We start from the raw sequence: 121,896 nt of genomic DNA on the forward strand, positions 1-121,896 counted from the left end.
ATTATGCACAGACGAGTATATAAAGGTACCTCCCAGTGAGAACAGGTAAAAATGCATAGGTACATAATACGTATCGTATACGTAATAAATAATGCAATTTGTTTAGTCGTTGTTTACAGAGTAGGCAGCCCATCCCGAGCCCACGTCAAGTTCAATGTAAATTCTTAACTCTTGGACCGTTAATATTATAATAATTGTTATTACCTGTATACCTGTATTATCATTAATAATTTTTATCATTTTACTACCTACATTTGTTCTGATATTTACAAAGATTTATGTGCTACACTAGGATTTTAGGTAAATGCATATAATATATTTATACTATACTCCATCGCCCCAAGCACAGCTTAAAAATAAAAATCAATAAATCACCATGATTAGTGGTATAAACAGTATAATTCGTAGTTATTTCACACTTAATATAACATTGGTATTATTCAAATTTCAACACTCAATGATATGGTGTTATGAGGGGACGTTAAACCGACAGAATTTATATAGGTACGTTCTTCTAATGCAACACATATGTCATATTATTGTCATGTATCTAAAACACATATAATAAATAGTAAACCTATCATTATACGAGTTATGTGTAATACCTACCACTAATACCCTACATACGCATGGCGCATGCATGTAAGTGTTTGTTTTTTGTACTTATGTAATGTATATAATATATATGTACATAAATATCGATAAGTAACTAATATAGGAAGCAATTATAGAGATAAAATGCCTATTCCAAAAATTAAATTTTCAAAAGCATTTTATTATAACCTTCCAAATGTTTTAATAAGTTACTGTAACCCGAAACAACTAAAACAATGAAACAATATTTATCAGTTAAACCCCTCCTACAATCCTAAATAGTAAGGATAACTTATAAGTTATAAAAAATGTTTTAAAAAAAAAGTTGAACAATGTGATGGTTTTCTGTGAAATCAAAAGACTTAATGCAAGTCATAAAGCTATATCGTATTATGTTTATGTACATAATAGGCCGATTCTGTATTATTTCTATTTATTATCATATATTATACTACATTTTAAATTTAATCACTTCAAATTCTGATGAATTTTTTTATGGAAATAATTACGATTTAATCATTTTTCTAGTTAATTGTTTATGAAAAAAATACTATTATAATTAGACACAATACATACACATAGTGTCTCCATAATATTAAATCGAATATTGTATATTTGTACAATTTGATATAAATAAATTATTATCATACACATTCATGTATAATTATGAATATTAATTAATAGTCGATGACCAATGGCTGACGGTTAATTATAATAGTCTTTATAATATTATAAATATGGTGAACAGACGTACTATTTTTCGTAGGACAATACTCATTTTTGATGCATATCCTAGTGTCCTTAACAATAGTGCCTAGTATATGAAATTGTACCTACTCTTTTTTTTTTTGAAAATATTATGGAATAATACATGTTTATGATTTTTTATAATTTAGTATTAATTTATATTTTATGGTTCGACCTAATGCATTTAAATTTGATGGTAATACAGTTAATTAAATTTTTTTATCTGTTAATATGTAGGAAACATATTAATGAAGTTTTGTATTTATTTATCTAAATTTTACACTTAATATTTTTAAAACATAATTTAAATATCTATACTTTAGTTTAAGTTTACTTTAATTAAATTTCAAAGAGTTTTTATCACAAAGACACACACCAATACCAAATAAGGTGGCATAATCCTAAATTTCAAATAATTAGTCAAAGTATATAATATTATAATATATATAAAAAAAATAGAATAACCATATGAATAAAAAAAATGTTTATAGAAGGAGATGACAATATAGGCAATATATTGGTAGAATAGTAGGTATATGCATTGGGCAATTACGAAAGAGGAGAAGCTAAATTTTTATAAGTAGGTACCTTATCTTTTTAATTTATATAATTGGTCACCATAATTATAAATATAAAAATACCTAGTTATAATAAATTGTCAAAATCGATTGAACCAATGTGAAATTATTGCGTTTACGGTTTATATAAAAACAAATTTAATTTGCCATAAATAGGTATATCGTATATTACGCACATAATATAAATAATATGGAGGTTATTAATACTACTTACTATTTCTTAAGTATTTAAGTAACCTGTCAGTATACCAATTACCATTTACCGATTTACCAATATATTATAATTAATTGAAAGAATAATTGATTACCTATATTAATTAATTTTATATAAATATATAATAGAAACCTATATAATATTTTATAAATATACATAATACATGAAATTATTCAATTTATTAATCATTATTTATTAGGTTTGCAGTTGCCAATTTTCTATTAGTTATAATATAATAATTAATAGATACATATAGTCCATATATGATATAAATATATAATAGGTTCAATAGTAACTAAAGGTAAGTAGAAAATATAATACCTTTTATATAAATATATAATACCTAATATAATATAATAATATTTTTAAAAAACTAATAGAAAAATTAGTTTCGCCTCCCCCCCCCCCCCACATGGTCTTGACTCAAATACGCCCTTGATTTGAAGATACGTCAGAACTGTAAATAATACATTAAAAAATAAAAATAAATTGTGAAAAACATTAGGTATCTATTTATCATGAAATTCAATAGAATTATTTTTGTTAATGTGCATATCGTATTTAAATAAACTCATTTTACCAACATGTTTCAACAGCCCGGATAGCTCAGTCGGTAGAGCATTAGGCTTTTAACCTAAGGGTCCAGGGTTCGAGTCCCTGTCCGGGCGAGCTTTTTTTGCATGTTTTTCATGCAATATTTTTAATTTTTTTTATGAATTTCATTTGAATTGACGGTGCCCGAAAGTCTAGCGCTCATGTTTACCATGTAACATTTTTCCGACTACAGGAAACGCACAAAACCACGAAATTTTCAAAATCACGTCTACTGACCGCGTTCAACAGATGGCGCACCTCGTACCGCATTGGTTGAACAATTATTTCTCGGTCGATTATAATTTTTAGTAATAAATAATAGGTTACTATTATAATTTCACTATGGTGTAATAGGTTTTACGATTTAATCGTTAAATCACATGGTATTATTGCCATAAAAATAAAATCTTAAATCACGAATAACCCACACAATCTGCATTTCCGCGATATGCTTCTTATGACTTTGATTTATGTGTTTGATTTAAAAAAATAAAATTATGAATTCAGTAGGGATTTGATTAATTTTTTATAAGGGTTGTTATTCGTTTGTTTTCAATTTGAATTTCCTGTTCGCTTCAGAACGACCGTTCCTGATAAGTGATGACCGATGAATCCCTGCCGCACGTTGCGATTTCTATGAAATAAAATAAACGAAATATTTTTATTGCAGGAAACGAACGGAACAAAAAGCTTACATTATTGATGACTGTTGTATAAAATATAGAGTGATGTTGTAAGATGTGATTTGACTGGATTGAATTTGTGTCATTATGTACTTATTAATAAAGTACTACTAACTATGATAAACAGGATGTGCTACACTGAGATGTATATGTGTTATATAATGATATAATTTATTGGTGTAATGGTGTATTACGGTATTATTATTCTTATTCGGGTAGGTATTATAGTAAAAAGCATGATTGAGCATATATTCTAAGACCATAATAATATGTCAAATTACTATTTACGGTTTAAATTGCATTTGTACCTCCTAGGATTAAACCGATGTTTTTTTGTACTTTATAACATCGAATGGCGTCAAAACTCGAAAAATCGTATTACATTAATATACTCGTATGACGTATGTACATGTGTGATATTGCAATATTTTTAATCGATGGTTCGCTCGGGAATCAAAACAATCATCATAATATTATATAAAGTCGAAAGAATAATAGCTATAGTTTATCGATACTTACTCATAAGTAATAAGTTATGAATTTATAATATAATTATTTATAAAGCCTGTAAGCACGCGATCCGGCGACGAGCCCGTCGGCGGGTTTCGCGTGTACATTGGATTTAATTTTAATAGGTACACATTATGTCGAACTTGGTCGTATGTGTGCCTATAAAAATATACCTCTTGGTGTATAATTATACATGTAAATCGTCGTAAACGACCGACCGTACACCGTCGCTATGGATATAGAAGAGCAATTAATATTACCTCTATACCTATATGTAAAATACCATTCGTCGTGGTCGTCGCCGCCAATGTTATTTTTTTCCTCAAATATATAATATTATAATACACGAAGTCGATGGACGATATTGAGACGCCACTACAGCAGCAGTACTAGTGAGTGGGTAAAGAGATGCAGTGTTAGAGCTTCGTCGTTACCGGAGGAGATAATAACGTTTCCAGTTTTTTTTTTTTACTTGTGTATGTGAGAGTGAGTGTGTGTGTGTGTAGGGGAGGGGGGTGCGTGATCCGATCGAAATTCGTTTACATACGATAGATTCGAAAACCTACGTTTAAAGGGCATATAGATCGAGTACTCCTTGATTAGTGATTTGTACGCCTCAAGTATAAAATCGAAACGGATTGGAAAAAAGCGTTTTCCACATATACCTAGGTACGCACAACAATATTATATAATATGTGAAAAAGCCCACACGCCGTCTGTAACTATATAATAATATGTTTATTATTATGCCATGTTAAAGCGGGGTGGTCCATTTAATTGGATATACTCATTTTATCGATCAATTGTAATATTCTTCATATACAAAAGCGGTTTTTAATGTTTTCGTGTACCGTTAAAAGCACTTAAGTAGTTTCATAAAACATAATATAAACTATTCAGTATTCTTAGGTTTTTCAAAATTTGTTTTTAATTAGTTAAATGATTGATCGAAATTAAGTGACAATATGTGACCCGTGAAGTGTATTTTCTATGATCCATTTACTATTCCTGCACAATCTTCTGACCTTCAAATAATTAAATGACGATTAAATTGAAAAAAATGTTTTTCGATGATTAATGATAAACCTTAACATCGAGATGGATGTTAAAATATTACAATACATATTTTATTCGACTAAAAATTTTGGAATTATGGTTAAAAAAAAAAATTTAAAGCTTAAAAAATCCGAGCTACGCCATAGTTTCGGTTAGCCGTGAGGCTCCCGTCATGCACTCATGCATCATTAGTCATTACACACTACAATCGTGTTATTTATTATTCTGTTTGTCGATCTAGATACCAATTTTGATCTACGGCGGCTTCATTATTACAACATAATTTCGTAAAAAATTCCGAGTCAGTAACATAGATATACGTATGAGCTAGCGGTATCAAGTAGTAAGCACAGATGAAATATAGTAAATAAATTTATTAAGTTACTAGCAAGCAATATAGCTCATATAAATACATTAACCATTAGGATCCGAAAATGTCCACACCTTATTTACGGTTCCGACGTGCTGCAAATAAAGTTGTTTCAACATAATAGGTATGTCATTATATTGTATATCAAAGCATCTAAATGTGGTATATGTCAAAATTATAACCACCCAATGCTTTAAAAAATGTAATAGTAAAAAAATATGCACCATTGGTTAATGGTTATGTAACTTAATTGTTTATAAACTATAGTAAGTTGAGTAACAAAAAATATAACACTTACGGATATAATAAAACCTATGTTGATAACACTAGCAGTTGCATATAGGTATAATAAATAATAATTTACGTATGATACCTTTAGTTGATCGTGGTTGATGGTATTATCGTAAAAAAAAAATGAAATTAAAATTATTGTAAATTATCTATTACGAATTACGATGTATTATGATAAAATAATATTAATTTTTGTAGATGATTTTTGGGGGCGCCCTCTCCCCTTCCTCTTACCATCTTACACAAAGGTATGTTAAAATATTAGTCGTCTTGAAATGTTAATGGATTTCCGCGCCTACGTATCTAGTAACCAGTAAGTAATCTACGGGTATGTTGTGCGAGTAATTGTACACGATTAGAGTCGGTGTCGAGCGGATATCCCGCACATTCCCGCCCCGAACAACATCGTTTCGGGTCGTCGTCGGACGTATGGGCGAAGGCCATCGCAACCACCGCAATGCGGTCCGCCGCCAGAGATTATAATAAGACAGTATTTCCGAACATTTCTTCTCTCGGTTATCTTTTTTATTAATCGTTTCTGATTTTTTTTCTTCTTATTTTTACCTCCGTCCGTCGCGTCGGTTCTCACGTATTTATCGCCGCCGCGCGCATAGTTTAGCGTTTAGACTTGAAATATATAGGTAAATAATGTGTTCTGAAATTTACGAACAATCTTCGCTTTAACCGAACTCCGATGCAGATGATTTGATGACATGTGATCTTCGCTCGCTTTATACAAATAATGCGGAATAGGTGACGACGAAAACCGTATTGTAAATAATATAATATATACCTATATAGTGTCCAACGAAATCCCGTAAAAAAGGTCACACATATGTTATCATGTAGATAACCTCCGTTTGAAAAATACGTTTGAACGACCAATATTCTTACCGCGAATGTCAATTTTCCGGTTTACGCACACATCCGACGCACGATTTGGAAAAAAAAACAAAAAAAAAACACTCAACTACGAGTCTTGCTGATGAATATTATACAATAATGTCATTATAATACATTATATTGTTGTACGTACACTTTCCACGTCACTGCGTCACTCATTGTTTGTGTTGTTTCTCATGATATTGCAACAAGTAACAACAGTGTGTCTGTCTATGTACCTAAGCGCTTTCTTATTAAATTAATTAACTACCAAAATTTTGGTGAAATTGCGCATTTACGCCGCCGTGAGACTTTTGTACACGACATAACATATTGTTTTGTTGTTGTGCATAGGAAATCCGTCTACACGGATAAAAGTATTTTGGTTTTTGATTAAAAAAATAATAGTTACAATGTCGATCTGCATTATACGGGCCGCCACTGCATAATTCAACGCAACGGGATTTGATATGAGTACTACACGCGATGGACGAATAATATTATAATATTGTACAAGCGCGATAAGCTTTAATATAATATAATATACTGTTGGCTCATAGCACCGAATAATAACGGCTCATAACAAACAAATGAAAAAACATGAAAACTGGCATTAACAGGTTATTATTTTTAATTCGTAATAATTTTTAAAAACGTTTTTTCGTCAACATTCACAACGATATTATAGTCGATATAGAAAGCGTGATGGATATTGACATTAGCGCAGGCACAAAGGCAAACAGCGACAAACGCGTATTACTAGTACCAACATTACTATTTAGTATTTAAACTCATTCAGCATATTTAAGTGGAGATTATTTGAACATGCGTTAAAAACAGGCCAATATAATATAATATCTATAATATTATTACTATATCACATTGTGTTTTATTATATTAATTATAATAAGTTGAGATTACTGAAAAACTAAGTTTTAAACGTACTATGATTTTAAATTAATATACGACAAATTTGCATCGGGTTAACAGATTTGTCCATAGTATAATGTGTGTTTGAGTATTGTAGTTTTAAAAAATAAAGTACCAACATGTAAAAAAGCAAGGATTAATAATCCTGAAAAGAGGCGTTAAAAATTGTTTCAAAAAATATGTAATAATTAAAAACATATATTTTGTTTTAACTTAAAATAATTTACTAACTAAAACTAAACTAACTATTAACTAAAATAAATTAAAACACACATTAAGCGAATTGATATATCAATTCAAATGTGTTTTAAAATTTTCACTTAATTTCCTATCTTTCATATTGATATAAAACAAAGCATACAATATTAAATAAACATCATATTATTATATACACGTTACGACCGATTTGAGCTATCGTACACATTAAACATACAAATACAACACATTAGCATATTTTCAAATATTTAAAATAAATATAGAACACATTTCATGAAAAACAAAAAAGTGAAAAGGCAAATAATATGATTTGAAAGTATGAATTGAATTTATAAGCAGCTCCACATTACAACAATAAAAATAAAAGCAAATGTCTATTCAACATCCAAACTCTTAACTACTAATTAGTCACTACCAAATACCTACCTATATAACAAAAATAATATTATAATCAACATTATTCAACGCGGGTTCGTGTCGAAATGTTAAACTCTCGCACGTTCATCCGGTATCGCGATGTACAACTCGACGTACGGATTTTTATTTACTTAGTGAATAAACGTTTAAAAATATATTTTGAACACAAACCATTATTTTTTTAATATTTGCATCGCGTCGTCGTCGTACACGCGCATATAGGAACAGAGTGCCGACATCGAATTATATTTTTATAGTAGCTTGTACCTATATGCATAATATAGTGTAATATATAATATTATTATGTACATGATGTATAATATGTACGTATAATGTATATTGTATATACCCATGTACACTTGTGCGGCGGCACTCGTCTCGTAATAATTTGTCGTCTCAGCTATAGTACTCGCGCCGTTCCGTCCGTGGGCGAAGTTCCACTTGTCAATTGAAACAAATACGGTCAAATTCATCAATGCGATCGTTATATACATAAGTCGTAAATGTATTGTACTTAAATTGACTTTCCGTGTAGGTTTCGGACGAATTCAAAAAAATTTTCTGCGTTCGTCGTCAACATTATAAAAGATAAGACTTTTGTACCTAAAATATACTCTTAAAAGGCATTCTACTTATACTTTTAAAATACTCGAATACGTATTTTAAATACTTTTTTTGTAAAATACAAGCATAAGTTTTGGCTAATTGTTAATTTTTACATATATCTATTATAGTTTTGAGAAAGTTGACACTCATTGACAACACGTTCATCTGTGAAATTTTACTGAAATAATTCGATGCACTAATTTTTTTTTAAGACTATTGTGAACAGCGGTAGATTGGGAAGTATACTCAGCCCATATTAGGTAAGGTACTGACAAGTATCCGACAAATCCGACAACAATATAACAATAAACAGCCCAAACCCATTTTAAAACATGTTTTTACAGACTTTTTATCTATTGATTTAACAAAGATATATTTTTTACGGATACATCTAGATTCTAGAAGCACTTTTAAAAATGCACTAAATGCCTCTTAGCGATTACAACAGTGATTAAAGATCAAATCACGAGTACAAACCATGGGTATACTTACCCAAAATGTTAATCTTTATATTTTGTTTACGAACAGTAACTTATAATATTAATAAATAAGAATTATAATATTTAAAGAAATAAATAATTATAAAACAGGTAATATCTATATTCTATACTACATATACAGACATACAGTATATACTATATACACATACGAATATATTAATATTAAGTACCTATATGTATATACCTATTAATATACTTAGACAATTATAGACATATATTAATTCTGGTACATATTTTTATCAGACACTTTATCACAAATTTATTATTGTTTATTCAAAAATTTTATCATGAGCTCATAGTATTACTTATACAGTTATACTTACTTTCATATATTTAATTACAAATGCCACTATGGGTACTATGGCACTATATCACATAGAAGTATCTAGGTAAAACTCAGTACACATACTGATATACATGGTCATCTATTGATTTTATAATAGATTAATTGGAAATACGACCTTATAAAGTGATAAACACTTCATAGTACTCACTATATCCACAATCAAAATATTTTATTAAATGCGTGACCTATATATACTCGGCCAAACTTTCAACTAATGAAAACGAATTAATGTACAGTGAAACTTCTATTTAACAAAGTCTCATGGGGAACAAAAAACATTCGTATTATAGACGAATTCGTTAAATAGAATTAACGCATGATTATCAATGAAGGTCGTGATTCTCAAAAATAATTCGTTAAATAGAAAATTTCGTTGTACATGGAAGTTTTGCTGCATTGTAATTTTTAAGGTTTGAAATTTATCGCTTGCAAGTAGTTATTAACAAATATCTTTTTAAAGGATCTCTATTCTAGTATAAAATATATTTTATATCAGAATAATTTTTTCATTGAGTTGAATAAATCTATGCATTGAAAATACTTTTCAACGTAGGTACGTGTATTTATAATTGTATATGCGGCTTATACATTTAAAAAGTATCTAAGACCACTCATCGTATACGAATATTATATGTATATATGTTGTACATATACGACGGTAAATCTAAATTTTATAAACTATAATATGCTATGCTGTACTATACATAACAATATAGGCTCTCTGCGGGGAAGCAGTCCGTTTGGTATTTTTTTACCATTCGGCTGATTTTCATATAGTAACAGTACTATACATATACAATAATATGCAGTATACTGTATACAGTACACCTATTTTAATATATGTAAATAAAATAAACATAAATAATACTGAGCATTTTATATAATTTCTTATATATATACACCATACTTACATAATAAAATCATCAGCAGTTTGGAGAAACAATAAACTTAGTTTCAAAAATGTCTAAACATTCGACCTCTGTATAATTTAATATTTTTATACCTACTATTGCAAAAACGAAATGCTAAATAGACAATAAATCGCCTTTTTGCAAAAAAAATACAATATAGCTTGCGACATTTACACAATAATAATTATAATTTATAATATCGCTTACAAATGATATCATTCAGACATCGTGGTGTAGGTACCTACATAATATAATATTATGTTTGTCCTGACATACGATACATCGTGATGTGGATAGGTATACGCGGATCGTATGCACACGGTTGTAATAATTTTATGCTGCAACAACTGCAGTGATATTGTCATAGGTGGGTATATTATTATAATATATATGATATTCAGTAAAAGCCATCTGCAAAATACGCTTATAGGTTGTGATTGTATCGAGCACGATGTGATCATAATATTTACAACTATTGAAGTATTACGCGATTGTGGCCGTAAATATGCCTGTCGGTCGCTATATATTGTACAGGAAATTCCGACGTTACGGCGATATGCGTAGACATTATATAGCAAACTTTCAAAGGTCGCGCGGAAAACGAAGTCGTACAAAATAAGTCTGGTTTTGTCATCAAGCGTCTCGGGTGCGCACTGATGTAATGTTGCTCAATAATATTATAAATACTTATAAGTTATAACTCATAAGAAATACAATAATATTATAATATACAGGGATATGTATTATATAATATATATTACTGATGGTTGAATAGGTTAAAAAATAATATTTTCCTAATAACATATGACGTGTAGTGCACTACGTGGAATTGACAATCGAACGGTCGAAAATAGAGTCTTGGGTGGTATGTATTTGATAATGTACATATATATTCAAAAGCACGTACTCGGGGTAGTCGGGTTCAGTATAGTGTAATTATGGGGAAGGGGACTTGGGTGTCGTACCCCTCTCCCCCAACTTTTTTTTTTAAACTGACATGGCACATTTTTGTACTTATTTATAACACTACTATAAACATATTTTATAGAAATAGTATTATCCTATTATGGCACAAAAATTAAACATTGGACACTGAGCGGTCGAATCGAACAATGCATATCAGCAACGTAGTATAACTTTATCAATATTATGCAAGTAAATATTCAAATAATGTGTAATTATTTGTTTCCACGTGCGCGATGTGCATATGCATGTATTTAAATTATCAATATCACAATAGTACCTAGTAATGAGAGGTGATTATAGTTATAATGCTTACCTATATAATAACAATTTTTTGGAGGTAAATGGGTACAATTTTAAACAATTTTACCTCTTCCACAAACATAATCAAATTACTCCACTAATTAGGGTAGGCCGTTAACTATAATTTTAGGTTTACACGGTGCACCGCGCACCTATCAATAAATACACCCTGTGTCCCTGTCGATAATGTCTATGCACGTTTATGCGATGATTATTTATTTAAGAGTTTTTTCAAATTATTGTGGACACGCTGCAGTAGCGCATATTTATAAACGCAGAATATCATCGTAAAATTTCAAAGACTTAATTTGACCAAAGACGAGGTAATCGTTCGTGGTTATCAGTTCAGTACCAGGAACAAAAAATTATTCATTACAAGTATTTTATTGAAAGATATTGGCGATTTATATTACGTTTCGTAATAGTTTGTAATTCTAATTCGTAAACAAGTTATAATAAATAATTCGCCGCGGAGTGCCGGCACTGACTCACCTCTTTGCAACTACATTGATTCTTCGAAATTTTTTTAATTCTTTCGTCGTCATTCGTAGTTGCAGTCTCCCATCAGATGAATTTTGTCGGCTGTTTTTTTTTTTCATGACTTTTTCACCGTTCGTCGGTAGGTACCGACGCCAATTCTTTATTTTTTTCTCCCTCTACTCCTTCGGCGCAAAGCCCAGAAGTCGTCGGGGCACCGACAGTATATATAGAGGTATAGTCGTACCGCAAAGATGATTTTTCGATCGGTCTCTGCAGTCATATTGCTATTTATTCAAGAGAGAGACAGAGAATTTGATACGGCGGCGGTAAAACGAAACGAATAATTAAATTTAAAAAAAAAAAAACAATATAAATACCATTCGAGTGAAACCGGTATACTATAGGTACGTGTACTCCTGCGCGGGCGGCCGACAGATGGCTCTGCGCATTACAGGTACGACCGTGTAGAGACGATACGCGTTCTTCTCTTTTACCCGTGCACCAAAACAATTTAAATAAACACAATATTTTATGGCGATAAATTGCGTTCTTATCAAGACGACCGGACAGGTACCCAAGTCTCTCACTCGGCTCAGCCATACCCGCGAACAATTGTTAGCGATCGCTAATCAAAACACGCCATGTAAAAACCACTCCAGCAATGCGGTTGCACACGATTTCGAAAATCGTATAAATACGCGAGTGGATCGAGAAGATCTCTGTTAGTTTGATTTTTAACTAAATAGCAGTGGTGTAGATACAATTTTTTTCTGGGGGGTTTATAATATGTTTATGATACAAATTACGAGTTATTAGAACTTCGTTTTTATTTTTTTCTAACCATTAAATAAAATATTTTGGGTTATTTTTTGGGGGGGGGAACCCCTTACACCATCCCCGTAAATATGCCACTGCTAAATAGCGTATAAACTTAAAATCATTATGCTTTTTCATTAACTTTTAAATAAGAAAGCTATCCCTGAAATAGCATAATATTTATTTTAACGGTAAGATATTATCCCAACAGGCCTCGTGAACCCCCCTATATCTACCCTTTTAAATCATAGAATAGATATACATATCATGATGTTACGCCATAGCCACTCAGTTTCAGTAGCGACTTGACACGTGCCATTTTTTTTAATTCCACGGACCACTGCAGGTGACAAGATACCTCCCTTACCGTGTATCCGTCACTGCTAACTGCCCCCAAAAAAATCATGGATTAAAATATTGAACAAAAAAATTGTCGTATCAAGCATTATAAAATGTAGTACGGAATTATAAAAATTAAATAAAAAGGCTATTTCTTATTTTAATGTTTAATTCGAAAATGATCACTAGAGTAGAGTAAATTTGCGATGGGGTAAAAATACCTATGATGTACGGGTTCTGTCTCGATGTCGTCTCGATTTCTATATCGTATATTACCGCATTATCAAATGCCTATTTAATACGATATAATATGGTAAAAATGTAAAAATATCAATTACACATATTTTACACAACGTGCACAACAGTGATAAGATCTGAGGAAAATACCTAATTATTGGATAGACGAGGAGAATTGTAACCATGTACCTTATAACGACAACCACGCGGAATGTTATCGAGAGACAATAATATTTTATTATTAAGGTAGGGTATCGAAGAAACTAGAAAATATGTATCATGACTTGTATGATATATCTGTCTTAATGTACCTCCTATCACATATCATTTCTTATATATAGCGTTCACTGTTCATTTATAATTATAAATATCAAAAATCGAAATTATTACTTAGCACTATAAAAAGCAATGCACTATTACAACTCTTATATTTTTATATTTAACAAAATAATAGCTTTATTTAACTAATCGTATAATATTTATTTTACCGTAGGTAGTAGATCATCTGCTACACTAATGCCAATCATTTAAGTTCAAAAATAATCACACTGGCATGGGTAACTAATAGCTATACGGTTCTAAATAGTATTAATAACTGTTACATAAATGCATGCGTGCATTTATATTTTAAAACAATATTGCGTATTAATAGGCCAAGGAAACTCAAACTTGTATACAGTTTAATAATTATGCCTTTAAGCACATTTGTTCTCTAAAGTATTTAAGTTCACTTATTTAAACCATACACTGTGCATAATTACGAACAACTAATTTGCAAGTGTGTTATGAAAACAAACAGAGCACACTTGATGTAAAAATAATTGTTTTTACATTTCTATTATAGTAATTAAATTAATATAAAACATTCGTTTATAAAAGTTTCATAACTGTTCGTACATTTTATTTAAAATTACACGGTTTAATGCGTTAGGTAGTATTTTAAATTTTTATCAAATAAATCAAATTTATGTTTTATTTTTTTTTTTATTTATACAATGGAATACAGTTGTTCGTATGTATTGTCTCGATAAATAATAAAAATTGTATGAATTAGTAAAACTGGTAGTCTACATAAAAATACATATATATAGGAATTGAGGAATTCGAACCTATTCGATTTCCTTTAAAGTTATCATAAATATAATAAAATAGACAATAGATGTTCGTAAAAATATTTATCAATATCCTATACATTTTTAAATTTGTTAAGCACCTCAATAATTGTTAACCTTGACAATATGTGCTGCATTTGATCAAACCTCTCTTCACTCGAATGTTATGTACAAGTACAACACTTCGATTTAATTGAAAATCCGTGAGAAATATAATACTCATTAAATAAAAAGTGGCCACATAACTAGTCTCGGTGCAAGAGTTTTGTGTCTTATAAGTTATTATTATTTTAAATTTGAAAACTAATATGATGGTCTATTAACCATACTGATCGATTCCAAAATTACTACTTAGTCTGATGTTTTATACGACGGACGTGGTGCCCGTTCAGTTAAATTTCCAATCGAGAGTAGATCGGACTATCGGAGAACTATAATAATATACTATCCATTATATAAATATGTATATCTATATGAGAACATTTGCAGAGTATAACCAAACGCTTGAATGTCGCTAACTACGTGTTCACTGACAAAAACTTAAATAACACGCGTAGTTTTATATTCTTATATTATCGTTTATCATGATATCCGATGTCGTAAACATCTTCGCTATTTCCACTCGGGCTTATACTACTCATCTAAACTAAAATGCCGATATCGTACGGTCCATAATAATTTAAATAGTAACGCTGGCGCAGTGCGTCGACACTCGTCATTTAATTAGCTACATTATATTATTTCGTATTAGTATAGACACTGTAAATAATAATTAACTTTCGATACGAACATTATACATATGCATCTATATTATAGTCGTATTATAATAATGAATTGTGTACAGTATATTTTAGTCTTTCACTATATATCAATTATACATCTTTGTTCGATTCACATTATTGTGCTCTTTCGGCGGACAACTATAATAGACAAAGAATATTATCTTCAATATATATTATACATTTTTAAATCGTGTACAATAATGTTAATGCATTACACCACACCCGTACATTGTACATCGCACGTACCTCGGTGTGTTAAATAAAAAAATTATGTACATTAAACGGATACAATTTATACACGACGGTGTGTTATTATACTATTATATTATTATAAAAACTCTGAACGCATGGGTGTTGTAGGCCGAGCAGTTGAAATAAAATAAAGAGCATAATTATTATCAAAAATTATAAAATATAATTAATATTTAATGAATTAATGACAACAACAAACGATAGTCTGTAATCGGCCATTGAACTATAACATGCCATACGCATAATATTCCTACACTTATATAAAATTAAGTTAACACATTTTATATTTTGTAAATATAAAACTATTGAACTTCAGATCATTTTTGTTTTAATTATACTCAGACAATATAGTATATATACATCGGTTATATCATTTAACAATTTTCTTTTGTGTATATTTATTCAGTCGTTCAAACATAAATTTCAAGTTTGTATTTCTGTGTTGACTACAATATGATGACTGTTCAACGACGGAATAAGATTAAAAAAATATTAACGCGACGATTGGGTAATAACTATTATAGTTTATACTTAGGACACGTGCAACAATGTTTTTGCGAAGTAAAACTAAATGTATAATTTGATATCTTGATAGTTGAGACACAAAAAAAAAATTAAATGAACCCACAAAAGTTCATAAAAAATATTATAACTAAGTAAAATTAAAATTTTAAGAAACATTTACTTTACGATGATATGAATTGTATAATAATTAAAAATTATAGTTAAATTTATAAAACAATATTTGGTGTTAATCTGTAACAACAGCCAACAATCAAACAAAAATTGTTATCTTAATCTGAAAGTATTAAAATGTACGTTAACCTGTGACAACACTAACCTACTTTTTTAATTACAAATTATATTACCATTAATAATTCAAGTATTTAGTATTAAATAGTAAATTAACACAAGATCACTAACATGTTGAAATCAAAAAACATAATATTTTAAAGTTTTAAATTAAAAAGTAATCCAATAAATATAATCTGTATAATTTCAAATTTGTAGAATTAATGTAAGATAAAGCCCTATACGATATTATATTTATAATTCGTTATTTTTAAAGTTTATATGCAAGTCAAAATTAATTACAATTTTTAATTTACTAAAAAAATTATTACCTATATAATTTAAAATGATGTATATTGTCTAAAATCCGTGCATATATTTTATGTTATAATTTGGAATTTATTTTGATTAATTGTTTTTTTCTTTCTTTTCTTCAATAATCATTAGTTTAGCTCTATATTATTACAATTATAAAACAATAATGGATTTAATTGTATTTACTATTTTATATACTTTAAATTAAATTAAATAAACATACAAACTACAAAATATATTATAATATAGGGTTAAAGATAATTAAATAGAATGTCATTGTGTTTAATCTTAATGTGAAGTGATAATAATATTGTTTTATTATTATAGTTAGATTAATCTATTGTAATTGTGGTCTAGACAGAAAATGTTTGTATAATAATTAATATTTACTAATATAAAATATTATGTACCTCATAAACTATGCAGTTTGGTTTCCACTTTTTCAGATATTAATTACACACCAAACTTCAAATTACAAAAATTCGGCCCATCCGAGTTGGGTCCCGAGTCCAGGGGCTAATCCCAACCCCCAGGTAGTGTACTAATAGGGTCCTGAATTATTTTTAATATTACACTAGCTCCTAAATATTTTTTGCTACACTATAGTACTATACTAACATTTTTCTTCTCATTTTAACAAGCTTAGGACTGTCTATGATCAATTTAGACGAAAAGACAAAATTTTTTTTTTAAATTTTTAAATTTATTCATGTAATAGTATTGGAAAGTTAGTTCAGTACTATAGTGTAATAAAAATATTATAATAGTTACAAATATTATACAATAATAGCAATACAATTTTATTAAATTGAAAAGTAAATGAGATTTAATAAAAATAAAATAATATTTTTTTAAAAAAATCACTTTTGTGTTGGTAAAAATTTATAAGACATTAATTTTACAAAATCGAATTGATTTATTATTTCTGAAATTTTATTAGTCATATTGTTAGTCTTTTTTTATTATGAATATCCCAATAGTAATATTATGTACATAGGTACTTTTTATTTACTTTTCAATTTAATAAAATTGTATTAATATTATTGTATCATATTTTCAATTGTTAAAATATTTTTATTACACTATACTAACTTTCCAATACAATTATAAAAAAATATTATAAAAATTATACAATTATTAAAAAATGTAGACTTGTGGTCTAAATAGACTATATAGACACTAGACAGCTCTAAGTCCGTTAAAATGGGAAGAAAAATGTTAGTATAGTGTAGTACCTACTTACCAAAAAATATTCAAGAACTAGTGTTATACCTAAAATAATTCAGGACCCAAGTAGTGTAGTACCTATAAAAATCAGAGACCGAACTAGTGTAGTAATTTTAAATTCGAGACCCAACACGGATGCAGCCCAAAAATTTTACGATACTTGACCATTATATTATATGGTTACTATTGACAACACATTAACGCATATCTATTATATTTAATTAATTCATCACTTATCGTATCAAATGTTTAATTGACAATCGGTACGATCGTTCAGTACAAAGCAACGAAGTTGATACTATATCGTATAATTATTTCCATAGTAGTATTATTAATTACGAAAATTGAAAAAAATACAAACTATTTTTTGTTCATTTGTGACAAATTATTAAATCAAAATAATGGAAGTGAAAAAAAAGTTACTGACTCGTTCCCAACGTTTAGTTTATATTTAAATATTACAATATAAGTACTCACTTGTCCTACAAAATTTAAACACTGATGTCACGTCGTTCAGCGTAGTACTAATAACATATGACGGGAAATTGAGCAATATCAAAATAAAAAAAATATTAAAAATCATATAACTGACGGTCGAGATAAAATAAAAAAAAAATAGACTTAACACTTAACGTACCATGTAGATGTATAGTGTATGTTGACGTCATATTATACAATATATGACTTGGGATTTTATAAAAAGACATTTTCTCCGATTTTAAGAACCCCTTCAGCCTCCGTGCTATCCTTCCATGAAAAATCATAATATATACAGTAAACACACTGATTAGTTATTTAAGACCAAATGTTGCTATTATAATACACCACTGAATATTATGAATATAGTAATTGTAAACTGAGTAGTGAGTACCATACAATAAAAGTTATTATAGGTTTACTTGCTACACGGAATTATGATAGTAGGTACAACCTAAACTAACCAATTCGAAATTTCGAAATATATTATACCAAAGTAAAACACGTAATATTTATTTAAGATAATATTGGTGTATGCCTAAGACCTCTAGTATTTAATACATTATGTACGTTTCAAAATGATTATTTTTACAACGACACCATATCTATATTTTGTATGTATTTTTTTTTTTCAAAATTATTATCAATCAATAACTAACAATAGAGATACCTGCCAACAATACGATCTCGTAATGTTAAACATTGAAATAATAAGAGAATTTTCACAATAAAAGACGAATTATTTGAATTTTGACAATAGACCCATACCATTTTTCTATTACACATAATCGATCTATATATTATTTTATACTCCTAGATACTATTAAATACAACATTATGATACAGACATCACTATAATGTACAATTTATAAAATTTATATCGTACGATGTAGATTATTTAGCGAATTACGTGTTAAAAGTTGTATAGATAATATGTAATAAGTATAATATATTCACGTCATCTAGGGTTGAACTTTGTACCAAGCCGATAAAAGATTTTAGATTCAACGTTTTTATGACCACGCGTTCCACGCGAGACAATGCCTAAAACTTTTAATTTTAGGTTTAAAGCGTCTATTATACAAATTACAAATAAAACATAACTTGATAAACTACTAAACATTATTAACATTTATATTATTACATTACAAATTTATGCATCTGAAATTTTCTAAAACAATATTTCCCAAATATTTATTAAAGTTAATTGACTATATAAAAATTATTTAAAGAACAAGTACGATGATCCACACTGTAGGTGTAATATATGATGCTGATAACCCTCCAAAATACGAACATGATAATAATCCATGTTCTAGCCTGTGAACGAACAACATTGCGATTAATGATTAAACCATTATACCTAATTATATATTGTACTATGATACATCCAAAACACAGCAAATTACGTATTATAATTTAAGTCCTTAGACTTTGGTATTTTGCACAAGTACTGTTTGGTATATTTCTCTTGAATTACAATTTAACAAATTGTTGTCGAGACTGGATTTGTTTTCTATTTAAATATTGACAGTGGACCATATATAGAGAAAAATGAAAAAATAAAAATAATTCATTAAATTGGCGACGGTAGGATGATTTTTATTTGGGTTGGGCAAACAAGGAACCACAACCAAAGGTGATAAGGTTAAATATATATATATAATATATATATATATAGAATTATATTATACCCATGTATTATATAGATATTATATTATAATGTCTCAGAGTGTTTTCTGCTAGCGATGTTCAGTGTTTTGGTTTTCATCTTTCAAATGTTTCAAGATAGAATAACAAGTAAGAAGTATATTTGATTTATAATTATTGTTAAAAATATATCAACTCTAAAATATTTTATTATGTAGATTGTATGTACAAGATACTTTTTTTTTTCAGGTTTGAAACCGACCACACCGCGGGAACTGTTTTCACAATACTTCCGCGCCGCCGCTATAATAAGTACAAAAAACTATATAGGTTGATACTTATTATTCAAAAATTAAAAAATATTTGTTTAAATAGGCATATGCATTTGGAATATAAATGTTGAAACGTATTCAACGCTTGTCAAAGTTGATAATTTATATTGTACGTTTATAGAGAAAAACATAACTACGTCTATAAATTATCCACTCCTGCAGGTAACAATATATTAAGCTATACAATTTTTAAATATATACACACATCGAGGTGATTATTCGCTCGTTCAAATGCAATGCCATGGAGCAATCTCCAAAGTGACGATGGAAGTTGCGATGAACAAGATTTGGTCACTACATGTTTGAGTGTCTATCAAAACGTCTGTTCATAGACGACGAAATTATTAAAGAATGGTATGTAACATTATATGATAAAACTGCTAGGTGGTCCGACTTGCTCAGTCGGTAGAACTGAAAAATAATTTGACTATTTACAATTAATTAATTATAAGATAAATGTCATTAGCTCTAGCTAATAAATTAATATCATGTATTCATCTATTAATGTAAAAGTATAGAAATTAAGCAAAAATCACAATACTCCAATTGTCATTACTCGTTACATACAACAATGTTAAATAAAATTAAACTAATATTTGAATTCGAGTGTTTAAAACTGTTTAACCTAATTAAGATAACTCCATAAATCAAACACAACTGCGAATAAGATAAGGTGCATAATGAGCATCATATTATCTATATTAACTTTTTACTTTTATAATTTACTTATCAATATTTTATTAACATGGTGTACTTGTTCATGTTCTCGAATCACGACCTCGAGAGCCCTCTGACGATCAGGAAGAAGGAAAATATTTTAACAATTTAATACTCATATACCTGATAGGTGGCTATATATTATCCAGCACTTACAGGTAAGTGTAGGAAAGAGTCCCTCAGATTCCAACATTCATTCAAGGCTTATGTCCCTTGTGTTTGCCTCACATTAAATTTATTAAACGTACTCTAATATTCTTATTAATTTGCCATTTATTATTTAATATACTTTATTAATTTATATTTTTTATTTTTTTTCTTTTATTTTTGTGTTATTAAAGATCATAATTTTTAAATGTAACTCTCGATACAAAGAGCTCTGCGTTTTTTTTTTAAAGTAATACAAATTTTTAATTTAACTTAATGATAACTCGACAATCTTATTACTATAGATACAGTTATAAGCTAAAATGAAATTCTTCATGATATACTTCGTTCACCCTTCAATTACGTCACCGTCGGACTATATAATGTGGAATATATACCTATCTCGTCCTAATAGGCAAAACGTACGTTTTGGCGACAAATTTAAGGGTTGATCAGGTATATCGGAATATATCAGGCAACAGCAGTACGACTTATCAAAAGTATAGTATATAATAATCGGCGGCGGTAATAAAAGGGAGAGTTTAATGGTAGCGAACCATTGTAGGAAGTGAAACATAGCACCCTTGATACATTACTATACTGTACCTGCGACTACGGTGATGTCATTAACGCGGACGATCATCACGATGATTATCATCTTATTATACAATTAATACAGTCGACAAACGATCCTAGAAATAATAACAATATTCACGGTCTCGGCACTCGTCTATTTATGCCTCGATACATTTATCATATAATACGCATTATAATATGAAGACGACGAACTGTGTTCGGTCGGTTCCCACGATTTTCTCCGCGAGATTATATACAAAGCACATAATATTATACACATATACACTACACCCCCTCGAAACTGACGGCCTGCTATAATAATATTACCTATCAAATATATTATACGATCGTTTTTAACATCAACGTATACGAACGGGTTTGCCCTCCGGCGTTGTACGCGTGTGACCTGCACGGTTTATTGGTCAAATCGACCGCGGAAAAACATCATGATGACCCACCGTGTGATGGGGTACATTATTATAAAATATTACACACATAATAATATCGTACGCGTTAATCGTGGACCGCGTGTATGGTATTCAAAGCCGATAGTATGATGCTCAGGTAATAATGATAAATTAACACGCGCACTTATGTATTATATAATATATAGGTATGTAATAAGAAGAATCAAAACGTCCGGCAACCCGAATCGCGGTCCTGTTCGCGTGAAGATATTTTTGAAAGGGTGTAGGTCGTGGAATGCATAATCCACATCTGCAAACGCGAATTAACGACTCGTATGGGTAAGTTTTCGCCGTTGAAAATAGAAAAGTCGAAATCCCGAAAGAACACCACATCAAACGACGAGTCCCACCACGGACGTTGTTATAAATGATATGATATTTAAAAATCATACGAGACTTTGTGAGTGAATATAAGCGCAGCTTTGAAGTCTCTCTATTCCTCCTTCGTTTTACGGTTTGATCGTCAATAAGTTTTTGACAAAACGAGGTGGCGAGCACGCGTTAGTATACGAGCGTGTTTTATATTGTAAAAAAAATAAATGGGTGATAATAATATAATGTATAATTCGGCAGTTTTTGCTGCCCTGCGCTAATCACAGCGATTATCCGTCCAATCGATTTATCGACAGCGACGTAATCCGCGCACACTGGTGGCAACCGGTCGTGAATAATACCGTTTTAATAATTGTAGCACACTTGTTTTTTATTCTTTGGTCATTATGTTTATGCACACGACGACGAGACCAGCAACACGTCCGCGAGACTAGCCACCTATGTACATAATTAAAACTCGACTTGATAGTTATTTCGTATACATACTTACTAGTTACTACCTGCCGATCTGCAGTATCGTTTTAGAGAAGACAGGAGCGTTCGATTTTCTACCGACTGCGTCGCATATTCGCTCATACAATATGATTTACGGATGATAAACGTTACACGTAAACGTAAGCAAGGCGTGTTAAATCGTCGAGAGGAAAATTTGACGAAACCGTCTCTCAGCCATTTACAGACTTGTCTGATACATCACAGACTTCGCGGGATTTCCGATATTCATCATCAACGGCATAATATAATATATGCACTTCACTTCGCTTATAATCGTGATCTTCAAACATCGGTATACTACACTGCAGTTTATCTAATCACGAGAAAATTAAAATACAAACGATTTTATGCGTATCAAGGTAGAGGCCTTGGCAATATCGTTTGATTTATTAAGACATATTCTGTACGCCTGTGTAATTGAAAATGTATATACTACATTTTACGCTATAATTATTTTAATAACACTTATTATTAAATATTATTCAAGTTGTAGTTTTTCACTATTATTATTATTATTATTATTATTTAGGAATCATAATTGAGTGTTCATCGGTAACGGCTACAATATAAAACAATATTAACTCGTAACGCTGCAGTACACTACTCGTCTTACACGACACGTGATATCAACAGCTTTGTGTGTGTTTGTGTACCAAGTGGATTGACGCGAACACGAGGTTGCTTTGAATGACTTGATTGACTTTCAAAGGGAAGTTTTAGTTTGAAGGCACTAAACCTCTCTTTAAGATGTACGTATAATATTCAAACATTTCAAACCATAGACAAGATATTCAATATGATAATATTGAAACATAGGTGGCTATGAGATGTTTATAGCCCTCTTGAAACCTTGAAGGGTGAACCACTTTGTGACCTTATAAAAGTTTGGAAAAGTTATTAAAAATGTAATACTTTCGTCTACGCCCCTCTGTATAAAGTAAGTATATTATATGAGTATAATATGTACAAAAAGTATTATACAAAAATACCAATTAAAAACAGATGGAATATTCGATTTTCACCCATCAGTCATTCGTAAGATTATGATATAATTTAGTAATTTATTTAAGTATATTAATAACCATAAAAGTATACGATTTATAAGCCTGCAGCAAATCGTGGAAGCTAGTTATCTCTGCTTCGGTGGATTATATAGTAATTAGCCATTCCATTAGGCCACATTATTCTTTACGAACGTTAAATATACACATAATATTTCTATTCGTGTGACTATTCATATGAGGTGTATATAATTACTAAAAAATACTGGATAAATAAACATAATATTGATTCGACTGCGATACCACATTCCAGTACAATAAAATTGCAATAAAACAAACTTCTTTTTCTTACCATACATTATTACTTATTAATTATTATTTGTAGGTAATTGGCATGTTGAACTTTAAGAAAACCTTTGTTCTTTAACAGTGAAGTCTTTTGAGATACATTGCAGCTATATTGACGTATAGTAATACAGTATAGTACATTACTATTTAGTAACTTGCCATATAGTAGGAGTAATATTATGAAAGAAACGAAATCGAATTTAATTCGCTCTCAATCTTAGGACGACGGTTGTATTGAGTTGACTGTTGATATGTACCTATACGATGTGTATATACGAGTATATTGATCGACAAAAATCATAAATTAATTTATTGGACGAGTTAAAAATTCTAACGATACAAATAGAAATCCTTTTCCGATTGTTACGTTTCCGTGTCGGTTCAAAAAATGGCACAACGGTTTAATTTTTATTGGTATGTTTTATAATTTATTTTTTATACAATTCGTTCGTTTTCGAATATTATAAGCGTCCGCGATTCCGCACAGACGATGAAATATGCAGTACAATATTGTTATTTAAATATTTAATTATTTTATTGTAAACTGATCTACTTTTACCGTATACGTACATATACAGGTGGCCGAATGACAAATAAATTATGGTGGATTGTTGTTATTTGTTATTATATTGTTATTAACTTCAGGCCCGTGGTACGACGTTATTGTTAGACTTGAGTACTTGACAATGTAATGATGAGAAGTCGGATGAAAAAAAAATTAATTCTCGATTCGGTTGTGTTTGAATGTAATATATTTATGACTGTTGTGAAATTTCTATTTCAATTTTAAATCAAGTTCCTTAACATAACATATAGATTTAGATATTATTTGTGCACAGTGTATTAAGTATTTACTTATCAAATTGCAACCGTAATTGATCTATAAATAGAAATTATTTTGTGCAAAAGTTAATTAATGATTAAATTCAACATATACCTACTGATTTATCAATTTCATAAACCGTCGTAGGTATATACGAGTAGCACTATAATATTGCTTGGACTAGATACGATAGTCGATAACGACGGAAATTAACTTCTTCAGTTATACATATTTTATTTTGCATAATAATATGATGATCGTGTACCTATATTAAATTTATATTTATTATAAAGAATAATACAATATAGTAATTGCACATTGGAATTGGAGGTATTTATTTTTTTTAATTATTGAATTAGTACGATCTCTAGTTTTTATAGTACCTTTCTATAGTTTGAGTGTCATATATTCATAGCAATTTACTGAATTTAAACATCTTAAGATCGTTTTAATTTTGAAAATTATTTGAAACTGAGTAGATAACGTTCTCTGTATTAATAATCACTGTTTCTTTAAATAACATCATCATTCATCATTCATCATAACAATATATTGTAAACTTATTTTTATTAAAAATGTATTGTATCACACAATTTGTATGACGATGATTTTCAGCATGTTTTTATCAACAAATAATAATGATATAACAAATGATCAAAAAATTCAACAAACTAAATAAACCACTTTTAAATTTTACACGAATAATTATATTATAAATTATTATAATAGATCATTAAAACGAAAACATTGTATGTGTACGATAAAATACAACTAATTGGCGTAAAAGAATTTATAAAATAATAAATTGTGTTGTAAAAAAATAACAAAAAAGTGTACTTATTTTTATTGAAATATGTAAAAAAAAAATCAAAATATGTATCTAATTAAATATTTATTGAATTGTTTTTTTTTTTTTTAAATTCAGATCAAAAATAACAATACATTTTCGTATTTTATACCTTGGGACTATAATTAATTCATTGAATTATTAAATAACTTAACTGGTCTCATGATGGTTGCATCATATTATATGTATTTATTTAACTCATTATTTAAAAGGAATGAATTACCAGGCTCAAAACTAAATTCACCAACATCATCCATACCCTTATATTTACGATTCACATCTTTATTTTGTTGATGATACTTTGGTTTTCGAAATATGATGATTTAATGAAAAGCACTGAATTATATTATTACTGATTTTTTACAATATTTTTGATATAGAAATTATTTGTCACCTAAATTTCTTATAAGTAAATTATTTTTAGTATTTGGATACCTTAGATATTAACCTGAATTTAAAGAAAAAAAAATTAAGTTGAATTAAACATAATTTGAAAACAGATCGAAAAAATTCAAACATTTTACAAATTTTACAAAAAATAATACAAATATGTATTTTTATGTATCTATTTAAATCTTCTAAATATTAGATTAAAAAAAAAAACAACTAAACACATGGCCTCGAAAATGAAAACAAATAATGAGGAAAATAATTTAAGCGCGGCGATTTCGCGGTAGAGACAAGGACGAAATTTGTTTTTACACGCATTATATTATCATTCAATTGTGTATTTCTGAACAAGTAAAGGTTTTTTTTTAACCCGACCTACCCTTCCCACAGCACTCGCCACCTCCGCCGGTTTTTATTTTTTTTTACATTAAAATAATAATATATTATCTTCACGTGTCGGCCGCGCGTGTTCAATATAAAATCGTATAGAATATTGTTATAAAATAAACCGTTTTCGTGCGCTCAATCGTTTTCCCCCTAAGGTAAAAAAAAATTTCCCCATCTTTCCTTTGGTCAGCCGCAGTCTACCGACTGCATATAACTGCACGCACATACGTTATAGACATATGGGAATCCGGTTTTAGTCGGGTCTGATTGCTTTGCTCGATGACAACAGAGAGAAACACTAAGAGACTCGGTTTAATATTTTGTCCACGTCGATTTGTGCCGTTTTTCGTACGCACACATAATGCTATGCCCGGTCATATGTACCTATAAATATTATACAGAGTGATTCACTAAGCATGTTCACCCTTTTTCTCCAATATAATATAGTTATTGTATTGTTATATTAAAAGTTAATTTTATGAAATTTTAAACTATATTTTCAAATCCATGAGTCCTTTATATTAGGTACTTAAGTATAGTATATCTGCAGAGGAATAAACTTCTATTTTTCAAATGAGAACCCCCCCTCCCTTACTACTACGATTATAAATTACGATAATTTTTCTGAAAATTTCCATACTACTCAGATTCAAAATTTAGACTACACAGTAGTTTCTGAGTTATAAAATTGTGTGTAGCTATTAAAGTCAATAGTTTCATAATAATGAGTTTGAAAGATATGGGGCCAATGAGAGTTTACGATGATTTGAACATTTTAATAATTAATAATAATCTACAAAAATAGTCTACGTACCTATATCAGATGTAGATCTGTCTATTTGAAATGAGGAAAACCGATATTTTTTCAGAAAAAATACAATTATAATTTTATTACATATATTTTGGATAAAAATTGATAACATTATTAAATATTAAACAATTTTATATATGTTTTTAAATTATGATTTTAAGATGTGATAACTACCTATTTGTTATATAAATAAATACATAATATACAAATTGTCCAAATAGGACAATTTTTAATTTAAATAAATTCATTAAAAAAAAAAATAATGAGAACTAAAGATCCATATTGAATCAACCTGTATACACTTACGATGAGTATTGTCTTTGTATGAGAAGTTCGGTTTCAACCGACAGACCAGCCGAATTCCCATGAATGAGCCCGACTGATCATAATAATACCTCTCTCGTAGAGACCCGTCAACAAGTTCACGGTGACATATCATCTGCTACACACAATCGAAAATCGATCGACAGCTGCGGATACTGCAGCATAAAACGATTAGAGGCCGGATGTCAATGCCTTAAAAGAAATGCATTTATGGCGTAGAAAATATTATTTTATGACCTGAAACTAACAAAAAATGGTCAACGGTTTCGAAAAAAAGCCTTTGAAGTTTGAATAATTTAATGTTAAAATAATTTAAGATGTTTAAATATTTTTATCGTATACGTTTTAATAGGAAAAACTAAATTTAAAAAATTTCAGCAGCGTGTAGAATGGCCGCGATTATTCATAAGGTTTTGTGTGGCAACAAATAGCTCCGTGATGCTATCACGCCAAGCTATCATCTCCAATTCAAATTTTTTGTATAGTTACTTAAGATTTCATTGAGTAAACATGAATTATTTTACCAAGTTAGCTAATACTATGTGTAATTATTATTAGTGACTATTACTTATATCTGTAAAATTTTAAACCACATTTTTTCGCAGGCGGCTGAGAAACGTAAAAAGTATACGTGTTGCGTGTGTTTCCCTGTTACTCGAGGATAATAGGCGTGTCTGCAAAAGTAATTGTTCCACTCATAATTTGTCGTTTTTAATTTCGTGCGCCTTTTTTATTTTTTGCACAATAATTTAATCTTTTAAACTAGATTTTTCAAAAAATCTGATAGGTACTTTTGCACTTAATGATACCTGTTTACTCTGTACCTATATAGTATATACATCAATACATCTAGTTAATTTTTTATATGATGCCATTAAAAGCAACATTATAATATAATATGGTAATATGATAATGTTAGCAATTATAGCAATTTTTAAAATTTTAATTTAATTTGCGTATAACGGGTTAGGACGATATAATAGTATATGTATAGTTACGGACAAGTATAATGTAATTATTATTAATATATTATTATAGGTACTCCATGTTTTGATTTTTATAATTTATACATAAAAACGGTCTAAACACCGAGTGAATTTTTAACAAGTGACTGTAGAATAATTTCGAAAGAATATATCATGCGTTAACGTTTCGATTGTTTCGTTTTTGTTTGTGTAAGACGGACTTATTGGTGGTGCGATTTAAAGTCGATTTAGAAAGTATTTTTCTGTGCACTATCATTGATTTTATCGATTTACACTAAACCCTGATCGCATCATAATTTCGACAAAAATTTATACAAAAAATTAATCAGCCATATTTGAATAGCGATAGATGAATTTTTTTCGGAGGAGGGGGCACTATACGGTAATTCAGTATAGTAATAGTAATTAGTAATATAGTTAGACACTGTATGCGCGCCGTGGGCAGAATTTATTAACAAAAAATGTCAATCAAAAAAAAAAGCGTCAAAAAAATAAGCGAAAAAAACTTTAGGCAGAGTTCAAATTTAATCACAAACAGCACTAATCGAAAATTATTCGTACACGTTCATTTCAATATTTTTGTACATACTGAACAACCCAACTCTAAAGAAAGATAATAACACATAAAATAATATAGCTATATTGTTTAATAATGATAATATTTTACACACTTAACACATACACGTTCATACCTATATAATATATGTAATTATTGATATAAGGTAGCCGATATCGTTTTTAGCGGAATGATAAAAAGTAAATTTAATAACGATACAAATGGAATAAAAACGTCCGTTTCAATGTGCTGAAACCAGTCTGCGCAACCGGCAGACGCATTTTTTATGCGTATAGAACACTATTGTATTCTGCTGCAACAAATCTCTGCGGTATATCTATATATTATACGATATTCTGCAGTATAATGTATGACCAGACAAGCACCTATACATTATTATAATATTCTTTTTTCCCAAAAATTCCTGCGCGTTGCGTTCCAGGATCCTACTACTACCTATTACCGCAGCCCGAACGTATATATTATACAAAATCGGCTACGCGTAAAAAACTACGATATATTCGAAGATCGATGATCGAAAACGATGATAAAGTATTCGTAAACAAGCTCGTCAAATCGTACGAACTCTAAAACTACTGTGCCGTTATTATGGTTTCGAAAATAATTTAATTTCTTTTCACAAAACGTTTTTTTTTGTTCTATACGCGCAGAATATTTTTTGGAAAAAAAATATTGAGCCACTCGTATACACTTGTTATATAATATATCACTGCACTATTGCCCCTATTCTGGCTATCAATATTATATACTTGTTAAAAATTCTTCTGACGTATATGTATTTAAGCACCACTGCTATGTATAAATAGTGAATGCATTTAAAAAAATATTTCAAATACTTTAAATATTAACAGGCAGTTTATTTATATATAAGTAAGTTTTTTTTTGCGTATAGATATTTAAATTATTATGATATGATGGTTAAATGTTTTTTTAATCGATTGTAGATATGATGTTCATGTTGAAGAATCTCCCCATAGCGCATAAAGGTATACGGCCGTTTTTAAATTTTTAAATTTTTAAATGTATATTGTTCTTTTTATATACTAATTAGTGGGTATAGGGTTATTTCACACGTGAATTGAAAAATAATAATAATCTACAACACCGGCTATCTAAATGCCGTGTGATCCATGAGTCACGGAGCCAAAAGACTATACGACTATGGATGAAAAGTTATCAGGACAAAAAGGATGACGTGTCCTAAATCCGAACAACTGTTGCAAAACGATATAGGTATAAGCCTAAAAAAGTATCCCGATTTAAATTTCTCAGCGGTTTGGTGATCGTTAAAACAAATTTTAACGTTATAATATGACGTTACCGCGATGAAAACAAAACAAACATCGTGTTTGATATTTTACGTGTACATACTTATTACTTACTATATACCTACGTCAGTATATACGAACGTAAGTTTTGAGACCGTAAACGCTTATCTGTATTTATATAAAACCGACTTGTTGATGGATCGGCAATATTATGATAAGTACTTACGTACTCGTACTAGCGCCAAATTGAGCAATCTTGATAATAACTCATGTGCGGTTGTGATGTAATTGTCGTAAACATTATAATAATGATAAATAATAATATTGTGATTGTAACGATAAAATAAATGTGTCGTAGAAACAAGTAAAAATCTTTGATGAATAAAAATGAATACATTATCGTCAAGTGTGAATTGGATGTTTTACATTTTTACAAGGCTAAACGCCATGAAATATATATGTTTATATAAATATTTGTTTATGTTAGGTATATATAATAATAATTTTAGATCAACATATTGAATTCGAACACCATATACTCGTACGTCGTCGTCGTCGTCTCGAGGTAGAGGTCTAAGAAATTTAGCTCACCCAAAAAAGTAAGCTATAAGATAAAAAATATTTCTTAAGTGATCTAATTATCATTTAGCGAACTCGTAAAGTGTAAAAATGTCTACATTGCAACAAATGTTTATTGCGGTCGTTCAAATCTGTTTTCAAATCGATGACATAAAAAAGAGAGTCGACATTGAATTCACGTAACCATAATAATATGTAGGTTATTGCAGCGTAAGTTTCGATAACTATAATCCTATATAAATTCTGATACTTGACTCTTGTTTATTCCATAAACATTATTTCTATAACTGAGACATATATATAGTCACAAATCTCGGAGGAAGTTAAGGGGGCGTAGCCTCCCCTAAAAGTCATAATTAGCTCCCCCCAATTTGTTTATGTTTTAAGATTAGTGCCTACAAGGTGAGTTTTGCATCTCGTCGGTTTTTTCAATGTTCAGTCAAGGCTAAAGTCCTCTCATTAAATGGAACCAATTTGCACCTATAGACATGTGACATGTGAAAATTGGCTTGTAGGTACATATAGTATTATGTTTTTGTACGATCTAAGATGGATTTTTGAATTTAAATAATTGGAAATCGTAAAAAATGATAGTAAAATAGATAACATAAGATGATGGTTAGAGAATTTGTTTTAAAATAAATAAATAATATTCAACGTTTTTATTACTTAAAAATGCATAATGGTGGGCGCGAATATAAAAAACGCATGACCTACATAACTCTATCCCCCCTTCAAAAATAAATGAAATAACGCTCTATATAATTGAGACAATATTATGCAGATTATCTGTCACAGTGCTACGAACATCGACCGCGGTCATCAAATGTGTTTTTAAAAAGTAATAATGGCAATAATGCTATAAAAAAAACTAGAAATACCTACCACCGTCAGCTATACCATTTGACGGTGGTTATACTTTTGACAAGTTGTGTTATTGTTTTATACGGAAAATTGTAATCGCGTTCTATATATATGGTTGATGGTGACACAAGCCACTGAACCATATTTTGTAATTTTATATAACACGGAGATATCAGAATATCAGATAGTAATAAGTTAGAATTAAATACAAGGATTAGAAGCGGTGATTTTCCGTCTTGTCTAGAATACGCGCTAACATTTATGTATTTGGATGTGTTTTCGTTTCAATGGATACCGATTTATCTAATAACCACTAAGAATTCTGAAAATAGGTATGAAGTTTTCCTCAAATTTATTTAAAATCGACTTTCCTGATTTTTTATTTCCTCCACTAAATACCGAATAGAATTAATGAAAACAGTGAAAATAGTAGAAATTAAAAAAGACGGTCACATATAATAAAATGTTTGGAAATACCCGTAAGTTTCTGTTCAAAATAAGGGGAAAATTTCTGTAGTTCGAACTTAGATTTTACAACATTATGATGTTGATGTACTAGATTGACTTTATATGCTTCACCAACATTATAACCTATCATACAAAAAATGATATCCCTATTTTCCTATTTAAAATTTTTAAAATTAAAAATATTTTAATAATATAACCTCGGTTATAGAAGCCTTGTATTTTAGTAATAATAAAAATATTTTTACAAAAATCGATTATACTTCGTAGTTCGTTTGGCGTATTTAACTTTAATGTTACACTAATTGTAGGTATATCACTATATCAGCATTGACGTATCAGATATACTTTATTCTAAATATTTGTTTTTGAACTTTTTTTTCTTGTTTTTACTGATCTCCTGAGTTTAAACATGTTTCTTTTCCTCCACACGATAATTTCATGTGGTAATAATAGATAGCATCGACTTTTTCATTTCCTATAGTCAAAAATATATTAATTTTATTACGCCATTACAAACGGATAATTTTTTAACCAATCTATGGTAAAATATTAATAAATATTTAATTTTATAAATTGAAGACGATAAAATGTGATAATCATTATAAAAAAATCACTAGGCCAAACTTATTACTATAGGTTTATATAATTAATAAAAATTAAAAAGGTAATTTATAGATAGTAATAATTAGACTCGATGCGTAGAGCCGACAGTGCGTTACAAACAATAGTGGGCGGCGGGGGAAAACTATAGGCCTCGAACGCGTAAAAAATTAATAAATACACGTCGATACTATGTTGCGCGATAATGGAAAATTATCGTAATTCTGTTTTTGTTTTTCACTTCGCAGTTGGATACGTTTTCGTACTATTTCGTGACATTTGGTAGGAGCACGTTCGGCACCGAAAACACAATATCACAATCTATCTATCTATAATTATATTATTATTACGAATGACACAACAACGCGTTGCTCTGCTAGTGCAGCAATCGAACGGGACGCAGCGTTTTCATCAATGGTTGTTGCAGAACTTGATATTTTCTTTTTTTACCCAACCTATAAGGGAAGAAGAAGATCTTACAGAATTTCCAAGGATTTTAAACCTAAATTATAATATTAAATAATATAATTTTAGAATCTTAAGGATTAGTTTAGTATACTAATAGATTTCACAATAAACTTACCAATATCACTTGGTATTTTGAATGTCTAACCTAAATATTTCAGGAAATCCCTCTAGAAGGTTAAAAAGAAATTATCCGAAGGGTGTCTTAACAAATATAGTATTAAGATGATTACGACTTAATATATATATATAATAATATGATATAATATATAAGGTGTATTGGTAATATTAAAAAGTTTTAGGTACGTTAGTTATTTCACTTCCCACCGTGACACTGAAACCGCTGACTAATAAATTGTATAATTTTATTCGAACGACTCATCAAAACCATTCTAGAGTTATCATAAAAATCGTCAATGTTTCCGATAATTTATATAAACAAGTGGTTAATAAACCATCTTTCGAACAAGGCAATATAGCCCACAGCGTTTCATCACCGATTCGGTATTCCGGTGTTCCGGTGTTCGTATCGAATCGAATCGTTGCATGCAGTACCTGTACTCGTATAATACCACTCATCAGTACGCAACACAGAATTTTATTTCACTTGTAATTTCTATTTTCTATCAAAGATGACGGATGTTCGGGAAAAACTGAAGTTGAAAATATCCTATGATTTTCAACTGAGAGAAAATCAGGTACCTAAATCTCTCTCTACCAATAGTTTATCCGTTATCGTGCAGCTTTTAATTATACACCATATACAACGGTGGTAAACTTTAAAACGTTAACTTGAGAACGACATTTTTAGTGGTCCTTTCCGCAGTCTCGTAAAATGAATAGATATAATATGCATATACATATAACGAATGAATAATTTTTTCATCATTTTAATACGTCAGTTATGTTATTAATACAGTATCTGAAGTATCTGAAATTCAACTAAAATTGTCTAAAATACTGATTATTAAATTTCAAAAATGTGTTAGTATTAGTTGGAAATTTATAAAAACCAATAGGTAATAACTAATAAGTTATAAGTAATTGGCGTTTTGGCCCTTGCGTGGCACAACAACAGCTAGTCCACTGCATGCGGTAAACATTTTTCATAATTTATATTATATGACAAAAAGGTAATAATATGGATATCATCAACAAATCTATCAAACGTTTGGTTCATATAATATTTAGGTATTTAGAATATTTACCATGAGGTCAGATCACCGGAAGTACAGAAATATATATATATGTAATATGTATGTATAGTGATAACAAAAATAAACAAAGAACAAGTTAAAGTGAATAGAATATTACTAACAAACATAATAATATATTATATTAGACTTACAAAAATAATTGTGAGTAAATAATAGTTTGAATAATAATTCTATGCGCTCCATATTTATATATCTTTATAACGTGATCACTGATCATCTATTTTTGCAGCATCAAATATTATGATAAAAAAATATTTATCGAAAATTATGTTTTTGAGGAAAATAAAACGGTATATTTTAAATTCCATTAGATAATTGTAATTTATTCCTAGAATTACAGATAAATAGATCGATAGTAGACTTTACTCTAAAAAAATAACAATTAAACAATACAGTTGGTAACCTAACGGTTAATCGATTGTATCGACTATATTGACATTTTATAACATGATTTATTTTACTGTTTTTATACGCGTGTACCTACCTATCTACATATAAAAGTATAAAACGTGTATACAAACAAATACTTTCAATTTTCAAATTACACTAAAAAAGTCAAATTTAACTGATTCCTATTATTGCAATGATGGTTTTTATTAACGTTTTACGTTTTGATTGTACAAATAATACATTTATACTAGACACCATAATTAGTTTGGTCACACTCTAATCAAAAATATGTAGAAGAATCCAGCACAATATTTTGTATTTTATTCTTATTCATGTTTAATATTTGTCTAACTCTAACACAAACAAACATATAACATTTTTAAATAACATGATTTACCAAAATCTATTTTAAAAGAAAAAAAAATTACAAGCCAATATTATTTTTTTTTTTAACTCAAATAACGATATAGTACTATAAACGCTTATGTGTATATATGCCTATATGGACGAAAAAATCAAAATAAATTTTAATCCGAACGCGAGGTATAATTGAACGGAAAATATTGTGATAACAATATAATATTATTTATTATAAATGTAGTTAAAAGGATCAATATTTTATTTATTTTTTTTTTAAATTTTAATCTTTTCTATTTTTTCTTTAAACGTCAATTTCAACAAGCAGTCACCTACGTCTATAACAATAGAGACATAGGTAAATGTAAAAATTTAATTGCCCCGCCTGTAAATATATATTTTATAAATATGGCCAATATAGGTATCATGGTAAACTACTTATACATACCTACTTACTACTCATAAAGAATGTATTATGATCCGTTAAACCTTTCTCGATGACGGAATGCTGGTTAAATCCTACAACAGCATAAGTACCGACGAGAAGGTGAATAATTCGATTCGACGCGGGCGTTGTCGTATACATATTTGTTATGCTGATATCTGTACATGTAGACACAAGAAATCTGAAATTTATCAACCGGCGTTTTGGTTGTCTAATCGCGTTTAGATGTCATCACAATATAACATAATAATGTCAAGGATTGAAAACGTTATTAGATGGAAAAAACATTAAAACGATAATAAAAATATACCATAAACAGAAAATATACAATAAAGAAATAAAAAAAAAAATGGAAATGAATTACAAATTTTGTATAGTAGGTACTATTATATTGTTTTTTTTTTTTTTTATCGAATTTATATTTTTTATTAATCCAGGATGTAGGAAAAATAATAATAATATAATATGTTCTGTTGTTGAATGAGTAGTAATTCTGATAAATAATTGTTAGTACCCAATAACACTAATAACTAATAATCGTAATATTTAAATTATAAATAAGGCTTTTACTAACTTTTAAAATTTAAACACATTTTTATTTTTGTATAAATTATAAATAACTTATAACTAATTATTATTTTTCTTAATAAAATGTTTACTTAGTTTACTAATCATGTTTAAACTTAATAGTGTTTTGTATTGTAGGAATTAAAAATGAAAATCCTTTTGTAACATTAAAATAATTAGAACATAGTATACTGTTAGGAAATTTATTTTTGGTTTTTTCTAATTTAATTTTTTTTTTTATTATACGAAAATGAAAAATACAAATAATTATTCAATATATAATTAATAATAACTCAAAATTTAGTATTATCAATCAAAAATGAAAAACTTTAAAAATAAAAAAAAATAATAAATAAAATATAAATTTGACGTTAAGTAGACGTGTGAGGTAAACTTCAATTTTAAATTTATATTAATTAAATGTCGATCTTAGGTTTTCGTTTAGCTAGGTATAATAAAACCAAAATAACCAAACCAGTAACCACTAAAGTTTATAATATAAATCAATATACGCCGATAGGACCAGTCATATTATAACCAATAATTTTCAGAACCAAGTGTCCTACTGTCCTATCTTGATCTTTACTAGGGACAAATCGTCCTTAAATGCAACTAATGACGCGGATGAACTATGAGAACAGCCGTATTGTATGCGGGCGCCCGGCCCGCCGCCCTAACCTCTATGAGATGAAATCAAAAACAAAAATTAGTATAGAAATTAAAGAGAACATAGATGAGTTATTGAGTAGTTATATAAGACATTTATTAATTATTTTTGTCATCTATTAATTAGGCCCGTGATTATTGCTATCCATCGGCCTTTTACCAAATCGAAAATGTCTAGATCTCTGTATCGTTCCAAGCCTGGAACCAACAATCGTGGAATCATAGATCTGCTCTTATTAATATGAATGATGGATACATCTTACACGGGCATATAATATTATGTAAGATATAATATCTAAGGGTATTTTTGTTATACATATGTTATCGACCTGTCCTGTTGTCGTGCCAGTGTCCTATATAGACAAAAACGATAGAGATGTTTTCAACGAAAAGAGATATATTACACCAATTTATATTGGTACACAAAAAGAGATTTACGCGTTCGGGACTTTGCTGCACTGTGATGAATAAGTATTATTGAATAAGCCACCTCAGAGGAAACGCCAGTGCCCGGGGCGTGAACGTGTCCTATAAACATCCGATTTGACCAAACCAACATGATAATGATTTTTTCTTTCGTATGGGTTATGTTCGTCGATCGATCCCTATTCATACTTTTTTTCAAAGCAGGGACCGTCGTCGGTTATTGTAAATTCCTTAACAACAACGCGTATACCTACACGCTAAGGATTTCTATCGTCCTTACCCACTGTAGTGATTTCGTGGAACGTCTGCTATGATGATTTATATATTTTATAACACCATACACACTACACACACAATCGTTGAGGTCGCGTCCCTATGGTCGTGTTTTCGAAGGAGAATGAAAAAAGGGCAACGATATCACAATACATAATGCATCTTATTGTTATAATAATATAGGTACACCTATACATACGACGGTATTCACACAGACGCAGCATCGAGTCCTCAATACCTTAGACTGTTGTTATTCGCTCTTCGTTTACTCGTAGCAGTGTAGCACATAATATTATAGCATATATACATAATGCGCATCTATATAGTCGCCGTGTTTGTCAACAACATTTTTAATACACTGTTGGCCATAAACATTACCGTACTTGTGTAGAAATTTAGGGATTAATATTAAATTATATTACATAATAGGCGTATAAATGTATAATAGACGGATCTAAGTTAATATATTGCCACCCGTCGTCGTTTAGGAATGGCGTCATGGCGAATAAAATTACCATCTGATGTGGACAATTTACAGCCACTATGTATTACGATGTAGGAACGTTTTTTTAAATGTCAATAAGATCGATTTATGAGGAATATTGTTTTACGTGTTTCAAGCATTGAAGATTAAAATTATAAATACCTATGATAAAACAGTTTATGAATAAATTGTGATATTGAAAACGGATTTGAACCTTTTAAAATGTTTACTTAAGATTCAACAAACAACTTTTCTCATTTGTTAATCTGAAAAGCGTTTAAATAATAATTGTTGAATTTACAAAAGTGTTAACTACAATATATTTATATTTCTTAAGTTAAATTTGTATTAATGAATGTTCATATATGGTTCAAAGTTGTTAATATAGGACCAAGAGAATATATAGATCCAATAAAAATACGTTAGTCTTTATAACATTAAAAACAGCCCGTTTCAAATTCTCACTCTAACAAGTGCAATTTTAAAGTATCATATTTTTCAGGAGGAAATTAATGTTTACCACTATAGTTGATTTAAATTGTCTCATGATAAAAACATCACTAGCGCATAGTTTATGAATAGATTACACCTAATACACGGTGAGTATACACAAAAAATTGAGAGAAGCATAAAACAAATATTAAAATATTGCGTGATTAAAATATATGTAGCTCACATTTTCCAAAAAAATCAAATAATTTTCAAAGTACCTAGAGACTGTTCGCTGTTAAAATATCATCGACTCGTAACACAATAATATTTACCTTCTGAGACGCATAAACAAAAAACATCATATTATTATTAAAGGAACGTATTATTCAAGACGCAATAACATTGAGATAGTCGATTTATAGGTGTGTGTACGAGGGGTTCGTAGAGCTAGCTCTAGAATTCCGGGAGCCAAGCACACCTGTGATCTGTGCCTACGTGGGTAAGTGTTTCGGTAAGTTTCTTCAGGCGTGGTGGTGAGGCGGGTACAACAGGTCGACGGGAGTTTACACGTTACATAACGGGCGAGACGTCGTATTATAATACACACGTACCTGGTATACTCATAAGGTCGTATACCTATCTATCTGTCTAACATATATCTCTCACACGACAACGACGACGCGCGTTTAAAACATTATTATTATTATTATTATTATTACCACTATTTCAAACGCGCTCCGACGAAAATGAAGTCGTCACTCACGTCCCTTCACGTTCGAGTCGCACACGACGACGGTCACCAAGAACCGGCCGGAATTTATTTATTTTAAACTGCGTGACTCACGCTCAAAAATCTTTTACACTCGTAATACATAATATCATATAGTTTTATACCCGTACAGGTAATATACAGGTAATATACATGGCTGCACATGGCGGTCGTAGTACCTATATATATATTATATATACCTACCTATATATACAACAGCTCAGATGAGAGGACGCCGCCGCCGCCGCCGCCGCGTTCGCCGGGTTCATTCGTCTGGACAGGTTTCATTATGCATAAATACACGCACGCGCACGTCCTATCCTCCATAGGTCTTTCTCTCAGCTCCTTTTCCCCTCTTCCCGCACGACAATCGGTGCCAGTGCACACACGCACACGGTAGGTACACCTCTCTCTCGCCGTATACACACAGACACACACACATACACCGTAAGTCCGTATTATAATAATATTGTACGAACCGGTTTACAAAGACTACACGGACTGCTGCTGCTGTTGCTGCGGTCGTAACACACATATATATAGGTACAGTTTCCATTAAAGGAACGACAAGGTATTTTTCACTGGCTCGGTCTCTGTCCCTCCGCGCGGTCTCTGTCTCGCCCACACCGCCGCCGTCACCGATGGTCCGTCTCCCGTGTGCGCGTTTGACGACTTTCCGTCGTTGGTAATAATGCGTACAACTGCTGTGCACCGCACGACGATAATAATATTATAACCCATCGTAAGACGCGACCACCGCACGAGACGTCGGAAACGTTCTCTCTTTCGTTCTATCCACATATTTATATGTATACCGTACAGTATACATAGTAAAGCATATTATATAGGTATAAAATATGTATAGGTACAGGCACTATACACTGCACGTATATAATATTACGTCGTCGAAACACAATGGATGTCTTATACGATATTATTATATGATTATAAAATCCCGACCGCTGCGCGCCCGAAGACGCCTCCGATAATACATGTATACGGACGTCGAATCGTCGCTCGATCGACGATCACGTATAGACATAGGCGAGATTTAGGACGAGCTTCGGCGTTCTTGGATCCCTCGGTTTTGAAATCAGCAACCTCCTAGTCTCGTGTTGTGTACTTGTACTATGTATTATACATCGTGATTAATTAATTCTTATTTTATTAAATCAATAAATTAGGTAAGGTAATGTGTTTATTATTACAGATACATCAATAAATATGATGTTGGGGGCACAAATGCACGATTATAGGTGTACTAAGGTATAACTGAACCTACCTTTAATCATGATATTGGGAGGGAGCGAAATTTCTCATTAAGTAATTCTGTCATCTAGGGTCGTATAAGGCTAACAGACTAACTTAAAAAATAAGCGCATCATTATCCTCTACAGTTTTTTATTGAAATTCTTCCCCTATGGATAAATTTAATCAGTATAAGATATGAATCGTCAATGAAAAGAAACGGTCCGATTACAAACCCAACTTAACACGGCGGCGACACGTCCGAATCCTCAGCAGTAGACCAATGATATCGCGGACGATAGTACGGCGACTAACGAGTGCTTTACTACGTTTAATTCGTTCGACATGAGTTTCAGCCGCTCGTTCCTCAATCGAAAGACGTCTTGTTCTTCTATCACGTTGTACCGGTCGACCGCACACGATCGGTCGTTGCATTAAGAGGACGTCATACCCGCAATACCCATTAGTCATTACTCATTACTGTTATTGGTGTTGAAATTTTGAAAATTTATGATTTGTGTCTCGGAAAAAATTATTTTTATTAGTTCATAAAATACTACCTACCGGTTTGTATCTGTCATCTATATTAGTGAGTAACTCACTATGAGTCTGTGTGGACATGCAGTGGGCATATACAAAATACTAATAGATCATTTTTATGCTATATAATATGCTTAAATAACAATAGTTAATACCCACTTTAAATGTGTATTTTACATCGCGATCACATATTCGTATACGCGAATATGCGATACTAATTAGTAATTACGAACTACGATTCATAAATACAATACTGATATCGAAAATCATTGAACATTATGTGACACTATATTTTATTATTATATTGTGGTGTTATACATGTAGTATATTGTATAGATATTCGTGTAGTAAGCTTCGCTTACCAACGAGCGCGAGGATTTATACTGGAACGAATTCAGAGGTCGATTCCGGGCATGCAGACTGTATAATATTATAAGTACAAGGCCTTGTTATATATTGGATGTGTATCGAGGACCAAAGATGAATACAAAAGCAAATTACTTACTGTACACACAATAATATTATATTATATTATATACCGGATGGCTCACGGTGATTTCCAGTTTTCTCGTATAAAACTAACACAGGAAAACGCGGTGGACCACGCTGTATAATATGCAAATGTTATTCAGATAATATATTGACCATGTGGATTTATAATAATATCGTATTATAAACTATATAGAATACAAGGAAAACTGTGCCGACCGGAACTATCTTTCAGAGCAAACGTGTGGGAGGAGACAATAATGTAAGCCTTTGTATTATAATATGTACGTTGTATATTATACGTGCGTCGGTGGCCGTGAACGACAACAATAAAACTGTTTTCAAATGAAAATATGTTCACTTTAAATCATGAGGTTGAAACAATATGAAGGGTTTCTGTCTCCCATTGAAAAATGAACCGTAACAGAAAATTTGATTTTTTATTTCCATCGAAATTGGAATAGATATTCCTGTATTTATATATATTACGAAAAAAATTAATCATTTTTAATAAACTATCGAGTGACTTCTATTTTATTTTTTATTACTAAACAATAAGCTCATAAATACTTCTCATACAAACTATTAACCAAATTCCCATTATAACTATTTATTGTTGTATTCAAGTGAATAATTCCGGTCTCAGAATCTTGCAAGACTTTTCACTAGACAATTTTAGTTTCTTATAACTGAACATTTAAAAGAAAATCAAGAATTAGTTATACTGCGATTTTTAAATTTTATTGTATCACTTTTTATACTAACACAAAACAAAAAAAAAAAAAAAATAAAAAAATATTTACCAACAAATTAAAATTTTAAAATTAACTGCTTGAAAAAATTAATGTTTCAGGAGTAATCGAAAAGAATTTGTTTTAAATTTATTAATTATTTATTTTTGTATACTTACCTACTTCTGATTTTTTTAAGTAGTGTTGTGATGCACATAATATTGCGTTCATACGTTAATTTCTTGGACAAACCATCTAGACATCTATATAGTATCAATTAGCATGCGATAATTTGTACTTAGCTGGCATTTTTAGCCAAAATATTAAATACGTAGCAATGTAGCTGTATATATATGTACCTAATATACATGCTATATTTATTATAATAATTGATTAGGCTAAACACAGTTGAACATTTCAATGTTTTTATCGGAAAATAGTAAAATAGATACTAAATTCTACCCAAATAAAAAACAATGTGATAATAATTTCATATAAAAAAAATACGTGTCATATCTATAGGAACCTAATAGTAGTTCATCAATAAATTGCGATTGCAGTATTATTCCTTATCGTATGAACTAAATATTCAAATTTTGAACTTTTGTATTGCGTAACATTAAAATAAAATTATGGTATTTTCTTTTCAAAAATGTATCGTTGGATTTATAATAGTACACAATGACACCCACTAAGACCGATTGACTTGCTATACAATACAGTATACTATAATCCGAACTATTATTATACCTAGGTCTTAGACGATCGTTTTCCGGTTGCGACGATTAATATAAATAGCCGACATAATATTTGACAAGTAGATAATAGAGTATCTTTAATTTTAATAGAATAACGTGTTAATCTGTTATTTGTTTGATCGCCTTTGGGTACCATCTGTCCAAATAAATGTAAATACCCACTACATATTATAAACGAAGTCACGAGGTTGCTAAGACTATTGACTATATTTTATGAACATATATTTTGTGCCAGAGAAGAAATTACAGGAAAATTGAAGTCCTGGTGCTATTTTTAATAAAACTGCCATAATTTTTCATGCGTGTATTTACTTATAAAGAAAATCTGAGATTAATGTATAATTGATTACTATAATGGAAAATTCTAATATATTTAATGATTACATCAAATTTTTTTAATATATTTATAAAATAATAGTCCTATATGCGATAATATATTAATGCCAATTCCAGATAATATACTTATGATAATTTAGTTTTATTATAATTAAAAAACGTATATTATACCGTAGATATTTAGTGTTTTTTGTTATTTTTTTATAACAAAATATAATATTTAGATATTGCTCTCCCGGTAGTTTAGTTAGTATTTAATACAATTTCATCACATAAAATAATAAAAAGGTATATAATGTCAACTAAGGTACACAATTTAAGTTTAAATCTGAATATTAATTATGACTTCCTTACTAATAATACAATAATGAGTATAGACAATAATAAGAAAGATGTTATGGCTATTTATCGGGTAATATATTATATAATTGTTTCTTAATAATATATTAACGGAAAATTGTTCTCATTACACTTACTTTCTCAAATACTAGTGTAGCCATCTTTTCTTCGTTGTTGTCCTGTTTCTACCTCAAAATGCGTAAATATTATTTTCCAGCATTTTTAATTACGTGTTATGAAACAAAAACTAATCTATATACTATATAGTACCTAGCGAATGCTGAATACGAAAAGTATATATTTATGTATTTCTAATCTCTATATCACAATAATAGTAACTCAATTGGTTGGGTAGTGTTGTACCAAGTAGTTGACCGATCTCATAATTGATCACAATAGTTTGTTAGGTCATTGAAGTACATAAAACATTTTATGTAAGTGCTCTAAACAGCAGGTACCTAAAACTGATGTTAAAGTGTTAGTATGATAATGTGTATATAATATTTAATGTATGCAAGACGCATGTCGTTTTACACAACTTAAAATCATAATTTTAAACGAAAATAATGAAAAAAAAATTGTTCATAAACGCCATCAAGCGATGAATATTTTATCATATATTTATATATAAATAAATAATTATTATAGATACCATACTGTTAAAGTATGTCCAAACTAGGCACAAATGAGCTCTATACTATGAAAGGGGGTAAGTTAGGCTATTCTGATGAAATCCAAGAAATATCTTTTTTTTGGTATATTTTATTTTTACGTCATTATCTGATCAGTTTTTGAAATCTTAAACCTTCCACGAGTTCTCTCCTATTTGTGTTAATGGTTTCCAATGTTTAATATAACTACTCCATTCTGTAACAACTCATTGTTACAATATTAAATTAAAATAAACATTACGATTTCTACAGAAATAAATAAGTATTATTATTAGCCATTAGGTACAGGTACCTCGACGTTTTGGAATACGTATCTAGTGAACAATTTTGAAAAATGACCGCTACAAGTATATCATGAAGAAAATGCATTTAAGCGCGAGCACTAATACTTACTTTGAACATAATTTATCGTATAAATGATAAAAGCAGTGATGGCGCAATGGACATGCATTTTTCGAGGCCGTATATTAAAATATTAAATTACACACACGTTCCCCTCATTGTTAGATGGAATGTACATAATATAATAGATTATAATATGCGACTAATAAAAACATTGTTCCTTCCGGATAAACATCTCATTTCTATCTAGATTGATAAATGTTATGGTTTTGTTTGTTTTTTACATAAAAAAATTTCGTAGTTAAGAAACTAATATTATTATCTTGAAAAAAATATTAGTAAGATTTCGATACCATATTCTAATGTTCAAACAGATATAGTTAAACACTAACTAGTAACTACCGATATTTATAAATTTGTTAGATAATAATGTCAAACAATAACCAATATCCAACAGTTCATTAAATAATATTAATTAGGTACATACCTAAGAAATAAAATATCTGATACTATTATTGACCATAAATAGGTACCAATATTTATAATAAATGATACAATTTTTAAAAATTATAAGTATATAATTTTTATTTAATTACGCGCTGAAATTTCTGCAGAACCGTCGAACAGTATTGTGAAAACGGAAGTCTTTTGTACCTACCTTAGTTTGTTGTCTTCTATCGCAGAAAAAAAATATTGTGGTCGCAGATCAATGACTGATGAATTAACGGTTGTTTGCAAACCACAACATTCACCTGTTATAGTAGTTAACTATAATAGCAAATCAGTAACAATGTACGACCATCGCCATCATTGTGGCAATAATAACAATATTATAATCCCATATAGATTCACCGATTTCCATCGTTCAAGTTAACTTCAAATTCAATTTATTTTTAAGACAACTCTTACATTATGTATCGACGATATTCAAATTTCAAAGGACACGACTGATCAACAAAATATTTTCACGCTATACAGTTTTGAGTTTTCACCTATAATTACATAAATATAAATTCAATAGATAAAAAAATAAAATATAATATATTATTAAACGGATTTAGTTTATTAGGTTTCAAATACAAATATATATATCAAAAATATGGTCTACACAATTTGATAGTTGTTTATATAATATCTTTACAGTAAGTCATTATGATCCCTGCAAACAATTATTACAAATATAAATAATAGAAGAAAAAAAATCACCAGTCATATTATATACTTATAAAATGTCTTTTTTTCTTAAATTTTTTATTGTCTTGAATAAAACAGTATCTAATAGTCTTATATTGGCAGTCAATTTGGACTTAATTGACATAGCAGCTGTGTGCGCGTTTTTTTTTTTTTAATACACTCAAGAGTGTGTATATACCAAGTGGTCATCGTACAGTTAAATATCAATATGGAATGTTGAATAATTAATTTTGAGCGTACATGATAATTCGTCGAGATATGCACATCAATAATATTACTATATATATATATATTTATATAGTACAAAAAGGCACTTATGGAATTTCATTGTTAACATACATATTTAAATAATATATAGCTAATAATAATAATATAACATAAATGTATTATATTATAAGAACTTAACAACTAGACAAAAAAAAAAAAAGTCAGTATTAAAACTAAATCTAAAATAATAATTATTATAGCTAATTAGCATCACATATATGTTTCATGATTATCTTTATATAATTCATAAATTACATTCACGAGGCCCAATTTTTTTTTTAACGTATTTACACATTTAATAAGAAAGAATAAGACAATTTTGTACAATGTTTGTGCGAAATTCGTTAATTTTACTTATTTTGTTGTATATGTAGATTAAAAAATGAAGTTTACCCGAGTATGTTTGATTGTGGAATGTTAATGAAAAAGTAATATTAGTTAAAATTAATATAAATATATAAAACGCATGAACACATAGTTTGCTCAAAATGGAAGACTCGAAAAAATATTTCGATTATTGCAAAATATATCAGTAGTTGAGTAGTGTAACTAGTAACACTATTATGAAACTTAATGAAGTAGCACTACCACTGTAATGGGTAGAGACGATGATGTATCTTAAAATAATTTATAATATTTAGATGAATATATATATTGTGCTTAATAAAGAGTAATCAGTTTAAGTTTTAAGTAATCTTCAAAGATTAATTATTAATATACAAGCAAATATTTTGAATGGTCAATCATTGTGTTCAGAAGGATTAGGTAGCATGAAACCACAAGTTGTCAATGCACCAAATACTATGTTAACGTTAGGTATTTTAAAGAATGCAACTAAATATCACATTCGCATCACATGCCTATAGTCTGTGTTACCACAGATATTAAGTTATATTGTACATTATGTAGAAGAAAATGAGACCAACAATAATTTACCTTGTTATAAAAATATAAATAGAAAATATTGTAAAAATTATAGTTCAAAATTGTCAATCATATTTTAAAAACCGAGAAGTTTATTCATGAACACATTTTTGTAACTGCACAACCCCTTTTTTCCGATATAGGCGATCGGAAATTAATTTTAAAAACATCATGTATAGATAGCGCCATGCTTCTATGGGGTGATAAAAATTATATTGAAAAAAATAAAACAAATTGTCTAAAATTATTGCTTATCCATTCTTTGATTACCCTATGCTAACAATTTTTTGTTTAATTTAGTATTTAAATACATATTTGAAGTTGAATCAAGTCATATTTATACGCTCTGCTTACCATCCAACCGCTTGGCTAGGTCTGAGACAAGCTCCTTGAAAATTAAGGGGTCAATGTTCTTGCCCAACTGGTACAATACAAACCAATCACCGATCTGGCACTTCTTAGTAATGGTTTCAACGTCGTCCTGAGGAGCCAAACGAGATCTTGCTCTCAACAACAACAAACGGAATTTGGGCATCACTACAACAGCCGTACGGTACACCAAATTGAGACCACTGAGGACGGCAACAAACAAGAACCAGAACCACAGGAACACATAGATTTTTTCATTGACAATGTTGAGCGGCAACACACACAGACCATCTAACTTCTGGATGGATCCCGATGGACCATATTTGTGGAATGTACACTTAGTAACTTTAGGGAACACCCGAGCCATAGGATCTTCTCGCTCTTCGGGTTCCATTTCAGTGAACCTCAGCACGTCTGAACCATATGTACTGAACTCACCTTCGAGGAAGTAGTCCATGAAGAATATCTGGGCGATGACGTTGACAAAGTTAAGGAACTCGCATAGGAAGAAGCGTATGGCGTAGAAGTTCTGTGTGTGCAAGTTAGTGGCAAAGTAATCGATCAGAAGCTTCTTGCGGTCGGTCTTACAGTCCTCGCTGATGATCGGGCAGTTGAGGTCGAGCACAAGCATCTTGATGCGGCCGCCCTCCCACGTCTTCCACATATACCTGGGCAAGTAGAAGAACATGGCCTGGAAAAAGAGCACGAAGCACACCCACTGGTAGTACTTGTGGTACTTGACTTCGTCTTCTCCGTCCACGTGGGATGCGACGCCCGGCTGGACGACGTCTTTGCCGATGCGGCCACCGATACGGTTGGGTATGGTGAACGTCGAGTATATCCAACAATACGTGTCCATGATGTTGAGCGGCACATCGTCGACGATGCAATCGATCGGGTCACCGATGTACTGACGGGACGTGACGAGCAGCGAGAACGCCACCAGAATGATGACAGTCGCCTTGTAGTGCAATCGGAATATGTTATTGTCGATGCATACGCTGTCGATTTTCAGCAGCCCCTTGACGGAGCCGAACACGTCGAACATGGCAGCGGCGGCGGGTTTAAGCGCGAGTAATATTCACTAGACGGGAAACACACCGCCGGAAGTCGGAACCTCGTCGTCGACGGCAGCGGCGGCGGCGGTCGTCGGGACGAAGAAATGAGGAGAAAACGTTTTCAACCCGGACTCACGTGCGTGACGGGGAGCGCGTCATTTGGAGACGGACGCTGTAAAATCGGTCGCGATGTACGTGTCGTGTGTGCACGTCGATTGTCGGCGCGCGCGCGAGCACAAATGCATACGACGGAGACGATTGATAATGTTTGAATCGTTACGGAAAGAAGGCGAAAAAAAAAAATTCGATAAACCGAACGCGGTCACATGGATAAACAAAAAAAACACGTCGGACGAACTCGGCCGTTTCTCGTGGAATGAATCGCGGGCGGCGGGCGGCGGCCTGCGCGTACTGCGCGCGGTGGGGCGACGGCGGCTGATTGTGCGTGCGCGTGCGCACGGACGTCGTTGCGTTGCGTTCGGCGAGTGTTTGTTTGTGTGTGTGTGTGTGTGTGCAACTGTGACGACGACGCCACGGAATACGTCGTGCGCGGCAGGTAGGAAGGGCGGGAGGGCGTCGGGTCAATGGAGTCGGACGGCGCATGCGCGAAACGCCGCTTCGGAGGGCCTGCCCGCCGCCGGCTGGTCGCTACTACCCGTACGCAAACGGGTCTCTCTCCGCGTCCGCCACTCTCTTTTGTTAACGACGCGTCGTCGTCGGCGACAATACACCGAAGGGAAAAACCGGTTGTGCGGTGTACAGCTGTCTCGCTCGTACCAACGGCCCGGGCCGAACCGGCACACAACATTCCTCGCTCGGCGTGTCGTCTCCGCACCGCCGCCGACCGACTCGGCACGGCAGACGGTCGGGCCGGCCACCGGTTCGCGAGCGCTAGCGGTCGAGGCGGCGGCGGCGGGACGGCTTCTACGCTACCCGGTCGCGGTGCACACCCGCCGCCACGGGTTCCCAACCTGTTCGACATCGTCGCACGACGAGAGATACGTTCCGCGTCGACGCCCATTTCACCGAGGATCGGTATCCGCGGTGCGGGGAGGGGTTACGAATCGGTTCACAAAACGTTTCGATGAACGCGGACGGGTACGTTCGTCATCGATGACGATCGTCGAATATTCGCGCCGTCGTGTTGTTACGGTCGCGTCCGTCCCGAACCATAACAACGCCCAAACTTGGCACTCTTCGCCGTCGTATATTATAATTCGTACGTTATCATTAAAAACGCCGTAAATCCGTTTAGCGTGTAAACCCGTTGCTGGTTTTCATCGCCGACGAGAGTGTTCCGCGTCAGCCCGTTATTTAAGATCACTCGAGAGACCGAATGTCCGTCATTACGATCCATCATAATATTATGGGTACTCGCCATTCGGTTGCATAAAATATCGTGAAATATCGCTCGTTAATTAGACGGTCCGACCGACCGTGGGTATAATATCGTTCGTTTTTCCGTCATGACTATTCTACTTGTGTCTAGTGTTGACCACCTACAACTATTATATAATATATTATTGCCTCACGAAACGTGACGGATCAATTAGGCGCTATCTACCCGTTTTATAATAATTATACATATTTTATACATCCTAAACGACCGATAATCGATCTATCGAAACCATACCGACGGAACGTTCCGAGTTTATTTATTTTACTGTAAGCGATTATAGTAATAATAATTAATATGGATCACTGCGAATCGTAGTGCATAGACACTATAAACAAAACAAGCAATCGCACAGAAATGTATATTGTGTGGTATCGTTTAACGAAAATAGGAATGCTCGAGATTAATTTATTGTTAAGTCTAAAACATACCTAGTATCCGACAAACTAGTATCGAAGAATTCGAAAAACAATTAATTTTCCAAAAAGCACACAAAACATATTACTCAACGTCGCTGATTCGCGCCACGTTTGAGCTGGGAATTTTACCGGTTTTCGATCGATTATAATTAGATAAATTAAATTTAATTAATAAACGAATAATATTTTTCGAGTATATGTTTTAAACCGCAACTCAGAAAATAATTTAAACCGTGGTTAATTCAACGCACGCTATTATATTTTTGAAATATGTCATCATGCACGTTTTTTGCGGTTTTAAAATTTTTTTTTGATTTCAAGTAAAAAGTAAAATAGGTTTCTTTAAACGTTTTTTCGTGTCGTGTCTAAAAAAATCGTAAACAGAAAACATTATTTTTTATACTGTTTATAGTATTTACGTTAATAATGCTTAAAAATTTTTTTGTCTTCGACTTCCAATTTCAAAAACCTTGGTCATCGCATGTGCCACACTGTAATCGGTGGACGTTGTTATAGTTGTAATAAGTCTCTACATTTTTATGGTACCTACAGAAATTTGTGTTGTGTATATAAATATTATAAACTCATCAAAACAGTACAGTGCATTGTAATATGATGATGTGTAGGTCATCGCACATAGTATACATAATATATTATTATTTATAACGTTATTAACAATGATGACCGTTCCTATATCCTTGATTCGTCAGATTTTCGGTGGCGTACGTCGTATTTATCGCGGAAAAAGTTAATAATAATATATCAAAAAAATGGCAAGTACAGAAATGACTGTACACCCTAATGACCTCGTAAATAAATTACGTATGGTGATTGCAATTTCGATTTCAAGACAGAATTGTTTTATGTCGATCTTCAATCCTCTATTTGAAGTAAAAACTTTATGCATCCGCAACAACAGCTAAGATTACACACGGTTAATATAATTTGTGTATCACAGTACTTAATACTTAGGCCTTATGTCCTTATACACTGTAACCGCGGCTGCAAACAGTAAATATAATATATATTATTTTTTATTCACCTTCGCCGCTATATTCCCTGAGAAACGCGACGATTGCCAAGTAATAATGATCGTTAGATCGCATATAGATCGAATATTTTGCTATATTAGTCATAGAGTGGTGTATAGTATATGTAATTAATTCTTGGCTTTGACTTTACTTCTATATAAAACGAACGACACGTATTTGAATTTTGCAGTATACCTATACCCAGAAGCCGGTCATGCAGTAGAACTAGGCGTGCTGCAGCAGTAAACCCGATCGTATAATCATATGCGTAAAATATGTTCGTGTACGTTACGAAATTCGTACTCGTTTCGTATCTAAGTATGTTTAATAATTATATCCGATTGAACACGAATCGTCGCGTGTTGGCCGGAGGAAATAGTGTCGGCCGAACTCAAGGTAAAAACGTTTTAAACGATATTATAAAACATATATAGACGATATTTTCTTGCAGCCGACAACGTTGTACCTATAACCTATATATTACAACACAATATTTCGTCCACTCGACGAATTTTTGTGACTTGTGATAAATAGTAAATATTACATCGTACATATGGGCTATGATATTTATAAAAATATCTCACCGATTATTACTCGATCGGATGGATTCTCGCGGGATCGGATGAGGAACTACAATTGTTTCCAGAGCGATTTGTTGTTCACCGGGAAACAAAAAATATTGTATCTTAAAATGTAAACATTGTGCATCACTATTATGTATACGGATATTTTGTTGGTATACCGAGAAATGGCTCCCGAAATTGAGAGTTTGAACGGAAGAAGAACACCTGCTGTCGAAGACAAGAGTACCTTGGACCTTATAGGTGATTTTAGAGGCTGCAATAGAGACAAGAGACGATTTTATAATATGAGCGTATATTATTGTCAAACTCAAACAGTCAAGACAAGAATAGAATAAAAAATGGTCACATTCCCTCCTTTCTATCGGTGTGCTGGTGTGCATATATAAATAACCAACCGAACTCGTATGTTTTGTTGTCTATTGACAAAAACGCATCTCTACGTCAGATGACAAAAGTAATACCACTGGCCATCGACTATTATAATCTATATGTGTGTGTGTATATCACTGTTGGCGCCGAATATTTTCAAAACATTCGGTTTTCGAAAGACGTCGGTGCAGTATATTGTTATTTATCTCTATATTTATTATTGGTACGAAGGCACCCGGCACACACCTAACCGTAGTGTAGTCCTTACCTGCAGGCTCCAATAATTCATTTAACCAAAATATTATTGTTCTCACAATAAATACACTCGATACCAACCACTTATATAAGGGGAGGCGCCGGGTACTAATCATTTTTCTCCAAAATAATGGAAAATATGTTATTATTAATATTAAAAGTGTTATATTTATGTGTTTTCAAGTACCTATAGGTACTACCTATAGGTATTTGTATATATACAAATCAAAAAATTACTTGTTCATAATTTTATATATAATAGAATAATATAAATCAAATAAATCTTTTAATTATTTGGAGGAAAATGGATCCTTGATACTATAGTTTAAAAAATGAGTGGAGAAAAATGGAAAGCACCTTTCATTATTTTTGGAAGAAAACGGTATTTGAATTTGGAGTAGAAAATGGTTTCACCCCATAAATACAATACTTAAGTACTTGTGTTTTGCATATATGGTTTAATGATAAACATTTAGGTACGAAGAATTAGTGTTTTAAAAGTCATAATCTCTTCCAGCTATAGCAATGAGATAAATCTAAAATAGTGTACTTAAAATATTTTACCAAGTACACGCTTTGTTCACAATAAAAGACTGAAAAAAAACAAAATTTTATATTGAATAAGAAAAAAAATTTTAAAAATATATAATTTTTAATTTATGTTTATTATATATGTACCTAAATTATTGTCAATTAATAAAACTGATAACAAAAATATTTATTATTTATATATATGAAGTAATGATAAATGAAAAAAAAAATCCAAGTTTAGAATCTGCCAAATGCCGATTGCAGATTTCCCATGGTGGTGTGTGGAAGTGATATTACTGCCCTATAGCCTCATCACCTGCAGTGTAAAATACGTGATTTTTAAATAAATATACGTACCTATATATGTACCTTCTACAGTCGTCCGTCGACATAATATTATTGTGTTCGGCGCCACTGCAGCTGGAGTGTGCGTGCGTGGTTCTTTCGTAGAAACGGAGACCGCGAATCCTCAACAATAAACCTGCAGTAACCTGCGTATTCAGTATTCATTTTTCAGTCTGACAGAGAAACAAGTTATTTATTATTTTTTTTTTATCCAAAAGAGATTTTCCCTATATCATACATAGTGCAATTAGTGCATATATTATGATATACTATAATAACGTATACGCACGTATTTAATATAGTCACACACCAACGAACACTGCTATTGCAATGTATATAGGTACCTACAATATGTCTAGGCAGGTACCTATACCTATCTCTTACACGCGCGCGCGTTCGGACGCCCTCGTTCGAAATGTGTATAAAAACGTCTCGTCGTCGTCGTCGTTTTATATAATATAATAATATCTCGTAAACGGTCATTAAATTCGTGCGTGGGAAATTTCACCAGTCGTGATTGTATGCGCATAGCAATAGTATATAATATAGCATAATATGTTATATACTCTCTCGCGGTCTCGGGAGTCGGGTTTCTCACAAATCACGCGGGGTTGCGGGGCGATGTCGACCAAGTGCGACTGTTTTCTCATAGCACGCGTTTAAAAAAAAAAAAAAATACACACACATTTATATTTGTACTCTCGCCATCTATACACAATACCGTGTGAGTATATGTATACATGTGTGTGTTTGTGTGTATTTGTTTCCTTGACGATTGCCCCGAGAAAATTACGGATAAGGTTAGGTGTATAAGGTGTATTCAACTGTGTTGTGTCTCGTATAGTTGTACCGTACTTGTATGTGTACCGCCGAGCTCGCACAATCGTTTATACGCATCGCCGCCACAGACGACAATAATAATAATAATAATAATAATGTAGCACACTCTTAGGTATATACCTACGATTCATATATAACCCGATCCGGTCTCGTCGTCCTGCAGTTATGCCATAAAAATGATAAAATAATCATATACTACACTATGCGCGTTTTATAATAATGCGGTCGAAACGGAATTAAAATAAATATAATGTAATATCAAACAAACGAGACCCGGTTGAGTACATAGACCTATAATATTACAGTACTTACTAGGAGTATAATATAATTTACATTAAGGAAGGATTTACGATTTTCTCAAATAAGACAATATTGTGTGCAACGCAGATGTCATCCTAAAAGATTTCCTTTCGACTATACGAGATTTATATATACAAAACATATAGAGTATAGCAGTACTGCAGTAGTCCTTATATATGGTGAGGTGTATACGGCGATAACCGTATGTGTATATACATATTATTATTTATTTGACATTTGTGCCGAACTGCTAAAGAATAATACGAATACATTTTATTTAAAGCTCGTGGATGCTTTTCCTGCATGATAATTTATAGTACGATTTGAAGCATTTCTAAATTTGTTGAAACACGAACGTGAGAAAAGCATCGAACTGCGCATGTTACAGTTGTGTATAACTAGAAAAGTTTATTGTGTTAAGAACATGTAGATAACTAAAAAGGTAATAAATAAAATTTAAAACGAGACAATGTGACAATAAGTAATTTTAATAAATCAATAGACAATAGACAAATTCAAGACATCAATAACATGATGATGAAATCAACCATTTTATTCATTGCCTATTGCAGATTAATGTTTATGAAAGTTTACAAGTATTTAAAGTTTTGGTAAGTGGAGTAGTAGTCCAGTACTTCGGGGTTGGAATATTTCCGTACATCTCACTCTGCATCAGTCACTTCAACTTTAAAGTTTAAATAATTATAACAGTTTATGAGTTATAACTTATTACTCATAAATTACTCTTCCAAATTTTGATTTTATGTATATAAATACTCCAAAAAATATTTTACTTCAGACTATGAAATGTAAAAAGTATGTATTGTCGTTCAAAAAAGAAAAAAATTAAAAAATATAATTTTTATTAAAAATGTTGTTTTATTTCAACTGGAAGTTATGTGAGAATTTATTTTTTCAAAAACGTTTATAGATTTTGAAATAATGAGTATTGTTCTATCAAAAAACTCACCCAGCTTAGATTGATATCGTCTGTATCAAATCAATGATAATCTTGGTACACCGTAAATGCATTTAATTTTTTTAGTCTGCGTGGCGTATATTTTTTGGTATGTTGTGATCGTATATTAAGTATAAAATAGATTACTGCGTGTGCTAAAATATTGTTGAAAACGTTTATAGATTATTTGGGTTTGCTTTGTGTAGTTGTTATTGAATCTAAATCATTATACAAACCAATATGGTTATTCGTTCATATATGTAGGTTGTAGGTATATTATATGAGTATAATACCATATTGTACCAATAATAAGAAACGTACATTTTTATATCTTCTACAGTGCTAACAATTGGAATGACTGCATTTTTCAATAATTTAAGGTTTGGCAGGATCCATAGAGCAATTACATAATAAGACTAAACACTATAAAAAGGCCTTGAGCATCCCTTATTGTTTGTATCTTGTACCCATGTTAGAATTTTGCTATCGATTATGATATTTTGGTATTCCTATAATGGAAAGAGGATGAAAGAAATTTAATTTGATATTGATTAATTTTCTATGTATTTGAATTAAAGTAATTTCTAAGTTTTGGAAACGGTAACGCAGTGTAATATATAATATATTATATATTATACATATTATATAATATAGGTAATTATCTTATTGTAGAAATATCGGAAGCGCTAACTCTATTTTGCTACTGACGCTTATATAGGATCTTGGCGATAACGCATATAATACGTAAATATAATATTATGATTCCGTGATATGACCTGAAAACAGTAGCGGGCCATTCATTAGAGTTAGATAACACTTATGTTAATGTACGTCGTATGCATACCTAAACCTAATAAAATGTATAATATATGTATATATTATAGACTATAATATACAGTTACACGACAATCCCGAGTTTGACGCCGGCTGATGACGCAGGAAAGAAATAAAAATACTCGCATAACAAATAATAGTTGTTTTACATATTATTTAATAAAATATGCAGCTATCGCTTTAGAAAACGTATGATAAATACGCCGGAATGTAATACAATAAATATTATATTTATTATAAAATATAATATTATATGTGCACGAAGACTTTTATTTATTAAATGTGAAATAAGACGTTGCTACAACAGTGGTAAGACAAACCCATTGTTTCGTGGTTTCGCCGGAACCGAAAACGTTTACGCCGATAATATAATATTATACAGAAGAAACTAACAGAAAAATCAGAATATTATATAATATATATAAAAAAAAATAAAAATTATACAATATTATTATATTATACCATCGCTGTTGTCCCTGTCAATGATTTTTTTTGCTGTGTAGTTTAGTTGTAGACTACGTATTATAGTATGTCTAGTCTATATGGGTTTCCAACAATGCTAGCCACTCAAAGAGTTCAACGTAATTTTGTGCGGTTTTCTAGTCACTTTTCAAATTTCTTTGTCTACCACACAATTATGCCCCTGTATATACTTTAATGTATCTTTCTCGGATGAGCTGGGAGCTGGGACGTTGCACTTTGTTCGTTGAAGAATTTCTGAATGGCAATGTCAAATTGTCGTTACTTTACTTTATGGTACCTCAAGTCCTCAACGTTCAACTCCACTATTTGTTTTTACATTTCTCATGCCACCACCTGCAGTTATTTTACTATAACAAGTCACTAATCTTAAAACCTCAATATTTTTTTCTTAATTAATTATAATTATAAATTATACTCGTTTATAAATCACTTCACAGTTCGCACTACAAAGTTTATTATAGCATACTTAGCATACCTATCATTTTTAAACGAGCTATTACTTAGATGGCTATAGATGTATTATATTAAGCATTTTCGTGTTGAACTAATGTAATTACTAATTGTACATAATATAATAATAAACAAACATGTATACAAAACAATAGCTGAGTCCGTGAAAAATAGTATTATATAGCATACATATTATACATACATAACAGTAATACAGTACACTGTTATGATTAAACGAGGATGAGGAATTGTTAATTTAAAATGAAACGCTATACAATATAAAATGCATCGTGAAAACGCGTATTAAAGTGATTCACGATGTACATAAAGGACGAAGCGTGTGAAAAATACAAGTATTTACGAATGAGTTTTTACAATATTTTATACTAAACTTATTTTGTACACAAATTGTCTAAACGTTGGGCGCTTTCAAACTCGCAATTCGCTTGGTCGTATCATAATATATCACTTTTATATTTACAGGTACGATGAATAGGTATGTAGTTATGCACTTATGCGCGCCATCAAACGTCTCGGACTAGTATTGTTTAATGTTTTAGCGTTTCACTGTCCGAAACCGGACAAGAACAATAAATTTCTCACTTCACACACACGCACACATATTATAATAATATATTGCAGGCAAAGGCATTCAATTTATTATAATTGTTATAACTTTGTTTTTTTTTTTAATACATCGACCATGTACCTATACTATAAAATCATTTGAAAATAATTAAAATCGTGTACTCGAATTACTGAGAAAATAAATATTTATGTGTACATAGACACAATATTAGCAGCCACTATCTGATGTAGGTATTTCACCATCAATCATCATGTATTACATCATTGTACAATCATTTATAGGTAACATATTAGTAAGTAGTGAACACGACATAACAATATGCCAGTAAGACCATAAATATAGAATATTTAGTTTTTAGATTTAGGTATTTAGAAAAAAAGTAACCAATATTGGCGGATATATTAACTATTAGATAAACACTGCTACCGAGAGAGAGTAAAATCAAAAGGACTTTTATTAAAAATTGATTTTAAAATAATTATTTTACCCACTTTTGGATAAATCATTCCTAATGAATAATGATAAAATATTTTGAATGTATAAATTTTATTTTTCCCGTGAATAAATGTAGTTATTGTGGCTCTATGCCTCTATAATAGACTCTTCTGACAAAAACAAGTAATAATACACGACGTTTTAACGTTCACCTAACTGTAATATTTGAATTTCAGCAGTTCAGTTCAACTATCGTCTACGATTACCACCTATCCGTTGACGAATAATAAATTCGTATAACATAAATATTTCGAAATGCGAATTGATGTGTGTATAATGTATATAAGTAGATGCTCACTGTTTGCAATTTGTTATTATATTTTTTTTTTTAATTCAATATCATCAAACCGGTTCAAAATCGGTTATTCGTTGTTTTACACTTCACGGATTTTTGTACGAGATTATAATAAACTAAAATAATACATTATTCAAGAGTCGCGATTTTTTCGGCACGCCGCGGGATATATTATACCGGATAGAATATATCTACGTAAACTGCACGTTTTACAATTGCATATAGCCATATAGGTATAACGTTACCAGTATGTAATGTATATGTGAAACGAAAAATCAGCGAGTACAAAGACTTATCGGTTATGACTTTTGACATTTAGATATTTGATTTTTCCAATTACTCATACACAATAAATATCTAAATGTAAACATCAATAATTTGAGCTAATCGTAACAAGACACGTTACACACTCCAATGCTTATATTATTTATTATTACGACAATTTTCAGCATATGGTCGGCCTTTTTTTTATAATATATATAGAAGAATCCTCTGAAAAAAAGACATGTTGCGTCACGAACTTTCTGAGACACTTCGAGTATTCTACGAAATTTATGAAATGACGTCATAGCGTGTATGATAGTAACTGCAATTATACAATGACTAAACAAAACGTCATTTCATAATTTTGTATGAAATGCATTTTACAAATAGTTACTGATTACATTATCAGAGCCGATTCTTTCGCTTGAAAAATGCTTTCAGTTTAAAAAAGATGCGCAATAGCCAATATGTATAATATATAAACTGATTTTTTATATAGTAGATGTCGAGCGTACTTAAAGTTGAAGAAATAATGAAGATGGTTAAATTTGTAGGTAGCCATGGTTAAAAAAATTACTTTAGTAATTAATATTAAAATATTTACAAATATTTCTTATTTTTTTGCTTTCTCTCGTTGTTTTAAAAAGCACTTAATATTTTGAATTTTAACATCCCAAAAGTACTAATTAGATCCAATTTTTACTCGAAACATTCCTTAAAACTGACGATTAGAACATTCTTTATAATAGAAAATGTATATTTACTTCTTTAGGCACAAAAATAAAAAACATACATCTTTATAAAATCAATTATTTGCTCTGCTTAGAATCTACAACTATAGTAAAACTATATTATCATTTCAACAACTTTGTGCGATTTTGATAATAATTGATAATTTATTTTATTCTTTAGTACAAAATATGACTTTAATATACATAAAGCAAAAAATATAATCATTTTTATGTACCTATTTAAAAAAGAAAAATTTAAATTTAAAAAAATGATAAATTTGTAAAATATAGAACTTTTGTGGAATGGAAATGTATGTACCCTTGTAGTTTTGTACTTAGCTATAAACGTTGCTATGTGAAACGTTAAACGTTATTTATTCCTGTGACTGAACAAATTACTGTATTATGTAATACAATGGAGTATGAACGAAAGTCACTATACTAGTCAATATATCAAATAGATCCATTACCAACATACCATATAGTTAAATATGATCTGAAATTAATCTTACGTTTTGCATTATTTCTCCCAAAATAATAATAATAATAAATTGTACAATACGTGTTTAATGTTTATGATTTATAAACTATAGACATATTATACATAATAAGGCGTATTGTTACGAAAAAAAGTTCTCAGCAGATCGTTCTTTTAGAGTAAGCACTGTATATAGTTGAAATAAATATTTTTTGATAAAAAGGTCGTATACCTATACATAAAAAAAAGATAGGCAAGTGGTACTATTCCGCTATAATACATTAAGTGTCGAGTGGTTCACTATTATGGGTGTATTAAATTTAAATTCAATGATGTATCATTGTATAAGAAAAACGATTTTCAGCGTAAACGATCAGTAACCTATAATAATATCAATAAATATATTTTCTAATGTGTTTTTTTCTTCGATATAGTTATTAACGCCATTAATTTTTATTTTAGTTTTTATTTATATATCTATACTATAATATAAAACTGTACATAACTCAAAACGTTATTTTACTTTTCTGTAAATATCACGAAACACTGAAACAGTAAAAATGGATACATAATATTAAGTTAAAATAAATAAAAAATGTCATTGCATTTATTAAATAATAATATAATATATATAAATGTTTTAAGAGTTTCAGCGAATATTGTTTTTAGATTATAAGAAAATAATAGTTACATCATCAAACATCGAATGTTATTTATCATTTAAATTTGAATTTAAAATGTCCATAAAAAATAATTACCTTTACATATTTTTTAGATTTTATTGTTTGAATATTAACTATACTTATGAGTTATGAGAAATCTTGTATCAAATTTTAAGAGTTTTAACCAAGAAATTAATTTTTTATCAACATTAATAAGAAAAAAATCAAAAATTTCAATGTTCCATAAAAGGCTCAAAAATATACTTTGAAGATTATACAAAATATAGAAAATGATTATATAAATACTTTGGTGAAAATTTCAAGTTTCTGTGCTTATTTGAATTACAAAGTAAGGAAATCAATTTATAGTAAAAATCCCATTTTTCCTTTTATGTTTATTTGTTTTTCTAGATTGTACAAAACAATACTATAAGCATTTTTAATTTTGATCTATTCAAAATACAAACTAAATTCAATTATTTATTCAAAACCACCCTTAAAGTTAAAAATTAAAACATTTTATCGACAACTTATCACAAAAAAAAAAAAAAACACATCATTGTAAACTACTAAAATAAATATATTCATCGCCCCACTTAGAATCTAAAAAAAGAGCAGAGAAATGTAAAACGATAATCGTATCGATACGGAGCTTCGGTAAAAAACAAAACCTCCGCTGGGCGCACCAAAACAAGTTATGTATAAATAATTTTCACAGCAATAGAAAAACGAGAACCAATCCGACGCCGATCCGTTGCAGCATATAATATACGAAGAAAAATATTCGTGTCTTATAGTTGATATTATCTGAAAATAGCTGTATTTACGTATTATAACGAATTTATAATATAACCTTAGATTGTGTATGTATATATTATAATACATACAAATATACAGTGTAAAATGTGTGATCCGACATACCTATATACCTATGTACGAGTATATGAAACCATAAATCACTTTTCTAAAGTTATCACCAGACCATATGTTTAAGTATGAGATTAGGTACATTAAATTAATTAATATATTAAAATGTAAAATTAATATATATGTAAAACCTCAACCTATAGGTGTGTTATTTCAACATTTTGCAAAAAAATCTCTCAGTAGCCAACCACACAATAAAATCCACTTTAAAAATAGGTATAAGTTTCTGTTTTAAAAAAAAATATTATTAAATATTATAAAATGTTAATAATTTAATGTTTCTTCTATAATAAAACTAAAAGATAGGAAGTAAAATACACAATAAACATGCAAAAAGACTATTAATTGCATTTTTTTCGTGAACATTTAGAAGATAGCTAATAGGTACCTTAATAAGTACAAATAGATACAAACTTAATGTTTGATAAATACACTATATAATTAAAGGGATAAATTCTCTTTTTCTCAATTAAAAAATGATCACCTTTATTATCTACCTATATAAAACGACTAAGAGTGTATCAAATCGGTATTATTTGTGTTAAAAAGATCATTAAAATTCAATTATAAATCTGTGAATTATAAATACTAAATAGCGTTTAATTGATAATATATTATACATATTGCATAGCCACTTATCTCAAATTAAGCAGAATAATATTCAATATTATATATAGTCTTATGGGTAAAAAAGTAAATCGCTTCCACGCAGTGTACCTCCGCGGGCGACGTCTTAGATGGCTAAAGATTTAATGTTACTCTAACTCACAGTAATTATTAGCAATACATGCATTTATGGTTGTATTAAATGTTTGTTATATTGTCAGACTTTACTCAGACTTAACAGCCAGATATGAACAAACATACATATTTTTTCAATTCTTGCAATATCCTCATAATATAGGTAATATTATATAATATTTTGATTTTAAATATCACTTATGCGTGTAGTGTGTACTAGTATTATTGTACTATAACTATATATAAGCATATAGCTCCCCACTTTCACACACATGGCAGCCGATAGTATCGCAAATATCAACCCACTATAGGCCTATGGTTTAGACAAGAAGGAAAAATCTCAACACTGGGAGGTGAGATATTAACAGGTATGAAATAAAACCCATTTACGCAAAACATTTTTATATTATGGCTATACATGTAACATGTAGAGACACCCAAAATGGTAAAATTCACCCACCAGGATAGAACTGATGAGCTGATGTAAATGTCTCAATTAATAAAAAAATAAGTGGCATATAAATTATAGTTAATGTCGTTAATGTCACTTGTCAGTACATATAGGTCGATTAGTTTAAATTGGTTATGGAAATTTTAAGATCGATAACATCGACAATACGGTTTAACATACTGATAATAATTGTTATTTTATTGCACGAGGAAAGACGGGAAATGTCCCTTCCAACATTTGTGAATCTATTCGATATATATGTTTTAGCATCGAGATAAGAGCCAGCGTTCACGTTTCTATCTCTCCTTCCGTCCAAATAAAAATAAACGTAGGTATAGGTACTATTTTCACGAACACGACCGGCTACCGTTAGTGGTGATCGTTGGATTTTTTACGTTTTTATACCCACGACGAGACGTCCTCCGGCCGGTAGGAGATAACGAGTTTCGTAATACATACTACGTATAATAATAATAATAATATAACATTCGGAGTCGACTTTTTCTTCTTCTCCTACTCCTCCCCGGCTCCGGATACCTATACGTTATTATTAACGCCGTTGTACGGTGGCTCAGCAGCTGTGCAGTATACGACTTACGTGAGTACGAGATGGCTTGAAAATCCGGCGGTGGTTATTACCACTACTACCGAGTTACACGGCTCGGTGGGCGGGGTGTTGAGGTCTTTCTCCGCAGTCGTTTCTCACCCCGTCCCGCATGTTCCGCAGCGGAGAAGGCAGCGACCCGAGAGCGAACTCCAACGGACCGTTTTCAAACGAGACGAGTGTATTATAATGTACACGTCGCCAACGACTGTAGCTGCAACTGCGTACGACGTATACGTATGTTATACTACATTACGGGATGATTATTTTGACACTTGGACAGTAAACACTCGTTATTTCTCGAAAAAGTATTTACGTTTTTGAAAATATTTTTCAATGTCTGAATTCGTTCCGATAAACAACACATTTCCTACTGGAATAAAATGTATTTTTTAACATTACATGAAATTTAAATATATATATAGATGAATTTCAAACGATTATAATGAACTCTAATAATTTATAATACTTATTACCAATAATAGAATTCAAAGTTTAGGTGAGCAGAATGGGTAACCTATAATTATTAACATTTTTTCGGGACATCATTGTAGTGTGTATCACACTGTGCTACAATTCATTTATAATTTGATTTTTATTATAGGTACTTAAAAAAATGTTTAAATACCAAATAGTAATTTTGAGACAATGAGTGATTACTATCAAAATAATCGCCCATTACAATATTGTATAATATTATTATCACCTGATTCGACATTAAACTACAGCAAATTAGGTAACTGCATTGTTTGATACATTTTTTAGGATATTACCGATAGGCGATAGGTAATTATATTATTGAGCGCAACGTTTGTAATCGACTTATTTCTGAAATAATATAATATAATTTATTATTTAATAAATTTACATTATCTTAGTATTTAGGTTTTAGGGGTATAATTATAGTTATGTAGTAATATTATAAAACTCTTTTAATACAACTAGAAAATATTTAGGTTTCAACTATTTTCTTGGTTAAAATTACCAAATTAAGTTTTCCATTTTCAGTGTGTATTGTTTACTGTGGCTATATAGGTAACTCTAAATATACTCTACATTGCAAAATTTGAAATAAAAATGCAAGAGATTTATAATTTTTTTATTGAAAACATCCCAACTACAATATTATGACAGTAGAGTTATAAGTACTTACTTACTTTAAATAATAGCATAATACTGAATAACCGAAGTACCTACATGAAATATTATTATTAATTATAATCATTCCATTAAATAATAAATTGTTTAAATGTTTAAAAGTATTCAAAAAATAAATCCAATACACTATATTCAAGCTATAAAATAATTATTATATGATAATAATAATAATATACAATTAGTAGGTTGAAATGGAAATTATTTGACGCCCAAGCGCAATCATGTATTATCAAACAACAATTATTAATGATTATTGATTGGTATTTGGTAGGTAGCTTAATTCATGTTATTCACATAGTTTAAAAACGGGCGGTCAAATACTTTAAATGGACAACTTGTATTATCATGACGGTTGTTTTTCAATATGATAACATGAACCGCAGTTACCATAAACGCGTTTATATACTCACGTTTTGCCACGTCCACACACCGAGGCCTTGTGGCGCAACGGATAACGCGTCTGACTACGGATCAGAAGATTCCAGGTTCGAATCCTGGCAAGGTCGGAGAAATTTTTTGTATCTTTTTACCAAGCCGATTTCCAACAATTTTCTCTTTCCACCGACCGGTCTATAGTACTTTATTTCTTAAATAGTTGAATACCTTCTTACACAATCGATACAAACGATTTCAATAATTATAATACCTATTAAATCGTTTATTATAATTTATAAATCAATTAACTTTACTAAATTAATAATAATTTTTATATTTATTCGTTTATTATAAGAGGTACGTCTAAATATTTTTTAAAGGGAAACCAATCAATTGCGACCACTGGATGCGAAAATATGACTCTTTCTTTGGTGCGGGGAGTCGATCATCGATTTTTTTAAAGCCCACAGACAGTAGGCATGTACCTAGATGGGCAAACAAACGAAGCATTTAAATTTGGAGGAAAAATCTAATTACGGGTGTTTACCAGTTGCCCGCCACGGCTGTATCGAGATTTTAAAAATATACCAGTTGCCCCCAACCAGATGTACCAATTTCCCCCAATCGAATGTACCAGTAGCCCTCACATGTTAATATGTACACGCTTACAACATATAGCTCGTAAAATAGGAAAGGTAAATATACAATATTTTTATTTTTTATACATGGAACTTAGTGCATATTATTGCATAATTAGTATGATCGAATTTATTGTATTTAAGTCAATAATAATTAAATTGATCAAAGTATATAACTTGGTTTTTTAGTCAAACATAAATTTTATTTTTATAAATACAATCCTATGGAACAATATACTATGTACTTTCGCCGATCATTTATATTTAAAAATTAAAAAAAATATGAAGTCGTAGCATATAAAACACATATTTCTACTATTAATTGAGACTTATAAATTTCATTACTAAAATAATAATTAATGCACGAAAAAAAAAATATTTTTTTAATTATTATATTGAATATGCCACTCATCATTATAATTAATAAAAAAAATCTAAAATATTCTCTAAATATTCTTTAAACTTGTAATTATGCAGATAATATGATTTTTTTTTCTTAAACAGTTCAATAGAAACAATAAATAACCATTATGCACCATTACTCTGGTAACAGGTAAATTATATCTATGATACAATCACCACAGATTTATTATAAATATATATTAATTACTCTATAATATATCTTTGACAATCAGAATTAAAGAGATAGAATGACCATAATTAGTAATTACTAATTTGATTACAAAACAGTAGATAATTGAATGGTTTTTAATTATTTTTTTATTTTGAAATCAAATTCCCCCCCCCCCCCAAAAAAAAATAACTTAAAAAATTTACAGTTTATTAGATTTTTTATGAAGAATATTAGAATATATTCTAAAATATGAAAAATAGGCTAAATGTCAAAGTATTTTTATCTGTGTATAAGCCAATAAAGATAAAGTGTTGACTAAAGAAAAAGATTTAAGAAACCAGGCGGTCTTAGGTAGACCGCAACCTACAGCGGCTGGTAGACCTCATACTATATGACAGTCAAATATTCTCTCATGTACAAAATATACTTTAATATGCAAAATAAATGTTTTCCTACTAACTCTATGATGGCTAAATTGTCCACATTTTATGTCCTCGTAAAATTGAATAAAGTCAATAAAAATATGTAAAAACCTAAAGATTTGCTCTCTTATTATTAATTACATAATATGTTTAAACATAATAAATACATAACATATTTTTAAAGGTACTATCTATTTAGTTAATGCAGTGCCGGTGCTAGGTTTTTTGCTGCCCTGTGCTAAACTGCCAATTACCTATAAATGCCGCCCTTATATAATTTATATATTTTTATTAATAAACAATGTCACACCTAAAATTCTAAAAAAATTTTCCGCCCTGTGTCGCACATGCCTTGCGCCAGCACTGAGTTAATGACGTTTTAATCTAATAAGAAATACAATTTGTAAAAATAGAGTAGTTTCGGAAGTAAGCGCGTCCAAAATAGTAAACTTCTTGATTACATTTTTAAATTTTGAATTAAATTTTATATTTTCATTTGTCCGTGATCTACTGCTATAGTGCTATTAATATATCAATAAATCATTTTTATGATTCAGAAAATGTTTCAACAACACCAATCTGTTTATACAAAAACGTTAAAATAGTAAAATAAAGAAAGTTCTCAAACCAAGAAGTCAGTCATCATAGAGTTGAATACACAGTATTATCATTAAAAATGATATTATATTAATACACTTTATACATAAAACATAATTTATATGTATACCAAATATTACTCTTATTATATAATTTTTACAATATTATCTTACACAAGTTATCCACGACTCTAGTAGTCTCAACATTTTAGTTTCGATCACATAGATGGAATTAGGTCTTAAATAGTAATTGTTAGATATATTCAGCTATAACAGATTATTTAAACACTTTCTTCTTTTTTATTTCACTCTGTAAATTTTGTCTAAGGGATCAATCTATAATTTTGTGTAGATTTTGTCAGCAGCCTTAAATAAAATAAAAATTTTTTTAAAACAAGAACAAAATTATTGAAAAATTTAGTTAAACGAGGACAGATAACTGTTATTCTATATTAAATTTTCATGTAGAAGTGTTAGGTAATATAATTGTAATGCCATTCAAAATATAAGTACTTAATATCAAAAATGTTTCGTAAAAAAATAAAAACAACAATAATTTATAAAATAACAATACAAACACATTGTTAACAATTGATACGTCGTGTTAACACACTGTCAAATGACATTACGTCAACTGTTTTTGTTTAAAGTTATCAAATAATAAAGTTGAAGATAAGTAAAGAAAAATGACGTAAGGCTTTCTGACAGTCTAGCTACTGGCTGATTGCATTATTTTTTTGATATAATATATTAATTATATCAATTAATATCCATATTATGGAAACATAACTTAGTACATTTTTCATATTCCAATAGTGTCAAGATTTCTGGAAATAACAATAGATTCTATTTTAAAATTTTCCACTGATCTAACATTTGAAAAAAAAAAAATAAGGAAATGTATCCATTATAATTTTTAAACAGTTTAATAAATAACAAATAATAATCATAGTAATTATTTTCTTTTTACATATGGTTAGTACTTAGTAGTGTAAAGTTTAATAATCAATGTATTGAAACAATAAATAGTGATATGTTTTTAAGGCATTTTAATATAATATAATATATAATATATATATATTGTACAAATCAGACTATACTGATACACGATACACTATTAGTATAGAAATGGGATTAAATGAAAAATGCTGGTTATATGTATTAGGATAATATAAATAATAATAATAATAAAAAAAAATTATAACTATCATTGATTATAAATAGTATAGCATTAGAATAGTATTTATAATCAATGCAACAACTCATAAAAGTGTTGTCTGTTTGTTAATTTTGTTCGCTTATGTTTCGTAAATATTATTATTTTACTTTATTTCATTGAATAATAACTTAATGGTTTTATTATTATTTTTAGTATAACTTATATTAAAAAAATATACATAATTCATTTTTAACTATTACATACATATAAGTATATATTATATATAGAAATAACACTCATCTGGTATTTATAATAAGTTTGAAAGAACACAACCTACTTTTCAAGTTCAAATATTAGAAATCTGTTTTAAAAAAATACACAAATAGATGATTAATTGACAAAATTGTTACTTATGTTATTTGAATATTCAGGTCGAAAGGTGGAAAATTGAATAAAAAAACCAATATATAAACAGCGTTAAAAAAAAGAAAAAAACAATATTTGGAACTAAAGAACTTACGATTAATAAAACAAAATAATGGTGGACGGAAACTCTGTATAAGTTGAAAACTTATAACATTTTCGTTTTGGCTTTCAACAGATTAAGACGGGAAACAATAATAAAACACAGTGGCGCAAATAAAAAAATAAAATGTCAAGCAAGATGAATAGTTTGCCACTGGTTCATTTCAATTGCACATTAGTTAATGAAATTTGATTATCTGAAAGCAATAATTATAGTAATGATAATAATAAAAAAAAAAATTCCTAACTTAAAAAAATCCTACATGACAACTTGAGCTCGGACCGATTAAATATCATTTTCATTAAAAAATTGGCACTTTTCACAACCTTATGAAAAAAAAAAAAAAAAAATAATAAGTCTAAAATTATTTATGGATAGGGTGTTTTAGCTTAATATATACACAATTGATTTTAATGTCATAGGGTGTCATAAACATTTAAAACGAATGCCTCTGTTCAGCTAGAGTGTATTGAGATGTATGATGTAGGTACAAAACCTTCCTCAACATTGGGAGGTTGTCTTCTAACACGCGTCCATCCATCTCCTTGATCTTGTTCGATGATTAACAGTTGCTCTCCATCAAACATTGGTATTGATCCTTCGCTTGTAGCTGAAACATTCAATATTAGTGTAAAAATTGTGGTATAACATAAAGTATAATTAGAATATATAATTGAGGAGTTCTATTTACCTTCAAACGCATAGAGAGCAGTACAAGTTCCTAGTGGTGGCAAATCGTGAATATCATAATATGGTGGAGGATCTTCATCATTTGCCAATGAATTGCGTGAAGCACCCAGACTTACAGTCTCGCCAGAGTATCGACTGTAATTATTGTGTTAATGGTATTATATTAATAGTAAAAAAATATACTTATTCAATATTCAAAACTTACTTGTTTAACCCAACTGCTGGTATAGAAACACTGGAATCAGATGCTGACCGGCTCAGAGATTCATCTTCTCCAAGAGGAGCTCGTCCATCCGGTACAGACGTATTTAGCCTATTACTATGTATTAAATACAATACAATATAAATTATAAAGTATAAATTTCAAATTTGTCTAAAGTAGTTAAATTACTTGTGATTAGATAGGTTGTTAGTGCTACCATTGCCGATACCATTATGTTCAGTTAACTCATGTTTGCGTATACCCGCAGGACTAACATTACATTCAACTTCTTGTAAAAGTCCCTGGTACTTGGCAATATCAGAGTTGAGTTTATCGATACGCTGCGAACATTCGTTCAGTTGACCTTCTGTGGACATTGGGTCACCCAGGGCTGGATTAGATTCGTATACTCCTTTCATTTTCATTAAACCGTCTCTAAAAATATTAGACACACATTATACAAATATACGATTCAAAATGTATAAATTAAACTGTAAACAATTTGTACTTGGCTGCTATTTCTTGATGTAATTTTGCTTGCATTTCTTCTAGTTTTAGAAGAATCTTTTTTCGACGCTGATTTGGCGGTAATTCACTATAGTCATCCTTATCACCCGACGATGAAAGATTATTCTATAATAAGTTAACAGTTTTAATGAATAAATTATCAAATAGTATATAAAATTATTTAAAAATAATGTATCATGCTATTATAAAAACAACCAAAGAAATGATTAACACAAACAAAATAAACATTTAATTTAAATTATTTCAAGCTGTTCTTTTTTTCCACAAGCAAAATAATTATATAATGTGTGGGTCATTTAAAATTGTCAATATTTAAAAGTCATACAATTTTTTATTTATACATATATATATACATTATACACACATTTTAACATTTTAAAGTGGCTGTTTAAACCCATCAGTTTGATATTATTATTAATTAAAATTAGCTTTTTGCTTTTGTTAGTTATGTTAAAATCCAAAAACTTATAATAGAAATGAGTTAATACTAAATACTAAAACTTATGTTTATGATGTTTATATAGAATATAAATATAATTATTTATTAGTTATTATTCATTATAATAAGAAACTATTTATAACTAGGTTATCTTAATCCCATTATCCTTGTTATAAAAATATGAGGTTAATTTTTTTTTAATTTGTTATATTTTATTTAGTTTTTAATAATCATCTCTTTTATGATTTTTTTTGAGGTGAAAAGTTAAATACAATATTACTTAATAACACACTTAAAAAAATATTTTTTAATACCTTTACAGAACTGCATACGTCCATTAGCTTCCAAGTGCATGAAAAACATATAAAGCGAGCGTGATTAGCCATGCAGTTAGTAAATAATACAGTATAATAAAATTAATATATACATTTTAAAATATTATAAACCAACATTATGTACAATATACCCTAAAATATTCTTAAAATTATAGTAGTTCCGAAAATTAATAAAAGTTAATAAAAGTTAGTCGACTGACGATTTGTTTAATAACTGTGAGTAAACGACGTTATGATTCATATTGAAAATTTGGAAACCATGTTAATTTAATATAAACAGGACAAACACAGGATATTTGTAATTTATGGTGAAAAATGTGTATACTATGGCCATAATTTTGAGTAGCAGCGTTTCAATAAAAATATATTTATAATTGCGATCGCTATTAGACCAAAACATGAATGCGGTGAAAAAAAAGGCGCGTCGTTCACTAAGCTCAGTGTCGTTATTATTAATTGTGTTCCAGAAATACTGACCCGCTCAACGTTTGTATTTTATGAATGAATCGTACACGTGAAACCGTATACGTTTAAACGAGCTAAGGCCCAAGATTATACAATATAACGGTTTTCGTGCATTTCGTTTTAAATATATTTACAAAATATTTGTTAATTTTATTATGGTCAAATATTATCGTGGTCAGGTAAGTATTTCTAAGTAGTTAGAAAACGTTGATGTTTGATAAAAAATATTATGGCAATTTAATTGTTTTTCCCACGGATTTTATGTACTTACAGAAAGAAGAATTGGGATGGTATTGAAAATTTTTCAAGAAGAGCATATATTTTATGTTTCGTTGCGAAACATAATCGGAAAAAAAAAATAAAAAAAAAAACCGTTAAAATGACTACAATGTTATAGTCAAATGATAGGTACATTATATTATATATTAATTTTTTTTATTATTATCATAAATTTCTATAATAATTTTGATGGATAATATATACCTTGTTGGAACTAAATATGGCAAACAGACCCACACGCTTTTTCAGCTTGCCGGCCGACATGGTGCCCTTGACGGTCATCGATTCGGACCTGTGGGCGCCAACGCCCGATGATACGTAAGTGTTGCCGCTACCCGGCAATACGAGCGGCGTGGACTCACCACCACGGCTCAAATCGTCGAACGGGAAATCTCCGGGTGGTTCGAAACCAGATTTGTACCGTTCTATCACCAAAATCGTGTCCTGAAAGTTAAATAAATTTTAAAAATAAATGTATGATGAAATGCGGCTATCCGCAGGTTTATCACGCGGAACGAAGCAAATCAACCACCGTAATTTTTGGTTTCGGTCTACGATTTTTTTTTAAATATTTTAACAGACTTTTAAAAATAACTCTTATTTTTCGTCTTAACAATAATAATTGGACCAAAAACTGCGAATTAGAGAGGACTTATGGCACCATTGGCACCTTCCTCAAATTCACTTATGGATACGGTAGAAGAGAATTGTTTAGAAACCATTATCGTTAACATTTTTTAAGTGAAAAAATGTATTTCATTAATCGCATTGTTTATGTAAAATTTACGACAGTAAATACATCAATATTATACAGAGTAACGTCAGGCATTCTTACAGCCATTTTCCTTTTATAATATATATATATAGATAGATATATGTACATTTATTTAAATTCTAATTATTGTAAGTTTTAACTTTTAAGTAAATTTAATATACTTAAATATTTGTAGGCTATTTATGAATTGTCCTCCTACATGAAGTTTTCTTATTTAAATGAGTGCCTACTACTCATTTGTATAGTTAAAAGTGGAGAAGATGATTATAAAAAAGGAAGGTATTACGCAACAGGATATCCTTTAATTACTTATCCAAGTATTTGAGAATAGAGTATCTGAGTATGCTCTTACTAAATAAACTATAAATACCTAATAATTTCAAAAATCAGAATTCGAATAAATGCATCATTTAAGGACTCACTTATTGAGATGTGCATGTTTGGTGAATCACTCTGTACACACGGTACAAACATATAATATATTATCGCGTTGCGGATTTATCGACTTCCACTCACTTGTTTTTCGTTTACTTGATTGGCAGCGTTTATGATGCCGTCCAGACACTTGTTTATGATCGGGAAAACGTTGCGTTCCACGTCTGCCGAATGGGCCATGAAATGTCTGACGTTTCGAATGCGTTTCTCGTCGAGTTCCTGCAGCTGCCTGAACACCTCCGGCATCAGCGCTTTGTAATGTTGGCTCTGAATAACACATAGCGATTCAGTAAACAACAAATTAAGTACATATTATAAACCACGCACGCGACTTAACGTCGTGCTTAGAGTCCCGGAGTGGCTGCGTTGAACGTGTCCAAGTTATTATTATTGGGCGAGTATAAATATAATACATATACACCGAGATCACGGAGTTGTATACAGGGTGATCCTTGAAACAGCAGGAAAAACTATTAATTTCGAAAATAACCAATACACATTAACTTTTTAGGAAATGTGCAGGTAAGAGAAGTAAAAATTATTATTTTGCTTTAGGTCATATTATATTTAATTAATAATTTATGAAGGTACAATAGGTTTCCGTTCAAAACCCAAAAGTTGACAAAATATAAAAATTATACTAGAATTGCACTATCATAAAATTCTCCAAATAATGGAAAAGATAAGATTTTTTGAAATAAAATGAGTTGTACATAGGATGTCTTTATAAATATATAGAAATCGATTTTTGGAGTAACTATCATTATACCTGAAGCTCATTGGTTTTTTGCAGCTGGTTGGCATACTCGTTTTTCGACTCTTCACAGTGTTGGTTTTTGATGGCCATGTTCATCCGTTGTTTTTCAACTTCAGCACGGGACAAGTTGAGGTCAGCGTCGGCCCGCTGAAAGTTGTCCAGAGCCCTCTCTGCCTCTTTGAACGCTTTCTCGTAGTTTTTCCGCGACCTCTCTAGTGATGCCACCTGGTTGTTGATCATCGCTACATATTTCGCGCTGTCCTGGAGCAACTATGACAGAAATTGAAACACACATAAAAATATATATTGGTAATATGTTCTCACTAAAGAGATTATCCGATTTACCCCGTTCATAAAATACCCATTTTTTATGTATATATAAATAAAATACAATTTAAAACAAAATAGGTAGATATATATTGCATATAGCTAATTAACTTAATCACATTTTGAGATTTATGGTTTTAATTAAATTATATTCTTGATAATAACCTATAGTAATAAACAAACGGCCGTAAATAGATGATTTACATATTTGGCGATAGCTAAATTAAAAAAAAATAAATAGGTTGGAGGAGCAATGAAGCTATATTTTCTAATAATTATACCGATTACTAGAAACATTATATATACTACATTACTATATACAGTGTCTACGGAAAGCTTGAACATTTTCACGTCTTAAAAGGCTGAAAAATAAATGAATACAATGACAAAATATTCCTTAAAATATATAGGTATATTTAAAAATCTAAAATTAACATTTTTTTTAATATTTTTTCTAAAAAACTTTTTTTTCTAGACTCACGATGGATTGATAATGTTAGTAGTTCACTCAAAAGTATCACCAAAGGCTGGGAAGTTCATAATAAATAGGCCAAAAACCATGTCTTTCAAAAACTTATCTATATGTTTAGCTATTTATTTTAAACTAAGTATACAACACACAATACATAACTCATATTTATATGAAAAATCAGCTACGTGTAATATTGTTTTAATCTATATACAGAGAGTTTAATAAATGGACATACCTTTTTTCTCTCTTCTTTGATGTCCTTCACTAGATAATTGATTTCCCTGATGACGTCGGATTGGAGATTTTCAGCGATCACTTCGTGTTGACCTGCCAAATCGTTTACTTCGCACAACATCGCCTTGAATGCTTTACACGAGCTGTACCTAGCATACATACAAAATTAAATAAAAACTATTTAAGACGAATAACAATAAATAATCAAAGTAATAATAAAGCAATCGATTACTAAAGATTATTAACAATAAAATAATAACAATAGGTAATGAATACTACTATTTTGTGAAAAGAAAATGTCCTTATACTGTATTATATGTATATACCTATTATACCTACAGTATACATATATATTTATATGTTTATAGACGCGTTTTTCGTAATATATAGGTCACGTGTGTTCGTACTCGACTATTCGAGCGGCGTTGTTATAATTTTCTATACAATAATTTTGAGAAAAAAGACATGCTCGAAATTGATGAACAATTGGTAAATTTACATATAATAGTATACTGCACGGGTGTCTAGAAAGTTTGGATACGTTTAATTTGCATTAATGTAAAAACACTTTACACGACTAATGAGTAATGACTATTGGTTAGAAAAATACATTTAAAACATAAATACTTAGTACACTAATAGGCTAATTTTTTTATGAAATAAGTTTTAATATTAGAAAACACAATATTTAATTTAGTATCTAATTATTAATATGTAAAACAACGTTTGTAAAAACTTTTGTTATATAACAGTTCATGTTGGTTTTGTATATCTTTTAGGCGTTTAATTTGATTAAATATTAAACAAAAGGTATTGAGAAAAACTACTTAATTCGTATTGTTTAACGACATTTTAAGGACCAAATATTTTAAACATCATGTGAATAAAATAAATGTCCGTTAACTGGGCGCCACCCTCTCGTATTTATAACAATAAAAAGGGAAATAAATAATAATACAGATAATAAATATCTCTAACCTAACCAATTTAAATATTTTTAATTGTTCGTTTATATATTTTCATAATAAGAGTTAACATTAAATAATAATAAACATAATGAGAACATTTAAAATAAAATAACTAGATACTTATATAGCAAATTTTATTTTTAGCGAATTTGATTATATAACGTTTTCCCAGACTTTCGAGATGTATTTAAAAAAAAAAACGTGAGAACGTTTAATATACAGCGGCACGAAAGTTTACACTAACTAGCCTGTATAACAAAAAACAGAGAACTACTTTAACACGTTAGTTTATTTGATAAGATCAATCATAATATTATACATTAATCTGGGAAAAAATATCACTATCGAGTTATATGTTAATTCGAGTTAATTGTTTGTGTATACCTTAACTTTTTGACAATATTAACCCATTAAAGCATTATATAATAAAATATACAATATAAAAACGTTCTTAAACGATTTCGGCAAAAAGCCGTCCAACGCTTTTTTTTTGTTACCAACCATCGGGTATTATAAATTATAATAATTATAATTTATAATACAAAAAACAAATAACAGTAATATATAAAACGACGCACCTACTCGTTGGTATATTTTTATATATTATATACGAGGTACGTGTATTCATACCTAAACGATAACCAAGGACAAACGGATGACCGAATTACAAATAAAATAACATGTTAATCCGTTTTCGTTTTCAATAATCGGCATGCACCACCCTTGTTATCGTACCAGTCGAATTATTATATTATTAATAACACTGGGTCGCTTTGACCCTGAATAATATGAGTATGTATAAATATATTATAGTAGTAGATGTAGGATAATTTTAATTGACGAAACACGGGCAAGGAAAAGTGTATAGAAGGTCCCCCTTTAGTATCGATCCCCGTGAGTAGTTACGTCATCGTTATAGCCATCGTGACTCACGCGAGCTTTGGTCGTGAAAAAAATAAAGATTCCCCCACACGAACAAAATAATACTCTGACGGGGAAAAGATACAAAACTATCAAATCCACTACAAACAGAACAAAATAATGTTTTAAGACTCCAAAATGAATCCCATTTGGAATAGATCCGGGAGAAACGTGGGACATTTCTTTTTTATCAATTCGACAATTATTTGTTCGAGATTTAAATTACACACGATGAAACAAAATACTTTATTATTAGAAAAACAATACTTAAAATCTGATTATACTTAATTTGCATAATTAATATATTAAAAAGATTGGGGAAACAAAGACAGGACAACTCTCAAAGCAAACTTAAGTATCAAAGATAATTTTATAATTGTACATTTGTACCTATATAAAATAATTTAAAGTATTCTTCAAAAACAAAATTATTGAAATTTTTCTAATGCTTAAGTTCACGATAATGTTAATAAGATACAAGTATAATGTCGACAAAAATAAAATAATAATATAGAAAAAAAACGAAAATAATTTTAAAATTTTGGGACTTAAAGTTGAATAGTACAAGAATTGTCAAGACGTGCGGGCATCTCAATAAAAATATACCTATAAATACATTAAATTGATTTTTTTGGAGTAAAAAAATAAGCTTGTCATTTACACATACTATATAGTATATAAATATACATATAATGAATTAAAATATTGTCTTGGCATAACAGTATATTTTAAGTTTAGACTGTTGTAATAGGTCAATAGGTGTGACCATAAATTCCATACACAATAACGTTATATCCCTAGATGTGGTGGACATTGGAGGTACATTAATAATTATATTATATTAATTTATAAAATTTAAAATACACAAGCATAAATATATTATTTACACGTTTATACACGTATAAATGCAATCTGCAATATAATGAGTAATGATAAATTAATAATCAATAATATAATAATGGTGTCCTAAAATTATTCGGAAACTATTAAGTTTGTATACTAAACTTTATTTTGTCAGAACAAAATTGTATTCTGACTACACATTTATCATGTAGATAAATAGTGACAACATTTTAGAATTCTTAGAAGTAAAAACTAAAAACATGATTCATCGTATGAGCGGAATGTAGGTGCGACGAAAATGTCTGAGGTAAAAATTAAATTAAAATTTAAAATACAGCCGTAATCTAGTCAATAGTGTCCAATCGCTAACAACGATAGTACGTTTTTTTATAATTATTAAGTGATCAGATTTTGGTGTCGAACTTGTTATTACCTACTCAATACACCAGTAAAAATTCGATAGATTTGACTTGATATCGGAGGACTTCAATCTTCAGTAATATTCATATCTTAAAATTTTATTATAATCACTCTCATTAATATTATAATAACAGAAAAAATAGATTATCATTGTACTACTTCTTATGTTAAACGTTTGTACATTACATGCGAAATTTTAATTTTTAGCCAATTATGAGAATTTATGTTTTAATATTTTACGTACGTATAACTCATTTAAAAATTAAAATACCATAAAAAATCAACGAAAGAGCACATTCAAAGTTCAAATCTTTAACTTTGATAATAAGTCAATTTTTTCTACCTAATATTTAAGCTTACAACAAAATTAGTTTTTCTGAACTTAAATTTGATGTGTTACGGAGACAACAAGTGCCTAATATATGTGGATACTTAAACATGAGATTTTTATAATCTCTTAACGATCGAATACCTATAAATTAAGATATAATTTCAGAAAATCGTATATGCTATATAAAAAGATGTCTATTTAAATTGAGAGATCATATGTTAGTGGTTGGCATTTAGTAGAGTATATTGAACTTTACCAACTATACACTATGGCGACGATGGCCAAATTAAATACCGTGTTTTTATGATCTAGTCACAGAACACACGAAGGCTACATTAAACCTGTATTTTAATACTTTTTTTTATTTAAACTGATTTATATTTTGTTTGAGATGATGATGACCTGTGCATAGCTGCGTAACGTTTGTATTAAAAATTGTCCAACAACAAATGGAACTACAAAATCAAAAGATATTTTGGTTTTAATGTTAGAGTGATATTTGTATAAAAATTAGATGACAAATTAGCTTCATATTAATTATCACTATTCATCAGATTAAATTGCACAATTAAGTAGTATTCTTAACTCATGAGTTAGCTCAGTTAGCTGTTAGCTGACGATATATAAATAATTATTCGCTATTTAATAAAATATAGACAACTTAAAAAAAAAGATGGGTAGCACCGCTCTGTTATACACTAGGTACCGAGCAATTCATTATAATGAATTTAATAATTTTGATATCAATGATTTATCACACTAAAGGAAAAACAAATCTAAGCGTATACATATGTCAGCTTATATCATATTATAAGTAGGTATATTATTTTTGGTAAAGTAATAAAGCTATTAAAGTACTTTATTTTACTATAAAATATATCACCATGGGTTGGTTTAATTTTTGCGGCAACAGCTTAAAATTACTTCACGTATTACTAAAAGGTCACTATGTCTATTAAATTACATAAACGTCTGAAATCCCCATGAATAATGTTTTAGAATTATAACAATACATTAATTAACATTGTTATTGGTTGTTTGATATCTAATTTGAACTTTAAATGTCTATAAAAAATTGTGTTTACATACTAACATAGTAAGAACTACTATTATGATTTATGAGCAACCTTGTTTTACATTTTTAAGTCTTGGCTATAAAATTCAATATTTTATAAATTGTTTACTACAAATAATATAAATAATACATTAATAATTTACAAATTGATATGTTTAAACATTTTGTTAACATTTGAAGAAAATATCTACGTACTACGTTTATTCTTTTTAGAATTTCGTCAAAGTATTAACGTGAGTAATTTATTATAAAATATATTGGGACTGTATTTTTTATATTTTTCATTCAATTAGTGAGCAAATTAGAACAACTTATTGAAGAATCTTGTATTAAAATTTGAAACATTTTTACATTTTTAGAGTTGTCAAAATTATTTCACATATACTGTCTCTAGTTTATAATTTACTAAATAAAATTTATGTAAAAATGAAAATTGTATTACGATGTAAGTAAGTAAATTAATATAATATAGTTAGAAAAAATCTAATATGCGAGCAATCCTGGGTTTTAAACAGTATTATTAATCAGTATTGCAAATACATATAAATATAAAATGCACAAAAAAAAATCTATTAAAAATGCTAATTTTCCGCGTTCAAATTTCTAACTATTTAGGAACATACGAGATTAATTTTTAATAAATTATAAAATAAAAAAATTATTGTTTTAAATAAATCTCTGTTAATATTACGTTTATTGTTAAATATTAGTTCAAGAGTTTTATTATTTATAACTTTTTTTTTTGAACCACCGACACCGCGCTGGGGGAATAAGTTTCTTATTAATTCTTCCCCAACAGTTATTTTTAACTTATAGTTTTCTACGTTTAGACTTTAAAAGATAACAATCAAAACCAGTAGGTACCCACGTAATTTTATCGTAATTTAAAATTTTTATTCATTGACAAATACTAATAATAACTATAAAAGACAACAATAATCTAAAAATAACTTTATTTGAAAATAAAAGTAAAAAATCTTAACGCCAAGGATTATTTTTTATTTTTACACAAACGCGGATTTTAATAATTTTACTTTCCGAGAGCAATTTATTTTTAGATTTTCATCACTATAATTGTATAATAAGTGCTAGTGAATAAATACAAATTACGACAAAAATATTACAACTTTTGATTGTATTGTCCTTAAACATAAATAATAAATAAAATTATATTATTTTTAAACTGTATTAATAATTAATACATACTATGAATAAAAAGGCTGAAATTGTTATTTATTTGGGGCAGTACGACTTGATTTGAAACATTTTTTTCGAATTAATATTATATTAAAAAATAGCTATAAAACTCAAGCGAGAGCAATAATGACATATCATTTGCGTCAACATTTGTAGCCAGAGAACATAAGCACCGATTTAATATTAAATATATTATGTAATAGTATGAAAATAAATATAATTTTAATTAATTAGTTGATTTTTAAACTCAATTTTTTTCTATAACTTTAATTAATACCTACTAAGTGCTTATAATATGTTATAACACAAAAACGCACACACACTATGTATCATTATATAATAAATTTGAACGTTTAGTTTTTGAACGATCTAATTGAACACATAAATGTTCAATAACAGTGTAATATTGTAATGAAGATAACAGCAGCACTGGTTTACCACACAATTTTAAACTTTTAATGTCCAAACACATTTTTTTTTTTTTGTAAAAATCATCATTAGTTCAGGTATTAATAATGATAGTTTTATCAAAGACAGCTACTTCTCGGTTAATAAATAAAATAAAATAAAGTATAATAAGTATAAATAGTATAATAATATATATAATATCCTAATACTATAATATATTATGTCCTAATGGTTCTGAAACGACTCAAACCTAATATAATGACTTATTTAAATAAAAACGGCAATTGAATTTGAAAAACTGCATTATACGCATTTTCATACGAAATTTACATTGAATACACACCCGTAATTTAAAAATAAATAATAATATATGAATAAAACCCATGTCTTTAAATCTATAATGACTAATCAGGCTTCTTAAGAGCACTTAATTCACGACCTTTTCCATGATCAATATGAACTAGCAAGAGTAGATGTAATTACAATTAAAATGTGTACTATACATAATATAGTAGTAGGTACTCGTAACAAAGTACAAACTAGTGTACAAGCATTATTAAAATTAAGTAATAATAAGATTAGAAATAATAAAGTAACAACACCAGCACGGATAAAATACGCAATTCTTCAATATTATTATTGATAAATGTAATAATCAAGTACTTATTAATTTTTAAAACAACGATATAATTAATAGGTATAGATTTAAACAAAAATTTAGGAGTGACTTAAAATTTCTATTAAAACTAAAAAAGGTTTAAAATGTATTTATTTTTTTTTTTTAGTCGAATTTAATTTTAAGTGTTAGGTACCTGGTACCTATACTAAAAATTTGGCACTTAAAAAACTTGTTTACGATTACCTAAAATAATAATTAAGGCATAATATTAAAAATAAATATTTAATTGATAATTACAACGTAAGCGACTTCTTGTTTTATCAACCTTTTGACTATATGCATCCAATAATGTATAATATATTTTATACATAATATATAATAATTTTGGTCTATATTAAATAAAAATCCCATTGTTTTGGAAACTAATAATATTTACGAATTACGATAAATTATATAAATAGTTCATATACAGTGAAACCTCCTCTAGATTAGGTACCTAACCGGACATTGGAGGATAATTTCTTGAGAACGGGGATATTTTTATTACTTTTCAATTTAAAACCTCCAAATAGCGGACACCTATTTTAATCTTTATTTTAAAATAGTTTACAAAACAATACGACTAAATGGCTAAATCTAACCAATTTTTTATTATTATACACATCTCATTATTTATTAGATATTATATCATAACACAATTTAAATATAATAAAACTATAATTAAATTTAATGTAGAATATATTTTTTTTTCTTTTAAACATTTATCCTTTATGAATTTCAGTGATTTACCCCCTTTAAATAGTGAGAATCTCCGAATAACGGACAATATTTTGGTGATCGAGTGTCACTTATTCAGAGATTTCACTATATATACAATATTAAAATACTTAGTATGGAATATTTTACGTTAAAATAAAATCAATTTTTTAGCCTAAACTTTGAAACAATAAACATCGATTTAAAACACACTGTATTATTTTAAAGACAGAGACTTACTGATATTCTTCTTCTTCCTTTTTTTTGGGTTGATAATTTTTAACCAATCTCCTGAAAAAAAAAAACGAGATTGCATTAAAAATTAAGGTAATTTAAATTTAATAAAATATAAACATGTAAAAATAGAAGTTTTATTTGGTCGAGTAAACTGATTTAGGTGATATAAATCAGGATTCAGGGGTGTTCAATCTTTTGGAATATCTGGGTCAAATTGAACGAATAGTTTAAAATTATTTTGGACAGTATTTTTTATAATAATATGTAGGTACATAAAAGAAAAATCAAAAAACTTTAGTTTTAAAATTGATGCGGGGCCGCACTGAAATTTGCTTAGGACCGCAAGCGAACATTCCTGGCCCCTGTGGCCCTGGTGAACATGAAAAAAAATGATATAGAATAGGTATAGCACGAAGATCTAAAATTTCCCACCAATATCGTATTTGCATGCCCGATCTTCGTGACTCGCGTATACTCGGTATAATATACGAGTTTTGACATAATATCAATTAATTAAATTAACTAAAAAAAACTGCACGTTTTTTCTTAATGCGTCGAAAAAAATATTACTTCGACCCACGAATAAAATACACGTTGAAATGTGTACATTTAATAAATTTAATCGTGTTAACTACCTGACTTAGCTCAAGTGTGTACAAATAATATGATAGTCGGGGTCATTAATATTTATGCCGATAACACAGTTTGTACCTGCATAATATTACAATATGGGCCGCATACAATTGAATGTGGTATGTGCAGCAATGGCTATCCGATTTCTTTAAGACGTCGACAGTGAGGTATTGCTATATATTGATACTACGTCACATTTAAATGTATTTCAAAGCATAGCATTCATAAGACGAGGTAGTATAAAGTAAAGAGTGTTTCAGTATTTTTTTTTTTTGGCGATAGGTTTAGATTAATTTTTAAACGTGTCCGATTCTCAATAGACGTGTACGATAGCAACTGATCGTCTGTTAAAATTTTACGAGTGTGGCGGAAAGCATATATGTAATAACATATAGTAAATAAACACAGGTCATTGAGGAATCAGATTGACAAATTATTAAACAATATTAGTATATTGGTCTAATTTTGTGAATTATCGTGTTAAAACAGCGATCATTATTAGTATATTCGTTTCAAAAATATTATAGGTCTAGTTGGTTTATATTAATTATATATTTATGATAAGTTTAATCAACCTACCTAACAGCAATATACTATCCGTCCGTATTGTGTAATATTGTATTTGAAAGATTATTTTTCGGTTCAATGACAGAAGTACATGCAGCATTGAAAACCGATAAAACGCGGGCCGTTAACACAATGTCATGCCCAATGACCGAGAAAATTCAGGAATCAAACACGACGGAACTATGTTCTATCTGATGTTTATAGAATAACATTTTTTTGCAATGTTAGTTTTGGCTCACATTTATCAAAATAATACCTAGGTACAACTTAAGTAAATATTATATTATATATTTACAGTAACAACGTATGAACACGAAATCGCAACACGAAAATTATTACGTTTATAAATGATATTTAAACGCAAAAATAACATTTAAATATTTAATGTACAACGACTATAGCTGATAATGTATCGTGATTTAAAAAGCACTATCCAAAATGTAGACTATCGAGTTTCGACTGGGAAGAATGACAATAAAATTCAACAATATTTTTGCCGCTTTTCAAAAGCGTATTAAACAGAAATCGTTTTTAATTTTACTTTAGAGAAAACACATCATAATATACAAAACGAGATGTTTTATACACGATTCTTGTTCATTTTGGAAACCAAGAAAAAATATATATATATATTATGAACATTGAACATTGAACATTAATGTGTACATTTCCACTGTAGAAGAAATGAAAGTAAATATACAAATAATTCAGTTAGTCAGTTCTTATTGAACGAAAACAAATTGTTGGATTAATGTCGCAGTTAAAAATATCAATCTTTTATTTTACTGTCTGTATATTACATAATATGTAAAATTTACCATGAGCTAAAATATCATACAATATTCTTAGAACGACACAAATCAATAGACCACATCGCATACTTCATAAATTTATCAATTATCATAAAACAATAATTATTTATTAGGTTTATCATGCCAAACAGAAAACATTTCTTACTCATTGTCAATATTAAGTCATTCTTGTTTGTCCAAACAATGAACAATAAAATATGTACTACAATAATAATTATTATCAATTCATCAACACATTTACGAATTACTAAGAATAAAATTGATGTTATAATATGTATATACCTTAATACAGATACTATATGAAAAAATTACAATAATTGTATTAAGAATATAATATTTTCATAGTTATATAGTTAAAAACTATTAAATATTGCATAGTGTTTACTGGTTTTAATACACGTAAGATTTTGAACTAATGAAGACGTACCATTTAAAAAAAAAACTAAAATCAGCCAAAATACTAAAATATTATATAAATGGGAATTTTATTTATTGTATGTTTAGGTACTTCTTTTTACTTATATTTTAAAGGAGTATTTTGTTATTCATAGTTTTTTTCATAATATAGACTAGATAACAAATATTCTATAATTTTATATAATGTGAATATTTACTACAATATTTACAATACCCGAGATCCAACTCCCAGTAGTTGTCAGGCAAGTGAAACAGTATAACGTCTAGATGCCGACTGTACCCGATCGTTGAATCCAGACATTGGAGGGAAATGTACATTTAGTGTACTTTAGTACTTTACTGTTTAGAATTGTAACTTCTGAGTTTATATTTTGGGTATTATAAAAAATGTATTAGTTATAAAAACTTTATAAATACCTAACCTATTAGTTTTATAGTTTAAAAATCTTAATACATTTTGATAAAAATAAAAATTCGACAAAAAACTGATTATTATTTAAAACTAAAATAGGACAATCTAAGGAATAAGTATTTACAATTATAATAACCTAATTAAAATCAATTATTTAATAGGCTAATAACATATTATTATGAAACAAATATAATGATACGGTTTAAATCCTTTAAACAATTATGAGTTTTAATTTTCACCACAAATCTTCCATTAGGCTCAATATTCATAATTTATTTATTTATGCAATTTAAAAATCAACTATGATAAAAAAAAAGTGATCGGATTAACTAAAATGAATAACCAATAATCGTTGCTATTGCTGTGTTAGAAGAATCGCTCTGTATATCTTATAAATCTTAATATAATCCGATAGATAAGTTTATTTATACGTTAAATTTCGAATTTTCTATTGTAATTATAACTAATAAGTATAGTAACAACAAATATAGTATAAACAAATAAAATCACGTTAGGCTACCAGGATGCTAACTACAAATTTTATAAATATTTTTAAGACAACATCCGACCAATTATATGTAAATATTGTATGACTGTTGACTACAATGTACTTATTGTTTTATAACCATTTTATTTTTAAAACATTTTTGAATAGTATTATATTCTGAAATTATATCATGCCTCATATAATTTCAAGTAGTACATTCCAGCATATATTATGAATTTTGAAAATATATATTAACCTAAATTTAATCAAACAAAGGTACATTTAAAATAATGAAATATTTTATTATAAAATAAACTGAATATCTATTATAGCTCAGAATAGGTTTTTCGAATGCAATGTTTTACTCTTGTATACATATTTATATTACACCACTTCTATCCTGCGCTGAGGTAAACGAAGCGAGATGAGTGTCCACACCCAGTCTCCGTAGTATCCTGTCCGATTTTTTTCATAACCTAATTGTACCCAATACATACAACAGTAATTTTTCTTACGTATTTATTTTTGTGGAGAATCTGTTTTTACTTGACATAATTTATAATGAAGGAAAAAATACATGACACATACTCTTAAAAATGTATTATCTCACATCCTAAGTGGTATCATATATTTCCAAACAAACATTATTTTGTGTGATTTTTAGTATTATATACATTGAAGGTTTGTGAGATGATGACTTATAAATAATAAGATTTACTATAGTGTTACGTCAGTGTAACCAATAGTGGTTAATGTTAAATAAAGAAATTATAATACAACTTCATAATAAAACATTGCTACAATTTTAAATATATTTTGAAATAGTTCAGTAGCTATTTGTCTACATATTCTGAATGTATAATTGGTAACAAGAATTAATACTATATCAATATTAGAAATATAACATATTTAAAATAGCAGTGAGTTTGTTACAAAAATATAATACTTTGATAATCGAATACTTGAATGTTGAATTTATATTAAATTATTTCTTCAGAAAGCAACACAATTGACTACTAACAACAATTAATGTAAACAATTGAATCCTGTGCAAATGTAAATTAACAACCATAAGTAGTTGAGGCTTAAAAATACAAGTTTAATAACAATTTACGATATTACAAATATTATAATTTATAAATAGTAAAATAAAAAATACTTTTAACGTAAAATTGTATATAATATACTTGTTTATAATATTGGAAAATATTATACTTATTATTTTATATTTTCTAATATAATATAATGAAGGTTAAACGCGACGATTAACTTAAGCATATATCAGTTTATAGCATTAACGTCTTTCCTCCATTAAGTTTATTAGCTGTTAAATGAATTATATTTTCTTACTTAATATGTTTACATACCTGAGTTTGCCAGCATATTCCATTTCAATGAGGCATCTGTCGCGGATGAAGTGTCCATATCTTTCAAGAAAATCAATGCCTTTTTGAGTGTGAAACGATAAATTATCGTACTGGTCCTAAAATATAGCAAAAACATGCCGTTATATTTTGGGTTAAGATCAAGGTCAGTAGAATAGCGTAGAAAATAGATACATTGTATATATGATATACCTATCATATCTATATAATAGGTATGTGGTGCGCATTTGGAATAATAATAAATATTTTTATTTGACTTTATGCCAATTTTATAATATTAGGAAATATTGAATTTAAAAACAGTTTGTTCAAGCCGATTTAATTATTTTAAATTCATCCATCACGGCGCATACCTGAATGGCACGTGCATGTAGCATACCGAAAGAAGAGGAATCGATTCTATGGTGAACGGAAAAAAATGAGGAAGTTAAACTGTTTATAAATAATGGTATAGATATATACTATACTACTACAGCAATACTTACACCAACATACATAATACATTGTTTCCGTTCTATAAACGATTTTTCTATTAATTAACTAACACAAACGTTCGAATAACGGACTCCAGAGTTCTTACAATACCTACATATTTACGCTTTCACTAGGCACACACTAGAAGATCTGTTGTTTTAAGAATGCGAAAATAAAAAGCTTAATGTTACCCAATACATGTCATATATACTATTATATCGACCAATCAAATAATTAAAAGAAAAATTTGATAAAATGTTTTTAATTGTACTTACATAGTTAATACACATATAAAATCATAATTTAAAATTATCATAACACTAATGATGTCATATTAAAATATATAAATAATGAAATAATATTTAAATATTCAGTATTTTTTTTTAATTTATCATAGGTTGAAAATGTTATAATGTTATATATAAACATCAACTATCAATTTAAAAATTGTATAATTTTATTTTATAATGTAAATTTGTTTTACAATTTTAAATATGAATGAAGTCAAAATAAAATCATTTAGATTTAGTAAGAAATGCGTGAATGTATGTGGAAAATATCCAGTATTTGTGCGGTTTTTTTGGATTATGACGATGTCAAGGTTACTGACACTACTTTTTAAACTATAAAGAAGTTGTACCGACGAACTTTCTAGTTGTTTGAGATGACTTGTAATCTTCTATATTTATGTCAGTATTATTAAATATCACTATAAAAATATTAGAGCAATAAATTATTTTTAGGCATAAATATTTAATAATTCAAACTAATATACTTTTTAGAAAGAAGATTACTTACATTGAAAATAATAGACAAACTAGGTAGATATTTCCCATTTGAGTATCACTTAAACAATAAATTAAAAGTTTTAAATTACTTAACGGGTAATGCCCAAAAAGTTTTATTGAATAATAATTTAAATATTGGACGAAATTATTGCGTGATAATTTAAGAATTTCAAGAATGTATAGTTCAAAAAACTATTTATCTATTAGGCTAAGCTTTTACAGTGATTAAAAAAAAATCTTCAACGTTCAATATTCATAAAAACTTGTGTACAAAAGAAATTATAAGACAATATTGTTATCGAAGAATATAAATAATCATAAAGATTTGTTATTCCAAACACGGAGCAAGGATGATTCAAGTTTAAAAGAATGGTAAATGTATAAATAGTTAAGTCTTCAGGTATAACTCCGGTTTATTGAGAAAAAAAATGATTTCTGATTTTGCCTGGAATAATCAGCAAGGGTAGAATCACGTCGATCGTTGCAATTAATTCAGACAAGATTCGTACAAGAAAAACCTGTTGTTCTACTTTCTCCAGACAAATACTAATAATAATAACTCCCGGTGTAGTTTACGAACCAAAATGCTGTTTCTAAAATAGGAGATTTTCTTTAAGAATGTCTAAACAAATTGTTAACTCTGCTAAGATATTTTATACACAATACATAATATATATATATATTGTGTTAGGTAACTGATATAATAAAATATCAATAGTATAGTTATACAACATTTATTATTTAAAAATTAAGAAAAATATCAACAATTGGTGTACCTATAACTTTATATTTTTTTAAATTTAAAACAAAGAAAATTTATAAATTGCATACTAAATATCATTAAGTAAATTAAGATTAATAAATGAAAAAGTGAATTTTAAAATAAATATATCTTTACACCATTAAACTTTTATTAGCTTTTGAGTTTGATACATACATAATACATATCCAAACGATTAAATTAGTCTGCGATTAGTGTGATTGAAAGAACGAAACAGTTTTTTTTATAGCGGCCTATACACAATTCGTATCATTTTTCATTTAATTTAAATAGTCTTAAGCATTTAGGCAAGTCCTATCGTATGTGGATGAAACTAAAGAACTGTTTCGTTAAATCATGTGAAATTATCAAAATGGTTTTGATTTTTCTAGTAAATTATGACTTACATAATTGTGTTTGTGTGTAGAAGACTGTCTTTATTTTTAAGCTGTTGATTTATACAAAATCGATAATTGATGACTTTAGAAATGCAACTCAACTTAATTATTACGACAAACTTGCTAGCTTGTACATGCTGTGACGTTGTGTATGCGCATTCATCAATTCTATTTTATTACACAAAGGAACTTAATTTTAGGTGAGTATAAATTAAAAGTTTTTACCTATACGTACAAAAATCTCAATTTTTTATAAATTTATTTTAATACGTTTTATAGAAACTTTGTATAGTTTACATAAATCTATGAGTTGAGTCATTATACTTGTGATATGAATCTCGAAATAGTCAAACGTGCTTTAATAACGTCAACTATTTCACATTTTTCCTGTAGTTATATATCAGGTGGCAAAGAAAGCTTTAATAATTTTGCAGACTAAGAAATAAAAAAAGAATATAACGACAAAAAAAAAAGAACTCAACAAATTTACATAACAAACACCGTACAAATAATATATGTAAAAGTTTGAACGATAAATGTTTATTTAAGTATTTAATCTGACTTGTCACCCAAAAATTTGAAGCTGATAAGTGATGGTAAATTTTCACAAGGAAGTGAAGGTTAGGGTAAGACAAAAGTAATATACAATTTAATAAAATTAAAAAATTCATACTATAGAAAAATTAGTAGCAATAAGTTATCAAAAAACATTTATAAACAATATAGGTGTTAGGTGATAGGTCATTGTTTAAAAAACGTAACTAAACTTTTAATTAGTATAAAATCTTAAATTTTTATGTAGAACAATATTTGTTAATTTGAAGTATAAGGAATAATACCTATCATATAAAAAATTAATTTAATTGTTTTCAAATGTATTGTTGTAAATTGAATAATTTCTATTTTCGGATATTTTTATACGACTCGAAAAATGTGATCGGACTCTTTGATTGATTATCGTCAACAACGAATACCACTATCCAAACATGAATTCGTATTTAGAATTATTTTTTAACTTTAGATAGCTAAATTAAAAGACAATATTATAAGGGTTACATTGATTAATACGGGTTTCACTAGACACATTATACAGGAAACAGGATATGCGACCTACGTAGAATATATTGTTATTGATTAGTGATTACGTATCATGTGTCAACATAACATAGGCGTGTGCACAGACTCTAATCGCAGATGCAGCATAAAAAGTGAAGCGCTCCAAATTCGTATAGATGGACAAAATTTCTAAACAATATTTATTGTTATTGGATATGTTAGTATTCAAGCATCTTCCCTATACGACAAAACATTAATAAAATAACAATTTTATTTTTATCACTTCAAGAATCTAATGGTACCTAAATTTTATTATCTTCTTATTTTTAGTGACTAAATTTCAACAGCCAGCAGATTTACCCAACACCGCAAACCAAAAACAAATATCAAAATTCTCAGATAAGTCATTAGGTAATTAGAAAAGTAAAAATAAGGTTATTATCGTACTATAAATTAACTCATTAAAAGTGCTAATAATAACTTATTATTACCAAACAAAAAGTGGAACATAATTAAATATAAGTTTAAAAAAATAAGTAGGTACTTACCACAGGTAAAATTAAGAAATAGTAATTGAAGAAATCTATAATATGAATAAAAATAAAAGTTAAGTCGTTAAAAATGTCTAAAAGTACCTATAAAATTTCTTATTTTATTGTGGTAATTATATAATATATGTATATATTATTAATAAAAAAAAAATAATTTAAGACTAAATAAATTAAGATCCTCTGACGTAACTTAAAACAAAGGAAATAAATATTTTAGAAGCTAATTATGTAAAAATAGTTTTATGGAGTTCATACAAAACACAAAAAATGAAATATTAATATTCGTGGGTAGTATAAAATGTCATTTGTAGATAAATACAAATTTATTTGATTGATATTTACCAAATTATAAATAAAAAATAAACAAAACGTATATTACTGGCATTTTACAGAAAAGCAAAAAATTTAGGTATCTAACAAATAAAAATTAGTAGATTATTTAAGATTTACCTTGCAAACAGATAAGAATAACTTTGAATTATGATCAAAGTTCTCTTTTTAAGTATTAATTTAAAAATGTAAACATTTACACTATACAAATATACAGAATGGTCCAATGGTCATATTTGTTCCTATTAATTAAATTATTTAACTCAATATAGTTTAATTTTCAAAATTCAATTAAGCTCCATATTAATTCAGTAAATATACAGATTGCCAACATTTTAAACTATAAAATATAAATGGCACTGATAATACTAAAAAGACAGTTAAATTACTTATAAGTACCTAACAATACCAAAATATTTAAAACATACAGGCAATAATTATGAAATATGTAGGTACCTATAAAAATCCTGAATAGAACAAAATTATGAGATTTCAAGACACCTAAATGACATTTATTAATTTAAATATAATTATAAATAGGTACTTTAGTACTTATATAAAATATGACATTGTGGTTTTCAACCAACAACAAAATTATATTTTATTAATGTCTTGATTACTAAATAAAAAATAGTTTTTGTTATTTATTGATTACAGTCTACGCTCTACAGACAACGCATAACCATAACAATAGTATATACTGCAATTAGTAAATAACTAAAAGTATCAAAGTCTATAATGTATATTTTTAACAAAATTTGTCAAGGTATGTATAATAGCAAAAGTTAGAGAGACTTAGCTTTACTTATCAAAAGGTAGAAGAACAATTTTACCACACGGTCATGGATAGGAACTATACAATAGAAATTAGGATTAAAATTTTAATCTTAATTAAAAGTACATAAGAAATTTAGATAAGCTGGTATTCGTCTTGTTTAATCTTACAAAGAAGCCCAACATTTTAAGTCACAACGGAATAATTGTTAGTTGAAATATATTTATAATAAAATACCTACTGAAAATAGACTAATAGGTAACCTAACTATTTATCGAATGGAAATAATGTATAAATTACAGTGATATGCAAATAACAATAATTAATAAAAAAGACATTCTAGGTATTCATATAATATATCAATACTAAAATGTAATCAAGTTTAGCAATATAATATTAATTTGTATTTAATTTTGTAACTAATTTTATTTGATCGGATTAATTGATACTACTTTTGGTACCATACAAATTACAAATATTTTAAATTATTATATTACACTATTAGAACTATAGTTAAATCATCTACAAAGCATCTAAGGATATTAATTACATCATACGCTTTAAAGCTTAAATAAGAGATATAAATACTAATTAGTAATATTCATCGGATTTAAAATGTTTGAAACTATTAAATATAAAATAAATATATATAAACATAGTAAATAGGTATAATTTTATATAGTTTAATAAGTAATAGGTATTTCTTATAAATTACAATTTATATTTAAAATATCTTAAAAATGGATTATATAATATGAATAAATTATTAACATAATAATTAATAATTATTTTAAAATAAGTAAAAGTAATTTGTAACTATGTTTTTCATTAATATAATATAGATCCCTAATAGACAATTCATTACAGCTGCCTAACTATTTTAGCAGTTTTAAAATAAAACAATATAAGTATTCTTCAAATCAATTCTGAAGCACTGGGAAAGTTATCATTTCAACATCGATTTCAACTAACACAAGAATACTATTAATTCTAATAAAAATCTGAGCTTTCCCCCAATACTTCATATCAGGTTAATCCATTTTAGAATAACATTTATTAATAAATCTATTTACAAATTATTCCATGATCAATAATACATTATAATTTATCCTGTATTCATAATATCATTGATGTCATCAATCTCATGTTGAAATCAATACTAGTTATTTAGTAAAAAAAAAAAATTAACTCGATAGAAGTAATCATTTTATCCTGTATAATCAACCAAATTTGTTATTAGAAATTAAATAGGTAAAGATAGTTGACTTCTTTTAAACAAAAAAACAATTAGATATTAAAATCCAATAATTCTACAAGGCCCTGCAAATTTAATTAAATATTAGGTAGGAGATTGGTGGAAAAAATTAATGAAAAAAAAATAATAATTAATGAGATAGCTAAAATATAAAAAAGAAATATTTGAATATTTTAGAATAGTGGACAATTATTGAAAATTGGCACTACATATATTACTTCATCTATTACCTACCTAACTCATTTGTTATTATTTTAATATAGCACATCGACACCATTGTCTATCACTATGCATTCACTATTCATATTTAATTGTTATTTCAAATTACTGATATAATGTAATTAATTTATCTTTTATAAAATCTCACCAGAGTATTTATTAATTTTCAATAAATAATAAGTAATTATATTTTTGGTTGAAATTTCAATAAAAATAAAATAAATAAATGGTTCATATTATTTTTATTATTTTTATAATGTCTATTTAAGTTTATTAAAGTGAATACAAGGTGGTTGAAACCCCTATTCAATGTTACATCGTAGTAAAGCCCAACCTCGAGCCCAACCTTTTATTTTCGGTGGAACACTTTCATAAATAATTATTTTCGAGTCACTAAATATAAAAGTAAGAATAATCTCAATCTAAATATAATAATTAATTTTGTTAAACATAGTAGTATACACTATACCAAATAATATATATTATATAGCTACATATTGGACCTGATGTCATAATATTTTATTGACTAATGAAAAAATTACAGGATAAGGTAGATAATATAATAATATAGTTTGATCTATATGTTCTTTTAAGTACACAAGTGAATATCAATGTTAAATCATAACATTTCTAATTGAAAATGTCTGACAGGAAAAATTGCTAACAGAATAAGATGAAAAGCCGTATTTGTAATAATTTTAATTTTTTTTAAATGTGTACTTACATACCTAACCTAACTGAGCAGTGGGTTGGACACCACTGGTATCTTGTTTAGTTGATTTAAAACAAAATTTTTACCATGAATAGAATTTAGAAATTTAAGTGAAAACTACTTAAGTTACATTTTTTAAAACTAAAAATTTAATTAATAATTAGATAAAATTAACCTATAGATCAGGGGTGACCAAACTTTTTTTGGTCCCAATCTACTAAAAATATAGGTACTTAACCTTTGAGGATCAACTTCCACAGAAAATTTTTCTTATTATTGATTACCTAACTATAATTATTAAGAAACATAGGGCACGTGGCCCTAAAAATCAATTCTAACATGATCAATTGTATGGTCGTCCCTGCTATAAATTATAAATATAGATAATATATTCTATATTTCTGTATAGATATTAGGTATACGTCAGAGGTATAAAATCAAATCAGGCATTTTACCCGCATTTCACTAAATGCCTAGGCATATAGTCAAAGAATTTAATTTTAATGCAATTTCATTATTTGCCTAGTCATCACGCCTAATTAGTGGCTAGTTAATTAGCTCCTAAAGTCTAGGACCTAGACCATAGTAATATAGTAATTAAAGCACCTAGTTAGGTTAGGTTAAGAAAACATTCTATCCACACATACCCACATGTGTTGTATCTGTCTTACTAGACCTTCTACTTTAGGTTAGGTTAATTTTGTAATAAATAAGTAAATAGCCAGTGAGAAACCTTGAAGATACAAAAAATAATAATGCTAACTTTAAGTAAAATAAATTGAAATAATTACAATTCACTTTAAATAGTATAGAAATGAATACAAATAAAAATAATGTTATAAACATTAGCAAAGTTCAAATTTCAAAAAAGTATTTTGTGCTTGTGTGATCGCTGATTAGACAAGGTAAGGAATAAAATATTACAGCTATAGAAAATAGAAATATAGAATACTCTGTCTCTATTACTATATGATTACAACAACAGAAGACTATCATAATCAATTGTTATCAACTGGTTATCAATAATAAATATTAAATTGTAGTCTTTGTTAAAAAGTAAAAACAACAATAATTTATCCGAGAATTTATCTTTATATGGTAGATAATTAAATTGACTTTAAATCAACAATATATAATATTGTTCTAATACATTATTAAAACAATTAAAATAAATACAAGGTCCCCTTCAATAAAACATATTAAGCAATATCACCAAAAGTTCATTATCCCAAAAGTCTAAACATCAGCTTGTAAAATTTAAGTTCATGGCTATGAGAAAAAAATTAGTGGAAATATTAGTTTTAATTTTATCCTATAAGTAGTTTATATTGTAATTAGAATAAGACAACACTCCAGATAAAATGCTATAACATTTTTGAAGTTATCAGTATCTATCATCTTAACTTCTAACTAGCACATAATGTTTCTTGTTCTAATCCGTTCTAATCTAATTGGAAATGACTGATGATAGATTTTTAAAAGTTTTAAGTAAAATATCTACATGCTGATAAATATTAATATATTTAACAAGCCTCGAGTGAACAATTTCCAAGTATTTTCTCAATAATTTGGATAATAACTAGTATAATATAGGGAAAAGGAATATTTATAAAATACCAGTTTTTGACAATTTATTTTTAGTTTATGCCTATAATATTTTGGAATAAATATATAAAATTGTTTGTTTAATTATGTAATATATACCTATATAATTAACATATAGGTTTAAGGTTACCAATTCCTTTTATCTCATATATTTAATAACCTAAATTATTTGTTATATTTTACATATGATTAACATGAGCAATAATTTTTAATATTATAATCTTTGGTACATACCAATCTACCTAATTATATTAATATATATATACACAATAGCATAACACTAATGTGAAACTTTTATTGATTAATTTAGTATTGCTCAGAATATTGTTATATCTATTATGTTTTTTTTAATTCTTTTTGAGAACTTATATAGGTAGAATAGGAAGTACCTACACAGTGCCTGATTTAGGGAGGTACCTGAGTGACTAGTCATCCGGCCCCAATTTGGAGCGGCCCTCAAATGTTCTGCTAGTTTGTATTGTTTTTTTATTGTAGAATCATAAAATTTAAAAAAAAGAATAATAAAAATTGTCAAAATATTATCTACGATATTGACTTCGTACATTATTAACGCTATTAATTATATAAGATAATTATTAACTTTATAATATGAGGCCTATTTTTATTTAAATCCCTGGCCCCAAAATTTGTAAATCAGGCTCTACTAGTACACAAATATTACTACTCAGTAAAATTTACAATAATTAATACTATAAAATAGAACATAGATTACGACTTATTTTTATTTCAATATTGAACATTATCTATCAAAAATTAAAGATTACCTATTAAATTAAAAATAAATTATAGATATTACAAGAAAATATAGGTAGGTAACTATTTGATATTTTTATATCTAAGAAGAAATTATGAATGGCAAAATCAATTTATCAGATTACTTTATTGTTCAAATGTAAGTTAGATGGTTTTGTAGGTATAAAATAAGTAGATTAAAAAAGTATAACATACATTCATCATAATATATTTACAAGATATATCATGATAACTATGCACATCTATTAAATAAAAAAATATAAAAACCAAATGGCTTTTAGTGTAGATCGGTGTAGGTACTCTATTTACCATGTTCTTTATCTGAATTTTTACCCATTTAACATAAACAATGAAAAGAGGCTGAAAACCTGGTAAAGATAATTTTCTAATCAATGAATTTAAGTGTTTTCGAAAACCACTGGCACCAAACCAATCGCTTTATAATATACCTAATAATTTCTATACTAAACAAAATTTAATCCTCTAGGTCCAAGAAACAAAAATAACTATAAAATATGTCAGGCTGACAGTGTTTTAGCAAGTTATGCATCAGTGTGGTAATAGATATATAGTGACAAATGACAACAGACCATCTATTCAAAGACAAACTATCTGTAGTCAAGCATCTTTTAAGGAGGAATAGTTTGAATTTCGTAAGAACATATCATTGTATACCACTCTATTTTCAACCGCCTACACATTGCCCTGAAAATCTGACCTAGGTGTAATCCTCTTAAGTCATATCAAACAGGTGCAGTACTCACCCATAATTCAGTTCCCCAACTCATCTTTTGCTGTTTTTCCACATCAAACCACCAAATAGGTGCCACAGAAGATAATCTACGTCGTTATCGGGGACTGGTTTTTTTTTAATCTTTTCACTACGACCCGGTTTGGATGTATAACAAGGTATACAAACGGTGAACGGGCGCACTACGAAGATGGTATCGGATCGGACACTGTAATCAACGAGAGCAGACGACAAGGAAAGTACAAGACATATTTTGATTAAATGAAATATGTTATAATTAGGTAGTCGTTGATGCACAAAAAAAAAAAATTAAAAATTAACCGCAAAAAGCTAAAGGTGAAAGAGGAAATAAGTTCACAACACAACAAACAACGAAGACAAGTGCGCGAAACGGGTGCGACGAACGAACTGATAAAAGAGTAAAAAAAGAAAAAGAAAATGTTAAAAACGTAGGACGTCAACCGCGGGCGGCGAAACAACGACGACATCTGGCGGTGGTGGTGCGGTACCATTTGTTTGTTTTCATTATACAGTTTTCGCCGTTATTCTTTTCTACTCCATGAACACCTAACTCAATCGTAGCTTCATATCATCATTATCACAGAACAATATGTCATTATCATCATCAAGACATTTAATATCAATAATTATTCCTTCGTGGCTTCGTCCGATCATCAAATATATCAATGAACGAATGAAATTTGCAATTTGTATTTTGTAAACCGTGTACCTTAATACCTCCTATACTTAATTTATACCAATTATAATTTAATGACAGTTTCGCTTCCGTATAATACATAGCCCTCTGTTTTATCTAAACATTTTATCACCAATCTTAAAACACAAGTACAAATATACAATTTGAAATATCTCAAGTCTAAGCTTTGAAGCAAACCAAAAAAAACTTATACTAACGTTCCAAAATATTTTAACACTTCGACGTATCTCCAACGTCCCATCGTATATTTCATCTAACCAAACACTACTTAACGATTTTAGTATGAAAATTATCGACGAGGAAACACGACTCTTTTATACGACGTGTTTTCACAAGCAACTACTCCTAAATCATGGCAAACAGCTTATAAAAGATTTATCCATCCTAGGTTAGGATCATTGCTATTATCAAATTGATCACCGTTCTCAGTGGGGTCAGTAACACTATCAGGGAATCCTCATCGCAGGTTAAAAAAAATTGACCTATCCCTCAATATTTGGTCTACCTACATTTTATAAATTACATAAATTATTTGACGTAATATTTCTGTCTCTTTTCTCGACAATAAAAGTTCTTGCATCCGTCGAACCATATTCCTATATACAACCTGATCCTACTACCCACGATCCATTAATTCTTCATTTTATCCGGTTTTAACGTAGCTTTTAAATCGACAACATCCTTTATCATTTTTCAGTATTATGGCAGAACCTCTAAAGTCAAAATATTTACCTTTTATTAGATAGACGTGAGGGAAGTCTTTACAGAGACTCACCCAGTCACAAACAGTATTTTTAGATCTTTCCGTATATTTTATGAATTTAATAAGTTGATTATCAATACCTAACCCAAAAGTACACAAGTTCAATGATTTCGTTAAGACTCTATCCACTATTTTTCGACCATTTGCGTCCACGTACCTAAGTAAAAAATACATATTTTTACGTACCAATTGCGAAGTTTGGCAGCTTTATTTTTACATCTGAAAACTTCGCGTACTTTTTCTTAGACATTTCTTTTATAGGTACAGTTTTACTTCATTACCTTTTGACATTGTGTTGCACATAGTATAGCCGGCTATAATATTGTAAGTATTTAACTGTTGATTCTTCAGTTAAAAAAGTGCTATAAAATTATATTACAAGCATTTTAAAATGTTGCCTTTAAATTACAAACCACTATATTGTACTATTTAGTTCTATACACCGCAAACGATACTAAAATATTTTCCAAACTATTTTTGTGTCCATAGTAAACTCTTAGCACGACACGGCTGCTGAGCGCTGACAGCTCGCCTATGATTGGCGTTGTATGTACATTATATTGGATAGATTACCTTATATTAATATTCTTATCTAAAATACCAATGCCACTAATGCGAGCATTTTATCTATAGTAGAATACAAAACATTAATACATCGCATATACTATATTTATATATTTTATAGTTAGGTAGACGGGTAGGCCGCATGTTGAAAGATAGCAAAAAGTGGTGTCTTTTATACTCACTGTAAGTCTATAAATATAAGCCATATTCCGACATCTGTAATAACTGTTACAAATAACAAAATAAACAAGGTAAGTGATTGCTTAATCAACCCCTTCATGTCAACTCTCGCTCTTTACATACAAGCCATTTGTGCATCTTATATAGTTATATATATAATGTATAGACTGTTTTTTTTTCAAATAAAAAATGGAAAAAAATATTTGAAAATTTGGTCTTTATGAGTGCTTGAACAGTAAATAATACTTAATACAATAATACATTAAAATTAAATATTGTTAGCGAATAACTTAATTTGGTTTACTAATTATTGTACTGTCTGTATTAAATTACTTTTAATAGTAATTTGATGATACCTAATTTAATTATTTTAATATCAAATTTTATAGTAAGAATATAATTTAAAGAAAACGAGTTATGGTTAATTAAAATTTACAAAAAATTTCAATTATAAATATTATTGTTTAAAAAGCAAAATAATTGTATTAGTAAATACTTAAAATACTAAGTAATTACGTAGTATGTCTATATGCTCTATAACTTCATTATACAACAATATACTATGAAAAAATGTTAGACGTTAGATCATTATAAGATCATGATAGAAAATATGTAGTATATTTAGCTGATTTAACTTTAATGATATTTTCAAGATGCGATCTATAATAAAAATTGGGGTTATCTTGTTTATTGGCAATTGCGATTGCAGGAATTTGAAATCATTATAATATGTTATCACGTCGTGTTCACCGTTCAAAAAGTCGACCCACTCAAAGCTCCTTGTTGCATTCTTACAGAGGCGCCAAAGTCCAAAATTTTACCCATGACATTGGACACCTCCACATAAAATTTCGACACCCATCTATTTCTTACAATTACTTGAATATTCACAAAATACAAAAGTAGGTATACTTTTTATGTTGCCTATTAGATAAATTGTACTACCAATATTTAAAAATAACACACAAATAAGTAAAATATATCAGTTTCTTTATTATAACTTTTAAAATGTTCTTAATTTGTACATTCAATGACAGATCATCTCCTTCCTACTAGAGGCGTGTCTAGGACCAAAATTTAGGACAGGCCTAATTATAAAAATAATTTGTATAGTCAACACATTTTTAAATTTAAGAAAAATTTTACTATACTTTTTAACTCATAAGTATGACGTGTAACATGACGCATTAATATTAAGAACTATTTATAATATGAGTATTTATTTAATAAAATCATATTCACCTGTTTTTCATTTTGGCGAATTCGTCAATTATCTTAGTAGGGTTTTTCAACAACTCTCTTTGCCAGGTTCTCTTAGCCGGGCTCCTACTAAATTCACCTCTGACAATTTTCATAGATAAATATATATTTTGGCGCCACTGATGTGAGCCGCGGTGCGTTGTGGCACTCTTTTTTGTCGCTTAGCATTACCGCCGTCCGAGTCACGATTTTGATCGCCGCTAATCGAGGTCCTATCCTTCCGTTATTCTACTCTGATAGATACATCCCAAATGGCCACATACGTTGTAATTTTTTACTGTAATTAGATATAGTAAGGTTCGAACAAAAATGTTTCGATGTATTTGTAAATGAAATGACTTAATAGTTGAACGAAAATGTTATGAAGAAAAATGTTAAGGTGATCGATAGGCGATAATAAATGTTTAAACACTGAAATAAAACGATTTTGATTACTTTACAAAAATTAAAATAAAATTAAACATACAATACGTTGAGTTATGTTTGTGTCGTCTGTGACTTTGTACTTAGTAGAACTTTTAATAATTTAACCCACTGGACATTGATGTAGATAGATATAGACATATAACATATAGATTTTTAAAAATATAATATAGGTAATACATAATATCTACTTAGTAACTGTTGTAATCTAATCATATTAATTCATTATTGTTGCCTCGAATAACAGCGTCGGTACTTCAAACACATAATTCTGCAAGAAAACAAAAATCGTATATGACAGCGCTATCTCGTAACAAATAATTAGCAGTCACGAGTATTTCTTCTTTCTGATAGATAGGTAGGTATTTATTATTTAATATTATATTATATTTATATATCGGTAATATTTTAAAGTTAATTAATATAGCTTATAAAAAAATATTGTGATTAACATTCTTGATCTTGACTCTTGTTACTTTATAAATGAACAACTTGCAAGAACGTTTATTAAACATGGCTATGTCCTAAGAGGACGTCGTACCACTGCATAATATTATGTTGTCTTCGTGTTACACACTTACATTTCAAATTTTTGTTCAACAGTTTCAGAAGTATGCTGTTAGTTTTGACATTAGAATGAATTGACCTATTATATAATTTAAATTTAAGATTATTATCTAGGGCCAGTGACGTAGCCAGGGGAGGGACTGAGGGAGCTGTAGCCCTCCCCGAAATTTTAAGAAAATTGAAAAATTATTTGAATAGTCTAATGAAAAACGCTACAAAAGTCTTAAATTGTATTTTACTGATTTTAAATTGTCATAAATTTTTTTATTTGTTAAAAGTATATTAATGATACTTCAGAATTAGCATGTTACACTTATGGAAGAACCTAGGTAAACCACTGCTGTGAAAAAATTGATAGCCTCCCCTGAAGAAAAATCCTGGCTACGCCATTGTCTTGAACTCCACATCTCCACGAAGCCTTTTATTGATACTATTATTTTGAAGTAAGTTATGATCATTTTATAATATGTATGTAAGTAATGACCTATTTGAAACTCTAAATTATAAAATGATCATAACTTACTTAAAGATAATAATATCAATTAAATACTACATGGGGCCCTAGATAATAATCTTACATTTAATTTATATAATAGGTAAATTCACTTTAATATCAAAACTAACAGCATATTTTTAAAACTGGCGAACAGAAAATTGTTAGATTGTACATATGTAAAACAGAGACACGTTTTCTTAAAAATTAAAATAAATTTAACAAGAAAAGAAAAATTTAATAACTTATTAGTTAGTTATAATAGATAGGGCTTAAGAATATTTTTTATTAAATAAGACCAATAAGTATTAAATTTAAGTCTGATATTTAAATTTAAAAACAATATATATGACATATAGTCTATAGTAGGGGCGACCAAACAGTTGATTGCGGACAATTTAAAAGGTTATCATGTTAGAATTTACAATTATGTTTTTTAATAATTATAGTTATACTGTAATAAAAATAATTTTCTATGGAAGTCAATCCTAAAAGGTGAAGTATATTTTTAGTAGATCGTGACCAAAAAAGTTTGACCATCCTTGGTTTATAGGAACACTACTTTAGTTAGGACTTATTTATACAGAATTTAAAGGCATAAAGGTTATGAAAATATACATTTATTAATAAAAAAAAATACATATAAATTATATACTACAATAAATAAATTAATTTGTATAATAAAACACAATGTTAAAAAAAAAATTAATTAAATAACTATAAAATAAATAAAAAACATTTTTTTTTTTATTATTTTTTTTTATACAATACAATAGAAACAGAACATTTTACTAAATCATACAATTCATTTATATTTGTAGTAGAATATTACGAATATATAAAAATGTAACCCATTTTAAATTAGCAAGATTTTAGATTACAGTAAAATTGGTTGAATGTAGAAATTAAAATTTCAGATTAACTTTGGGTGAGGATTGCATGTTTCGAAGAAATATGACAATAAGTATTTTTAAGTCATTAAAATAGGTATTTATTATAATGAAATGTAACATAAATTATTTTTCCTCCAATGTGTTTTTATAAAACAAATAATATTTAAAAATATTCTAGATTAGAAAAAATAATGATAAAAATGTTAATAATAATGAATATATAAATATATTATATTCTTATAAAGACATATTATTTAAATTTTAAGATAGTTAGGGTTTAAAAGATTTTCTATCTTTATAATTACATTATATTTCAAAATAAAACTTATATTTTTTATCACTATTCTGGTTTGTAAGATAATATTAGCATATAGTAACTTGTGTTTGTTGTATGACATTTTAACAGACTCAACTATATAGCTAACATACAACAATCGAATGATTGGTAGTTTTATATTTAAAGTTTGTATGGAAAATAATATTTTTATAATCAATTTAACTTGAAACATGAGATTAACGCTCTTTGAAACAATTAATGAAACAGACTTGTCTTAAACTAGCTTCCTTACCCATCACCACTTTAAATATTAAGTAAAAAGAAAAATTTGCTCAAAGAAAGACTGAAAATTCAACTAAATAATTGAAATTATTTAAAATAAAAATAAAATGATAGAATAAAATAAACTTGAAGACATTAATTTTTCTAGAATAATTTATGATAAAAATATATTTAAAATTTTGAAGTGGAATAGTAATAATGTTCAAAGAAATAAAGATTAGTTTTAGAAGAAACAAAAATATTAGCTAAATAAAATAAAAATTATACATAAAAGTCAACACGTCATGTGAAAATTATTTCAGGTCATAACTCATAATATCATTAGTATTAACTAATAGTATACTGATTCTTATTTAGCAATGTCCCTTGGGTTATGCAATCCAAAATCCATTTTTCATGAATATTATTATTCATTAGAAGAGTATAACCAACCACTACGTCAGCCTTAGTGTCAGTACTTGTGCAATGGCCACCACATGCACGCACCAATCGTCTTAAGAGTTTAGCAGGTGGATCACAGGTATCTGATATGTATATTCTGCCAACATTATCAAATATATGAAATGTTAACAATGATCCAAATGTTTGACGTCGTACTTGAAATTCCTTAGAAAAAAAAACAAAAAGAGACATTCATAAATATTCATTTAAAATAAATAAAAGTGAATTTAGGATTTTTACTTTAACACGTTCAGACAAATCCGAGATTAAATATTGTTCATGAGATAGCCATCTACCAATTTTATGTGATTCATGTACCTTAATAATTAAACAACATACAAGTTTATCAGTTATATTTAATACAACAATACAATGTCACAAATATTTTAAACAAAATCAATAAAATAGATAAGTTATTAAACTTGTTTTTGTGAAATGTCTTACCCAATTTTCAGAAACAATGAAACATCCATAAGCCATTGCAAAAACAATATTTAATGTTCGATTTGGTTGAGATTTGGTAATTAAAAAAGTAGTTGAAGGTTCTACCTTAGTATGGAAAATGAATGTTCCTAAGTCTTGTATAGATGATTTTAAAATGTTTGTTTCACTGCTTAAACAAAAAATGTTATAAAATATTATGTTTTATACAAATAAATATTTATTTTTTAAACCTTTTTGTCATTCCACTACATGCAATTGATTGTAATACTACAGGGCTAGCTAAAGAGGTTTTTGGTGTCTGAAATATTGTAGTAGAATTTCTGGACATTAAACTAGAAACATTATCATTAATTTGAGTTGTTTTCACATTTTTTAGTTTTTTAGTTTTTTTCGGACGTAGATCTGAAGGTATTTCCCATTTTGAGGGATTCATTTTAACATTTTTTTGTATTGGTGTTTTTTTATTACTGTTCATATTATTGGCATTCGATAACAATTTATCATGAAGCATTGTTTTCCGTTTTCTCGTACTAATTAATCTTGAAGGAGCACTAATTCTCAATTTTTGAGGTGAAGGTGATGGGAAATCGCTGACATTGCTCGTATCATTCAAATTAGTATTTGAAGGAAATAATAGCTTACGAAATCGTTGTCTAGCTTGAGGATTTAAATTTAATCGTTCTTCAATTTTATTTAGTTCACCATCTAGTTCTGTAGAAGTAGCATTCTCTTTTCCACTAGGTGTGAGATATTTTCTTAATACTTTGATTGACATTGGAATAAATAGTTCATCAATTTGGTCATCTGGTACTGGACTATCAATTTTGTTTAATACTTTACATAGTTGATCTGATAATATATCAACAATATCATTTGATTTGTAAGGATCGTCCTACAAATAAAAAAAAAATATATTAAACAAGTATAACTTAGTATGACTATTGTTTTTTAAAATAATACACACAGCTGAATTAAGTTTCACTTAATTCTTTGAGAAAAAATTATAAATACACAAAGTAATATGATTGTAAATGATACAGTTTTTGGTCTTTCATTTAAAATTTAAAATAAATCCTCTACAATATATCAAAATATGTTAAAAATTTAAAAGCATAATATGAACTTGGGGTTTTCACCGCTTAGAAGTACTGATTTTGAATTTAGAAGTGCTAAGTATACTTCTAGTTCACTAATGAATACAATGTAGTATATGAGTATGTATATTGAGGTTGATAAGCTTACTAATTTATCAACACTAGATTTTTTAGGGGTTTCAATGATAGGACTGCTTTCTTTATTTTCATTATTCAGGTTCATAATATTGAAGTTGTTAAATCTTTCCATAAGATTATCACATTTGGATTTCAACATCTTGTCACGCTCAATATTACTTGGTCTTAAAAATTTTTTATACGTCTTGCTTATCTGAAATAATAAATATTAATTCTTACTTATAGGTATTTATAAAAACGAAATTTAATTTAAACACAGACAGAGAGTATTGAAGTTCAATATAAAATTGAATACCTAACTAAAACATTAAAGTTTACTTACTGGAATATTAATATTAGTGTTTGGAGTTCTTGTATATTTTTCCATATCAACTGGAGGGTAGTCAGCTGGATCCAATATCTTATTAGCTAATTTACTGTATTCCATCCACCTTGCTGATACTAGTGGAATATTACGTTTGATTGCTTTATTATATGTACTACGTAAGCCATCACAAAACATTACGTGGGTAACCTAAAAATAAACTATATTAAAAAATTGTTTAAGGATAATAAGACTAATCATTTATTACTTTTTGATTGAATGTTTTTTCTACTTTAGCACCCAAATTAATGAGACATTGTGTAATACCTGAACCACTGCGATCGTTGTCAATTTTGTAATCAACAAATGCAACAACTCCTAGAACATAAGGTATTGAAATTATAGTCACAATTTTTTATAGAACCTCTAGAGATATAAAAACCATATTTAAGAAAAGTTCAATATTTTTTATGTAGGTATGAATAAAGAGAATTTTTTTTTTTAAATTTATAGAATCTGCAAAAAACAATACATTTTTTTTCAAATGGAACTCTAATAGGTATTGTATTGTAGTTCATAAATAACTGGTACAAGTTTCAAATTTCTAGTAAATTTTAAGAAAATAAAAAAACCAATGTATTGGAAATTGGAGCATAATTTTGTTGTGATTTTTCTATACATTACCTATATAAAGATGTGAGAACATTAAATAATTTTTGAAGTAAAATCTAAATACATGTAATTTATCGGATTACTCATATTATCCTAAAAAATTTAACATAAGATATAAAAAATATAAATATCAACGCAGGTACAACTAATACATTCTTCACTTTGTTCACAATTGATGAAATTGAAATGTTAACATGGTCTATGAGCTGTTACTAAAGTAAATTGCATGTTGAACTGGGCGATGTATTTAAATCAACCAATTTGGGCAGTCAATGAAAATTTTAATAACTTTATAGGAATAGGATTTGTTTTATAGTATTATTATATAATTATAATTTATAAGTAATATTAATGAAAATTTACCTTCAAGAACTCGTTTAGATTCTTTGCCATTATCGTTATTCTTTGAATTTGTTTTAGACTCATTCTTTTTACTTGATACAGGACTATCTTGTAAATCTTGTATTCCACTGACATTAAGGCTATCATTTGTTACAACTGAAATGTCACTTGAACTTTTGTTGACACCCATTAAGGAGTACAACTCTGTTTGTGCCTCCTTCATTAACTTCATGAACTTTGGGGTAGGGATAAACACTCTTTTTGGTTTTATTATTGGACTATCAATCCTAATTTCTTCATCTGGTTGTTTCTTTTTTTTTGATGCCGGTGTTCTTTTAGTTGATTTGTTTTTAGTGTTTTTACCTCCTGTATTACTGACAAGCTTATCTTGCGGTGTGTCCGGTATGAGTTCACCAAATAAGTCTCTATGCCCTTTCAATGATGTTTGAGAATCTTCAATCACTTTTAACTGAGAATCTACGAATAAATCTAGATTACAGTTTAATGGTATTTCGTCCGAATCGTCAATGGCTAGTTTTCTTTTTTTACGGTCACTGACTCGTTGTAATACTTGACGAGAATATGTAATTTGACACGACATAATGGTAGTTATACACGGACACACGGTTATGTATTGACTAATTAATAATAATGACTAAATTAAGTCAGTCTAGGTTAATGTAACTATTATGCTTGCCGATTGAACTCCGAATTCGGAAGTACAAAAATTTTGTATTTCGTTAGAACTCGGAGTTCCGAAGTTTAATATTTGTAATACGTCCAACTAAATACAAAGGTTTTCAGCTTTAATCCGTCCAAAAAGTAATGTATTACTGCATTAAAGAAGCAGTAAGTTAGAGTCACAGTAATTGCAGGTCGAAGACCGTAGTCGTATACTTATTATTTGATATTCGTATTTCGTATACGTAGGATATACTGATAAAGAAACGTCCGTTACAAAAAATTGATAAAAATTTTTTTAACAGATCCGGTGTGTTATCATATTGTTTTGAATCGCTGTTAACAGTTTTTGTTCCATGTTATTTGAGTTGGATATTTTATTATTTTGTCTTAAATTTGCAACGATACGAATTAATAGCACAGAATAGGTAGATAACTAGATTAGTCCTTATTGTCCTACTCACGAATAATTAAGATAGGAACAGGGTAGGGCAATTAATTGGGCTAGGGCAGGGGTCGGGATGTTTTTCGTAGGAAAGAGCCATTTTTTTTAAAAAATTTACAAAACCATGATGTATTGATGTCCAAAGGGTCGCGCAGGCTTAAACAATCTTTTTTTTTTTTGATACCGAATTAAGATTTCATAGACGTTTAAATTTGTATCATATATCATTTACATATATAAATAATGCTACTAATACAAATTATTAAATAACCTAACCTGCGTGTAGGTACCTATTAATTGTTATGTATAACGTTATAATAATATTGTAAATTAAAAGTTATGATTTGAAAATTAAAGTTAATTTTTTCACATTATTTATCATATAGGCACTAGGTATAAGTAGTTAAATCAGTACCTATGTGTAATATAATACATATTGGTCTATAATCTAATAATCTATATTAATATTATAATGTAGATGGTACATGCTCAATATTTTGATCAAAAGTAATAATTCGTTGACGGTCTTTATTAATAGTTATTATTGTGCGATTATCGTTATGAATTATAATATAATGCAGTGTAATATGCCCTACATATTATATTATTGTACCTACTATTATTTTGATGTTATTACAGATTGAATGTATTAAAAGCCATGATGGTTCAAAAAGGTCGTTGTCAGACATTCTCTTGATGTAAATATCTGCACATATGAGCGAGAGCCAATGACGAAACTACATTTTATATAGAGTAAAATTAGGATGGGTTAACTTTAAAGCTCGTTTTTTCTTTCTTAATGCTAATTTAAAAATATTGCAGTCATTTAAGTAAGTGTCAAAGTGAAACAATTTCAGTACTTATATTATGATTGATGTACCTATAATAAAATTTTTATTATGTACCTATAACGAAGGTACTATTACTATATCGTTGACGACTATACAATAACTAGCTGATGTATTATTTCGTTAAATAAAGATTACAAACATCGATAAATTTATACACACTGGCCTCCGATCGGACCCCGGATCTATGTAGGTAAAGCCACCGCGTGGTAAAATTAATTATAAATTTAATTCATTCAAAATTGTAAATTAGCCTTAATTTTACAGGTAAAAATAAAAACAATCAAAAGTGAACTTTAACCAAAAACTTATAATCCAACTATTTACAGCAACTTTTTAGAAGTATTTAAAAAGCAAATTTTAAACCTTCTATATTTTAGGTTTTTTTTTAATATAAATAGCAAAATAATTTCCAAATACCTATGCAAGTAACTAACTAATAACAACTATTGATTAGTTTTCGATTACATATTAGGTAGCTATGCATAATTATTGATTTGTTCAATTGTAGTATTGTATGTTATATAATATTATTTATTAACTGCGCTTTTGTTCTTTGTATATTTATATTATGTAACAACTATTGCGACTGTCTTTAAATAAATATGAAAGATAGTTCTTAGATTACTCATATAACTATATTAATGTATAGTTTATTACTCATAATACTCCGCCTTTTTTATTCAAATGAACAGATATTATTATTAATAAAAAATGATTTTTTCATTTCGTTTTACGATGAATTGACTAGATATTGCGCAATCCAATCAATATGAATAACTATTTTTAATTTTTCATATATATAATATGATTATGTACCTAGAAATAAGTATACCTTAGACCTGAAAACATTTTTACCACGGAGAGAGGCCCATCAAATATTTTCGCCACTCGGTTATTTTACCATAAAATCATGACTCGTATTGTTACTTATTAGCATAGTTAGGTTAGAGTTAGCATAAAGTAATGACTAATGATGACATACGTGATTGACTGGGTGGTTGATCGATTATTATTTATTACATTAGTTTAAAATCAGGGTGTATAACGAGGATTTGATATAGTTTCACGTTATAACTTATATTATAGTTAAATTACTTATAAAACTTTGATCAAGTTAAGTAAAATGTATTTTTAAGAATAGATAGATTAAATATTAAGTCACACATTTTCATAAAATATGAAATTGTAACAGTTATTGAGATAAAGATATAAGAACAACTCCCAAATATTACAATAATACGCATAACAGTTATATAACAGTCATATCCTTCAGCGTGCTAAATAAATTTTGTTAAAAGTTAAAGGTTACTTTTTTTAATAACTTAAAAAAATTTAATTTTGATATAAAACAATGATCAAAAAAATAATAACTTTTAAACATGTGTATATAATGTATGGTAAAAATTGATTATATTTATTTAATTGATTACAAACAAGGGAAAAATGGAAAAATATATTAATTTTTTTAAACATGTTGTTTTATAATGCTCCAATCAGGTATGTAAAATTTTTTTTTTTCCAAACGTTAATGATTTTCATGAAAATGAATGTCTATTTTTAAGTGAATCACCTTGTATGTATTCGTAAATCGCGCATTAGTTATAAATGTTTTATAATTGTGTATAATAATAATATGTTATATATATTTATACATACGATACGTACCTAGACTGGAATCGTTTAAAACGGTGTAAATTATAGTCTGATAATTTTTTTTTTACAAAAAAACATCTATAGGTAATACATAGGTACTGCAATTATTTTTCCCCGAACTATAGCTATGGAGTTTAATGTAGTGAACTCATTGTCGTTATAATAACGCTCGCGGCGGCGTCGATCGCAGTTTTTTCCGCCCCTCCCACACCACTTAAATAAAAGTTCAAAAAAGTAGTGGAAGTAATATTTTTCTCTTGATTTGAATTATTTTTTGTTCGATAAATAAAATAATAAAACTAAACAATTAATAAATAGCCACTCCTACATCGGGGGATAATTCATCCGGTTTGCCCGTCCTCTCACTAATCTCTGCACAAGCTCATCATGCTTTGCGCACGACATTTAGATATAATACCGTATACTGAGTGAGAAAACTATTTTGTAAATCCCGTGCGTCATGGTGTGGTTTCCGAAAGAGAATGCTTAAACATTGTTTCTAAATAACATTTACGTATTATTATATAAGCGCCGCAAATGTGATTTAATAATCTATGAAAGCTGTGACGACATTAATATACGATAAGTAAAGCCGATAAATTTGTATTTGTGTAGGTATATAAGAAACGATTGAAAATATTTCGGTCGTGATTTGGATACATTTTACGATCTGGATTTATGACCGTGGTTAAGTTTTTGTGAACTGATTTCGTTACAATCCAATTCCTACAGCTATTTCATTATTTATCTGTATACAATATAAATTGTACGTCGAGATACTTCATTAACACTGTTGGTCGTGTTTTTAATAATAGTATTACTGTATTAGTATAAATATCAGACTTTCGATTTATAGTGTTCTTATACAATTTTTGTAGTAACAAATTAAATTGCATAATTTAGGAATATTAAACATATTATCGTTTTATACTGCAGGTAGAACTATATACATATGTGTGTGCAAATTTTTGAGAGACGCTAACGTTATTACGTGGATATATTTAATTAGTGGACGTGACCGAATCAATAAAATTACTAAAAAATAATAACGATAATAACGATAGGAATAGGTTTTAAGTATTAATTGTTGGTGTTGACAGTTTTTATTTTCTTAATAGTTACACCTAACTTTATGGGATATGTTGTGTAGGTATTAAATATTTATACATATTTACTAATATCGGAGTAGGGTGGTTCGTATAACAATAAGTCGTCAATATTCGTGACGATTAGTTCGTGCGCGAAATATATATATTTTTACAATAGTAAATAGTAAATTGTTAAGACCGTACAACATACTTCGGTGTCGCGGTAAACTAACGTTTGGTTGCCAATGTAGTTAATGTTCAGGGGTAATATATTTTTACAGTCACGTTGTTTGACAATTGTTATTTATCATTAATTATAATGACAACGTACACAGAGAGACGTATTTAAGATTTTAGCGCAGTGGGGCCATAACAATGTGTATTTGTATTACATTTTTACATTTTAAATCTTATCAGTTATCACACACAATTATGTAATAAATTACTATGGTGATGTAAAAACGATTTATTTATATTTATTATCAAAATAATTTGTTTTCTTGCTTTTTATTGTATTATATTTGCCACATCTAAAATTTTACAATCCTAAGCCCAAGTCCTTCTCCCAGCCCTCTCTAAATATTTCATTTTACGTGATAAATTTAACGTAACGCACTCGTTAAAGTTATTGAGTTACGATTAGCCCTGTATTATATAAATAAGACAAAATTATGCAATTACAAAAAAACATGTATTATAATAATTGATCATGATATAATATATTTTTAATACTTTATATTATTATGTATCAAGGAAGTGTGTACAAAGGTAGTCACCGCGTACCTATAACATGGGCGTAGATAGGAAATATTTTCGGAAGGAGTTTTGGTCAGGTATACATTAAATTTAATCCACATTTTTTTTTAAAATTGTTTTATCTTTAATTTCCGGGGGTGTTTGAACACCCAAAACACCCCCTTACCTACGCCCATGGCCTATAAATACCTACATCAATACACAACTACATGTAGTAAAAACAATAATATTTATTATAATATTTTTGTTCAAATACTATATTATCTGATGTTTTCCCATTTGCAAACCGTAAAAATATGCAATGTTTTAAATATTTTATAATTATTAATGTTGGCATTCGTAAAAAGTCGTGAGAGGTAATGAACCATTAAATTACAGAAGTCGGATTTGTTCTAAATATTTTTTGTAGATTATGTACTTATGTCAATTAAATAATATAATATCACCAAAATCAATGTAAACTACAGTTATAGGTTTAGGTTTAGGTATTTTACTTAGTTAGAATAATAAAACAACCATATTTGTAGGCTTACTACACGGCGTATGCACGAATGGCGGACAATTTCCCCCCGGACATTACCCCCCCCCCCCAACTGTTTTTGGCGTGGGATATTTCCCCTCCCCATTTTTTTTTCAAGTTTATTATTTAATAAGAAATAATTTTTTTTTTCATAAATATAATCAATTATACTATGATAACCTATTATATAGTAAATTTTTGATCAATTCAACTATACTTATATAATTAATTTATGAAAAAAAAAATGAAATTTTTTAATAAATAATAAATGATATTAAATTATTAAATAATAAACTTAAAAAAAAATGGGGGAGGAGAATGTCTGCATCGAAACATTTTTCGGGGGGAAAATGTCTTGCTACGCCAAAAACAGTCGAGGGTAAATTGTCCGGTTATCGTACACAGATAATAATAAATATTGTACATATCATTACGGTGGCATAAAAGATCATCTGAAATTATGCTACATAATATACACAATAATATAAATTATTATATAGATTATAGACAACGCATATCGTACATATTATGTTTGATCTTATTTTTAAAATAATAATATCTCGTGTATAAATGTGTTTGTTAACTAAGAACAGAATAATTTAAATATGATTACAGGACCTGCAGCAGTATTAATTTATCAAGGAAACTAATAATTTAATATTATTATTTCAGATTTAAGTGCATTTTCCGTTAGCGCGTAGTTTTAAAGATAATGCGCAATTCTATATTATAGTGTTTTACATCATAGTACGAGTTTAATTATTACGAGTTGATTACTACATGATGCTTGTTGCTATTAGTAGGCACTTATATATCTAATATGATTTCTTGTTTTTATCGGTTTTGTCGTCCGCTATAATTCATAAGGTATATAGTATTATTATCCTAATCCATAGGACGCGTGAGAAAATAATTAAAAAATAAAAAAAAAAACCAAAAAATAAATCTCCAATAACGTATTTATATGTTTAATTTGTTTAAAATGTATTTTTATAGCGCTCGGAGGCAATATTATCTACAAGAAAGTTAAGTGATTTTTATTTGAATTTGTTGTGTATGTATATATTTTAATTTAAATGAGTTTTTAAAAATATTCATAAATTCTGGAAGGAAAAATGATTAAGTAAGTATAAATGTATTCAATTATTTGGATTATGAAATATCTAAATTGATAATATATTTATGTTTTAATTATTCATAAATAAATTCTTTATAAAAAATTTAAATAATGAAATTAAATTTTGAACGTGATTATACACGATGTCACAATACCTAAATGTACTTATTATTATGATTATTTATTTAAAAATATATATTGATTATAATGTATAATAGTCCAACTAAGATAGCTCGCGTGGTAGCCTATGAGTAGGTACTAGTTTTTATAATACAATATAACATGATTTGTTTGTGACAAAGTCACAATGTTTGAAATAATTATTGTATCCATATAAAATTATAAAAAAGAAAAAAATAATTATATATTAGAAACAGAGGAATATTTACTATTTAAATACAATAGAGGTGCAAAATCTATTTTGTATAAAACTATCTTTTATTTATTATTTATTTATTTACATATATGTATAACGAATATGCATGAATTCGTATCTATAACCTATATAGGTATGAAGAAATTTAAGATTTAACAGTTGTGTATACAGCAGAAAAAAAAATTTTATTTGTTGATATGTGATTAACCAAAAATGTCAACGCGTTATTATTATATCCGACAAGACAAATTTCGTAATAAATAATGACAGTTGGCAGTTTAAACGAATTATAAATTATGAGTTATGACCGTTTGAGCACACTTATTACATATTATATGACTTATGCGCAAGTTATGGCGATTCTAAAATCGATAAGACGTTGAACAATATCGGTCAAACAAAAATGATATATTATAATCATAAGTAATTCATAACTCATAATGGTTTAATTTCTTTATTGATGCACGTGGCAGTTAGTGTTCTTTTATGATATTATTTATATTGTATAGTTCTTATTTTAAAATGGAGTATCTATATACACTTATATAAATTGGTTTCTAAGTATAAAAAATCGTTTACTGGTCAAATGTTTCATGCTCCAGAAACGATTATTCTCCCCCACGATATACATGCTTAAAATTGTTTGTGCATTATTTTAAGATTTTTTTTAGGTTATCATTTTCTAGTATCTGTGCTAACTGCGAGCTGCGAGCCACGAGGGGTCTCATGACCTCATGTACTAACGCATGAATCCTTCGGCGTGTTAATGTAAAATGAAAAAAATTTACTCTCTTCTTCTAAAATCTTTATAAATGTTATGTAGTTACATTACCTACGTCATTTTTGTTAGTGATGATTTTAGTTAGAATAAATATCAGCCATGTATTGACCGATTGACGTAAAATTAAATAATTTTAGACAGATTCATTCACTAAGATTTATTTAGGAATTGTTATTTAGCAAGTAGCAATTATATTATATCTCATATAATATAATATTATTATGTATAGCTGCAGTTTGCAAAAAAAAGCTAGTAAATATTTATTTTAGATTTAATGAGAGCTTGAAAATGCATTAATTATTTTAAAATTTATACTGTAAGGAAATTTAATACGTACCTATATCTATTGTGTTATATACGATGAATTTTAATTTAACTAGAAAGTACAATATAATACATTAAAATTAAATATTTATTATAATGTAAGTTATAGTATTTTTGATTTTTCCTAACCTACAGCTAGTAACATAAACATTTAAAAAATATATAATGTTATAATAATACATAACATACTTTATATATATCAATATAATAATATTGATTTTATACTTAATCGGTTTCAAAAATATTTTATTCACATGGAATTCTATAGCCAATGACACTTAAAGTAAACGAACATTAAAATATTTATCGCTTAAAACCTTTAAATTTCATAACTGCATGACGGTTTGATTTGCAATCTAATTGTGTTTAAGTAGACCGTCGGCCACTGAGCCACATATATTGTCGTGTCTTGTTCGTAACAGTTATTATTGCCTCATAAGTTTTATTTGTATTTATATTATTTTTATTTTGGCACGATACGTTTTTTTTTTGTTTATACATATACATATTATAATATATAGATAATGAGATCAATTATATTGGAATTTCGTTCAATTAAGCTACTATATAAGAATATTTTATGGGCGTCACCAGTTACCTCAAGGACTTATCCTTGCCCTCAGACACCCCTACGTATAATAAAATTTAAATTTAATACTAAATTATTTATGATCTGAAATGTAGATTCCGCGTTAAACTAGTAATTACCTATTGAGTTTCAGATTTATATAGATATATCGAGTATATATTATATTATCATTATTAAAATGAATACATAATAATCTGCAAAAATATATTTACCGTGTTTTATTAGTTAACCCATATCTTCTAGTCCGCTTCATCATAATTATTATACATGATTCGCAGAAAAATAATAACAACAATATTATAGTTATGAGTATTAAATAGTTTCATTTACGTGTATTATGTTTGTATGAAACGAATAGTTTTAACTCATAAAGTGTACCTATATAGGTATATTGGTGGATAATTTAAAACTCGTTCACATCAATAAATTTAACAAAATATATCACATAATTACCTACTCAATACAATATCATAAATGTATACTTGGATAATATATTATTTGTTACTTTTTGTTACGGTGACTTTTTAATTTAAAATACGGCAATTGTATACTAATAGGTGTATATAAATGTGAAAATGGAAATCTTTGTCACGCATGTTTTCTGACTACTCATCCGAACATCTTAATTTTTTTTTTAAATGAATAAGTATATTTCGGAGCCTATTTTTGATTCTATAAGTTAATGAAAAATCGAGTTATTTTTTTAATTTTAAATAATCGGCAAATATGCACACAAAGATTTTCTTTTTTTTCGATCCGTATTACCAATTGTTAGTTATTATTATAAATGAATATTTTAGTGAATAGTTGATATAGTACAATAGTACAAATCTTTTTCGTTGTTTTTGGTTTACACTATTGAAACTTTTGAGTTGTTGGTTTTTGATCTAGAATGAAAAGGAAATCAAGTTTGCGTCATTCAACAAAAAAAGAAAAAATAGTTTTTTTACAAATGCTGCTGTTAGATGGTAAAAAAAAACAACGCCGGGAGAGACAGAAATGTTAAGTTGATATGCCGGAAATATCATCTATACATTAAATCAGAAAACCAAAAATATTATTTATCAATTACACGCGTTATGCTGAATGTTATTATAGCATTAGGTAATCAAATTTTACACGGATGTATTTTATACGGGTAACGAAAAGCACGGAGATAATTAGTAAGTATGTATTTTAATATTTATATCAGACATAGAAACATACAATTACCTTGGGGGAGGGGGGTATTTCACCCAGAGACCATATACAATATTAGCTGTCAAACAAACTTAACCAATGTGACTGTTTAGAGCCGTATCGAGAAATTTAGATTTCTTATAATTTTTTAAATTAGGGTGCAAAAATCCCAATGCTTAAAGATATTCGGTTTAAATTTTTAAAACAAAGTAAGCAAATTAAATATTCGATTAAAAAAAAATATATAGGTATAGTAATTAGGATTTTGCTATAATTAAAATCTAAATATCAAAAAACAATTCTCGTAAAACTTATTTAACTTTACATAATACATACTATTAATTGACACTTGTTGATGGAGATTTAGTTGAGTTTTATTTCAGAAGGAGGGAATTTAAACTTTTTAAAAATAAAGCTTGTGTTTAAATTTAAAATGGATAAATATACAGACGTTAACAAACTGAAATCATTTTATTATTCCTATATTAATTAATAATTATTATTATATTCGCTGCTAACTAATATTTCTATTACTTTAAAAATGTTGTAAAATTATTTTTCAATATAAGCTAATATTGTATGCTATATTATGTTTGAAAAAAATTATTTTTCTCATTTCGTTGAAAAATATGTTACGTAAATAATATGAGGTATGTACTAGGTATGAGTATTATATATTTATGTGTATATACGTACAACTAGAATTTAAATAGAAAAAACAATATAAATAAATCTATCGTAATAATATATTGAGTACGAATATAAATTATTAATGTATGGTTGATCAAATCAATTGTGAAACAATAAACTTATTAAGCTTAATAAGTGGCATATTTCAATTTTATTATAAATTACAGGTTGGATGTAAATAGAGTTTTGTAGTGATGCTATCGTAAGATATTGATTAAAAAACTTCAGATACCTAGTCTATTCGTATGCTAATATAATAATCATATTATATAAAGTTATCAGATAGAGAAATAATTTATTTTTCTTAAGGTCATCGAGCTGATTGATAATAATTTTCGTGATCCTAGAATATATTAGTGGCATAATATATTTTGTGTAAATTGATTGTCAAAAATATGTTAAGAATATTATAGAATATCATCGAAGTCGCAACAAGAAGAAATCTGACGACGCTAAATTTGAAATTTACTTTAAGTAATGATCTAGTTAAACAAATAAAGTTTAACCATGAATAAAAAAATTACTTTGATATATTATACATAATACATACATATAATGTCACAGGGCATTGTATTAAATCATTTAAATTAGTACTTGGTCGTTGTTTTAAACATTATAACTTATATAAACTACCGACTACCGAGTGCCGAGTATCGAGATATAATATAATATAAATAAGTACATATTATGAAAAAAAATGTAATACTAGCTAAAGGTAATAATATAAACTTGATTTAAAAATGGAATGTCATACGTTTATTACAAATAGGTACCTAGTGTCTTAGACCTTACTGAATAGTGATAAATGAAAACATTTTTATGTAAAAGCATGGTCACAATTAACATAATATTAACTTTGATATTCCATGAAAGCTTGTTTTATAAATGTAATCATATTTAATATTATCTTTAGTTAGTAGCGTAGGAGTGTAAATCATCATATTTCTTCTTTTTCCATAATTAACTATAATTAGTCGTTATTTTTTGGCCTATAGATTACGGAGTGAAGAGTATTAGAAAATGTCACCTAAATGTCGTAATTATGATCAATTTAGTTCACAGTGTAACAGGTACCTATATTATTTTATTAACATCAAATATCTTAAATATTTCCCTACTATATAATATATGCTAATGTTGTGCATTAATGAACTTTTATATTTTATTTAACAGCCAGTATTCATCACAAACCGTTAAAATACAGTATGTGATGTAATTTATTACGAAATATAATATTATAAATTATTATTCATTTTCATTTTCCTTTTTTTTTTAATCATGAACGATACGTACATAAACGAGAAAACATATACTTTTTTATGTCATTATTATCTATAACATTTTTAAATGTTTAACTCATAAGTTCGTTCAACGAGACAATTTTCGATTGAAATTTTATACCATAAGTTAAAGGACTGTAGACTTTGATGTAACTAAAGGGGGTATTGGCCACTAGCACACCATATCTGTAAACTAGCGCCATATTAAAATATTCCTTAAAATTATATGTTTATGTAATATGTATTTATGTACGATCATTTAGATTTGGTTTTAATAACACAAGTAACATTTTGGTAATTTCGTCATACTTATTATCATCTTTTACGATTTGTAATAATACTTACCTAATAAATTATATTGTTAAATAATTCTGCATCTCATTTTCAGTCATATATGTAAATTTAAAACATGGAGTAGGACTTTAGTGATAAAAAATCGGTTTTTTTATAATTTTACATAATATTAGGATTAGAGAATGATATATTGCTCACAATTTTGAATCCGATGCAATAAAACAATAATATACCAAAGTATACATATTGACCATATTGCCGTTTGGCATTAACATTTTAAGTTCCTATAATTTTAAACTTAAACTCAATTAACGTAGCTTTTATTAGTCACATCAAATACTCATTTCATAGCTACTATTTTAAAACTTAATTAACTGTTTTCTATAAGTATAAATTAAAAATAAAAGTTCTTCTTATATGGAGTGTTAATTTATTTTTGACTTTGTAACTATTCAAATAAGTGATTATACGTAGGTGTCTAACTCTCCACGTATACATATTTTACACAAAACTCTGTGAAAAAGAGGTACTCTTTGTACCAAAGGTTAAAAGGCATAGTTGCACCAATTACGAGTTTACTATGTTACTTGATACGCCTGCAGACGTAATCATACCTAGACGATGTCATCGAATATTTCTACTATTGCTTGTGTTTATAATAATATGTGTATCCTACAATATTTATGGAACTTTGTACGTCTTGAGTCTTGAGGTCATATAAAAAGTACTCAAAGTACATAATATATACTCGTAGTATATACTATGTTTTATAAAGT

At 28.6% G+C, this 121,896-nt stretch overlaps 3 protein-coding genes, 2 long non-coding RNA genes and 2 other non-coding genes across 10 annotated transcripts; 3 read left to right on the plus strand and 4 right to left on the minus strand.

Annotated features, from left to right (window-relative positions):
- Positions 1–2,728: 2,728 nt before the first annotated feature.
- On the plus strand, positions 2,729–2,801 carry Trnak-uuu (transfer RNA lysine (anticodon UUU)). The gene has a single exon. It is a non-coding gene; the product is annotated as a tRNA-Lys (tRNA).
- Positions 2,802–20,269: 17,468 nt separating this feature from the next.
- On the plus strand, positions 20,270–21,084 carry LOC126550370 (uncharacterized). The gene is made up of 3 exons (XR_007604439.1): positions 20,270–20,340; positions 20,440–20,502; positions 20,566–21,084. It is a non-coding gene; the product is annotated as an uncharacterized LOC126550370 (long non-coding RNA).
- A 5,819-nt stretch (positions 21,085–26,903) lies between these two features.
- On the minus strand, positions 26,904–41,991 carry LOC126550368 (uncharacterized). The gene is made up of 3 exons (XR_007604438.1): positions 40,226–41,991; positions 28,171–28,431; positions 26,904–27,437 (listed from the first exon to the last, which is right to left on the minus strand). It is a non-coding gene; the product is annotated as an uncharacterized LOC126550368 (long non-coding RNA).
- Positions 41,992–46,517: 4,526 nt separating this feature from the next.
- On the minus strand, positions 46,518–49,793 carry LOC114131773 (innexin inx2). The gene has a single exon (XM_027997074.2). It carries the CDS (start codon positions 49,275–49,277, stop codon positions 48,198–48,200), a length of 1,080 nt encoding a protein of 359 aa, XP_027852875.1. The 5' UTR covers positions 49,278–49,793; the 3' UTR covers positions 46,518–48,197.
- A 16,117-nt stretch (positions 49,794–65,910) lies between these two features.
- Trnar-acg (transfer RNA arginine (anticodon ACG)) lies at positions 65,911–65,983 on the plus strand. The gene has a single exon. It is a non-coding gene; the product is annotated as a tRNA-Arg (tRNA).
- Positions 65,984–68,150: 2,167 nt separating this feature from the next.
- Positions 68,151–100,327, minus strand: LOC114129476 (formin-binding protein 1-like). 4 transcript variants are annotated; one of them, XM_050200116.1, is made up of 13 exons: positions 100,309–100,327; positions 88,176–88,291; positions 83,484–83,534; positions 75,707–75,854; positions 74,685–74,942; positions 73,997–74,182; positions 72,910–73,149; positions 71,941–71,967; positions 71,168–71,292; positions 70,849–71,094; positions 70,663–70,776; positions 70,459–70,592; positions 68,151–70,377 (listed from the first exon to the last, which is right to left on the minus strand). In XM_050200116.1, the coding sequence occupies exons 2-13, from the start codon at positions 88,196–88,198 to the stop codon at positions 70,223–70,225; spliced, it is 1,707 nt and encodes a 568-aa protein (XP_050056073.1). In that variant the 5' UTR covers positions 88,199–88,291; positions 100,309–100,327; the 3' UTR covers positions 68,151–70,222. The 4 variants fall into 4 exon arrangements, with proteins under 4 accessions (XP_050056073.1, XP_050056070.1, XP_050056072.1 ...); XM_050200113.1 differs by lacking the exon at positions 100,309–100,327 and adding an exon at positions 98,655–99,064; XM_050200115.1 differs by lacking the exons at positions 71,941–71,967; positions 100,309–100,327 and adding an exon at positions 98,655–99,064 and having other exon boundaries at positions 71,168–71,265.
- Positions 100,328–105,135: 4,808 nt separating this feature from the next.
- On the minus strand, positions 105,136–109,414 carry LOC114129483 (uncharacterized). Its single transcript, XM_050201284.1, has 8 exons — positions 108,518–109,414; positions 107,751–107,860; positions 107,501–107,692; positions 107,189–107,371; positions 106,177–106,838; positions 105,947–106,112; positions 105,743–105,820; positions 105,136–105,667 (listed from the first exon to the last, which is right to left on the minus strand). The coding sequence occupies exons 1-8, from the start codon at positions 109,095–109,097 to the stop codon at positions 105,389–105,391; spliced, it is 2,250 nt and encodes a 749-aa protein (XP_050057241.1). The 5' UTR covers positions 109,098–109,414; the 3' UTR covers positions 105,136–105,388.
- Positions 109,415–121,896: the final 12,482 nt, after the last annotated feature.

The sequence above is a fragment of the Aphis gossypii genome, chromosome 2 (assembly GCF_020184175.1).
Source record: "Aphis gossypii isolate Hap1 chromosome 2, ASM2018417v2, whole genome shotgun sequence".
NCBI classification, from domain to species: Eukaryota; Metazoa; Arthropoda; class Insecta; order Hemiptera; family Aphididae; genus Aphis; species Aphis gossypii.

Excerpts from the sequence above, each read along its gene's own strand:
- LOC114131773 (XM_027997074.2), bottom strand. The coding sequence starts at position 49,277 with ATGTTCGACGTGTTCGGCTCCGTCAAGGGGCTGCTGAAAATCGACAGC.
- LOC114129483 (XM_050201284.1), bottom strand. The coding sequence starts at position 109,097 with ATGTCGTGTCAAATTACATATTCTCGTCAAGTATTACAACGAGTCAGT. Across the intron at positions 106,839-107,188 it reads AATCTAGTGTTGATAAATTA|GACGATCCTTACAAATCAAA; the intron begins GTAAGCTTATCA and ends TTTTATTTGTAG. Across the intron at positions 105,821-105,946 it reads TCATTGTTTCTGAAAATTGG|GTACATGAATCACATAAAAT; the intron begins GTAAGACATTTC and ends TTAATTATTAAG.
- LOC114129476 (XM_050200113.1), bottom strand. The coding sequence starts at position 98,678 with ATGAGTTGGGGAACTGAATTATGG. Across the intron at positions 74,943-75,706 it reads TCAAAGAAGAGAGAAAAAAG|TTGCTCCAGGACAGCGCGAA; the intron begins GTATGTCCATTT and ends TTTCTGTCATAG. Across the intron at positions 70,777-70,848 it reads AACAACCTATCTAATCACAA|TAATAGGCTAAATACGTCTG; the intron begins GTAATTTAACTA and ends TTTAATACATAG.